Genomic DNA, 144179 nt, shown 5'->3' on the forward strand with positions numbered 1-144179 from the left:
AGTCCTAAATGGGGAATCTATGAAAAATGATCACTCCATAGATGGTGACTTTCGGGTGAGTTTGATGATTTGGCTATTATACAAGCCATTCTCAATGACCATAAGAATTTCAGTAATTACATATGAAGTTTTCAATTGCATTTTCATTTAGTGGGGAAAGATATGGTGATTTTATTAGTTCTTTAGCAAGTGATTATTATGATTAGTAATGGGGTCAAATTAAAACTAAATTTGTTAGTAGCTACTTGAGTTTGTAATTATATGAAGTATTGAACATATAGATTAAAAAACTTAAAAGGTTTTAATCATTGTTATTTTTGTGGTAACAGAATGATTTTTAAATGTGTCTTAGCTATTGAAATTTAAGAATTTGTACTTGAATAGGCTTAGAATAAACTACACAATTTATGTAAGACATTATGAGCAGAGTTAGGCTATTTGGCCCATCGAGTCTCTGCTCCACCATTTGATCATTGTTAATGTATTATCCTTCTCAAACCCATTCTCCTGTCTTCTCCCCATATCCTTTGATGTTCTTACCAATCAAGAACCTATGAACCTTCACTTTAAATATACCCAATGACTTGGCCTCCACATCCATCTGTGGCAATGAGTTCCACAGATTCATCACCCTCTGGCTCTAAACTGTGTCTTTTTATCCTGAAATATAAAGTTAGTGATAATGAATACGTAATTGCTTAGCATTCAGTGCAGCTGGCTGTTTGTGAATGCTTGAGATGGCTAGAGCAGGTTTCAAGGAAATGGGTACAATATTAGTCTTCTAAATTAATCTGATGTGTATTAAATTCAAGTCAAGGCTATATAAGACTGGTAGATGGTAGGATTTGGGGCTAACAGTAATGAACAACAAAATGATATGACGGTGAAATTCTGTTGATAAGCTTAGGATAAATGTTAGTGTCCCATCATTTATCTAGCTGACCTGATGGTTCAGGCCTTCACTTAAGTAGTTGCCTAGTATAAGCTTTCATGCATGAACGTTTTGCTCAGGCTTTTTAAATGCCGGCATAATGTACTATGTTTTCCCACAGTTAGGTCATCTTGCACTATAAAGGCATGAGATGTTTACTGAACAACAATATCTTTATACTGGTATAATCATTGTTGTAGTTTTGCAACTGCTTTATAACTTTTCAAAATTTAACATTTGACTCTGCTTCTTTGGATATCAAATAAACAAGTCAGGGCAAATACTCAAGAAAATGGTTTGTTCAATAATGAAATCTTGTATGTGTTACAGAAGATAGGTTTGTTTGCAAAGCAGCTTCCTGTTCAGGATGTTTTAGTTTTGTGTGTGCTTTTTTTCTCCTTACTCTGCAAAAGCATTCTTACGGTGTGAGTTGCTCTCTAATCATTCTTTGTTAGTATGGCATTAGGCATCAGCAAGCTACTTAATAGCAGTGGATTGCATTGAAGCTGCACTTGGTCTTTGTGCTGCAGTCACCAGGCCATGCATACTATGTGCTGGAGAACGGTAGCAATCCTGGTAGTCTTTTCTTTTGTCCACAATTTGCATAAACCAGGACTGTGCCATTTGTAGCATTACTTATTTCCATCTTCATTTGTGATCAGCAAACTCAGGTGAGATTAACTGTTGATTTACTGATCTGTGTAGCTAAGTGCCATTTGTGATTAAATTTTTCATCCGAGGCACCTAAATGCTCATGCAACTTTCATATTTTTTTAAATCAGTAACTTTTAACTCAAATTCTCTTCTCTTTGAAATTTTGTTGTATTTCTCCTTTGTAAAATGCACTGTCACTTTGAATTCTCCAGGCTCCAAATAGTTATTTCTGCAAATACTCAATCTTGAGCTTTTGCTAGTAATTAAATGAGCTTCCTTCTGCTTGATCTTTTATCTCCTCTGGTACCAAGCTATGCCTATAGTTCACCATTTGCCAAATCTTGCTACTGTCATCTATTTTAGTTTAATTTCACAAATTAAATATGTAATTGACATTGTTAAGTAACGCTCAGCATTTTCTCTGAAATATGTCTGTATAGCACCCTTAACATTGAAAACAGCCAAAGATGTTTTGCATAGATAGCTGGAGTGGCTTTGGAAAGAAGCCAAAACTATTTCACTAGGATATACCTTTGCAGAATTATCTAAAGCTGGGCAAAGAGGTGAGGAGTTTGAATAGGATTGTGATTGCTGAAGGATGTATTCATTTGATTTTAAGAAGATGATTTTAATAAATTAGAACTTAGAACTTGATGTTACACATTTGTTTTGCTTTTTTGTTTATAACATTTATTTTCAAGTTACTGAGATATTGGACTAGCCTAACATGATACTGATTTGTGATAGGTTTGCATTTCTTCCTCTTGCCAGCCCCATCTCCCAAACATTCTTTTCAGTCAGACCAGTACTGCCAAATTCACATTGTTATTGGAAGCCCTGATGTGGGACTTTAAAACTTTATATATTTGGGCCTGCTTCTGAATTTGATAACTTAAGTTTACATTGCCTAGGTTGAAATTTTTGAATGGTAGCTCTGCAGCTATCCATTGAATGAATGATTTTGCTGATAAATTAAGGCCAATTCATCTTGGCTTAATTGTAGGGGAAGGTGATTTGGCATTCCAGAATTTTATCTTAAATTCAGTGCAAATATTTTGACCATAGATGGTTTGCAATATATTTGGCATTCAAATAAGAAAAATATGTAAAACTCTTACTAAAACAAAAGCTTGTTTTTGTAACTGCATTCACAACAAATTGAAAGACAACCAAATGTTCTGTTCTCCATTGCATTAAGAATCAAATGTGGAACAGATTAAATTGACCTCCTTGTTTTGCCTTCCAAAGGAAAAGTCACCTTTATGATTCTGTATTTTGGTTTGTTGTAGATTGTAATGTTTGAAATGAATGCATTTGATTATTGCTTGATGGTGGAGCTCATCTTTAAAAGGCAATATGTAGCTAAATACTTTTCACCAATTGATTGATTTCTGAGCAATTGCCACTCTACCCATCCATCCCATTATGCCGAATTATATTTCAAAGCTGATAAATGTGAGTTATGTTTGAGCAGGGATATTTATCTTGATTGCTGTTCATTAGGGTAGCAGTCACAGTTGGTACCGTATAGGATTTCTTTCTGTTCATTTTTAAATTTAGGCTTTTATTCTTTGTCAGATTATAGACCTAAGCACTTCTGACAGTGTGACCTTGCAGACAAAATCCAGGCCAAATTGAATTAGTCATGACAAAATCTTCACCGGGATTACACGTGCCTGTTCAAAAGTTTGGATGATCCAGACTCCTTAACATTGGTCAGCAACAGTCCCGGATCCCAAGGTGAGGATGACCATCTCCTCCCACGGTCTATCAGAATTGTAACATTTATTTTGGTGGCTCTGGATATCTGCCATTGACTGCCAGTGATCTGATTTTATTTCCAATTGCATGTAGTTTGTGATTCTGTGCCAAATATATAATATTTTGTACATTTGCCAGCTGGCTGTGATCTCATTAAAAAAATTGATGCTATATTTTTTGAACAATGCCAATAGAATAATAGTTCAAGTCATAGAACACTACAGCATAGAAACAGGCCATTCTGCCCATCTAGTCCCATCAACCTGCAACTAGACCATAGCCCTCCATGCTCCTCCCATCCATGTGCCTATCCAAATTTTTAAGTCTTGAAATTGAACCCACATCCACCACTTCCACTGGCAACTTGTTCCACACTCACCATCATCTGCATGAAGAAGTTCCCCCTCATTTTCCCCTTAAATTGTTCATCTTTCACCCATAAGCCATGACATCTGGTTTTAGTTTCGCCCAACCTCAGTGGAAAAAGCCTGCTAAACCCTATGTATATTTCTGTGAAGGGAATATTTAGCCTTCTGTGGGTGTTTTTATTGCAAAATACAGTAATGTTAGTATATCTACCAATTGTAATATTCATTGAACTTGAATGCACAAGAAAAGTGCATCTAAGGTTTCTGTACCTGTGAGAACAGTTTAAATTCTGGACTGACTGCTCCTCCCTCTTTGGCAACTGTTTGTAGGACAGGGTATCAAGGAAGTTATCACACTTCTAATGGGAGGCATTTGCTCCTCTTTCAGCTTCCCCTCCTGCTCCCATAGTATGTTCATTTCTCCCTTTTAAATTCTGAGATTTGTGCTTGAGGGAAACAATCCCATTTGTTAAATTGGCCTGCCTTTTATTTCTGATGGAGCAAATTAGCCCCTTCCAATTTTTCATAAATTTGCAAAGCTGTTTTGAGAAGCTAGTCAAGGGATTGGTGAGAATGTAAGCTCATTAAATGAGTTTTTAATTAGATGAAACAGTTTGAGGTTTTAGTATCCTTACTGTTTCATGAAAAGTGGGATGGTTATTGGGCAAAGTTAGTGCACGTACTGAGTATTGATATAGCCATAAAACATGTTGAGAACATGAATCTCCGAGTTTTTTTGTGTTGCGGTGTATTTATCTTGTTCACAGTAAACACGATAAATTTGTCATTGGAGTTTAATCTTTCTGTAGAGCATGTAATGAAGCCTAGCCTGTATCAATTGATATGGTCGTTTTGATAGTATTGAAGCAATCACTTGAATAGAGTTGATCTTTCATAGCTTTTTGCCATATATAACCAATGCATGCAATGTTTTAGGTATTTAGACAGCAGCAATAAATGCTGAATATACTTACCTGAATGAGTAAAGCACCCTCTCCTTTAAAGCAGAACTCCATAAACCAGTTCCATACATCTTGCATTGCAACTGAATGCCAAAGTTATTATAATGCTCACTTTATAAGAAAGTGTTTCAAATGGAGGCTTTTGGTATAGTTTTCTTGTACCATGTGAAGTCGCAACTCATTGCAAATGAAGTGCAATTTTTATACTTCACAGTGTCACCCAGACCTTGAACCTTAAGTTCTGCTGCAGTACACTGAAAGGTAAGCAAGAACAAAGGCACATTCTTACAGGGTTGAAAAGATTTTAACCAGTTGTTGGCCCTCTGTTGTTGCACTATTCTGATGAAACTCCTCATTCCTTTACAGTACAAGAATGCAATTACATGTTAGTCTGATTAGCCAAATGTGATGTAATTCTAATATATAAATTTATGTGGGTTAAAAGCATAAAGGGCTATGAATATGCAATTATGTACAAGACTAGAAATGTCAGCATCTGAAAGAGATTCGTTCAGGTTTTGGGCCTGTAGCTGAAGCATTTTTATCTGTCTGCAATACCATCACGTTTGCCTTGCTGTTTAAGTTTTTGATTTTGGAAGAAGTAGGAATTTGTACATGGATAAAGTGTTCAGTGTGCAATTGGCAGCTCCAATTTTTATGAGAGTATTTAGAAATTACTAACATAACTTTTTGATAGGAACTTAAGTCATAAAACTACTGTCCATTCTGAAGGCTGTTTATTCAAATTTCATTATATATTAGGTGTCTGCATCACTACCGTTGCTCTGCTTTTATTCTAAATCTATAATTAGAATGTGAATCAGTTGCGAAGACTTTGTTGTATTTGTTTAATAACACATATATTGGCAAGAGGGATCGGGGGAGTTAAGAGGAGTTTATATAAACCTATTCAGTTTGTATGTTTTGTAGGAAAAGCTGTATGCTTTGCTATGGATATTCCATATTGTCTTATTTTAACCCTCTTCCACTCCGGATGAAAAATGCCATTGGTTATTTCACCTTCATTTCCCAAATATCATCCCTTTCAGTATTGCATAAGAGGTCTGCAGAGTGAGACTTGCTGTTTCTGCAGTGGAGCATTTTGAGAAATAGCCTGGAGATTAGGTTAAAATATCAGCAGTTTACACTGCACTAATCTCAGGCATGTAATTGTATGTTAAGGTCAGGTATGCTGTTATTTTGCTATGTTTTTAATGGTGATTCACCGTTTACTGCGGGTTTGTGAGTTTCCAGTATTTTGGTGACATGCTTAGAAATCATGTGATCAAATGGGTGAATCTTCTTGATTGCAATTTATTTTAGGGGATTAAATATGCCAGATGTTATTACCTTTGTATTTTAATCAAAAAGTCTTCGTGATATTGTCTAAAAGCCAGTCTGCTCATCTCTTGGCAATTCTTTTCCCCTCAAAGTACGCATAGACGGTGCCTTCGTTCTTGCACAGTACTGAAGAGCTAGCTGGCAGCACCCGATTCATAGGTCATAGCAGCAGGCCCTGAAATAGTTTCTACCCTTATGGAGGATTCCTTTGAGTTCATCCTGTTGAACTGATGAACATAAAAACATACAAGGGCTCTCTGTATAAGGTAATGTTTATTTGAGGGAAACATCATTCATTTGTGTGCAAGTTTATTACGCACAAACTGTGATATTCTGATCGGACATGTTCTCTGGCTTATGAACTTGTTTCTGCTCCCGTGTTTCAGTCATAGGCACATGTTAAACTAAATCCACTTTTTCCTGCAGGCTGAAACTATTTTAAATTACATAGTTCAGTCACATTTAATACATCTAGAGTTGTACAAATTTTAAGTCGTCAGTATATTATTACAAGACAAGTTTAGAATTGCAAGACTTTTTATGTATGTTTTTTTTGGCTTGTTTTTCCTCTGGTTATTTTGTTTTTACTTTGGTCTTTCTTTGATGCTTCTACAAAGTATAAATTTAAATTACTGAATTAAAATGAACATATCAAATTTATATGCATTATAATTTGAAAGTAGGTTTTAAGTTGTATAGAGTAGAAATACAGAAATAGAATAAACAGTTTAATTATTATCTTGGCAGTTTATTTAATGATGCAATGTAAATGTAGGAATCTGCAATAAGTTAGGAAAAATGGATGCAGCTTGTATAAATGAGCACATTGAACTTTTTACATTTGAGGACTTGCTTACTTGAACAGTTTACACATTTTTGTTTGTCTCAAAAATGTTTAGTCTTGATTCTAAGAAAATCTGCAGAAGAGATCTTCTGCCTTTATTACTGTACACAGTTGGTTAGATTCTGTAGTGAATGTCATTTAACCCAATAGTGTTTTATATTAGGCAGCAACTGTAAGAGAATTTAGAGGAATGAAGTACCTGGATTTTACTGCAAATTTTTGCTGTTGTTCCTGATTGTACTTTATTATTGGTACACTGTTAGATAGGTTTTCTGCATATTTCTTTTGCATTTTTTTAAAACATGACTTTTGAGATGGATTAGATACTATCTCGAAGAAAAAAATCTTCAGAAAATGTGCATTGCTGGAGAAGACTTCTAAGCAAATAAAGGGCTTGCTGTGGTTGGAGGAAGGGATATACAGATTTGGAGCTGAACAGTAAGGTAACTTCTCATCTGACAAAGCTGTTTGAGAATGATACAGATATATTGACACTAAAGGTTTTGCTTTACTTACTGATGTGTAATCTGACTTTAGTGTGAATTAAATTGTAAAGGATTTGATTTATAAATAAAGTCTTAAGTTGCTCAAATAATTATAGCCTGTGTCCTTTGTCAGTTCAAAGTACATTTATTATCAAAGTATGTATGCCATATACAACATCGAGATCCATCTTCTTGCAGGCAGCCATAAAACAAAGAAATACAATAGAATTGATGAAAAATCCCAGTCATGCATCCATTATGGGAACAAAAGAGCAAATTGTGCAAACAATTTTTAAAAAGGTTAAACAAATAATATACAGAAAATATATTTTCAGTACTGTAATTAGAACGGTACAGGTCAGGAGCAGACCCCCCCCCCCCCCCCATCCACAGTGTTGTGCAAAACCAATTAAATTAGTAACAATACAGGCAACTAAACCGATTCCTTCTGCCTCAACAAAGTTCATGTGTTTCAATTTTCATCATATTCATGTGCCTATCTAACTGTCTCCTTAAAGTCCCTAAAGAATCTTGTGCTACCACCACCTTGGGCGGCACGACCCAGGCACCTGCCACTCTTTTTTTTAATTATTAAATAAATAAATTCCCTTCACATCTCCTTTGAATTTAACTGCTCTTACTTTAAATGTATGCCCTCTGCTATCAGACATTTCAACTCTGGGAGGGGGGTGGGAAGATAATGTCTGTACACTGTCCCTCATACATTTATATAGGATCTTCCTTCAATTTCCACTGCTCCAAAGAAAACACCAGCTTGTCCAATCTCGCATTATAGCACATGCAATCTGATTAGGACTGCATTCTAGTAAACTTCTGCACCCTCTAAACCGCAGATAGGGATCCTATAGTAGGAAGACTAGAACTATATGCAATATTCCAGATGCAGTCTAGCTGGAGTTTTATAAAGCTGCAACATAATTTTGAAATCAATACCTTGACTAATAAAGGCAAGCATGCCATATGCTTTCTTAACCACCCTATCAGTCTGTGTAGCCACTTAAAGGGAGCTAAAAATTTGGATCCCTCTGCTCATGAGCACTGTCAAAGATCTTGCCCTTGATGGTGTACTATTTCTACGTTTGTCCTACCAAGGGCAACATTTGGCCGGGTTAAACTCCATCTGCAATTTCTCCACCCATATTTGCAATTGATAAATATCCATCTTTGCCAGTCTCCTCCACTATCTACACCACCACCAAACATATCATCTGCAAACTTACTAACCAGCCTATCTACATTTTCATCCACTTCATTTATATACATCACAAACAACTGATGTCCCAGTACAGATCTCTGCTGAACAGCACTAATCACAGAGCTCCAGCTAGAATAAGTTCCATCAACCACTACCTTATGTTTCCTATGGGCAAGCCAGTTCTGAATCCAAATGCTGTTCATGTATTGACCTTTTCATTCCTGGGATCATTCTTGTGATCCTCCTCTATACCCTCTCCAATACCAACACATCTCTTGGAAAAGGGACCGATAACAATACTTAATTATCTGGTCTTTCCAATGTCTTCTAAAGCCCCAGCATTACATCCTTTCTTTTGTATTCTAGACCTCTCAAAATGAATAGTAACTTTGCACTTGCTTTCCTTTCCATCAACTCAACCTGCAAGTTAACCTTTAGGGAATGCTGTAGGAGGACTTCCAAGTCCCTTTGTGACATTGATGCTTGAAATTGCTCCCCATTTAGAAAATAGTCTACAGCTTTATTCCTTCTGTGAAAGTACATGACCTCACTCTTTCCTACATTATACTCCATCTGCTACTTTGTCCATTCTAACAACCTCCTGAAATCCTGCAGACATCCTGCTTCTTCAGTACGACCTGCCCTTCCACCTACCTATCTTTGTTTCGTATGCAAACTTCGCCACAAAGCGATCAATTCCTTCATCCAAGTAATTGACAATGTGCAAAGAATTGGTCACAAAACCAACCCCTGCTGCACACCACTAATCACCGGCACGGACTTTATTTACTATTTGCCTGAGACCTCATCCTTAATAGACAGGTATATATTTTTTCAGTCATCAGGAATCATTCCAGACTCTAGTAATTCTTGAAAGATCATTACTAATGCCTCCAGGATCTTTGCATACTTCTTGCAGAACCCTGGTACGTAGTAACAGCAATGGCACTCATTCATCTACCATTTCTTTATTTCTAGCATTATTTCTCAATGGTCCAATATTCACTCTTTTATATATCTGGGGGTAAAGAACTTACTGTATCCTCTTATATTGGTAGCTTATCTTCATATTTCATCTTTGCATTTTTTTTCCAAGTTTCCCAATCTTCTACCTTCCACTATTTTTTTACTGTATTATATGCTTTCTCTTGCTCTTATTAAGCTGTTGGCTTCTCTTGTCAGCCATGATTGTGTCATTCTTCCTTTGGAATGCTTCATCATTGGGATGTATCCTTCCTGCAACTTCCGAATTTCCCCCATAAACACCAGCCATTGCTGTTTTGCAGTCATACCTGTTCATGTCCCCTTCCAATCAACTTATGTCTCTGTAATTCCCTTTATTCTGGTATAGTGCTGATAACAATTTTTGCTGCTACTCAAACTGCAGGGTGAATTATATCATATTATGATCACTGTCACTTAAGGTTGTTAATCAAATCTGGGTCATTACATAACACCAAATTTGGAATTGTCATTCATCACATGGGCTCAACCACAAGCTGTTGTAGAAAGCTATTGAGTAGGCTTTTACAAATTCCCTTAAGATCCTTCAACCTGATCTTCCCAATCTACCCACATATTGAAATCCCCCATTGCAATATTATTGCAACATTTTTATCTCCCATTGTAATTTGTAGCCCATGACCTGGCCACTGTTTGGAGACCTGTCTATAACTTCCATCAAGGTCTTTTTACCCTTGCAGTTTCTTAACTCTACCCACAATAACCTACATCATCTGGTCCTATGTCACCTCTAAGGATTTGATTTATTTTTACCAACAGATCCACCCCAGCCCTTCTACCTAACTTGCCTGTCCTTTCAATACAACGTGTATCCTTTGATGTTAAGCACCCAACCATGATTTTCGCTCAGCCATGTCGGATATCCATGATACCTGCCATCTCAACTGCACTCCAAGATCTACCTTATTCTGTATATTGCATGAATTCAAGTATAACACCAGTCTTGACATCACCTTTTTGATTTTAGCCCGTTACATTTTAACTCATCATGCTGCAAATTTGCCCTATTATCTGGCTGTCCTCAGTCTTGCGACACACTACATCTAGTCGTATACCAACTGCCCCATCCTCAGCCCTATCACTCTAGTTCCCAATCCCCTGCCAAATTAGTTTAAAACCTCTCCAATAGCTCTAGCAAAACTGCTCACAAGGATATTGGCCCCCTTCAGGTTCAGGTGTAACCAACCCTTTTCGTAGCTTCTCCAGAAGAGATCCCATGATCTAGAATTCCATTAACCCTGTCTCCTGCACCAGTTCTTCAAGCACGCAGTCATTTGCCAATTCATCCTAATCTTGCCCTTACTGGCAAGTGGCACAAGCAACAATCCAGAGATTATACCCTGAAGGTCCTGTTTTTCTGCTTTCTGCCTAGCTCCCAATATACTCTTCAGGATCATCTTCCTTTTCCTGCCGATGTAGTTGGTACCAATATATGCCATGACTTCTGGCTGTTCACCCTCCCCCCTTTCAAATACCATAGATCCAATCTAAGACATCCCTGACCCAGGCAACATACCATTTGGGAGCCTTTCATATGCACAGAATCTGCTTTCTGCTCCTCTACTTATGGAATCCCCTAACTCTACTGCTCTGCCCTCCCCCCTTTTCACCCCTTTGCTCCTTTCTGCCCCCCCCCCCCCCAAGCCTCAGTGATGGAGACCTGGTCACTGCAGCTTTCCCTTGTTGCGCTGTTTTCCCCCTCCACTGAAAGTTGTAAACTTATTATCAAGGAAAATTGGTACAGGGTTACACCACACTGGCTGCCTATTCCCTTTACCTCTTCTGACAGTCTCTTAAGGAGATACTGGGAGGTAATTACCCTTATCTATAACCACCTCATTTTCCTGTATGAGCCTGAGGTCATCCAGCTGCAACTCAATGCACTTATACCACTAACTCTGAACACATTCTCACTGAACTAGCTAGAGTATGTACTAACAGAAGGGGTGGGTGTGGGGAAGCTTACTCAACTCTTCAGAGCCTTGCCCAAGTGTGTTCTCACCTGAACCTGGTGAGCCAAAGCCACACCACTCTAACCCTGGTCCACTCTTTCAACTAGCTGAGAGAAGAATTTGCTTAAACGCTAGGGTAGTTGATTGTAACCCATATTGCAATATGTTTTAAATACACTTTTCTAAGTAGAATGCTATTTTCCTGTTCACACTCCATACTGCACAATTCCTTGTGCAAGGGTCTTACTGCAGCTAATTTTCGATGCATTTTGATTGTGTCAATAGCTTCCAACTGGATAACAATCTTCCAGCTGCTGTCTCCTTTTGAGGCTGTCATATCTGGAATTCTGTTCAAGGTTACCTGTTGTAATTTTCATAGTTGCACAATATCAAATGCATCTACTCAGTATTCACCAATAAAAATGGTCATGAGTACAATCCCTCCAGAGATTTGAATGCAGATTCTAAGCTAACATTCTAAGTCTCATGTCTCAAAGTGACTTGGGAATCCTTTTGCAAGATTCCCTAAAGGTGAACTTGCACGTTGAGTCAGTGGTAAGGAAAGCAAATGCAATGTTAGCATTTATTTCAAGAGGACTAGAATATAAAAACAACAATGTAATGCTGAGGCTTAAAAGGCATTGATCAGACTGCACTTTTTTGAGTATTGTGAGCAGTTTTGGGCCCCTCATCTAAGAGTTAGGTAAGGGAGAAATACAAAGAGATCTAGGAGTCCTTGTTTATCAGTCACTGAAGGTGAATGAGCAAGTGCAGCAGGCAGTGAAGAAGGCTAATGGAATGTTGGCCTTTATTACAAAGGGAATTGAGTACAAGAGCAAGGAAATCCTCTTGCATTTGTACAAAGCCCTGGTGAGACCACACCTGGAGTATTGTGTACAGTTTTGGTCTCCAGGGTTAAGGAAGGACATCCTAGCTGTAGAGGAAGTGCAGCGTAGATTCATGAGGTTAATTCCTAGGATGTCTGGACTGTCTTACGCAGAGAGGTTAGAGAGACTGGGTTTGTACACGCTGGAATTAAGGAGATTGAGAGGGGATCTGATTGAAACATATAAGATTATTAAGGGATTGGACAAGATAGAGGCAGGAAATATGTTCCAGATGCTGGGAGAGTCCAGTACCAGAGGGCATGGTTTGAGAATAAGGGGTAGGTCATTTAGGACAGAGTTAAGGAAAAACTTCTCCCAGAGAGCTGTGGGGGTCTGGAATGCACTGCCTCGGAAGGTAGTGGAGGCCAGTTCTCTGGATGCTTTCAAGAAGGAGCTAGATAGGTATCTTATGGATAGGGGAATCAAGGGATATGGGGACAAGGCAGGAACCGGGTATTGATAGTAGTTGATCAGCCATGATCTCAAAATGGCGGTGCAGGCTCGAAGGGCCAAATGGTCTACTTCTGCACCTATTGTCTATTGTCTATAAAAGATATGGTGAGAGTCCAGAAGAGGTTCAGGAGAATGATCCCAGGAATAAAAGGTTAATGTATGAGGAGTCTCTGGGCCTGTACTCGCTGGAGTTTAAAAGAATGAGGGGAAATCTCATTGAAACCTATCAAATATTGAAAGACCTAGAGAGAGTGGATGTGGAGCGGCTGTTTCCTATAATGCACAGCCTCAGAACAGAGGGACGTCCATTTAGAAGAGAGATGAGGAATTTCTTTAGCCAGAGGGTGGAATTAATTGCCACAAAGGGCTATAGAGGCCAAGTCATTGGGTACATTTAAAGCAGATTGTTAGTTTCTTGATTAGTCATGGTATCAGGTTACAAGGAGAAGGTAGGACAATAAGGTTGAGAGAGAGATAAATCAGCCACAATGGAATGGCGGAGCAGTCTTGATGGGTCAAATGGCCTAATTCTGCTCCTATGTCTTAAGATATTAAGAAGTGGTATTTCTCCTGGAGTCCGAGCTAATATTTATCCTCCATAACCATTAATAAAAGACTGTTTTGTATGGTGTTCCATTCCAGGGTGCTGAAAGAAATGGTGGCAGTTCCAGTACATGCAGTTGTGATAATTTACCAAAGTTCTCTGAGTAGGTCCTGGGGCAGATTGGAAGACGGTGAATGTCACACCCCTGTTTAAAGAAAACTGCATGTAGGCATAAGATGGTTAACTATAGATCAGTTAGCTGTAAGCTTCAATAGTCAGGAAAATGCTTGAAGTTGTTGTAAGGAAGAAATAGACATCTGGATTGAAGTGGTTCCATCAGGCATACACAACATGGGCAGATCCTATTTGACAAACCTACTGAAGTTCTTTGAGGATATAATGAGTAGAGTGGATAGAGGGGAACAGATGGATGTTGTATGCATGCATTTCCAGATGGCATTCGATAACTTTCTGCATAAAAGATTTATCAATAAGGATGCATGGAGTTCAGGATAATGTATTAGCATGGATAGAGGAATGGCTAAGGAATCAAAGGCAGATGTATGGGATAAACAACACACAGACAATACCAAGCTCTTCTTTCATCGCCTCCACCTCAGAGCCCACTTCTTTGGCAAGAATTCCCCACCCCACACTGATGGCCCCTTCTTCCATCTCCAATCCTCCTCCTCTTCTTGGACACCCCTCTCTTGTTCTCTGCCTGCTCTGGAGTTTTTCATCTCCAAGTGCCAATAATACATCAACTCGCTTGACTTCAGCACTCCTCTCTCCTCTTCGAACCTTACCCCCCTCAGGATTCACTGCCCTCCACTCTCTCTGCACCAATCCCAACCTTACCATCAAACCCGCCAGGGGGGTGGTGTTGTAATGTGGTGGACTGACCTCTACCAGAACCATCAGGACATTGTCCCTGACACCATCACCAACCTCATCAACTCTGGAGATCTTCCATCCACAGCCACCAAACTCATAGTTCCCTTACCTCACACTGCTTGTTTCTACTTCGAACCTACCCAAGACCCACACACCTAACTGTCCAGGTAGGCCCATTGTCTCTGCCTACTCCCAGCCCACTAAATTGTGTCCACATACCTTGACTCTATTTTATCTCTCTTGGTTCAGTCCCTTCCACCTACATCAAAGATACTTCATGTGCTCTCAATCTCCTCAACAACTTCCAATTCCCTGGGCCTAATTGCCTCATTTTCATTATGGATGTCCAGTCCCTATAGATTATTATCTCCCATCAAGAAGGCCTTTAAAGCACTTTTGCCACACTGAGGCCACTCAGAGTGGAGGAGCAGCACCTCCTATTCTCTCCAGTGTAGCCTACAAACTGATGACCTTCCACCTTCCAGTATTTTTTTCCCTTCCCTTTTCTATTCCCCAGTCTGGCCTCTTACATCTCCTTACCTGCCTATCACCTTTCCTGGTGCCCCTTCTTCCCCTTCTCCTGTTGTCCACTCTCCTCTCCTATCAGTTTCTTTCCTCTCCACCCCTTTACCTTTCCCACACACCTGGCTTCTCCTATCGTCCTCCTTCCCCTCCCACCTTTTTATTCTTGCATCTTCCCCCTTCCTATCCAGTCTCAGAACGGTTTCAGCCTGAAGCATCAATTGTTTATTCATTTCCATAGATGCTGTCTGACCTGCTGAGTTTGTGGGTGTGATCTTGAAGCCCTCCACTTCTTTCTTGACAACAGATCCAACCACTTTCCTTCCACCACAATCCTGGCAGAACTGGTCCTCACTCTCAACAATTTCTCTCTCAGTTCCTCCTACTTTCTCCAGACTCAATGTGTAGCAACATATATCTGCATTGGCCCCAGCTTTGCCTGCCTTTTCATTGGCTACGTGGAACAGTCCATGTTACAAGTCTTCTCTGGTAATGCTCACCAACTCTTTCTCTGCTACATTGATGACTGCATCAGTGCTGCTTCATGCCCCTATGCTGGGCTTGATAATTGCATCAACTTTGCCTCCAACTTCCAGCCTTTGGATTCACTCAGTTCATTTCTGACACATTTCTCCCCTTTCTCAACTGTGCAGTCTCCACCTCTGGAGAAAAATTGTCTACCAATATCTTTTATAAACCAACCTTGATATCTTGATTATTCCTCTTCCCAACCTATTTCCTGTAAAAATGCTATTCTTTTTCTCAGTTTCCTTTGTCTCAGCCCCATCTGTTCACGGATGAGGCTTTCTTTTCCAACACATCAGAGATGACCTCCTCCTTCAAAGAACGAGGTTTTCCTTCCTCCACCATTGATCTTGCCCTTACCTGCATCTCCTCTATTTACCAAACATCTATGCTCACTCTATCTTCCCTCTGTCTTAACAGGGATAGAGGTCTTCTTGACCTCATCTACCACCCCATTAGACTCCAACCACCATTCTCCCCAAATTCTGCCATCTTTAATGGGACCCTGTCATCAAACACATCTTTACCCCTTCCCACTCTCCTCTTTCTGCAGATATCCCTCTATGATTCCCTCGTCCATTCATCCCACCCCACTGCAAGTGGCAAAAGTACTACACCTGCCCATTAACCTCCTCCCTCACCTCCATTCAGGGCTCCAAAAAGTCCTTCCAGATGAGGCAACACTTCACCTGCAATCTGTGGGAGTCATCTACCACATCCAGTGCTCCCGATGTCGACTGCTCTACATTGGTGAGACCCAATGTAGATTGGGGACCGCTTTGTTAAGCAGCTCAGTTCATCGGCAAAAAAGTGGAAATTTCTGGTGGCCAAATTTCATTTCCTATGCCTATTCCAATTCCAACATGTTAGTCCATGGCCTCCTCTTCTGCCATGATGAAGCCACTTTAAGGTTGGAGGAGTAATACTGTACCTGATATTCCATCTAGGTAGCCTCTAATCTGATGGCATGAACATTGATTTCTCTAATTTCTAATAATTTTTGCCCCTCCCCATTCCCTCTACTTCATGTTCCCACTCTGGGCTCTTATCGCTTCTCCTCAACTACCTATCACCTCTACCTGATGCCCCTCCTCCTGCCCTTTTTCCTATGGTTCACTCTCCTCTCCTATCAGATTCCTTCCTCTTCAGCCCTTTGCATTTTCCACTTATCAACTCCCGGCTTCTTACTTCATCCCCCACTCACCTGGCTTCAACTATCACCTTCTAGCTTGTCCTCCTTCCCCACCACCTTCTTATTCTGGCTTCTTCAGTCTTCCTTTCCAATCCTGTAGAAGAGTCTCAGCCCAAAACATCAACTTTTTATTCATTTCCACAGCTGCTGCCTGGCCTGCTGAGTTCCTCCAGTATTTTGTGTGCTGCTCTGGTTTTCCAGCATCTCTTGTGTATATGAGTTGGAATAAATGGGCATTTCTCTGACTGGCAGCAATGAATGGAAAGCCACAAGGATCAGTGGTAGGCCCACAACAGTTCATGATATACAGCGATGAATTGGAAGAGGGAGCCATTCCACTTTATAACACCAGCTATCAGATGAAGGTTCAATTCCCACTACTCTGTAAACAGTTTTGTACTTTCTACCTGTGTGTAAGAGGGTCTTCCAGGTGCTCAGGTTTGCTGCCACACTCCAAAGACCATGCGGGTTAGGATTAGTAAATTGGGGGTACGCTATGCTGGCACTGGAATCACGGCGCCTCTTCCAGGCTTACCCCAGTACATCCTCGGACTGTGTTGATCATAGATGCAAATGACACGTTTCGATGTACATGTGACAAATAAAGCTAATCTTTAAATCTTCAAATCTTCAGATTTGCTGATAACACTAAACTGAGCGCAAAAGCAATTTGTGCAGCGGATACAAACAATAGATGGGTTAAGTGAGTGGACAAAGGTCTGGCAAATGGAGTAGAACATGGTCTTTGCAAGGTCATCCACTTTGGAAGGAAAATTAAAACACCAGATTATTATTTAAAAGATGAAAAATTGCTGCATGCTGTTGTGTAGGGGGACTTGGGTGTGCTGGTATATAAATCATAAGATTGGTTTGCAGGTGCAACAGGTTATCAAGAGGAAAAATGGAATGTTGCCCTTCATTTCTGGAGGGTTTGAATTTAAGGGCAACTAGAAGAAGAATTGACTAATTGTAAAATTGTGGGTATAAGACAATGAAGTTCTTTTTCCCATTCCTTCTTAATTTTTCCTGATACTTCTGGCTGTATTTTCATGATCATATTATAAATGATGGCTACTAAACCCTTCTGGCAAGGATTCAGAGCTAAAAAAATTTTCGTAATGTCCATTGGACATAATTTCAGAAAAAATTGTAACATGTTATTCAAGAAATTTCTAACTTACAAGTATCTAAAAAAATGAGTTTTAGGCAAATTATATTTATTAGATAGCTGTTCAAAGGACATAAAACTATTGTCTAAAAAAAATCATGAAAACATGTCACACCTTTTGTTTTCCATAATACAAAGGCTTGATCCATAAAAGAGGGCCAAAAAAAAACATGCCTTAATGCAATTTAAGGTTGTACATAGGGCTCACATGTCTAAGGATAAACTTGCTCGATTTTATTCTTTTGTTAATCCAACCTGTGACAGATGTCATTCTGAAGTTGCTTCATTGACCCACGTTTTGGTCTTGCCCCGCTTGCAAAATTATTGGAAAGATATTTTTGGTATTATATTTCAAAAGTTCTGAATATTAAATTGCAACCGCATCCTATTACTGCAATTTTTGGTTTACCAATGGTGGATAATAGTTGTTTATCCCCCTCAGCTCGGCGGATGATTGCATTTGTTACATTAATGGCTAAAAGATCTATCCTATTGAATTGGAAAGAAATTAATCCTCCAACCATATTTCAATGGTTTTCTCAAACTATTTCTTGTTTGAGTTTAGAAAAAATTAGAAGTGTTGTTTTTGACCCTTCAATTAAATTTGAAGAAACTTGGAGACCATTTATTCAACGTTTTCATATGAGCTAAACTGACTTTTCCTAAACCTTACTTTTATTATCCTTAATTATTTGGATGGAGGTACGGAGTTATTGACGCTGCTGTGTATATTTGACATAATGCAATGGCCCATGTTGGTTAGGTTGTTTTTTGGAGGGGTTTTTTTTCTTATTTACTCCTTTTTTCATAATTACTATGAGTTTGGGAGGTTATTATATATATGGATTATCATCTATTTGTATTTATATTTTAACCTATTAATTATGTGTTCTCAAACTCTCTGTATCTATGTTTCTCTTAAGTTTGTTTAAAATTAATAAAAAGATATAAAAAGAAAAGAAAGAATTTAAGGGCAACAAGGTTATGCTACAGCTCTGCAGAGTACTGGTCAAGTCATGCTTGCAGTCCTGGTCTCTCTATTTGAGGAAGGTATATTTGCTTTGCAGAGGTGGTGGTGCGGGGGGGGGGGGGGGGGGTTGCGGTATGTGGAAAGATTGATTTGCAGAGGAGCATAGTTGTTAGAATGCAGAAACATGAGAGGGGAGCCTATAGAAATGTATATAATTATTAAAGGGACGCACAAGACAGATTCAGGTATTTCCTCTGGTAAGTGAGACCAGTACTAGGGGACATAGCCTCAGGATTCAGAGGAATTGGTTTTGGACAACAATGAGGAAAGACACAATTAGATAGATTTTTGCATAGCAGGGGAATTGAGGGTTTGTGGGGAAAAGGCAGATGGAACCAAGTCCATGACCAGATCAGCCATGAGCTTATTGAATGACAGAGCAGGTTTAATGGACCAGGTGGCCAACTCCTATTCCTACTTCTTATGTTCTTCAATGACTTAAAACTATTGCATTGTATGTCTTTTTCTCTCTAACCACATAGGGTTTTCCTTTATTTATTAGTTCAGTATCTGATCTGCTAAATGAAACAATAGCACGGTTACAAATGTCATTTTTAATCATTGTTGGTCCTTACTGCATAGCACTGCAAGGCTATTGGAAACAGTTTTCAAAGTGGCCTCATTGTGGCAGTAGAGGCCATGGACCGACACGTCAGATTGGGAATGCGAAGTCGGAATTAAAACCGAAATTCCCACCTGTTGTAGTAGACAGAGTGAAGGTGCTCAAAAGTTCAGTTTCATGTATCATTCACAAATGTACCAGTATCATTCACAAATCTGTGCTTGTTGACCTACACTGCCTCCATTTAAGATATTCCTGAATTTTGAAAGTTTTAATTTTCAATTCCATCCATTACCTTGCCCATTCCTTACTTTTCTGCTTCACAACTATAATGCTGGACCTGCTTTAGCATTTTGCTCATCCGCTAATATATTTTCTCAGCTGTACACCTGGTGACTAAGGTCTTAAATTGTGGAATTTCTTCCCAGAGTCCACCCACATTGCTATATATATTACTCCTTTCTCTAAGACTCTTCTGAGAACTTACTTTACAGTTTGACCAAATGCTTGGTCATCTGCCTGTATGTCTACTTGCTTAGCAGCAGTTTTTTGAAAATATTTTCCTTTAAGTCCTTTTGCTATGCATTGGCTGGGTGCTACATGAATTAATCCGAGCAAGCATGTAATGTTGAGCCTTTATAAAGCAGTGGTGAGGCTTCATTTGGAATACTGTGAGCAGTTTTGGGCCCCTATTCTAAGTAAGGATGTGCTAACTTTGGAGAGGGTTCAAAGGAGATTCACAGAAATTATTCCAGGATTGAACGGCTTGTCATATGAAGAGTGTTTGATGGCTCTGGGCCTCCACTCACAGGAATTCAGAAGAACGAGGGGTGATCCAATTGAAACCTATCAAATGTTGAAAGGTTTCCTCGATGGAGTGGATGTGGAGAGGATGTTTCTTATAGTGGGGAAGTCTAGGACCAAAGGACACAGCCTCAGAATAGAGGATGTCCTTTTAGAATGGAGAGGAGGAGAAATTTCTTTAGCCAGATAGTGCTGAATCTGTGGAATTCTCTGCCACAGGCAGCTGTGGAGGCCACATCTTTGGATATATTTAAGGTGGAGGTTGATAGGTTCTTGATTAGTCTGGGCATGAAGGGATACAGGGAGAAGATAGGAGATTGGGTCTGAGAGGGAAAATGGATCAGCCATGATGAAATGGTTGGAGCAGACTAAATGGGTCAAATGGCCCAATTCTGCTCCTATACCTTATGATCTGGAAACAGGTCACTTACAGTTCTGAGTTGGTGCTTATTCTGTTGATCCTGCTGAAAGACAAGTCAGTACCTATTTGATTCACAATCAAATGCACCATATTAGGAAATACCAGTTCTACAAAATCTATCATTTCTGAAGCCAAGGAAAATAAACACAGCATTTTGTTTGAAAGTTAATTTTTAAAATGGTATCAGAAAATTCCATACAATTGAGCAGAAGTTAAACTGTTTACAAAAGAGTACATCTGCATGAAGGATATTTGAGAGTCACAAATTGTCTGACATTCAGTAGGTATCGCCTCCCCTGTCCCTTTATTGCAAGAGGGAACATGTCCATAAGGCTTTGTGGTAATTTTTACAGTAATTTTACAAAAAAACCTTTTTCTGTATATGGAGAAACCAATGTTCACAATTGAATATACCCAGTGAGTTCTTTCAATACTGTATTTAATTAAAAATATTATTTCATGCCATTTCTAAGTTGGCTTTCACAATGGATAGTTCCAGCTGGGTTTTTTAATCAGTTGACCCAACTAAGAGTTTTGGTAAATAGGATAACAATGGATTACAGTTCTTTAAAAAGTTTATAGACTCAAGACTGATAAGTGGGTGCCACTTAACAACATTACAGATAGAATGCATCTGGTAAATAAGAATCTCACAAGAAATTTTTAAAAGATTAAAATTGACCAAATAAAACCAGAAGGTAAACATCATGCATTTTCCGTAGTCTATACGTAACCGTTAAAGGAATGACAATCAACGCAACAGTAATTTTTCCAAGGGCAATAGGATTTGACTTATTTTTGGCCCCATTCAGTAGGAAAAGATGGATGTAGTAAAGGTTGAGGACAGGAAGGAAATCCCAGGAGATTTAGAAGTCATCAGCTAGAAAAGAATCAAGGAAGGGAATTAGTTGATATTGAAAAATAGTAGCAGAAAGTAAGTGTAGAATTGTGTGTGTGGATGAGTTTGCAAATTTACTTTCAGAGAAGTAGTGCATAAGTTTAACTCTTACTTTCAATGGTGAGAATACAAGTGCTTGCAGCTGTTCCTCTGGTGTTGACAGCCTTACACATGTATTCTCCTTCATCTTCAGGAAAGGTCTCGGGCAGGTAAAGGCAGTACGTTTCTCCCCTCTCAATGTATTGATAATCCTCGCAGTCCTGTAGCATTTCTCCCTCGAACCACCACGTGACCTCCGGAGTGGGTTCGCCCAGTATTTTCACAGTGAACCTTACTGGCTCACCGTCCACAACCGATGTGTTCTTGAGAGGTTTCTTGAACCATGGAGCTCCAGATCGAATGAGTTCATCCACGTCATCTTCACAGGTTGATCCATTAACGATACTTCCTTCCTCCTCCTCCTCCTCTTCATCTCCTTTCTATAAATACATTAGGAGATAACTTTTTAATTTAATGTTTTGGGTCATCCTGCACAAATTTATTGTTTGAGTTTTTAACCCAGTGTTAAAAATTAAGCCTCCCTTAATCTTGAGGTGTCCTGAAATATATCGTCATTTTTTTTTATTACAATGAAGGTGGCTGAGGAACAAAATGGATTATTAATTCCATGCTTTGCACATAAAACCATAATTGTTTGTGCATTCAACTGAATTTGATCCATGAAAAATTTCCATTTGAGTTTATAAGCTGGCTATACAAGACCTTGGCCAGACCCCGCTTGGAGGACTGTGTTCAGTTCTGGTCACCTCACTACAGAAAGGATGTGGATACTATAGAGAGAGTGTAGAGGAGATTTACAAGGACGTTGCCAGGATTGGAGAGCATGCCTTATGAGAATAGGTTGAACCTTTTCTCCTTAGAGCGATGAAGGATGAGAGGTGACCTGATAGAGGTGTACAAGATGAGAGGCTTTGTTCATGTGGATAGCCAGAGGCTTTTTCTCAGGGCTGAAATGGCTAACATGAGGGGGCACAGTTTTAAGGTGCTTGGAAATAGGTACCGAGGGGATGTCAGGGGTATGTTTTTCCACACAGAGAGTGGTGGATGTGTGGAATGCACTGCCGGCGGTGATAGTGGAAGCGGATACAATAAAGGCTTTTAAGAGCCTCTTAGACAAGTACATGGAACTTAGTAAAATAGAGGGCTATGCGCTAGGGAAATTCTAGGCAGTTTCTAGAGTAGGTTATGTGGTTGGCACAACATTGTGGGCTGAAGGGCCTGTAATGTGCTGTAGATTTCTATGTTCTCTGTTTATCTGTCTTACCCTATAATGCAGCTGAACTATTGGACTCGTAGATTTTGTGATAACAAGTTTTCCATTGTGACTTCTGGATAAAAGTTTTATTCTGAATTTCCATAAGACTATAAGACATAGGAGCAGAATTAGGCCATTTAGCCCATCAAGTCTGATCCACCACTCCACCATGGCTGATGTATTATTCCTCTCAACCCCATACTCCTGCCATTTCCCTGTAATCTTTGACATCCTTACTAATCTAAAACCTATCAACCTCTGGTTTAAATAAACCCAATGATTTCCACAGCCGTCTGTTGCAATAAATTCCACAGATTCACCACCCTCTGGTGAAAGAAATTCTTCTTCTCTGTTCCAAAGGGACATTCCTCTATTCCAGGGGTTCCCAACCTTTTTTATGCCATGGACCAATACCATTAAGCCCAGGTTGGGAACCCCTGCTCTATTCCGAGGCTGTACCCACTGATCCTAGACTCTCCCACAATAGGAAACATCCTCTCCACGCCCAACCTGTCTACTTATTTCAGCCTGATTTATTCATGATTCAGTTGTGTTTTGGCTTTCCCAATAAAGAAACATTTCAAATCACACATCCTGTCAATAATCTTGCAAGAACTTGAACCATTCTGTTACAGAGTGCAGCCAAAAGCTTTTATCTTTCATTCTGCAAGATTTTAAATCTATAACTTATTTCTTTTGCAAATGACATGTGATATACCTTTTGCAAAGCTGCATCTATTTCCTTCTGCTCAAATTGCATCCGCTGACGTTTCTGTTCTTCGATTCTTCTCCTTTCCTCGTCCTCTCTGGCTTTAGCCATTTGCTCAAAGCGTGCTCGCATGTCTACTTTGTGAGTAAATGGAGGATTGTTTCTCTTGGGCTCCTTTACTTCCTCTATTTCATCCTGCAAAGCATAAAATATTATTGAATCAGCACCTTGTGTTACAAAGGACTCAAACTTTTGCTTGAATAATTTGTCCAAAGTAAACTTGCATATCAACCCTCAGAGACAGGCACATGGACGATGGAAAAATGGAGGGGTATGTAGCAGGGAAGGGGTAGATTGATCTTAAAGTGGGTTAAGCACAACATTGTAGATTGAAGGACCTGGACTGTCCCACAACATTGAATGTTCTGTATTTCATAGACACTGCCTGACGTTCCTCCAGCATTTTGTGTGTGTTGTATAGTATTTACATTACTCTCTTTAATGAACTCAGAAAAAGATGTTTAGCAGGATATATAATCATTTCTTGGGAAACAGAAACATAATAGAGTTCAGTGTGGGACCAGAGAACATTTTACAGTAAATGTCAGGGAAGATGAAGATGTGAAAGATAACTAATAACACATTGAGTCTACTCCGGGCCAACCTGGAGATGGCAATTCAATCTTCAGTTCATTTATAATTAGGTATCGGGAATCATGCTGAAGAACTATCACTTTCAGTACATGAAATTGATACAAGGCTTTTCACGAGATTCATGTCCAAAGCTCTTTACTGTTAATATAGCATTTTTCTATCAGACAGTAGAAAATGGCTGTGTGGGAGGGAAGAGTTAGATTGATCTTAGAGTAGATTAAAAGGTTGGCACACCATCGTGGGTCAAACTAGTTTTATGTTCCAACTAAAAACAATTATCTTGAGTTCCTTTTGCCTTTCTATATTGCCCTGTGAACATGAAATAAGAAAATGTTACTTTAAGATCAGCTTTATTTGTCAAATGTATGTCAAAACACAGTGAAATGTCTTGCTTGCATCAACAGCCAACACGGTCTGCATACATGGTGGGGCAGTCTGTACTGTACATGTCACCATGATTCCGGTGTCAACGTGGCATGCCCTCAACTTGTGAGACCTCCGTAGGTCCAGGTCGACCATAGAAGTTATGTCCTGGCCATCTAAATACGCAAGCCAAGGCAATACGATACGGAGAGCAAGCTGTTGCACATGTACCAAGCTCCACCCTTCCATCTATCTGATGAACCCAAAGAAACATAAGAGGTCAATACAGCAGCGTCACAGGATTGCCAATCGGCATTAAACTCAATGTAGAACTGTCTGAGGGACTCCAGCTCCAGATTTTTCTTTCGAGCCTTCCAAAGCCTTCCCCATGAGTGTGTATAACCACAAGGCAGTGGAGATTTGAGATCAGTTTTCCTTCTCCTAGATGAGCTGCAAACTACGGCTGATGAGTCCCGTCTGCCCGAAACAACTGATTTTAAGGCATCAGTAACCACCTTTGCCCCTTCTCCTGTTACTAACTCATGTCTTTGGAACCTGGAGGAAATCCATGTGGTCTCAGGGAAGAACGTACAAACTCCTTACAGACAGTGGTGGGAATTGGACCCTGACCACTGGCACTGTGCAACACTACACCATCATGCCACCTATTCAATATACTCAAATCATCATCCCATATTAGTTTTGTCTAGAAATTTGAAAAATCCACAATCCCTTGCTTATTCTAAACTTGTTGGGAGCATTTTCTTTTTGAAGAATTAGGCTGAGAAGCAGCTGCCCATGGTAGGCAGCAAAGTAATCAATTAGGCAAATCAGTGAGGAAGAGCAAGAGAACTAAATTTCAACTTGTGCAATTTGTTTTTTTGATATCATAGTAAATTCCCAGTGCATTTTCTACTTTAAAATGTCTTCAGATGGGAGTTGCAGCTGCAATATTAAGCAAACAGAATCAGAATCAGGTGTGGCAGCAGCATATTGCAATACATTATTGTGAATTATAGTACATTATATATATGTTAAAAGTTAAATTAATAAATAGTGCTAAAAAAAAAGTAGTGAGGTAGTGTTCATGGGTTCAATGTCCATTCAGAAATCAGATGGCAGAGGGGAAGAAGCTGTGACTGAATCATTGAGTGTGTGTCTTTAGGCTTCTGAACCTCCTCCCTGATGGCAGCAATGAGAAGAGGGCATGTCCTGGGTGATGGGGGGGGGGGTGTCCTTGAAGATGGATGCTGCATTTTTGAGGCATTGCTCCTTGAAAGTGTCCATAATGCTGGGGAGGCTAGTGCACTCGATGGAGCTAACTGAGCCTACAACTTCCTGCAGCTTATTTCGATCCTGTGCAGTGCCCCCCCACCCTCATACCAGATGGCAATGCAGCCAGTTAGAATGCTCTCCATGGTACATCCTGACACGTTGAGTGTGTCTTCAGTCTCCTGTACTATCACCCTGATGGTAACAATGAGAAGAGAACATGCTCTGGGTGGTGAGGGTCCTTAATGATGGATGTCACCTTCCTGAGTCATCACCTATTGAAGATGTCCTTGATGGTGGTTAATGCCCATGATGGAGATGGCTGAGTCAACAACTCTCTGCAGCTTTTTTTCCCTGATCCTGTGCATTGGCACCTCCATATGAGGCAGTAATGCAGTCAGAATCTTTTCCACGGTACGCAAGTATAAATTTGCTGTCTGGGTGGTATCTGGAATGTACTGCCAGAGAATGTGATTGAATCAGATGCAGTTATTATGGTTAGAAAGCATTTAGACAGTCATCTAAATAGACAAGACAAAGAATATAGACCTAATGCAAGGAAATGGCATTAATGTGAATGGACAAAAGAGTTAGCATGATGTAGTGGGCTGAATGGCCCGTTTCTGTACTGTTCAACTCCACAACTTGAATTGAATGCTAATTCCCCACCTGCCAGATGGGATGTGAACTTGTTCCTAATTTGTTCATTCTTATCAGATGGTTAACAGACTTTTGAATGGACTTCTTGTATGATAAGATGGACTCTTGACCTCACAATCTATCTTGTTATGATCTTGCACTTTATCATTCACCTGCACTGCACTTTTTCAGTAGTTTTTACACTTTAATCTGCATTGTTGTATCAATGCACTGGGTAATGATTTGATCTGTGTGAACAGTAGGCAAGACAAGCTTTTCACTGTATTGTACACGTGACAATAATAAACTAATTCTAATTCCCAAAACAGTGGAGACATGCTGTAGACCTAAAACATTGTGCAAGGTCAGTTTGGAACAGATCAGGCATTATTACAGAAACCATTTTTAAATTCAGCAGTAAAATTTACACAGCAAATAAATGAAATACTTAGTTGATCTGCTGCTTCCCTCCTGACAGTGAACAGAATTAAAATATTTCTAAATGCAAAGGTTCTCATCATGAAATCAGTTTGTCTCAAAAGTGAAGGCTACCTCTCTGAATCGCTCCGATTCCCTTTCCTTTATTTCTAGATCTTCTGCTCTCCTTTTGGCCCTCTCATCTTCCACTTTCTTCTGTATTTCTTCTTCTGACAACTTGCCAATCTTTTCAAATTTGGACTTCAAATTTTTGGCCTGAATAGAACCCGTTCTTTTCAAATTCTTCAGCTCTTCATATTCTGTACTGATAATCTCAGTTGTTTCATTGATTTCATCCTGGGGGGAGAAAAATCAGAAGGATGAATTTATGAGTTGTGATTGCTACGTCTGATTGCATAGAGCACAGAAATAGGCCGTTCAGTTCATCTAGTCCATACTGGCGATGATGCCCATCTAAGTTAATCCCATTTGCCCACATCTTTCCAAACCTTTCCTATCCATGTACCTGTCCAAGCATCTTAAATGTTGCTAATGTACCTGCTGGGTTGTGGGGTGGAGTTTCAGCTCTACCAAAGAAGGTGTAAGGCACTCCTTACCTCCACTAGGCACTCCTTACCTCCACTAGCCTGTAGGTCACCCTTGGACAAGATGTAGCACCTGTTTAGCACCCCCTAATCAGGATCACATGAGCAGGTGGTGGATGGTCACATGAGCACTGGTGCATATCACAAATCCTGGTAATGTAGCCACTGATGCCAGGCAGACAATCTCTGAAGAATATTGATAATGGCTGGGGTCACCCTCTTGTAAAGATACTGCCCAGAAGGTGGCTATGGCAAGCCGCTTCTGTAAAAAAATTTTGCCAGGAGCAATCATGCTCCTGGAAAGACCATATTCATCCATCTCATACGACATGGCACATAATGATGATGATGAATGTATCTCCCACAACCACTTCCTCCAAAAGCTCATTCCTGATACGGACCATCCACTGGGTAGAAAACGTTGTCCCTCAGGTTCTTCTTAGACCTCTCCCTTTTGGACCCTAAACCTGTCCTCAAGTTCTTAATTCCCCAGCCCTGACCTTCACTATAACATTTCATCTTTAATCATTCTTTAGATGTCAGCTCTGATGAAAGGTCCGGGTGGTGTATCTACAGAATTCATTGCCACAGACAACTGTGGAGCCCAAGTCATTGGGTATACTTAAAGCGGAAGTTAATAGGTTCTTGATTAGTCAGGGCATCAAAGGTTACAGGGAGAAGGCAGGGCCATGGGGCTGAGAGGAATAATAAATCAGTCGTAATAGAATGGCAAAGCAGACTCAATTGGGCTGAATAGTCAAATTCTGCTCCTCTGTCTTATGGTCTCAAAGTAAAAGCAGGATTGCACACAGCTCACATAGAACATGGGTGCTGCAGCTTGACGCTGCAAAAGACTTACCTCACTCTCTATATACACAGCACAAGTGGGGTAGAGATGGGGGAAGGAGTGGATAAGAAGTAATGCAAGAATAATGGCATGCTAGCGTATTGGTTAGCCCAATGCTTTACATCACAGGCATCTTGGGTTCGATTCTCTCCACTGCCTGTAAGGAGTTTGTATGTTCTCTAATCCACGTTTGTATGTTCCTGTTCCATGCTGTACCTCAATAAACCAAATAAATGGCTCCAGTCTACCATCACTGCACAGCTTGCATGTGTCCAAGACAAAGAAGCAGGAAAAATTGTTGCAGATACTACCCACCCTGCAAACCAAACTGTCTTTCCCAAAACCTCCCTTCTGGACAGCGTTATCGGGTGATTAAAAAAATTCACACCATCTTAAAAGGTTTTCCTGCAGGTAACTAATCTTACCAACCATTCGAGTTAGCTTTCTCCACACCCATCTCTATCTATTAGGCACTGAACTGCACTGTAAGCACTTTAATCCACTGTTTATATTGTAAATACATGCTGATATTTATGTAGTTATGCACATTTTATTCCATATCCGTACTTTAACCTCTAATAGTTTATAGGTTAATTTATTATCAAAGTATACAACTCTGAGATTCTTCTTCTCCAGGTAGCCATGAAAACAAGAAAGGAAGGAAAGGCAGCACCATCATCAACCCCCCAAATCCCCCTCCCCCTGCACAGAAACACGAGAAAGATCAGGCGAAAAAACACAGAATACAAGGAAAAAACCTCGACCAATAAAAGTCCGAGTCCACAACCAAAACACAGAAAACCTGGGCAACATTCTCTGAGCACCATTCCCTGGGCACAGTAGCAATAAACTTGCATTAGTTTTTAAAATACAAGTTTATTTTATACAAGCTTTAATGTTTACAATTATTCAGTGTTCTTTTAGTTGCATCAACACACCACAGCAAGTTCCTAATACATTTAGTTTTAGAGATACAGTATTGTAAAGGCCCCGCTGGCTCAGTGAGCCAGCACCACCCGATTACACCCATGTGACTAATTAGCCTACTAACCCATAGTTCTTTGGAATGTGGGAAATAAAATCAGAGCGCCCAGGGGAAACCCATGCAGTCATGGAGAGAGTGCATATGGCGAACAAAGTTCACCTTTGATCCATTTATACAAGCGCAAACTTTATCCAAACCCCCATTGTGGTTTGGAGGCCTCAATGACCTGGAGAGCTATGTTGGCTGGAGTCAGGGCTTTATGCTTTGGCTCTTGGTGGGGTCACCTATGACAAACAGGTCAAAGGTAAAGACAAGACTAAGAGCGGACCACTGCTCAGGGCTAACAATCGTGACTGATCAAAAAAAAAATGTTACAGAAACAGCAATGACGAATCCTTCTACTTCTGAGTAAATCAGTATTCCCGCGTCTCCAGCCAGGATTTGCATGGCTGACAGTGGTGAAAACCAAGAGGGAGCTCACTGACACAATGAAGGAAGCCCTGAATGCTGCCAAAGATGGAGTACTTTCACTACTGCCCCAAGTGCCAATGGCATAATAGGCAGAAGGCTAAGACTTTACCCACCTCACCCATCTCCTGCCGCAGCTGCTCAAATTCTTGTTTCTCCTGCTCTAGTTTCTGCCGTCGCTCCTCTTCAGATCGCCGTTTCTCCTCCTCCATCCTCTGCTTCAAAAGCTCTTCAAAGTTGATTTCCAGTTTCCTTGGACAATGCACATCGTCAGAACCAGAGGCTGCTTTCGCAGAGTTGTTTGGTTCATCATCGAGTAACTATTTTGGGAGAGGAGGGTAGGCAGTGGGGTAAAGAGAGAATATGTCAGAATTCCATTCCCTGACCACACTTCAAATACTTATTCTCCAGGAGAAAGCATTTTACCCTGTCAACCCTGAGGCAAACTCTTGTTCGACATCTAGTGAGGGCAGTTGTTCAAGTAGTACACAGAGTGACCAGACGACTTCTACGTACAGATTAAATATTCCCCATCACCACCCTTCACAAGAATGGAACCAGTTGCATTGATGGTGCCTCATGGACACCAGCCACTCTTCTGTACACTCTCCAGGTTCAAAGAAAATTCACCACATACGACCCTGAGATTCATTTTCTTTCAGGAATTCACAGCAGAACAAAGAAATACAATTGAATCAATGAAACACTACACAAAACAAAGACTGCAGACAAATACAAATTTAAAAACACATAATAAAAAATAATACTGAGATCATTAAGGTGAGTTCATAGGTTGTGGAATCAGTTCAGTGTTGAGGTGAGTGAAGTCATCCACACTGATGGTTGAGAGATAATAACTGTTCCTGAACCTGGTGGTGGCTTCAGAAAGGAGGTAAAGTTCCTGTTCCTCCTTCCTGAAGCAGCAGTGTGAAAATAGCTTAGCCTGGATGGTGGGGTTCTCCATGATTGAAGCTGCTTTCTTGTGTCTGCATTCCTTATAGATGTGCTCAATGGTTTGACTGTGATGAACTGGGCTGCACCCACCATTTTTGCAGGCTTTTCTATTCGAGGGCATTGCTGTCTCCATACTAGGCTGTGATACAACCAGTCGGGATACTCTCCACTGTGCATCTCTAGAAGCTTGTCAAACTTTTAGATAAATCTACGCAGACTTCTAAGAAAGTAGGTGCTCTGTCATGCCTTCTTTGTGACGTCACTTACGATACATGCTGGTCCCAGATCCTCTGAAATGATAATGCCGAGGAGTTTAAAGTTACTGACAATCTCCACCCACATATCCATTCACAGTCAAATACCTGGGGTTTGTTCAACTGCAGTTGGGCATCCATTATTGTTTGTGCCAAACATGCATTTCTAGTGTGAACCTACCAAATCACTTATTCGTTCATGGTTTGCGGCCAGCACAGGTAGGACCATTAATATGCATTTCAAATCGTCTTCTGCTCCAGATGGCTTGAATGGCCATTTCAGAGGTTAATTTAGGGTCAATCAGTTTGGTGGGTCTGCAGTTGCACATGTTTTATTGCTTGTATGATTGTTATATACATGTATAACAATTACACACCAATAGGAGGCTTTATCAGACATTGGACAGACTTTTCTTTCCGTATTGGGAGTATATTTCATGGTTCTAGCAGAACTATTGGAGAGAGTGCAAGTTTAGTTCTAGGAAAATCATTCTGGGAATGAAAAGGTTAATGCACATGAAGCAATTTATAGCTCTGGGCCTGTACTTGCTGGAGTTTAGAAGAATGAGAGGGGGATCTCATTGAAAACAATTGAATATTAAAAGGCCTAGATGAAGTAGATGTGGAGAGGACATTTCCTATAATGGGGAAGTCTAGGACCAGAGGCGACAGCCTCAGAATAGGAAGTCCTTTTAGAACAGTGATGAGGAGTAATTTCTTTTGCCAGATGGTAGTGAATCTGTGGAATTCATTGCCACAGACAGCTGTGGAGGCCAAGTCATTCAGTAAATTTAAAGCAGAGGTTGATAGGACTCCTTGATTAGTAAGGACATCAAAGGTTATGGGGAAAAGGCAGGTGAATAGGTTTGAGAGGGATAATAAATCAGCCATGATGGATTGGCGGAGAAGGCTGAATGGTCTAATTTTGCTCGTGTCTTATGGTCTTATGTCAGACTGGATATAGAGATTGGCTTTAGGAACCATGCAGTGAAATGAGTCACTTGCATCAACGACCAACATGATCTGAGAATGGGTTTGGGGCAGCCCACCAAGTGTTTCTGCTACCAACATAGCATGCCAGAACTTACTAATCCTAACCTGCAGTGTGTGCCTTTGGAACATGTGAGGAAACCAGAGCATGGTCACAGCAGAACATACAAACGCCTCACAGAGGGTGGCCGGAGTTGAACCCTGATTGCAATCACTGGTACTGTAAAGCATTATGTTAATTGCTATACTACCAAGTTGTTTAAACTGAACCTAGATAGCAGTTTCTCCACCATGAAGGGTATTAAACTGAGTAATTGTTAACACTGTTTTTGTTCATGACTAATAATACCAGTTGTTTACTGCAATACATTTTAATAATTTGTTAATACAATGCGGTAACCGGCCCTTCTAGCCCAATAAGCCTGTGCTGCCCAGTTACACCCATGTTCTGGATGCACCAGTTTTGGACTGGACTGCAGGAGGAAACTGGATCACCCAGAGAAAACTCACGTGGTCACTGGCAGAATGTACAAACTCCTTACAGGCAGTGGCGGGAACTGAACCTGTGTCGCTGACAATTAAAGCATCATGTTAAATGCTATGCTACCAGGCCACCTTATTTTGTAATCCTAATTTGACGATGTAGATTTGAATTTACCAGATCTGAATTCCGGATCTTTGCTTGAACCTCTGAATACTAATCTCTAGTCCAATAATTTACCGGCAATTCTGCAGAATCGTGTTGATTTTACTGTTTTAGCAGCACTGCTGAGGTCTGTGGAAGTGTCTGGATATTTCCACAATATGGAAATCCACCCTTACAGAATTCACAAAATCACCACATATTACCAAATAAAATCCGCTCTTACCAAATTGACGTGGAAAAGAAAGTAAATTAATTTTCTTTTAACTCATGTTTCTTGGCTTTTGTAGATGACATGGGTTTGTGTTATAGAAAGTGATGATATAAGTCATTTTCTAGGAATACTGACCCTCTATAATGCAGGGGTTTCCAGGATAGTCCATAGGACAGGGTTTGTGGGAGTGATTGGAGAGAAACTCTCTGGAATACTTTTTACTCTTGTCAGGACCTCACAAGATTTCTGAATGATCTACTTACCCCACTATTTTGCTCTCTTTCTGCACTACTTATTCTTTAAAAATTACTATAAGTTAAAATAAATATGTCTTGCACTGTACTGCTGCCACAAACAACAAAATTTCACAACCTACGCTCAGTAGCCACTTTATTCGGTACCTCCTGTCCCTAATAAAGTGGCCACTGAGTGTATGTTCATGGTCATGCAGTAGCCCATTCATTTCAAGGTTCAATGTGTTGTGCATTCAGAGATGCTCTTCTGCACACCACTGATGTAATGCATGTTTTTTTTTGAGTTACTGTCGCCTTCCTGTCAGCCAGTGTAGCCATTCTCCTCTGACCTCTCTCATTAACAAGGTGTTTTTGTCCACAGAACTGCCACTCACTGGATGTTCTTTTTTGTTTCTCGCACTATTTCTATAAACTCTAAAGACTGTTGTGCATGAAAATCCCAGATCAGCAGTTTCTGAGATACTCAAACCACTCCGTCTGGCATCAACAATCATTCCATGGTCAAAGTCGCTTAGATCACGTTTCTTCCCCATTCTGCTGTTTGGCCTGAACAGCAACTGAACCTCTTGACCATGTATGCATGTTTTTATACATTGAGCTGCTGACACATGGTTGGTTGATGAGATTTTTGCATTAATAAGCAGGCGTACAGGTGTACCTAACAAAATGGCCAGAGAGTGTATGTGAGCGATAATAAACCTGATTCAGGTTCTGCCTTTTACGTTGATGTCTGTACCTCTGGAGATATTGTGGCTGTGGGGAATGGGTGCTGGGGAGGTAGGTTCGAAAGCATCTGGTCACAATGTTTTCATCATGTTTACGAAGCAGGTTTGCTGCCCATCGTCACCATGCATTCCACAAGCCCATGTATAAGCACTGATGTTTACAAAAGTTTGCCTTTGGGTCCTCCACCTGTGGATTTCCAATAGGTCCAAAGCACGGACAGAACAGACCTTACAGTTAGTTGAAGCTCAAGCATATTAATCAAAAAGATAGTGACATTTACCTTGTGTAGAAGTGAGCTAGGCTAAGAGAAAAGTGGTGAGTGTTTTTCCATTAAACATATTTGGTTACACAATATTTGTACTTTTTAATGAATTATGCCTTACTTCGTTAGGTCCATAATCCTCCTTGTCTGAACTTGAAAGCTCCTTCAGAGTGCTATCCTGGTCTGGACTCTTAAAAAATAATTGGGACATTGGATAACTTCAACAGTTTGAAAAAAATCACTTCAGTAAAGGAGCCACCAATGTCAAAGGAGTTACAATTTGTGGTCGAAATAAAGATAGTCACTGAAGAGAAAGCACGAAGACCCAATCCTCAACATTCGACAACAATTCCTTCCCCACTGCCATCGGGTTCTTCAACCAATGATGAAGTAGATTCTTAACCTCACAGTCTACCTGATCACGACCTTGTGCCTTACGGTGTGCCTGCACTGCACTTTCTCTGTAACTGCAACACTTTATTCTGCATTGAGTTTTATCTCTTTACCCTTGTACTACCTCAATATATACTGTGGTACTGACTTGATCAGTATGCAAGTTTTCACTCTACCTGTGACAATAATATACCAATTTATCAACCTGAAAAGCCCTAGAACTACTACTTCCCTCCCCCTTCCTTCTTCTATTCTCCACTCTGGCCTCTTACCTCTTCTCACCTGCCCATCACCTTCCGCTGGTGCCCCTCTTCCTATGGTCCACTCCCCTTTCCTAGTAGATTCCTTCTTCTCCGGCCCTTTACCCTTCCCATCCACCTGGCTTCACTTGTCACCGTTTAGCTAGCCTCCTTCCCCTCCCCCCCCCCCCACCTTCTTATTCCGGCATCATCCCCCTTCCTTTCTAGTCCCAAAGAAGGGTCTTGGCCCAAAACACCAACTGCTTATTCATTTTCATAGACACTGCCTGACCTACTGAGTTTCTCCAGCATTTTGTGTGTGTGGCTTTGAATTTCCAGCATCTGGAAATCCTGCTTACTTTAGAGATGCAGCATGATAACAGGTCCTTCCGGCGCAATGAGCCTGTAGTGCCCAATTATCCATATGTGACCAATTAACCTACTGGCTTAAGAAATTCCTCCTCTTCTGTTTTAAAAGGACACCTTTGTAAATCTGAACCTTGCCCTTTGTCCCTAGACGCTCCAATTTAGAGAAAACACCGTCTCCACATCCACTCTATCTAAGCTTTTCAATATTTAATACATTTCAATGAGATCCTCCCTCCCCCATTCTTCTAAACTCCAGTGAATACAGGTTCAGAGCCATCAAATTCTCACATGTTAAACCTTTCATTCCCAGGGTCCCTCTCGTGAACCTCCTCTGAAACCACTCCAATGCCAGCATACCCTTTCTTAGAAAAGGGGCCTTAAACTGCTCACAATACTCCTGATCTGCCCAATGCTTTAGAAAGTCTCAGCAATTTCCCATTCAATTAGATAATGCCTTTCTGTATCTTGCCTTCTGCATATGTTTTGTCTAACGAGGAAAATGCTGACACCTGTCATAGCATTTCAACCTTTTGATTTTGCTGAAAGGAGTCATACGTGTTTAGATTCCCACTCCCCACACATACATGCAGGAACATTTCATAACATCAGACTCATGTTAAGCATTTTCTCCTTTATTATGGAATTCTGTGAGTGGTAGGGCAATGGCGAGTGTGGTAGAACAGAGGGATCTGCGAATACAGATCCATAATTCCTTAAAAGTGGCATCACAGATAGATAGGGCTGTAAAGAGAGATTTTGGCACACTGGCCATCATAAATCAGGGCACCAACTACAGGAGTTGTGATGTTATGGTGAAATTTTATAAGATGTTGGGGAGGCCTAATTTGGATTATTGCATGAATTTCTGGTCATCTACCTACAGGATAGATAAGACAGAGGCAGGAAAGTGGGATAGATAAGATAGAAGCAAGAAAGTTGTTTCCACTGGTAGGTGAGACTAGAACTAGGGGACATAGCCTCAAGATTTGGGAGAATAGATTTAGGACGGAGATGAGGAGGAACTGCTTTTCCCAGAGGGTGGTGAATCTGTGGATTTTTCTGCCCAAAGAAGCAGTGAAGGCTACCTCAGTAAGTATATTTAAGACAAGGTTGGATAGATTTTTGCACAGTAGGAGAATTAAGGGTTATGGGGAAAAGGAAGGTAGGTGGAGATGAGTCCATGGCCAGATCAGCGATGATCTTATTGAATGGCAGAGCAGGCTTGATAGGACAGATGGCCTACTCCTGCTCCTATTGCTTATGGTATGTTCTTATGAAAGATATCAATAAGATTGAAAAAGAGCAGAGAAAATTTAGAAGGAAATTGCTAGGACTTGAGGACCTGAGTTTTAGGGAAAAGTTGAATAGGCTAGGACTTTACTCCTTGGAGCATAGGAGAAAGTGGAGAGATTTGAAAGAGGTGCATAAAATTATGAAGGGTATAGACAGGGTAAATACAAGCAGGATTTTTCCACTGAGGTTAGGTGAGATTATAACCAGAGGTCATGGTTTAAGGATGCAAGGTGAAATGTTTAAGGTAGGAGTTCCCAAACAGGGGTCCTTGGTTAATGGTAGGGGTCAATGGCATGAAAAAAGGTTGGGAATCCCTGGTTTAAGGGAAACATGAGGGGAACTTCTCCACTCAGAGGGATTGAGACGTGGTGGATGCAGGCTCAACTGGAATGTATAAGAGAAGCTTGGATAGGTACACGGATGGGAGGGATACGGAGGGCTCTGGTCCGAGTGCAGGTTGATGGGGCTAGGCAGAATAATAGTTCAACAAGACCATTGGGCTGAAGGGCCTGTTCGTGCGCTGCAGTGCTCTGTGACTCTAAGACTCCATAATCACTGTCAGTGCTTGCATTGATTTGGATGCAATGAGTGGATCAGCATAGAACACCAGAATAGGATTATGTCCACTGGTCAGAGGGTAGAAAAGATATACAAAGGTCAGGGTTATAAGGAGAGGTTAAGCAGGCTTGGACTTTATTCACCGGAGCATAGGAGATGGAGAGGTGATTTTATACAGGTGTATAAAATCACGAGCAGCAACGGTTAAGATGAATGCACAGGTACAACAGATTCTGCAGAAGCTGGAAATCTAGAGCAACACACACAAAATGCTGGAGGAACTCAGCAGATCAGGCAGCATCTATGGAGAGGAATAAACAGTCAATGTTTTGGGCTGATATCCTTCATCAAGACTGGAGAGAAAGGGGATAAAAGCCAGAATAAGTTATGGGGAGGGGGAGGAGTACAAAGCTAGCAAGTGAAGGGGAAGGTGAGGAGTGAAGTGGAGAGGCACAAGTTTAAGGTGAGAGGGGAGAGATTTAATTGGAGTACAACGGAAAACATTTTCACTCAGAGAGTAGTCAGTATATGGAATGAGCTGCCAGAGGAAGTGGCTGAGGCAGGTGCATTAACAATATTTAGAAGATACTTGTACAGATACAGTAAATGGTTTGGAAAGATTTAGATGAATATGTGCCAAATGGAAATCTTGGTCAGCATGGACCAGATGGGCCAAAGGGCCTGTGTCAATGCAGTAGGACTAAGTAACAGTTCTGTAGACCTCCACAGAAAAGGGGGAAGGCTCTGTGACGTGGGACACCCACCATGCTTCTGCGAGCTTCGGCAAATTGTTTCCGCTCTTCCTCCAAGCGCCTGCGAGCCTCCTCCTCCGCCCTGCGCTGCTCCTCCCTGCGCCGCTGCCGCTCCAGCTCTTCGAAACTTAGCTTCAGTTTCCCCGGCCGGACAGGGTCCTTCAGAGCCGCACTGGGATCGGGCTGATCATCTTCATCTTCGGCTAGAGACTGAGTACATGGATTAGAAAATTAGTCAAGCTACATAAAACATTCTCTGTTTAATTCTCTAATTTAACATCCATATTTCTCCACCACGAACAAAACCTTTCAAAATACGATTATGATGGCATTATGGAGAAATAGGAGTCTGCAGATGCTGTAATCAGGAACAATACAAAACTGTTCAAGGTTCTGTGTTCACTCATTACTATCTTGAGGAACTCAGCAGATTGAGTGGCATCTGTGGGAGGGAAAATGAAAAGTTGACGTTTCAGGTCAAGAGCCATCATAGAACAGCAGAGTACAGGCCCTTCGACTTAAGTTTTAACCTACTCTTAAGATCAATCTAACCCATCCCTCCTACATAACTCTCCATTTTTCTATCATCCACGTGCCAACCAAGAGTCTCTTAAATATCCCTACTGTGTCCAAATCTACAACCACCCTTGGCCTGGCATTCCACACACCACTCACTGTATATAAATTCCCCCAATCAACTCAAAATCACACCCCCTGGTATTAGTCATTTCTGCCCTGGGAAAAAAATCTCTGGCGATCTACTCCACCTATGCCTCTCATCATCTTGTACAATTCTAACAAGTTGTCTCCTCCAAGAGGACCACAACTTCTTTGTCATTTGGAGACCTGCGTTCTTCAATGATCTGGAGAGCTACATTGTTTGGAGTTAGGGTTTTGTGCTGTCCTCCAGGTTTGGGGGTTCAGCTCAGGGCCAACAACCCTGACTGGTAAAACAAAATTGTTACAGAAACAAAAAAGAATCCTTCTTTTACAATAACAGCATTCCGAGTCTCTACCCGGAACTTGCATGACTTAAAGTAGTGAAAACAAAGCTACTGACACGATGAAGGAAGCCCTGAACACTGCTGGAGATGGAGGACCTTCATCGTTGCTCTAAACGCCGGTGATGTAACACGTATCAAGCTGCCTCTCATTCTCCTTCACTCCAAAGAGAAAAGCCTTAACTTCCTCGACCTATCCTCATAAGACATGCTCTCTAATCCAGGCAGTATCTTGGTAAATCTCCTCTGCACCCTCTTTAAAACTTCCACATCCTTCCTGTACTGTCGACCAAAACTGAACACAAATCACCAATTGTGGTCCAACCAGTGTTTTATAGAACTGTTTTATCCATGGGACATCACAGTAGTGTAGTGGTTAGTTACTACGCTATTAGAGCACCAACACCGCAGATTCAATTCCCACAGCTGTCTGTAATATCTTCTCCCCATGACTGCATGGTTTTCCTCCATCAGAGATGTAGTCACAGTCCAGAGATGTACGAGTTAGCAGGTTAATTGGTCACAAGTGTGTAATTAGGCTGGAGCATTGTGTGGTTAAGTGCCTTGCTCAAGGACACACACGCTGCCTCGGCTGGGCTCGAACTCACAATCTTCAGGTCGCTAGTCGAACACCCTAACCACTTGGCCACGCGCCACACTACTAATGAGGAAATGTGGGTAAAAACATCTCAGGCATGGACAAGACACAAATTCAATGCTTTTAGCAACAGCTCTTTCCCTCTCTGAGGAGAACTCGGGTCATTTGCACTGTTATAGCATTAAGCTGCAGTGCCACCCAGTTTAATGCTTCATCTGAGATAAGAACCCATTATACAGAGATAATGGACACACGTATGTACTTGGAACGAGCTGCCAGAGGAAGTGGTTGAGGCAGGCACAATAATCACTTTTAAAAGACAGTTGGACAGGTACACAGATCATTCAGTTCCCACCTTCCTGGCTTCTGCGAAGGCCGCCTTCTCCTCCTCAATGCGCCGTCTCGACTCCTCCTCCGCTCTTCTCTTTTCCTGGTCTTGCCTCTGCCTCTCCAGTTCTTCAAAACTGAGTTTTAATTTCCCGGGACGTATTGTGCTCTTCCTCTCAGCCTTGCTCTCCTTGTCATCATCTTTTTCCTGGTACAAAAGTACAATTTTTTTTTTAAAAAACTCTATGATTATAAAATATGGGTAAAGAGCATGGGATCACATTATTGGTCAGCTGGCACATCTCCAATTTCTTAGTTACTGGGCTGAAATGTTCAAAGAACATGAGAGAAAACATCTCTTTATTTCCACTCAACTTTTTTCATGGTTTATTCAGGAATGAAAGCAGGAGACAGACACAGAGCGAGAAAGTCACAGAAACAGGCCCTTCAGCCCAAAAAAAAGATAAAGTTGAGCCATATTTGTCACATGTACATGGAAACAAAGTGAAATGCTTCATTTTGCATCAACGACCAACACAGTCTGGGGATTGTTCTGAAGACAGCCCACAAGTGTTGCCACATTTCTGGTGCCAACAGAGCATACTCCCAGATCTTTCCCTCACCATTGAGAGAAGAGTAGTTACTGAACCTGTGTCAGGATCTATGCTGGTATCAGATAAACCGCCAGTTTTCCCAGCAGGGCTGCTGGAAAAGCCTCTTCTGGGGCCTGGGGGGTGTATGGGGTGTCCAGGGAGGGGTAGCACCTCTGGTGAAAGGGCATGTCATGCTCCTTCTGGGGCGGTTCACTCACTTTTGGTCCCACATGTGGCTCCAAGTAGCTGTTGGCATGTGACAGTGACCACACCACTAACCAGGTGAGGATAGCTAGTGGGCCTCTTACCCTGGTGAGATAGGGACATACCTGTCCAAGCATGCAAAAGTAGCTCTGGCAGATGTTGTGGAGACCAAGGGACATAGCGAGGCACAGAGGAGATCATGGTCATCCACTCCAACCAAGACCCCAGTTTGTGACGACGACTTGCGCCACTGGATCAAGACCTCTGAGGTTGAGAGAGTGGAACTGCCCCAATGCAATGGCTTTTCCACTTTAAAAACTCTCTTGCACAGGTTTCTTGTCATCGTTGGATATGATGGACAGTCAACACTAGCGATGGGTAAGCACTTGAGTGACAGGAAACACCATCACAACAAAAATGGCTGGAACCTCTCGGTGGCTTGGGGACTTTCTCACTCAAAAAGTGATCGGATTGCCAATCTGACCCTTAAAAAGATTTAAAGAAAAGATAGCCTGGATCTTTTTTTTGAGGAAGCACATTTCCCACTCAGGTTTTTACTTGAGGAGGTGCTGTATTGGAGATGGGGTGGATGGTCTGCTAAAATAAGATGGCTGATTTCCAGACGGGGTTGCAGAAGCTGCCTTATTGCATCGTAGGAATGGGTCTCTTCGTGGCTTCATTGCCCTCACCTGGACAACCTCCTTCAACCCCAACTTTACCAGCAATGCCGTTCACTCTCCAGACTCTAGTGTCCTTTGCACTCAACACCCCTCCTTCCTGCCAAGCACCTCCAGCCAACTCTCACAAGGTCTCCACATGTCATGTGCATCTTTTACCTTGCCTCCCCCCTCAAACCCTTCTAAACCAGGGGTTCCTAACCTGGGGATCACAGACCTCTCAGTTAACAGTAGGGGCCCCTGGCATAAAAAATAGTTGGAAATTCCTCTTCTAAACTCTTCTCTTTCTCATGGAGTCAGAGCACTATGGCACAGAAACAGGCCTGTTGGCTCATCTAGTCTATTCTGCCTCATCTCATCAACCAGCCCTTCCATCTATGTGCCTATCTAAATTTCTCTTAAACGCTGAAATTGAACCCCACATCCACCACTTCTGCTGGCAGCTCATTCAACACTCTCACCACCCTCTGATTGAAGAAGTTCCCCCTCTCGTTCCCCTTAAGTATTTCACCTTTTACCCTTAACCCATGACCTCCAGTTCTACTCTCACCCGATCTCAGTGGAAAATACCTGCATCTTGCCTCCTCTAGGTAAATGATGTGAGTTTCACAGAGCATCCTATTTATCTCCTCTCCAGGTACTAGGAATGGACAAGTAGCACTTTCAATATTACATTGATCCCCAACAGATAAACACGGATGTAAATACAAAGACAGAAGGAACCGGAATATTGATTAAGTGTCCAATCCCTGGCGTGGAGACAAAACCTCACTGTTACTTGCTATACAGAAATTGGCTGTCAATGCACTGCACTCTGAATATCGATCCATTGTCTGGGAATTATTCTTAGGAGAAAATTCTGAATGGTGTCTTGATGAGGTGTGTTCCAAGATACTCAACACACAGAGTAGAAACGGCACAATGATTCACAAGAAACAACACAGACACACAGGCTACTTCATACACAGAGTCAATGGTAGAAATCCTGTCAAGTCTCTCTTCTGTAGCCAGAAGACTTATTACACCACCTTGGATTAGATGATATTGCGATGTTCCACGACGAGACAATTTAAGGTGCATAAAGTTGGGCCATTCTGAGAGTGGGATGGAGATGTGGACTTACTGACAACACTGCTGAATGGCGCTTTGCTTGCCGAAAGGATCGTCCATTTTCTTCGTATCTTTGCATGTCTTCTTCACTGTTTTGCTGGTCATCATCTTCCCCCGCATTCTCCAGATCCTCAAAGTTCATTGTGGTTTTGCCTGGTGTCGTGTTAACACCTTCAGAAATATTTATGGTTGAGGAAAAAGCTTCATCTTCCTGTTTTAAAACAGAAACCCTTTCTTTTAATAAACATTTCTTTTGGGGTCTCCCACTTCATGTAAAATACTGTTCCTTTATGAGGAAGACAAGTGCCATCTTGGCTCTGTACACAAGGCTGTGCTTTCAGGCCTAGTTCTGTTCCTATGTCTTATGATCTTACATAGAACATGTAGGTCTTTAGGTTGGTCGGATGTCTTATAGTCTTGACAGCAACAACCTTTTTTAAAAATATATAAAACAGATGATCTTTCGTCTGTTTCTTGCAATTTTACCAAAGTGGCCGACACTTCTACCTATACAAAGGATTTCACTGCACTGAAACAAACTCAGAATTTATACAAGTGGAAAGTCGTGCATAGTTTCAGGTGTTTTACTGAAATATGGATTGAGAAGTAGAAGTAAATGTACACTGTAGATACTCCATGGGTTCAGCAAGAAAGCTCACCAAGGCCTCTACTTCCTCAGGAGGCTATAGAAATTTGGCACTTCCCGTCAACCCTCACCAGTTTTTATCAATGCATCATTCCGTCTGGATGTCTAACAGCTTGGTATGGCAACTGCTCTGCACGTGACCGCAAGGAACTGCAGCGACTTGTGGAGACAGCTCAGCACATGACAGGAACCAGCCTCCCTCTCTATGTCTACACTTCTTGCTACCTTAGTAAAGCAGCCACCATCTCCGGATGTTCTCTCTTCTTCACTCTCCCATCGGGCAGAAGATACACGAGCCTAAAAGTACGTACCACCAGGCTCAAAGGACAGCTTCTATCCCACTGTTATCAGATTCTTGAAAAGTCCTCTTGCACAATAAGATGGACTCTTGACCTTACAATCTACCCCACTATGATCTTGCACTTTATTGCTTACCTGCACTTTTTCCAGTAGCTTTTACACTTTATTCTGCATTGGTTTTTTTTTTACCTTATTCCACCTCAATGCACTGTGGAATGATCGGATCTGCAAGACAAGCGTTTCACTGCTCCTCGGGACATGTTACAATATTAAAGTAATACCAATTACAATTGTGAAAAACAATGTCAGAACTGGGGATCCTGTCATCAGAAGACCATTGGGAAAGAGGATAGAGCTCAGCGAGGTAAATAGTGACTGCTTCACTTGGGATAATTACCGAGAAACAAAATTCATCAAAGCATTATAAATATTGCCGATTCCGCTTTTAAAAAAAAGTTGGATTGTTGCTCGAAAATAAAGATTATTGGAAGCAAATGAGACTGGACCAGGTGAGTGATGTTGACACAAATACCAGCCAGGCTTTCTGGAAGTCAAGAGCTTGTTTTCAAAATAGGAAGGTCTATCCTTCTGTAAAATGGAGGTCTTTCACTTCAAATAGCATCTATGGCTTGACTGGTAGGCTCCTTGCTTCTGAACAGGAAAGCAGCATCCATCATCAAGGACCCCCACTGTCTAAGCCATGCTCTCTTCTTACTGCTGCCATAGTACAGGAGCCTCAGAAGCCACACCACCAGGTTCAGTAATAGTTATTACCCCTCAACCATCAGGCTCTTGAATCAGAGGGAATAACTTCCCCCAACTTCACTCACTCCAGCACTGAACTGTTTCCACAAACCATGGACTCCATTTCAAGGACTCTTCATCCATGTTCTCTATATTTATTACTTATTTATATATTATTATTATTATTATTATTATTATTATTTTGTTTCTTTCTTTTTTGTATTGCACAATTTGTTGTCTTTTGCACATCATTTGTCTGTCTGCCTTGTGTACGGTTTTTATTGATTCTATTGTATTTCTTTGTATTTGCTGTGAATGACTGCAAGAAAATAAATCTCAGGATTGTATATGGTAACATATATGTACTTTGATGAAAAGTTTACTTTGAACTTCTTGAACTTGAAATCTGATAGAAATTGTGACTGACATCCTCCTGAGGTAAATAGAGAATGTCAGGGGTGATATGAAACCAAAGCTCATTTGCTCTCTCAAGCCAACTTTAAAAATGCTCCATAAGACATAGGAGCAGAACTAGGCCATTCAGCCTATCGAGTCTGCTCTGCATTCCATCATGGCTGATCCTGCATCCCACTCAACCCTTACACCTGCCTTTTCGCCATATCCTTTGATGCTCTGACCAATCAGAAAACTATCAACTTCCACCTTAAATATATTTATGGACTTGGCCTCCACCAGCCTGTGGGAGAGCATTCCACAGATTCATTATTCTATGACTGAAAAAATTCTTCAAAAATACTTCTGATCTAAAAGGTTGCCCCTCAGTTTTGAGGCTGTGCCCTCTAGTTCTGGATACCCCCACTATAGGAAACATCCTCTCCACATCCACCCTATCTAGTCTTTCAACATCTGGTAGGTTTCAATGAGATCCCCCTCATTCTTCTAAATTCCAGTGAGTATAGGCCCAAAGCTGCCAAATGCCCCTCATACATTGACCACTTCATTCCTGGAATCATCCTCGTGAACCTCCTCTGGATTCTCTCCAATGACAACACATCCTTTATGAGAGAAGGGGCCCAAAATGTACTGTGGGGAGCATTCTGACAGTCTGCATCACTGTCTAGTATGGCTACTGCTCAGGACCAAAAGAAGCTGCAGGGGGTTATAAATTTAGTTGGCTCCATCTTGGGTACTAGCCACAAAGTACCCAGCACATCTTCAAAGAGTGGTGTCTTAGAAAGGCAGCATCCATTATTAAGGACCCCTTTTCCCACTGATACTATCAGGTAGGAGGTACAGCAGCCTGAAGGCACACACTCAGTGATTCAGGAACAGCTTCTTCCCCTCTGCCATCCGATTCCTAAATGGACATTGAACTCTTGAACACTACCTCACTTTTTAAATATATATTATTTCTAGTTTTTGCACAATTTTTAATCTATTCAATAAATATATACTGTAATTGATTTACTAAAATGTTTTTATTATTTTCTTTTTCTATATTATGTAATGCATTGAACTGCTGCTGCTAAGGTTTACAAATTTCATGACACATGCTGGTGATAATAAACCTGATTCTGAAAACTGTTGACAATACTCCAAGTGTGGCTTGGCTAGTGTCTTATAAAGCCTCCTTGTTTTTATATTCTATTCCCCTTGAAATAAATGCCAACATTGCATTTGCCTTCAGACTCAACCTGTAAATCAACCTTCTGGGAGTCTTGCACAAGACCCAAGTCCCTCTGCCCCTGAGGTTTGAACCTTCACCCCATTTAAATAATAGTCCGCACTATAGTTCCTTTTACCAGAATGCATTTTCGTACATTTCCCAACACTATATTCCATCTGTCAATTTTTTGCCTAGTCTTCCAATTTGTCACTAAGTCCTGCTGCAATCGCATTGCTTCCTTAGCACTACCTACCCCTCCACCTGTCCATTGGCACTATGATGGAGAAGCACAGGAGCATTCTCAGAGAGTCCTGGCAAATACTAAGGTATCTCTCAATCCACATTACCAAACAAAAATACAACGGTCACACTGGGAGAGCAACATAATCCTCCTCTGCTTCTGTACCTTACCTTCTCAAACCACATTGCTACTTGCGGGAGCTCGCACCTGCTGTGGTATGCCATACACTACAACAGTGACCGCAAATGAAAACAGAGGTACATTGAAAAGTTTGTCTCACATACCCTACATACAGAGTGAGGAATACAGAAGCCAATGGGTGAAAAGCACTTTAAAACACCCTCAGAATCAGATTATCACTGACATTCACTCAGTGGCCACTTTGTTAGGTACATCCGCTCAATAATGTATCTATTTAATGGGTTGATCATTTGGCAGCAACTCAATGCGTAAAAGCATCGAGAGGTTCAGTTGTTGTTCTGAACGAACTTTAACTTTGAAAGGAATGTGACTTTGACAGTGGAATGGTTACTGGTGCTAGATGGGGTGGTTTCAGCATCTCAGACTGCTGATCTTCTGGAATGCACAAAAGCCTCTAGGGTTTACAGAGAATGGTGCAAAAACACAAAACATCCAGTGAGTGGCTGCTCTTTAGGAAAGAAATGGAGAGAGAGAGACCGAGAGAGAGAGAGAAAAGAAAGGCCAGACTGGTTCAAGCTGACAGGGAGGCAACAGTAACTCAAATAACCACACATTACAACTGTAGTGTGCAGAAAGGCATCTTTGAATGCACAACACATTGAACCTGAAGTGGATCAGCTACAGCAGTAGACCATGAACACATGTTCATATGCCACTTTATTGTGTATTTTCTGTACCTAATAAAGTGGCCACTGAGTACATTTCTACAATAGAAATGCCTCTCTTCTAAAAGATCAGTCAATATTTATTTTCTTTGCCTCCAGAGGAACCATTCTCACTGTTTATAGAACAGTACAGCACTGGACAGGCCTTTCAGCCCATTGTGTTGTGCTGACCTTTTTAACCTACTCCAAGATTAATCTAACCCTTTCCTCCTGCATAGCCCTTCATTTTTCTCATCCATGTGTCTAAGAATCTCTTAAATCTACTTCTGTGGATCAAAATACAATGAGAAATTGGAGAAAATTGAGGAAGAGTGTGATCCCATGGAATGGCAGGATGGTCTGTGAAGGGCGAGGTGTCCTCCTCCTGGTCCCAGTCTTCACTTTTCAAATCGAGTCAAATATTTTATATTTTGTAACATCTTGTTAGGACTGAACTGAAAATACCAAGGCTGCAGAGAGTAGTGGACACAACCCAGTCCAACATGGGAACAGTCCTCCACACCAGTGACTGTATCTACCTGTACCTACTGTATCACCAGTGCTGAGTCCCCAGCATCTCAAGTCTCATACCACCAGGTTCAGGAACAGCTACTTCCTTACAACCATCAGGTTCCTGAACTGACCTAATGGAACACTATGGACACTGTTGCATGATCATGGTTCTGTTTCTGCACTAGTATCTTGTTTGAGACAGACTTTCATTTCTTCATTGGGATAATTCATGTATATTTACATTCTGTGTATGGTCTGAACCCATGCAACTGTGTTACTGTTACAAACAAATTTCTAACTGTACCTTGATCTCATTATATTTGAGCTAAATAAACTTGACATGATTTGCAAGTAATGGGGAGAAGGTCGGTTAATGGGATTGAGAGGGATAATAAATCAGCCATGATCAAACATGGACTAGATTTAATTGGCCAAATAGCCTAATTTTGCTCCAATGTTTTATGGTCTAATCTCCAAGCCAAGATTCCTTGGTTTCCAAACACACCAATAGAGAACCATCTCAGTACCTCTGCACCTTTCTTTGCAAGTTCACGTTGTAGCTTCCTTTTCTCCAGGATGTCCTGCTGAATTCTCCTTTTCCGCTCTTCTTCCATTCTCTTCTTCTCCTCCTCTTGCCTTATCTTTTCCATTTCTGCAAACTTGCCCTTAACCGTCCCTGTGGACAGAAGAATGCACTCTTTATTATCCCACCCCCCCCATCAACTCATGTTTTGGTCACCCTGCTACAGGAGGCGTGCCAATAAGCTGGAAAGGGTGCAGAAAAGAGGCGGCGCAGTGGTGTAGCACCAATCAGGTTTTCATTTCTGCCACTGTAAGGAGATTGTCCATTCTCCCGTGGCCACACAAGTTTTCTCAAGGTTCTCTGCCTTCCTCCCTCATCTCAAAGAAGTTTAGGTCAGTGAGAGTTAGTAAGGTGTGGGCTTGCTACATTGGTGCCTGACTTGCAGGACAGTCCCCAGCATTTACAATGTTTCGATATACAGGTGACAAATAAACCTCATCTTTAAAGTCTTAAAGATTGAGAAGAATGTTGACAGAACTCAAAGGTCTGGTCACGGAGAGATGTTCGGCAAGCATAGACTTCATTCTTTGGAGAGCAGAGGCATATAGAATCACGAGGGGACAGAGAGAAGGTGAATGCACACAGTCTTTCTCCCAGGGTTGGGGATTAAGAATTAAGAGGCAAAGGTTTTAAATGAGAGGGGAAAAATTTAATAGGGACTTGAGGGGCAACTTCTTCACACAGAGGGTGGTGTGTTTATGGACTGAGCTGCCAGAAGTAGTAGTTGAGGCAGGTCTTCTAACAATGTTTAAAAGGTATTTGGACCTGTAGATAGGAAATGTTTGGGGAGATATGGGTTAAACACAGGCAAATAGGATTAGCTTAAATGGGCATCAGAATCAGAAGTGGGTTTATTATTTTTTTTAATGTTATTTAGAGATACAGCGCGGACCAGGCCTTCCAGCTCAATGAGCCGTACTGCCCAACAACCATTTTAACCCCTAGCCTAATCGCAGGACAATTTACAATGAATAATCAACCTATAACCAGAATGCCTTTGGAATGTGGGAGGAAACCGGAGCAGGCGAAGGAAACCCACACACGCACAGGAAGGAAGGTACAAACTTGCTTACAGAGGACGCCAGAGCTGAATTCCAAACTCCGACACTCCAGGCTGTGATAGACTGCTACACCACTGTGGCACCCCCAACATATGCCATGAAATTCGTTGTTCTATGGCAGTAGTAGAGTACAACATACAATTTTATAAAGACAAGCAAATAGTGCAAAAAGAGAGCAAAGCAGTAAGGTGGTGTTCATAGACCATTCTGAAATCTTGGTTGGCCTGGGCAAGCTGGGTCAAAGGGCCTGTCTCTCTGTTGTACTACTCTGTGAGATTTACAAGGGTTGGTATGTCACCAAAGACTCCGGCAAGTTTCTACAAATGTACCATGGAGAGCAATCTAACTGGTAGCATCACTGTCTGGTACAGGAGGAGGGGCACAGCACAGGATCAGACAAAGCATCAGCCAGCTCCATCGTGGGCACTAGCATCCAGGACATCTTCAAGGAGTGATGCCTCAAAAAGGACGGCGTCCATCATTAAGGACTCCCATCACCCAGGTCGAGCCTTCTTCTTATTGCTACCATTAGGGAGGAGGTGCAGGAGCCTGAAGACACACACTCAATGTTTTAGGAGCAAACCGCTTCTGCCCCTCCGCCATCAGATTTCTGAATGGACAATGCACCACCCCATGAATATCACCTCACTCTTTCTGCACTACTTATTTAATTATTTTATATATAATTCTTAATATAATCTATAATTAGATTTTTTGGATTGCACTGTACTGCTGCCACAAAACAACAATTTTATGACATATGTCAGTAATATTAAACCCGACTGATTCTGATGAGTAATTTTTGGTATTATTAGAAGGACTCAATTCTTTGTTACCTGTCAGCTTGGGGACGTATGCTTTCTTCAGTTCGTCCAATTTATTTTCCTCTTCATCATCTGAAGCAAGGAGCTGCCGATACTGAAATGAATCGAGTGAGAAGACATTTAGAATTGGTCGCCCCAGCGTTAAACAATGTTGTAGCTGGAAGCAATGATGTCACGTTGACCTTATAACAGGGTGGCGTTGGCGATGCCCCATAGACTGTAATTGACAGGACAGGGAACTGGGAAAACGGACAATATCAGAATTTGTCATTTTTATGTTTTAGCTGCAGGGTTTTTGGAAATGCAACAGTAAGAAATGCAGCAGTGGCAGTATTTGAGTCTGGGATTGAAGGGCTTATCATATGAACAGCGTTTAATGGCTCTGGGCCTGTACTCACTGGAATTCAGAAGAATGAGGGGGTATCTCATTGTAACCTGTTGAATGGTGAAAGACAGGGTGGAAAATAGAGTGGATGTGGAGAGGATGTTTCCTATGGTGGGGGAGTCTAAGATCAGAGGATGCAGCCTCCGAATAGAGGGACGTCCATTTAAAACAGAGATGAGAAGGAAGTTCTATAGCCAGAGGGGTGGTGAATTTGTGGAATTCATTGCCATAGACAGTTGTGGCAGCCAAGTCATTGGGTATATTTAAGGCAGATGTTGATAGATTTTTGATTAGTCAGGGTATGAAGGGATACAGGGAGTAGACAGGAGATTGGAACTGTGAGGGAGATGAATCAGCCATGATGCAATGGCGGAGCAGAACCGATGGGTCAAATGGCCTAATTCTGCTCCATTATCTTGTGTGCGCAATAAAGAGCTAAACTGGTTGGAAAAAAAAAGAAACTGGAGCCATCCAGTTTCGTCGGGCTAAAACCAGCACGAGAGCTCAGTTGTTGGTGACACAGTGCAAAGTTTAAAAAGGGCTTCACAGCTTTCAGCTTCCTTTTGTCAAGCTGGTCATTTGTTGCTGATGCAATGTGAAGTTTTAATGTCCAATGTAGACAACCACATTTGGGGAGTGTATAGGATGTACTCCTGACACAGCTCATCAAAGCTGCTATAACCACTCCTCAGAAATCCACCATCGCTACTATCTACAGGAGCAGCAAACACACGAGAGTGCCCCTACCTTGTGTTTCCACAAAGACACAAAGTATCCTAACATTGCTTTCACCGGTGGGTTTAAGCACCTTATCCTAAAAAACACAAAGAGAGCGCCTAGCAGGGACAACAACAGGTTCAAGAGGGAATCTCACCATCACTTTCCAAGGCCCATTAAACAGGGGTAGTAAATCCTGGCCTTGCCAACAATGGCTGGATCCCACCAATCAACTGAAAGGAGTGAAAGTCTAAGTAATAGGGCTTCGGGCTAATCTCCTGGGAGGGTGGCAAGTGTCATTCCTTTGGTCAAGAAAGGTAACGGATAATCCTGGGGATTATAGTTAATGAGTCTTACATCATTGAGTGAGCAAACTATTGGAGAAGATTCACTGAGATAAGATTTACAAAAAGCATGAAGTGATCCACTTTGAAGTTTGAATTTGAGGGCAGAGTATAGGGTTAATTATAAACACAAGGAGGTCTGCAGATGCTGGAAATACAAAGCAACACACACACACACACAAAACGTTGGAGGTCAAGCAGCATCTATAGAAATGAATAAACAGTCAACATTTTGGGCCGAGATCCTTCTTCAGGACTGGAAAGGAAGGGGGAAGATGTCAGAATGAAAAGGTGAGGGAGGGGGAAACGAGGAAATCTAGAAGGTGATAGGTGAAGCCAGGTGGGTGGAAAGGGTAAAGGACAGGGGAAAAAGGAATCTGAGAGGAGAGGGGAGTGTACCATGAGAGAAAGGGAAGGAAGAGGGGCCCCAGGGGTGGTGATAGGCAGGTGAGAAGAGATAAGAGGCCAGAGTGGGGAATAGAAGAAGGGGGTCTATTTTTTAAAACTGGAAGAAATTGATATTCGTGCCATCAGGTTGGAGACTACCCAGATGGAATACAAGGTGTTTCTCCTCCACCCTGAGGGTGACCCATCTTGGCACAAGAGGAGAGAAAAGATCAACATTCAGAATGGGAATTGGAATTAAATTGTTTGGCCACAGTGAAGTTCTGCTTTTGGCAGGTGGAGCAGAGGTGCTCGATGATGTGGTCCCCCAATTGGCAGAGGGTTAATGGCAGAGCCAGTGTAGAGGAACAGAGGGATCTTCAGCTCCATGTCCATAGATCCCTCAAAGCAGGTTGACAGGGTGGCATAGAGGGCATATGACGTGTTGGCCTTCATTAATTAGGGGATTGAGTTCAAAAGCCATGAGCTAGTGTTGCAGCTCTACAAAACTCTGGTTAGACCATACTTGGAATATTGTGTTTAGTTCTAGTCATCTCATTCTTGGAAGGATGCGGAAGCTTTAGAGAGAGTGCAAAGGAGATTTATCAGATGCTTCATGGATTGGAGAGCATGTCTTATAAGGATAGGTTGAGTGAGCTAGGATTTTCCTCTTTGGATCAAAGGAGGATGAGAGCTGATTTGATAGAAGTGTGCAAGGTGATGAGAGGGATTAATAGAGTGGACAGCCAGCACCTTTTTCCTGTGCGGAAAGGGATAGTGTGAGAGGGCATCATTTTAATGTGATTGAAGTTAATTTATTGAGGGGATAAATGTCAGAGGTAGTTTTTTTTTAAAAATACACAGAGTGGTAGGCACATGGAACGTGCTGCAAGGGTGATAGTAGAGATAGGTACATTAGGAGTGTTTAGGAGACTCCTAGATAGGCTTGTGGATGAAAGGAAAATAGCAGGCTACATGGGAGGGAAGGGCTAGATCTATTCCAGAGAAGGTTAGAAGGTTAACACACGTTGTGGGCTGAAGAGTCTGCACTGTCCTATGCTCTGTGTAGCCCATTAGGATGCAGGCAATGGTAAAGCAAATACGAATTAAAGGCTGGGTGACCTCCTGTTTTATCTTTGTCCATTCCTTCTCCTTCTTATACTGTTCGTTCCTTCTCTTCCTTTCTTCTCCGGTTCTCCTCTGGCTTCTTTCCTCCCGTGCTTTCTGCATGGCTTCGAACTTAGTCTTAACATCACCCTTGCCCACCTTAGGCACATATGTCTTATGAACAGTTTTAGATGCAGATAGAAGTCTCTATGGAGGGTGAAGGAGAGAGACAGATGGACAGAAAAAGAAAAACAGATAAATGAAGGAAACAAACCAAGGAAGAATATGTGGAATTGATCATAAAGAACACAAAGAATGAAGCAGCATTGTTTTTGACTTCTGAATTATTAACTCTTTTTCTATCGTTGCTTTGAAATTATCTCTAAATTTTCTTCCATAGTCATATACCTGATATCTCAACAGCCTCATCTGGCATAATTGTTCTGCTTAATAATATTTTGATTAATAGACAGACCCAAGTATACACGTTACCAATAACTACAATCCTGATGCCTCCTCTGACCTCCCACCACTCCACCTTTGTTTATCACCACCCATTTATTCCAGAAATTACTGCACATCTTCCAGGGCGTCTTCAAGGAGCAATGCCTCAGAAAGGCACATCCATCATTAAGGACCTCCATCTCCCGAGATATGCCTTCTCATTGCTACCATCAGGGAGGAGGTACAGAAGCCTGATGGCAGACACTTAATGATTCAGAAACAGCTTCTTCCCCTCTGATTTCTAAATGGACATTGAACACATAAACCTCACTACTTCTTGTTTCCATTTTTGCACTGTTTATTTAATTTAACTATTATATATATTACTGTAATTCACAGTTCTTTTTCCTATTATTATAACCATATAACAATTACAGCACGGAAACAGGCCATCTCAGCCCTTCTAGTCCATGCCGAACAATGTATCGCATTGCACTGCTGCCTCAAAGCTAGTAAGTTTCACGACTTATGCTGATGGTGGCATTAAACCTGATTCTACTCTCTAACAGTTCTGATGTTTGAGAATATCTAAATTCATGCAAGTCAGTGCCAATAGATCCAAGACTGATTTAATGAATTCACATGGTACTCCAAGAGGGAAGAGGAGTTTTCAAGCAAATTAGTCACACAGTGCTAGGTGTGATTGTTTGGAAAATGCTCTGGTTACTAGCACATTTCACAATTAATGCATTGTTAATTGCCCAGCCTATAAATTCTCCAATGTGAATCTGACAGCAAGCTGTCAATACTTTCAAAGAGTTCCTGTTCCTGATTCTGAAGCATTCTCCAGCCATTGCTCAGCTTGCCACTGGACCTCATATCATCATAGATCAAAACAACACAGAGATGGGCTCTTTAGCCAGAAGGGTGGTGAATCTGTGGAATTCATTGCCACAGACAGCTGTGTAGGCTAAGTCATTGAGTATATTTGAAGCAGAAGCCGATAGGTTCTCGATTAGTAAGGTCACCAAAAATTACAGGGGAATGGGGGTGAAAAGGAAAATAAATGAGCAACGATGGAATGGCAGAGCAGACTTGATGGGCCGAATGGCCTAATTCTGCTCCTATGTCTTATGCTCTCAAGACTCACCTAATCCATACTGACCCTGATGCCTATCTACCCTAAACCCTTTTTCTCATAGTAGGCCTGTGACCCACTACCCCTTTCATATCCAAGTTCCTGTCTAAAAGTCTGTTAAATGTTGTAATAACATCTTCCTCCTATATCTCTCTGTTTAAAAACTTCTCACCTTCTAGATCAAGACTGCACTGTCCTGTGCGGTCATGGCGCCAACACTTACAAGGGTGCTTTACTGGAGTCTGCCAAGTACGCGGTGGGGTTGACCCAACATGCCTTCATTTATAGTGCGTGGAAACTCCTCCTCTTCTCCCCCCACCCACCTTTTACTGGCTTCTGCCCTCTTCCTTTCCAGGAAAGATGAAGGATCTCAGCCCAAAATGTCAGCCGTTCATTTGCTGTGTTCCTCCAGTATTTTGTGTGCATATGTTTTGAACTGCGCCCCACCCCCGACATTCTCTCTTCACCCCCAACTATCAGGCAGAAGATACAAAAGCCTGAACGTACATAGCACCAGTCTGCAGGACAACTTCTACCCCACTGTTAGAAGACTATTGAACATTCCCTAGTATGATAAGGCAGGCTCTTGAGCTCACAATCTACCTAGTCATAGCCTTGAACCTTATTGTCTGTCTGTACTGCACTTTCTCTGTAACTGTAACAATGACAATTTATTCTGCATCATTATTGTTGCGGTACCTTTAGGTACTGACCTGATCAAGTGATCTGTATGGAAGGCATATCACACGTCACAAGAAACTGAGGGGCTGCACGGTAACGTAAGCAATGCACTGTTGCGTAGTGCTTTACAGTGCAGGCTGTGGGATGGGGGTTCAATTCCTGCCACGGTCTGTAACAGCGTTCTCCCCATGACTACCTGGGTTTCCTCCCACATTGCAAAGATGTGCACGTTAGGCTTAGTAAGTTATGGGCATGCTATGTTGGGGCCAAAACGATGGCAGCACTTGCAGGCACATTCTCAAGGCAAACAACGCATTTCAACCGGTGGTTTGATGTACACATGGCAAATAAACTCATTTTAAATTAATGATTTGACCAAATATTTCATTATGTTTAAAATTCCTGGCTGCCAAAGTAGAGTTTGAACTCAACTCTAGATCAAAGGGCCAGGACGCAGAATGAAACTCCTAGCCAGGACTCAAGCACTTCCTCTGAATACCAGCCAGCAATATTGTGTCACTTTTCTGCCACCAGTACAGTTTAGCTGACTTCAGTGAGGTCTATTTGAGGAGATGTCTCCAGCCAGCAGTTAAATCTGGAGACCGAAAGTGTCTTATGTAAGACGGGGTCTCCTGGGTGCAGGCCGATATTTACAGTGGTTTCTGGAAACACACCAGTTCTGCCAAATAGGAAATATGCAGGAATAGTTATCCTTAAGGCCGTTTTCATTTGCACTAAATTTTATGGTATTGTTTTTGGCTCTTTAGTAACCTGTTCAGAATGTGTAACCTCATATATATAATACATATTTTTGTTTGACTGTGAGTAAAGAATGAGGAGGATATTGAATGGGCATGGATCAGATGGGCTGAAGGGACGGTTTCTGTGCTATGTGACTGTCTCTCCCTCATGGAGAAAAATAAGCCGCATCAAAACTGGGAGGTGTTGCAACAAACAATATCTCCCCTGCTGCCTGGAGATCCATACATGCTGTGGAGAGGCTAGACTATCCATTCTGCCAGGATCTGGTCTCTGAAAGGGGACATATGAAAGTTGGAACAGGAGTTGGCCATCAATCCCTTTGATCCTGCCCCACCATTTAATATGATCATGGCTGATCCATACTAGCTCCATACCCCTCACATATGCCATTTCTCCACACCCCTTTGTTCCTCAATCTATCAAATATTATCCAAATCTACTTTAAGTAATTCAAATGATCCAACTTCCATCACCCACTGAGATTCACCACCCTCCTCCAGAAGAAATTTCTATGCACCTCAGTTTGAAATGATCTTGTAGTCTTGTCCTTTCATCAAGATACTTCCAATAATGAAACCACCACAACTTCTATTGTCAGGCCTGTTTAGGACCTGATACATTTGAACAAAGTCGCCTCTCATTTTTTTTTAAAAAACTGGTCCATACTGCCTGGCGTGTCTGGACAGGGCAACCTTATCGTGCTATTAGCTGCAGGAATTAGTCTGGTGAATCTCCTTTGTACTGCCTCCTCAATAGTTTTTAGACAAATGGACCTCCAGAGTGTTCAAGCGGCACCTCGTCAGCATCACATACAGTTACAACAAACCCTTATTATTTATTTTTAAACCCCAAACTCTGAGCAATGAAGGTCAAAATACCACTTCCCTCGTTAATTACTTGTTGGACCTGTCTGTTAACTTTATGATTCATACAATGGACCGCTCTCTACATATTTCACTCACTTCCAAGCTTTTCCCATTTTGACCACAAGACCATAAAACATACTGTAGGAACAGAATCGGGCTATTCAGCCCATCTAGGCTGCTCCACAATTCCATCATGGCTGATTTATTATCCCTCTCAACCCCATTCTCCTCATAATCTATGACACGCTTACTAAACACAAACCTATCAACCTCCACTTTAAATATACCTAATGACTTGGCCTCCACAGCCATCTGTGGCAATTAATTCCACAGACTTCCCATCTTCTGGCTCATCTCTGTTCTCAAGCGACTTCTTTGTATTCTCAGGCTGTCCCCACTGGTCCTAGACAGCCCCCATCCCATAATACATACCCTCTTCACACTCACTCTATCTAGGCCTTCCAATATTCAATAGGTTTCAATAAGATTTCCCCCTCATTCTTCTGAACTCCAGTGAGTACCAGCCCAGAGACATCAAACACTTCGCATATGTTAACCTTTCATTCCTGGGATCATTCTCGTAAACCTTCTCTGGGCACTGTCCAATGCCAGCATATCCTTTCTTCAATAAAGGGCCCAAAACTGCTTACAATACTCCAAGTACAGTCTGACCAATGCCTTATAAAGCCTCAGCATTGTATAGCAATACATACAAAATGCTGGAGGAATTCTAGTATCTATGGAAATGAATAAACAGGTGATGCTTCGGGCAGAAACCCTTCATCAAGATTGGAAAGGAAGGGAGAAGAAACCAGAATAAGGGGGTAGGGGTATACAAGCTAGAAGGTGATAGGTGAAGCCAGGTGGGTGAGGGAAGGGATGAAGTAAGCAGCTGGGAGTTGAGACGTGGTCAGGTAAAGGGTTGATAGGAGAGGAGAGTGGCCTGAATTGACAAGTCGGAATTGAAATGGGGATTGGAATTAAAACGGTTGACCACTGGGAAATCCTGCTATTTGAGGATGGAGTGGAGGTGCTTGACAAAGTGGTCCCCTAATCTACTTCAGGTCTCACCAATTTAGAGGAGGCCACATTGAGAACATTTGATACAGTAGATGACCCCAACAGATTTGCTAGTGAGGTGTTACCTCACCTGGAAGGACTGTTTGGTGCCCTGAATGGAAGTGAGGGAGGAGGTGAATGGGCAAGTGCAGCACTCCCTCCACTTGGAGGGATAAGTTCCATGGGGGAGATCAGTGGGGAGGGGCAAATGGACAAGGGAATCACAGAGCAAGCAATCCTGCAGGAAGCAGATAAAGATGTGTTTGATGGTAAGATCTTGTTGAAGATAGCAGAAGCTGTAGAGAATCAGGTGCTGGATGTGAGGCTCATGGGTTGGTCTATCAAGGGGACCTCTATCCCCATTAAGGCGGCAGGATGATGGGGTGCGGTGGATGTCCGGGAAATGGAGATGTTCGTGGGGGTAATATCAATGGCAGTGGAAGGGAAACCCCTTTCTTTGAAGAGGATGAACATCTCTGATGTCCTGGAAAGGAAAACCTCATCCTGGAAATAGATGGAATGGAGAAGAAGGAACTTTGAAAAGGGAAGGGTGTTTTTACGGGAGGCGGGGTAGAAAGAGGTATAGTCAAGATAGCCATGGGGATCAGTAGGTTTTTAAAAAGACATCAGTAGATGGTTTGTCTCCAGAAATGGAGACAGATTGAGAAAGGGGAGAGAGGTGTCAGAATGAACAAAGACCCACAAAATGCTGGAGGAAGTCTGTAAGTCAGCTCAGCTTGTTTTTATATTCTACTCCTCGTTGGAATATCATCTGCCTTTTGATTTGTCTTTCCAAAGTGTACAGCTTCACACTAAGAGTCATACAGCCTGGAAATAGGCCCTTTGGCCCATCAAGTCCATGCTGACCAAGATTCCCAATTAAGTTAGTCCCATTTGTCCCTGTTTGGCCCATATCCCTTTAATCCTTTCATATCCATGTACTTATCCAAATACCCTTTAAATGTTGCTAATATACCTGCCTCAACTACTTCCCCTGGCAACTCATTCCATATACTGATCATCATCTGGGTGAAAATGCTTCCCTTCAAACTCCAATTAAATCTCTCCCCTCTCACCTTAAACCCATGCCCTCCACTTCCCAACCTCATTTCCCCTCACCAGGTCTTGCCTATTACCCGCCAGTTTGTACTCCTCCCCCTAACTTATTCTGGTTTCTTCCCCATTCCTCTCCAGAGTCTCATTCCCTCCATAGACACTTTCTGACTTGCTGAGTTCCTCTAGCATTTTGTGTGCTGCTCAAGACTCACCACCTACCGGGTGAATAGGTCGCCTCTTAAATTCATATTAAATCTCTCTCCGCTCACCTTAAAGCTATACTCTGGAGTTCTTCATTCCCCAACATCCCCACGTTAAACTCCATTTTCTGCCCTCTTGCCCTCTTACTAAATCTATCCATATCCCTTTGCAGAATCACAATATCCTTAGCGCAGTGTGGCCTTCTGCCTATGTTTGTATCCATCAGTAATTTTGGAAATGTTACATACTGTTCCTTTCTCTAGGTCTAGGTTCCTTCCTTGATGATCAGCCTGTTTACAGCTACCAGCAGAGAGGCATTGGATCCAGTGCACTCCACCAGGGGCGTCCAAGGCTGGAGTCAGCGCTACCCCCATTGTTCACTTGGTAGAAGACGAGCTTTATTGTGACTTGAGTCTGGACTTTATATGTTTTCTATCTCGTACATGGCACGTGTACTTTGTACTGTCTTTTGCACCTTGGCCCTGGAGTAATACTTTCTCATTTGGCTGGATTCATGGGTGTTCATGTATGCTTGAATGACAATTAAACTTGAATTGAATAAATAGTGTACACTTGTGAACCAGGATCTGATCCTTGTGATACACCACTAGTTACCACCTTCTAGTCTAAAAGGGACTAGAAGGAAGTCACTAGTTTGTAACTCTGCTTTCTCAGACAGACAGTTTTCAATCTATTCTAACACACATCCTTCAATACACAGACAGGAAAGCTTTCCAAGGGCTAGTCAAAACTACCCAACACTTCACTGGCACCAGCCTACCTGGCATCAAGGACGTGTATACAGAAAGCTGTTAGAAAAAGGCCAGTAACATCATGAAGGATCCCACTCATTCTGCTCACGGACTGCTTGTCCCACTCCCATCAGGGAGAAGGCTACGTAACGTCCATGCCAGGACCATCAGACTCAAAAACTGTTACTTTTCCCAAGCAACAAGGCTAATCAACACCTCCAACCACTAACCCACCCTCCACACACCATCATTTCCTGTCAGTCACCTTTTGTACAGACACTCCTGCGCCTTGTGTCATTTTATGGACATACAATGTATAAACTATCTTATGTATTTATATTTATACTTATTGTGTGCTTTTTTTATTATTATTATGTTCTTCAGCTTAGTGTGTATTTTTTTGTACTGTATTGGATCCAGAGTAACAATTATTTTGTTTTCCTTTACACTTGTGTACTGGAAATGACACATAACAATCTTGAATCCTGCGGGACTTTAACATGTACCAGTGCCTTTTGGATATCTAAATGCATGACAACAGATTCCTATCTATCAAATCTCCCTGACACATTGTCAAATAATTTCAGCAAATCTGTCAAACACAATTTAGTTTTCATCATCCCCCTTGGTTCAGTTGCTTCCCATCTACATCTGTGACACTTCATGTGTTCTCAATCTCCTTGCTAACTTTAAATTCCCTGGTCCTGACTACCTCAGTAATATCATGAATGTCTATTCTTTATACACTTCTATCCGCCATCAAGAAGGCCTTAAAGCTCACCGCTTCTTTCTCAATAAAAGGCCCAAGCAGTTCCTCTCCACCACCACCCTCCTCCGTCTGGCAGAACTGGTCTTCACCCTCAACAGTTTTTCCTTTGGCTCTTCCCACTTTCTACAAACTCAAAGGGTAGCTATGTGCACCTGCTATGCTTGCCATTTCATTGGCTACATAGAACATTCCATGTTCCAAGCCTTCCCTGGTAATGCTCCTGAACTCTTCCCGCACTACATCGATGACTGATTGATGCACCCATGCTGAGCTCGTCAATTACATCAACTTTGCCTCCAACATTTACCCTGCCCTTAGATTCACATGGTCCATTTCTTGACACCACTCTCCCCTTTCTCAAGCTCTGTCTCCATCTCTGACCCCTCCCATCTGTGTACCTATCCGAACTTTTTTTTTAAAATGATACAAATGAACCCACATCTATCACTTCCATTGGTTGCTCGTTCAGCAGAGTGAAGAGGTTTCCCTCTGATAGACCTTAAACGTTTCACCTTTCACCCTAAACCTATGGCCTCTAGTTTTAGTCTCAACCAATCTCAGTAGAAAAAGCCTATATGCATTTACCCTCTCTATACCACATAACTTTGTATAGCTCTTTCAAATTTCCCCTCATTCTCCTACGCTCCAGGGAATAAAGTCCTAACCTTTTCCTTTCACTCAGATCCTTGAGTCCTGCAAACATCCTTGAAAATTTTCTCTCTATTCTTTCATACTGATTGATATCTTTCCTGTAACTAAGCGACCAAAACTGCTCACAGTACTCCAAATGGGGATTTCAGTTCAAAACCTTATTTGCTTGCATTCAGTGTTTGCATAATCTGTTTTTTCCCCTGCACATTGGGTGACCGAGTCTTTTTTTATATGGGTTTTTTCGGGTTTCTTTGTTTTATGGCTGCCTGTTCAGAGACAAATCTCAAGGTTGTATAATGTAAACAAACTTTGATAGTAAATGTACTTTGAACTTGGAAATTGGGCCTCACCAAAGCCTTATACGACTTCAACTTAACATCCCAACTCCTGATAGCTAAGATGTCCTCTCGCTCTCCTGTACTCCAAGGAATAAAGGTCTGAACGAATTCCCTAAATTTTCCCCACACTCTTTCAAGTTTACAGATAATATTGATGACCAGAACTCCAGATAAAACTCTAAATTTGGGCCCACCAATGGTTTGTACAACTTTAACATTCCAACTCCTGTACACAATTTCCTGATTGATGAAGGCCAAGACATTCCCCATTGATGCAGCCAGCATCTGAGATCCCAGAGTGCAGGTGATCAGGTTCAGAGGATTGGCATCGGAACAATAAATGCCTTAAATTTCAGCATTTGATTCAGATTTTAAAAACATTCATTCTGCACTATATCTACCACTTAGGGGATTTCTGTAACTGTTCCAGGAACTGCAAGAACACAGAGAAGGTTCGTTACAAGACTACAAGAGAGCTTGATCAAGAATCAGACATGTTCTCGAAGGACTGTGATCACATTAATTTTGGACTGGAGTCTGAATGAAGTCCAGTTACATTTCTCATCAATTGCCAAAAAGTCACCTCAATCTGACAGGTAATATTGGACTTGATAAATGGCTTGTAGTATCAGGCTTGATGAATGGATTGTTTTCTGCACAGATGGAGACTATTTGTCTCTCAGTGTCTGCATTAGTCAAAAGAGATTAGCAGCAATCTCATTCCCCCCTCTCGTTATTATGTAATAACAAGCGCTTATGAAGCCAACTTTTTTAATATGCTGAGAGTACTTCCTTCAATACCCTTTTAGACAGCGGGTTCCAGCTCCCACCAATACTTGAGTGGAAGGCTTTTTTTCTCAGGACCCCCCACCCCTATCTGAAGTTTTTCTGGTTGTCACTGAGATGATTCACTGTTCTCTGGTTACTCCCTCCTGCTTATCACTTAAATGCTTAAAACCCACAAAGTTCCATCATCGTCACCACAGTAACCCACACCATTCCATCATCGTCACCACAGTAACCCACAAAGTTCCGTCATCGTTGCTCCAGTAACCCACAAAGTTCCGTCATCATCGTCCCAGTAACCTAGAATGTTCCATCATCGTCGCCCTGGTAATCTACTGTTTTTCATCATCCTGTCATTGTCAGTACCAACAAGAGTCCCAACACAATTAGTAGACAGCTTTAGATTACAAGGTAGCATTACAGAAAGAGAATTATGAATTTCAGCATGCAAAGCTCACACTCAAGTACAAAAGTATTTAAATATTATTAAGGGGAATTAGGACATAGAACACTGTAGGCTCTTCAGCCAACAATGTTGTGACAAAGCTTTCAACCGACTCCAAGGTCAATCTAACCCTTCCCTCCTACATAGCTCTCCAATCTTCTATCATACACGTACCCATCTTAGAATCTCTTGAATGTCCCTAATGTACTTGACTCTACCACTACCTCGTCAGTGCATTCCGTGTATCCTCCACTTTCTGTGGAAGAAAAACTTACCTCTGACGTCCCCTCCTATACTTTCTGCCAATCACCTTAAAATTATGTCCCCTTGTATTAACCATTTCTGCCCAGGGAAAAAAGTCTCTGGTTGTCCACTCGATCTATGCCTCTTATCTTGTACACCACTATCAATTCACCTCTCATCCTCCTTTGCTCCAAAGAGAGAAAAGCCCTTCTGGTCTGAATTCTCCCTAAACATTAGAGCACAAGTTACAGTCTCCAGAAATGAGTACTGGTCAGGCACAGACTCACCTCGGTTTTCTTGGACACATCAGTCATGGCTGCTTTGTGCTCTTGACAGGCTCGTTTCAGTTAAATTGGACGCACCTTCACCTCAGACCTGCAGAGAAATGAGATGTTGCTGTGATTACACTTCCAACATGATCAACATGAACTCATCCACAGTTTCAGCTGTTTGTCCATGAGACAGTGAATCATGAGGCTATACAAATCGATTAGCAATCCCAGGGTTTACTTTTTCAAATCCAGACTGGATCTGCTGTACTATAGGGAAGAGGTCAGAAAAGCTGTTAAATTGTTATAAAAAACTTAAATAGACTTCAGGAAAGATCATATAACTTTACAATAAAAACAGAAAATGCCCAAGATACTCAACTAGTCAGGGCAGCATCTGTGGAAGAACAACCGATTCAGTGTTTCAGGTTGAAACCCCTTCAGCAGTATTCTATGTCTCTTTCCACAGACATTGCTTGACTTGATGTGTATCACGGGTCCTGAGTCCTCTCCAGAACTCAACTTCGCAGATGATCAGATCGACTTTCTGCATCCCATCCAGCCACACTGGCTTTTCATTCTGTTTATCAAGGTGGAAAAAAAAAAGAATTGGAAGTAGTGTGTTCACCACCATTTGAGAAAGAGAACTCCAAAGTCTCATAGCTATCTGAGAGAGTTGGATCAGTCACTGGGACCAGACGAGATGTACCCCAGGCTACTGTGGGAGGCGAGAGAGGAGATTGCTCAGCCTCTGGCAATGATCTTTGCATTATCAATGGGGACAGAAGAGGTTCCAGAGGATTGGAGGGTTGCAGATGTTGTTCCCTTTTTCAAGAAAGGGAGTAGAGATAGCCCAGGAAACTACAGACCAGTGAGTTTTACTTCAGTGGTTGGTAAGTTGGTGGAGCAAATCCTGAGAAGCAGGATTTATGAACATTTGGAGAGGCATAATATGATTAGGAATAGTCAGCATGGCTTTGTCAAAGGCAGGTCGTGTCTTATGAGCCTGATTGAATTTTTTGAGGATGTGAATTTTTTGATGAAGGAAGAGCAGTAGATGTGGTGTAAATGGATTTCAGCAAGGCATTTGATAAGGTACCCCATACAAGGCTTATTGAGAAAGTAAGGAGGCATGGGATCCAAAGGGACCTTGCTTTGTGGATCGAAAATTGGCTTGCCCAGAGAAGGCAAAGAGTGGTTGTAGATGGGTCATATTCTGCATGGAGGTCAGTGACCAGTGGTGTGCCTCAGGGATCTATTCTGGGACTCCTTTGCTTCGTAATGTTTATAAATGACCTGGATGAGGAAGTGGAGTGATGGTTTAGTAAATCTGCTGATGACACAAAGGCTGGGGTTGTTGTGGATAGTGTGGAGGACTGTCAGAGGTTACAGCAGGACATTGATAGGATGCAAAACTGGGCTGAGAAGTGGCAGATGGAGTTCAACCCAGATAAGTGTGAGGTGGTTCATTTTGGTAGGTCAAATAGAATGTCAGAATATAATATTAATGCTAAGACTCTTGACAGTGTGGAGGATCAGAGGGATCTTGGGGTCCGAGTCCATGGGACACTCAAAGCAACTGCGCAGGTTGACTCTGTGGTTAAGAAAGCATACAGTGTATTGGCCTTCATCAACCGTAGGATTGAGTTCAAGAGCTGAGAGGTAATGTTACAGCTATATAGGACCCCGGTCAGACCCCACTTGGAGTACTGTGCTCAGTTCTGGTCACCTCACTACAAGAAGGATGTTGAAACCATAGAAAGGGTGCAGAGGAGATTTGCAAGGATGTTGCCTGGATTGGGGAGTATGCCTTATGAGAATAGGTTGAGTGAACTCGGCCTTCTCTCCTTGGAGCGACGGAGGATGAGAGGTGACCTGATAGAGGTGTATAAGATGATGAGAGGCATTGATCATGCGGATAGTCAGAGGCTTTTTCCCAGGGCTGAAATGGCTAACATGAGAGGGCACAGTTTTAATATGCTTGGAAGTAGGTACAGGGAAGTTGTCAGGGCTAAGTTTTTTTTAAATGCAGAGAGTGGTGAGTGCATGGAATGGGCTGCCGGTGACAGTGGTGGAGGCAGATACAATAGAGTCTTTTAAGAGACTCTTGGATAGGTACATGGAGCTTAGAAAAATAGAGGGCTATGGGTAACCCAGGTAATTTCTAAAGTACATGTTCAGGATAGCATTGTGGGCCGAAGGGCTGGTATTATGCTGTAGATTTCCTATGTTTCTATGAAAAAGAAATCCACTCCCCTCCCATTCTTAAATGTGTAACCCCTTATTTTAAGTAGTGACTACACAGCATTTTCACAGTGACTGCACACTGTGAGTGGCTACACATGTTATAGGGTGGTTAAGAAGACAAATGGTCTATTTGCCTTTATTAGTTGAGAAACTGAGTTCAGGAGTTGGGAAATTATGTTGCAGCCTTATAGCACTCTCTTTAGGCTGCATCTGTAGTATTGCTCTCAGTTCTGATCACCCCATCATACGAAGGATGTCAAGGCTTTGGACAGTGTGCAGAAGAGATTTACCAGGTTACTGCCTGGATTAGAGGGCATGTGCTATAATGAGAGGCTGGACAAATGTGTTCTCTGGAGCGGCAGAGGCTGAGGGGAGATCTGATAGAGGTTTATAAGATTATGAGAGGCATAGAGTAGGGTAGCAGGGTGGAGATACATCTCTACCAGCGGAGGTTTAAGGAACTCCTCGCCTCCTCTAACCTGCAGGTCACCCTTGGACAAGGTGTAACACCTACTTAGCCCCTGATCAGGGTCATGTGAAGCCATGGAGCAGGTGGTGGATGGTCATACGAGCAGCTGGTGCACATCACAAGTTCTGGTTATAGGACCACTGACGCCAGGCAGACAATCTCCGAAGATTATTGGTAACAGTTGGGGTCACCTGTCTTGTAAAGAAACTGCCTAGAAGGCGGCAATGGCAAACCACTTCTGTAGAAAAATTTGCCAAGATCACTCATGGTCATGAGATTATGATCGCCCACATCATACAACACAGCACATAATGATGATGACTGAGTGTTGACAAAATGTTTTTCCTCAGTGTGGAAATATTTAATACCAGAGGACTTGCATTTAAGGTATGCGGGAGTTAAGTTCAAAGGAGATGTGCAGAGCTATTTTTGGTTTTAAGCACAGAGAGTGATGGGTGCTTGGGGTGGTAGTAGAGGCAAAAACAATAGGGGCATTCAGGAAACTCTTGGATAGGTACCTTAATGTGAGGGATATGGATATTGTGCAGGCAGAAGGTACTATCTCAATTAATTACTAATTTAATCAATTTGACATAACGTTGTGGGCCGAAGGGCTTGTTCCAAGTGCTGCACTGTTCTATGTTCATAGTTGCCATGGCAATGCTATGGTGCAGCAGTTAGTATTGCTGCCTCAGAGGCCCAGACATACAGGTTCAATCCTGACCTTGGGCGTTATCCATGTGGAGACTATATTCTCACTGTGACAAGAGCTTTTCCTACCACCTCCTAAGTTTAACTGGTTGTTGTAAACTGTCCCTCGGAGTTGCCAAATAGTAAAAGAATCAAAGAGGAGTTAACGGACACAAGACAGAGACCAGCAGGGTTGTGGGAATACAGGGAAATAAAGAGCAGAGACTGGGACTGCCTGTTCCGGCTGCCGAGGAAGGAAATGCTGGAGAGAGCCATGTGCTACTGGATTCCATGCTGGGTTTGAAGCTGGCCCTTCCCTTTGGTGCTGCTCTCCAGTGTTCACTCAGTGAGCGACAAGCCGGATTTCATTCAACTGAGGCTGCACTGCATGATATGACGAACTGCTCTGGGCTGTTCTTGCAGAAACATGGCTCCAGGACAACATCCACGCACCAAAGATTTAATGTATATTTATTATCAAAGCAAGAAACTGAAAATAACCCAATTTTAAAAACTTTTTTTAAAAAAAAATCAAAAAAAACAAAGAAAATCAAAACAAGACACTGATGAGGAAGAGAGAGAAAATAAGAACACTGTGCAAACACTAGCAGCAAGCCAGCAATATTCCAACAAGAACGAGTCCCAGATCCACTCCTGAAGAAGCTGAGCCCAAAGCCAAGCCTCAATCCCCAGTTTTCACTCCAGCACGGCAGAAACACTCAGCAGCCCAATCAGCTCACAGCCTCGCCACCATAGAGAAAGGAAAAAACATTCATGGGGGAACAAGCATATAACAGACAACTTAAATAAAAACCCAAACCTGACCCAGTGCACAGGAAGTAAGGCTCAGTGAATGGGTCTACAAGGGAGACCAGATTCCGCAGGCACTATCAGAATGGCAAAGTTATACTGAACCCTCATAAAGTAGAGTCTGGCCTCAGCTGGGTTCAAAATTATTCTAATGTTGTTGGAATCTGGAATGCACTGCCAGGAAATCACAGAGATAGATTCCATTGAGGGTTAAGAGGGAATTGGATGACTTGTGTTGTGGACACAGCTCAGCACATCACGGAAACCAGGCTCCCCTCTGTAGAGTCTGTCTATACTTCTTGCTGCCTCAGTACAGTAGCTAGTATAATCAAAGACTCCACCCACCCCAGGCAGGCTCTCTTCTCCCCTCTCCTATCTGGTACAAGATACAAAAGCCTGAAAGCATGTACCACCAGGCTCAAGGACATCTTCTACGCTACTGTTAATCATAGTCATGGAAAAGCACAGCACAGAAACAGGCCCTTCATCCCATCTCATCCCTGCTGAACTATTTAAACTACCTAGTCCTTTCGACTTGCACTGGGACCATAGCCCTCCATACTCCTCCCATCCACCTACCTACCCAAGCTTCTCTTAAACATTGAAATCAAGTTTGCGTGCATCACTTGTGCTGGCAGCTTATTCCACATTCTCACAATCCTCAGAGTGATGATGTTTCCCCTCATGTTCCCCTCAAATTTTGCACCTTTCACCCTTAACCCATGACCTCTGGCTGTAGTCCCACCCAAACTCAGTGGAGAAAGCCTGCTTGTATTTATCCAATTTATGCCCCTCATAATTTTGTACACCTCTTTCAAATTTCCTCTCAATCTTCTACATTCCAGGGAATAAAGTCCTAACCTATTCATCCTTTCCTTATAACTCAGGTGCTCCGGACCGGGCAGAATCCTTGTAAATTTTCTCCGTAACTCTTTCAACCTTGTTTACATCTTTCCTGTAGGTAGGTGACCAGAACTGCACACAATACTCCAATTTTTATTTATTTATTTATTAAATTTTTAAGAGAATTACATAAAATGAATAGAATATTAGAATAGTGAAAAATTAATTTTTCACTATTCTAACAATACTCCAAATCAGCTCTTACCAATGTGTCATACAACTTCAACTTAACATCCCTTCTCCCATTATCAATACTGTTATAAGACTATTGAATAGTTCCCTGGTATGAAAAGATGGACGTTTGACCTCACAACCTACTCATAATGATCTTACATCTTACTCTTTACCTGCACTGCACTTTCTCTGCAGCTGTTACACTATTCTGCACCGCTATTGTTTTAGCTTAATACACTGTCTAATGATTTGATCTGTACGAACAATATGCAAGACAAGCTCTTCCACTGTACATGTGACAATAATAATTCTGGTTCCAATATGTGGTGGAGAAAAATGTGTAAAGCCAGTGGAAAAAGGACAGAATTGGCTTGGACAGGACGGGTTGTAGCCACGGCAGGCATCTATAACAATCGTAGACTGAGCTCTAAATACTCTGTTTAACACCCACATCAGACTTATTGGGAGGGAAACCATTTAAACTAAGCAGTAACTAATGGATATAACAAGGAGGAGATTTCTCCGTGTCAGGTCTTTGGCCTTTACATTTGATATGGGAGCCCAGCCAAAGTTCTATTTCTCCTGCTTGGATTTCCTGCTTTATTTTCTTTCTCCCTCTCTCTCTCTCATTTCATCCTGTCTCACATATCCACCAGATGCCTGGAACTCTGGAATGTGTGGTATTGACGTAGCCAGGATAAGCTCGTGTCCAGAAGGCAATTCAGATTCCTTTGCAACACAACACTGAGGAATGTTAGACCTCAAACTGATCACAGGCTGAGTCCAGACTGGAGGCTGCATTTTAAACAGCTTTTGATTCAAAGTGTTCTTAGTTCCAACTCCGTTACACAAAGGCATTTGGAACCATTTCACAATCTTTCAACCTGCTGAGATGCAAGGGTATGTTTTCTCCAATTTTCTCCCACTGTCTGGAAAGTGCTGGGGCTGAGACTTGTCACGTTCCCCCCTCTACTGTACAGCCTCTAACCATGTACGCAAGTGACAGTAGAGGGCAGAAGAGGTGCTTATGTAGAAGAGAAATCACAGGATGTTCAAAATCCAAAGTAAATATATTATCAATATACATACTGTGGTGAACTACATATACCTGTCTGGACACGCCCCCTGCTGACTGCTCCTGTGGCTCCTCCCACAGACCCCAGTATAAAGGTGATGGAGGTCTGAGCCCGGCCTCTCAGTCTCCAGGATGTAGTATGGTGGTCAACCACTGCTTGTTCCTTCTTCCCGTCAATAAAAGCCGATATCTCGCCTTTACTTCTCAGGGTGAGTTATTGATGGTGCATCACATACATGTCACTATATACTACAGTGAGATTCATTTTCTTGCAGGCATTCACAGAAGGTACAAAGAAATACAATAGAATTAATCAATACTGCTAGAATGGGTAACAGCTTCCTCTTTCAGGCTGAGAGACTAATGAATACTCTGCCACCACTGAGATCTCATTATTAGGACAGTGAGCGGTTTACTGGTGGTGCATACTACGTGCACTTTGAATTATAGCTTATTAACTTATTTGTGGTAATATTTTGCTTTATGTGCTATGTGTGATATATGCATTGTGGGTGCGCTGTGGTCCAGAGAAACGTTGTTTCATTAGGCTGTTTATATGTACAACCGGATGACAACAAACCTGAATGAAAGTCACATACATAGCAAAGACAGACAAACAGATAATGTTCAAAAGACAAACCGTACAAATACAAAATAAAACAAGTAAATAATTCTGAGAGCACGAGTTGTAGAGTCATTGAAAGTGTGTCCTTTGGTCGTGGAGTCAGTTCTGAATTGAGGTGAGGGGAAGTTATCCATGCTGATTCAGGAGTCTGATGGTTGAGGGGTAATCACTGTTCCTGAAGCTAGTGGTGAGGGACCCAAGCAGCAGTGAGAAGAGAGCATGGCCTGGATAATGGAGAAATGGATGGTGGGAAAGAAACTTCTGAATGTGGAGCAAGACAGACACAATGGTGGATGGAGCTCGTTTCCTTCCCTGAATCAGAATCAGTTTAACAACATTGACATATGCCACGAAATTTGTTATTTTGTGGCAGCAGTACAGTGTAATACATAAAATATACTGTACCATTATAGTAAAAATATTTTTAAGTAAGTGCAAAAAGAGAGCAGGAAAATAGTGATCATGGCTCCATTACCCATTCAGAAACCTGATGGCAGAGGGGGGAGTTGTTCCTAACATGTTGAGTCTGTTTTTTTTCACCCAGAGCTCCTGTTGGTAGAGCTTTGACATCCATCAGAATCAGAAAAGGCAAAGGGCAACTTCCTCATCAGAGGTACTGCCCTTCAGATGAAACATTACCCCTTGTTGCTCTGTCAGTCAGTCAGAATGAAATCCCACAGCCACATTTTGGAAAAAACACACAAATTATTTACATTCTCCAATCCAATACTGATCCCTCAATTTCACAGGGGCTGATGTGTGGGAGCTTGCTGTGCATGTATTGTTAAACTTAGAACATAGAACAGTACAAGCCCTTCGGCCCAAGATAAGGTGCTGACCAATACAACTCTTCCCTCCCATATTGACTTCCTTTTTTGATGGTCCATGTTCCTATCCAAGAGTCTCCTAAATGTTCCTAATGTATCCGCCTCTACCACCACCCCTGACAGCACATTCCACACACCCACCACTCATCACAAACACCTACCTCACCAACCACCCCCCCCCCCCCCCCATACTCTCCTCCAGACATCTTGAAATTATGCCCACTTGTTTTAGCCATTTCTGCCTTGGGGGAAAAGTCACTGGCTGTTCACTCTATCAATACTTATCATCTCGTACAGCTCCATCAAGCCACTTCTCATCTTCCTTCGTTCCGAACAGAAAAGCCCAAACTCAATCACCTATCTTCATAAGAAAACTTCTCTAACCCAGGCATCATCCTAGTAAATCTCTTCTGCACCCTTCTAAAGCTTGTACATCCTTCCCAAGATGAGGAATATTTTCTACATCACAACACTTCAAGAATAATTCATAGCTGCAGAAGGCTTTCAGAACTGACATGCAATAGACGTGCAAGTTCTTAAACCTTGCTAATGTCGAATTGTTTGTTATTAAGTCCCTTTTGCTAGATCATAGTTTCATAGCTGACAGCAACCTCATCCTGTAAAAACCCAGAGCTACTGAAATGCCACCAGAAGCTCTGAAGTCCTCATCCCTGGGAGAGGAAGGATCTAGAAGCTGGGCTACATCTGGGGACAATATGAAGGACTGACCCAGGACCGAGGACTCTGGTAAACTCCTGTCAGCGGCCTATGCCCAGTAGGGGTGATGGGCTTAAGAAGAAGAACGCTGTGAGACAACACATTCAAGCATTATACACAGGATACAATAATGTCACAAACGCAAGTTGTTAAAATAGTAAAACTTTTCAGACCAGTTATTTTTTTGTACTACATAATTACCATCCCAGGCACAATACACTCAGTAGCCACTTTGACAGGTACCTCCTGTACCTAACAAAGTGGCCACTGATATGCTGCTGAAGCCCATCCACTTCAAGGTTCAACATGTGTGTTCAGAGATGCTCTTCTGCGCATCACGTAACGTGTGGTTATTTGAGTTACCGTCACCTTCCTGTCAGCTGGAACCAGTCTGGCCGTTGTCCTCTGACTTCAAAGCTCAAAGTAAATTTATTATCAAAGTACATACATGTCAACATATATGACCCTGAGATTCATTTTCTTGCAGTCATACTCAATAAATCCATAACAGAATAATAAGCATAATAGAATCAATGAAAGACCACACCAACTTGGGTGGTTAACCAGCGTGCAAAAGACAAATTGTGCAAATACAAAAAGAAATAGTAATAATAAATAAGTGAGCAATAAAGAACATGAGATGACAAGTCCTTGAATGTGAATCCATTGGTTGTGGGAACATTTCAAAATGGAGCAACTGAAGTGAGTGAAATTATCTTCTTCGCTTCAAGAGTCTGATAATTGAGGGTAGTAACTGTTCCTGAGTCTAGTGGTGTGGGTCCTGAGGCTCCTATACCTTCTCCCTAATAGCTGCAGTGAAAAGAGAACATATTCTGTGTGGTGGGCATTGTGGAGGTGGATACCGCTTTCCTGCAACAACGCTTCATGTAGATGTGCTCTATTTTGGGGAGTGCTTTACCTGATATGGACTGGGCTGTATCCATTACCTTCTGTAGGATTTTCCATTCAAGGGCGTTGGTGTTTCCATACCAGGCAATGATGCAGCCAGTCAATATACTCCCCACTGCACATCTATAGAAGTTTGTCAAATTTTAGATGTCAAATCCTTGCAAACTCCTAAGGAAGTAGAGGTGCTGCTATACCTTCTTCTTAATTGACCTTACATGCTGGGTCCAGGACAGGTCCTCAGAAATAATAACACAGAGGAATTTAAAGTTGCTGATCCTCTCCATCTCTGATCCCCTGGCTCATGGACCTCTGGTTTCCTTCTCCCGAAGTCAATAATCAGCTCTTTGGTCTTGCTGACATTGAGTAAGGGGTTGCTGTTATGGCACCAGTCAGCCAGATTTTCAATACCCCTCACATGCTGATTCCTAACCACCTTTGATTCGGCCAATGACAGTGTTGTCATCAGCAAACTTGAATATGGCATTGGAGCTATGCTTAGCTACACAGTCATAAATGTAAAGTGAGTAGAGCAGGGGACTAAGCACACAGCTTTGAGCTGCATCTGTTCAGATGGAGACTGTGGAGGAAATGTTGTTGCCAATCCAAATCCACAGGGGTCTGCAAGTGAGGAAATAGAGGATCCAATTGCACAAGGAGATATTGAGGCCATGTCTTGAAGCTTATTGATTAGATTTGAGGGGATGATAGTATTGAATGCTGAGCACGGTGATGTATGCATCTTTGCTGTGCAGATATTCCAGGGTTGAGTGAGGAGCCAATCAGATGGCATCTGCTGTGGATCTTTTGCTTCAGTAGGCAAATTGGCATGGATCCAAGCTCAGGAGTTGATGCGTTTCATCACCAACCTCTCAACACACTTCATCACTGTTGATGCAGGTGCTACTGGACGATAGTCATTGAGACAATTTACCGCTTTCTTCTTAGGTGTCGGCATAATTGAAACCTGCTTGTAGCAGGTGGACACCTCAGACTGCTGAAGTGAGAGGTTAAATTCTTAGATCAGCACAGGTTTTTTCGTACTTGGCAAGGCACCCCATCTGGGCTGGATGCTTTCTGTGGGTCCACCCTCCTGAAAGCTGCTCGCACCTCAGAGACTGAAATCACAGGATCATCAGGGGCTGTGGAAGTTTGTGATGGTTCCTCCATGTTTTGACAGTCAGTGCAAGCACAGAAGGCTTTGAGCTCATCTGGAAGCAGAGCTCTTCTGTCGCCTGTGTTGCTCTATATAACTTTATAAGGGGTGATAGCATTCAAGCCCTGCCAAAACTGTTGAGCATCCTTCGCTGATACAAGTTTAGTCTGGAATTGCCACTTCATCTGTGAGATGGCTTTCCGAAGATCATACTTGGACCTCTTGCTTCTTTCCTGGTCACCAGACTTCTCCCATTATCAAAGCGTTTTCACCAACAGAACTGCCACTCATTGTTTTTTTTGTTTCTCACACCACTCTCCGTAAACTCCAGAGGCCATTGTGCATGAAAATCCCAGGAGACCATCAGTGTCTGAGATACTTAAACCACCCTGTCCAGCACCAACAATCATTCCGTGGTCAGAGTCACTTGGATCACTTTTCTTCCCCATTCTGATGTTTGGTCTGAACAACCACTGAATCTCTTGACCATATCTGCATGCTTTTATGCATTGACCTGCAGCCAGATGGTTGACTAATTAGATATTTGCATTAACCAGTTCCTAATAAAGTGGCCACTGAGTGTATATAATACTATTTCACACACGCCGAATGCATGATTATACCATAGATGCTATATGAATATTAACATGACAATCATGCTCTTATGCAGTACGTCACAATAACATGCATGGCATGTATACAGTACCGATACTCTGTGCTATTTTCAATAGACCATCCAATGCATACCACACACACGCTATGCTATGCGACGTGCATGTTGTTTATCACACAGTCTGAAACTTTCAAACTGCAGAAAGCTTGCCAAAAAAATAATTGCAATAGAACAGATTACATGTAGTCCAATGATACAGGGAGATGGAGCCCTCTAATTATTGTGATATCCTACTTGTAAGTCGTGGGTGTGCCAGTGTCAGAATCAGGTTCCTGATCACTAAGCAACTCACACTAAATGCTGGAGGAACTCAGCAAGTCAGGCAGCATCTATGGAAATGAATGAACAGTTGACATTTTGGGCCAAGACCATTCATCAGGACTGGGGAGCAGGAGGAAGATGCCAAAATAAAATGGTGAGGTGGAGGGGAAAGAGGCTAGCTGGAGGTGATAGGTAAAGCCAAAAGAAGAAAGAATCTGATAGGAGGGGAGAGTAGATCATATTATCACCAAGGTATGTTATGAAATCTGTTGTTTTGCGTTTGCAGTACGGTCCAAGGCATAAAAGTCACTAACACAAGAGATTCTGCAGATGCTAGAAATCCAGAGCAACGCACACAAAATGCTGGAGCAACTCAGCAGGTCAGGCAACATCTAGAGGAGAAAATAAAGAGGGTGGTGGGTGCCCGAAATGTGCTGCCCGAGTTGGTCGTAGACTTCTTGGAGACTTCTAAGGGATGTTTAAATAGGCAAATAAATGTGAGGGAAATGAAGGGATACCAACATTGTGTAGGCAGAGGGGATTAGTTAGGTGGCCCATTTGATTATTAATTTAATTGGATCAACACAACACTGTAGGCTGAAGGGTCTGTTCCTGTGCTGTACTGTTTGATGTAAACAGTCAATGCTTCTGGCTGAGACCCTTCATCAGGGCTAAAATTTACCATGTTCTAATAAATAGAGAAAAAGAGGAAGAGTGAGGTAGTGCTTGTGGATGGTAGAGTCTCTAAATCAGCAAATAATGAAAAGCTAAAATAGACTAAGTTTGCATTTCAATAGTAACATGCACAAAACACTGGAGGAACTCAGCGGGTCAGGCAGCATCAATGGAAGTGAATAAACAGTCGACGTTTCAGGCCAAGACCCTTCTTCAGGACTGGAAATGAAGGGGGAAGACAAAGAATAAAAGGATTTGGGGGAGTGGAAGGAGGACAAGCTAAAAGGTGATAGGTGAGGTCAGGTGGGTGGGAAAGGTTAAGGGCTGGAGAGGAAGGAATCTGATAGGAGAGGAAAGTAGACCATAGGAGAAGGGGAAGAAGGTGGAGCACCGGGGTGGGGGGGGGGGGGGGGGGGGAGATGAGAGGAGGTAAGAGGCCAGAGTGGGGAATAGAAGAGGAAATGGGGAAGAGATTTTTTTTTAAACCAGAAGGAGAAATAATCACATCCTAAGAATGTCCAGAACTGGTCAATAGCAGGCAACTGCCTGTAAGCAGACCAATCTCAAGATTGTATAATTGATACATTCTTTGATAATAAATGCACTTTGAAATAGTTTGAAACTTCGAGTAGATTGTTTCCAAATATGGTCATTATTGTTCTGCAAATACCAGTCAGTTTAAACACAAAGATTCCACATATATACGGTGGACAGTAACAGTCTTTTCCACAGTTCCCCACTCTGTGTTGCTCTAGGACTCTATAAATAGCAAGCAAGATCTGGAATGTTGGCCATATTACTGGAGGAGATCCCCTATTCATCCATTAATGTCATAGAGTCTTTCACATCTACCAGAAAAGTTGATGTGTGGGTTTCCTCCAGGTGTTCTGGTTTCCTCCTACTGTCCAAAGACCTACCAGTTGCAGCTTAATTGTAACTTGTCCCGTGATAGTCAGGGATTAAATAAGGAGCGGCTGGGCGGTGTGGCTCAAGAGGACAAAAGGGCCCATTCCACGCTGTATCTCAATAACAAAATTTTTTTGCAAGAGTTAGCCAGTACTCAGTTTAATGTTGAAAGGCACTATTTCAATGCTGCACTGTAATATTAGTGGAAATTAGGACCACAACAGTGTCAGACATATCTATTTATTGAGATATAGCGCAGAATAGGCCCTTCCAGCCTTCAAACTGTGCCGGCCAGCAACCCGATTTAATCCTAGCCTAATCGTGAAACAATTTATCACAACCAATTAACCTACCAACCGACACGTTTGGATTTTATGCGGAAACTGGAACACCCTGAGGAAACACACACGGTCACAGGGAGAACATACAAACTCCTTACAGGCAGCGGTGAGAATTGAACCTGGGTTGCCTGTACTGTAAAGTGTTGTGCTAACCACTACACCACCGTGCCACTCTGTCAAAACTATGACCAGCTGACTTAGAAGCATTAAGGTTTACCAATGGATTATACAAAGACCTGCTAATATTATCAAGATACAACTTGATTTGACATCCTTTGGATTACAGGCCTTTGCTATAAATCTTCTCGTTCATTTTTTCACTGAAGTATTAATTTTAGACCGACACAAGTAGAGCTGAATCCTTGTGCACATCCTTAGCTAATTTCTACTAATTAGGTGAGCAAAGTAGATGAACAAAGGTGTCTAATATTATACACTGACCTACATATCAGAACAAGCCTTTAGTTAATACCAGGTCCCAAAACGAGCATTGCTGGAAAGTACTGCACTAGATCTTCAGGTAAGATTTATACTCAAACACTTACTTTCCCCAAGTCACCAGGCTGATCAACACCTCCTCCCATTAACCCATCTCACCACCCCTACATACACATCACCTAGCATCACTTTAGGTACATTTAATCAGTCTACATATATAACAGTTGTGTTTTATAGGATTGCTTTTATATTTATATTTGTTGTATTTTTTATGTTTTTCATGCTTAGAGTTTTTTTAATGCTGCATCAGATCCAGAGTAACAGTCACTTTATTCTGCTTTACAAGTGTATGACAATAAATAGGCTTCAATCTTGATGCCTCTTTCAGTTTTACTGTTCTCTGTTGGATGCAGTGAGGGTTGCTTTACTGAACAATCATAAATGACTCAGTATTATTTCCACAGTGTTCTACTTATTTATTTTATTTATAGATACAGCACGGTAACAGGCTCCTCCAGCCCTGTGAGCCCACGCCGTCCAATTACCCCCCCCCATGCGACCAATTATCCCATGAACCCAAAAACACAAGAGATTCTGCCAATGCTAGAAATCCAACACATCACTTCTCTGCAACTTCCACCATCTTCAGCAGGATCCCACCACCAAACATATCATTACACTCCCTACCCCCCACACTCTCCACAGGGACGACTTCATCCGTAATTCCCTTGACCATTCGTCCTTTGCTACTAATCTCCCTCTTGGCACTTATCCCTGCAAACAACAAAATGCTGCACCTGCCTATTCACCTCCTCCCTCACTTCCATTCCGAGCCACTAACAGTCCTTCCAGGTGAGGCAATGCTTCTCCTGTGAATCTGTTGGGGTCTTCTACTGCATCCAGTACTCCCGATGCGGCTTCCTCTACATTGGTGAGACCCAATGAAGATTGGGAGACTGCTTTGTCAAGCACCTCTGCTCTATCTGCCAAAAGTGGAATTTCTTTGTGAGTAACAAAAGTTATTCTTTTCCCCATTCCCTTTCCAACATGTCAGTCCGTGGCCTCCTCTTTGGCCATGATGAGGCCACTCTCAGGTTGGAGGAACAACACCTCATATTCCATCTGAGTAGCCTCCAACCTGATGGCATGAACATCGATTTATCCAGCTTCTGATAATTTATCTCCTCCCCTTCTCTCTTCTTCTATTCTTCACTCTGGGCTCTTGCCTCTTCTCCTCACCTGCCTATCACCTCCCAGTGCCTCTCCTTTCCTTTCTCCCATGGTCCACTCACCTCTCATCAAATTTCTACTTCTCCAACCATTTGCCTTTTCCACCTATCACCTCCCAGTTCTTACTTCATCCTCCCCCTCTTCCCCACTCACCTGGTTTCAGCTATGACCTTGTAGCTTGTCCTCCATACCCTCCCTGCCCCTCACCATCCTATTCTGGCATCTTCCCCCTTCCTTTCCAGTCCTGATCAGGAGTCTCTGTTCGAAACATTGACTGTTTGTTCATTACCAAAGATGCTGCCTGACCTGCTGAGTTCTTCCAGCATTTTGTGTGAGTTAACTGAGCAACCCGTATGTCTTTGGAATGTGGGAGGAAACTGGAGCACCTGGAGGAGACAGTGGCAGAGTTGAACTCGGGTGGCTGGCACTGTAACAGTGTTACACTAACCTCTACGCTATAGTGCCACCTTAGAGTCATAGAACTCCACAGCACAGAAATAGGCCCTTCAGCATATCTAGTCCATGCCAAATAATTACTCTGCCTTGTTTCCTCAACCCACACCTGGACTATAGTCTTCCATCCATGTACTTGTCCAATTTTCTCTTCAATGTTGAAAACTAATCCTCATTCACTTTCACTGGCAGCTCATTTCACACACTCACCACTCCTTGAGTAAAGAAGTTCCTCTTAAACATTTCACCTTTCCCCCCTTAACCCATGAGAAAAGCTGCTTCATTCAACCTACCTCCATCCACTCTCCTCTCATTCTCCTACACTCCAGTAGATAAAGTCCTGAAAGTGGACAGAAAACTTGCTCTCCCTCAACTCTCTGGAGTTTAGAATGCGTTCAAGTTTATTATCTTCTGACTGTACATGTATACAACCCAACAAAATGATATTCCTCCAGACCACAGTGTGCCCACATAGTGTATCACACACTACACAAACCAAAATATTACACTATAAACAAGTTCTAAACTACAATTCAAAATATGTGTAGTAAAGCAGTGCAGGTAAACAATAAACACCTCAATGTCCTGATGATGAGACCTCAGTGGTGCAGGGTAGCCTGAGGGAGGAAGCTGTTACCCAGTTTGACAGTTCTAGTCCTGATGCTCCTGTACCTCTTTCCTGATGCTAGTGGGGCAAAGAGATTGTGGTAAGGGTGGCAGGGATCCTCAACAATGCTTTGGGCCCTTCATCTGCAATGCCCCCAGTAAATGTCACAAACGGGGGAAGGGAGACCCCGATGATCCTCTCGGTGGTTTTTAACTCTCCTCTACAGGTCTTGTGGTGCAATGCTTCACACAATGATGCAGCCAGACAGGACACTCGATGGTGCTCCTGTAGAACCTTGCTGGAATGGGACCAGGGAGCCTAACGTGCCTCGATCTCACGGAGAGTGTAGATGCTTCTGTGCCTTTTTGATCAGTAAGGAGATCTCATTGAAACCTAAAGTGCCAACAGAGCCAGAGGGAGCAGATTCAGGGATGGTATTTCACTTTGCTGGGATATTCTGGAATCTGGGGTGACAGTCTCAGTGCCTGGGGCAAGATATGCCTGATGAGGATGAGAAGTGTCCCCAAACTTACAGGGTTCTCCACTACAAAATAATGGTTGAGGCCAAGTTGCAGAGCCTACTTAAAAAGGGAGATAGATTGCTAGACACAAAAAGGCAAGAAGGGATTTGCGGAACAATTGGGAATATGATACTGAGATATCATGAAACTCCATGCCAAAGGAACAAAATTCTTTGAGAAAATAACAAGCAGGATAGACAAAGGAGAGTCAGTGGATGTTGTTTATTTGGATTTTCAGAAGGTGTTTGACAAGGTGCCGCACATGAGGCTGCTTAACAAGATAAGAGCCCGTGGTATAGGAAAGATACTAGCATGGGTAAAGCATTGGCTGATTGGCAGGAGGCAAACAGTGGGTATACAAAGGGCCTGTTCTGGTTGATTGCCAGTGACAAGTGGTGTTATGCAAGGGTTGGTATTGGGACTGCTTCTCTTCACGTTATATGTCAATAATTTTGATGAAGGAATTGATGGCTTTGTGGCCATCTTTGCTGACGATACCAGATTGGGTGGGGGGGGGGGGGGTGGCTGGCAGTGTTGACCTGCCCCTCCACCTATATAATACCTACAAAAGAGCAAAAGAGTCTGCAGAAGGACTTAGATTGGGAAAATGGTGAAGAAGTGTCAGGTGAAAAATAGTGCAAGGAAGCATATGGTCATCCACTTTGGTAGAAGGAATAAAGGTGTAGATTATTTTCTAAACGGGGAGAAAATTCAAAAATCAAAGGTGCAAAGGGACTTGGGAGTCATTGTGCAGGACTCCCTAAAGGTTAACTTGCAGGCTGAGTCAGCAAAAAGGAATACAAATGCAATGTTAGCATTCATTTTGAGAGGATGAGAACATAAGAGGAAAGATGTAATGCTGAGGCTTTATAGGGCATTGGTCAGACTGCACTTGGTGTATTGTGAGCAGTTGTGGGCTCCTTGTCTAAGAAGAGATGTGCTGGCATTGAAGAGGATCCAGAGGTTCATGAGAATGATTCTGGGAATGAAAGGGTTAATATATGAAGACTGTTTGATAGCTCTGGGCCTGTACTTTAATGGAAAGGGAGGGGGAATCTCATTGAAACCAATCGAATATTGAAAAGCCGAGACAGAGTGGATATGGAGAGGATGTTTTCTATAGTGGGGGAGTCTAGGACCACAAGGCACAGCTTCAGAATAAAGGGATGTCCATATAGAACAGAGATATGGAAGACAACACGAGTGAATCTGCAGATGCTGGAGATAAATAAAAACACAAAATGCTGGCAGAACTCAGCAGGCCAGACGGCATCTATGGGAGGAGGTAGTGACGACATTTCAGCCTGAAACCTGAACTCAGAACTCAGAGTTCTGCCAGCATTTTGTGCTTTTATTTTAGAGATATGGAGGGATTTCTTTAGCCAGAGGATGGTGAATTTGTGAAATTTGCTGCCACGGATGGCAGTGGAGGCCAGGACACTGAGTATTTAAAGCCAAGGTTGATAGTTTCTTGGTTAGTCAGGGTGTCAAATGTTACATGGATGACAGAAAAGTGTATAGCTATGTTGGAGGGAAAGGGTTAGTTTGATCATTGTGGGCCAAAGGGCCTGTACTGTGCTGTAATGGTCAGAGAAGCAGTTTCAGCAACAGGTTGCTATCAATGCAATGCTCCTCAGACAGGATGAAGAGATCAATACTCCCCAATGCCATTCGGCTTTACAATTCAACCGCCAGGAGTAAGATATGTTAAAGTGCCGGGGTTAGGACTCAATGTATTTAAGTAAACTACTTAAGAACTTTTTAAAAGCTATTATTAATGCTTTTTGAGAGGGTGATTTTAGATGCATATCATATTTTTACTGAGTTAAGTATTGTATGTAATTAGTTTTGCTACAATAAGTGTATGGGACATAGGAAAAAATGTTGAATTTCCCCATGGGGATGAATAAAGTATCTATCTATCTATCTATGTTCTATGTTGAATGCCCTGACTGACGAAGGCCAGCGCGAGTTCACTCTACCACTGGCACACAGTGGCAGCAATCCGTGCCATCTACAGGACGCATGACAGCAACTCACCAAGACTCCTTAGACTGCAACCTTCCAAACACATCACCTCTACCAGCTGCAAGGACAAGGGCATTTAAAAGTACAGGGAGCTCCACCACCTGGAAATTACCCCCCCCCCCCCAATCTACACATCATCCCGACTTGGAAATATATTGCCCTTCCAGAATTTTGACTCGGGAATGATCTCCCTAATAGTGTTGTTTGGGTGGGTTGGGTGAGGAGATACACCTCTACCAAAGACAATCCTTCCCTCCACTAGCCCGTGTAGCACCTGCTTAGCCATGCCCCCCGCAGTCACGGTCACGTGAAGCCATGGGCACAGGTGGTGGATGGTCACAGGTGCATATCACAAGTCCTGGTTATGTGACCACACTACGACCCCCTCCTCCCCAAATTTAGAATGAGAGGGGCATTTAATATTAGAAGATCGGGAAACTCTGAAATTTGCCATTGAGTGAAGTTCCTGGCAATGACAGCCTGTTGGTTAGGATTCACACTAGCTGAGTGCAAGTTAAAATGACCAGCTTATTCACTAATATCAAACAAAGGACAAACAGCACAGAAACAGGCCATTCAGCCCCACTAATCCATACACTCAATGAACCCTGTCCAACTTCGCAAGCAATGTGTAATAAAGGTAATCATTCCTAATGTCATGTTATACATGACAACAGTTTGTGAACAATATAATACAAATAATTATATGTTTCTTTCTGTAATTTGTAGTTTGTCTACTATTATGTATTGCAAAGCAACAAATTTCACAACGTATCAACGTATCAGTGGTATCCTCTACATAGCACCATCCAGAGACAGAGAAGCAGTTTCAGCGACAGGTTGCTATCGATGCAATGCTCCTCAGACAGGATGAAGAGGTCAATACTCCCCAATGCCATTAGGCTTTACAATTCAACCGCCAGGACTTAAGAACTTTTTAAAAGCTATTATTAATGCTTTTTGAGATAGTGATTTAGATGCATATCATATTTTTTACTGAGTTAAGTATTGTATGTAATTAGTTTTGCTACAACAAGTGTATGGGACATTGGAAAAAAAGTTGAATTTCCCCATGGGGATGAATAAAGTATCTATCTATCTATTAAATCTGATTCCGATTTATTTTTATTTATTTTTTTTTTAAAAAGGACAATTTCCTGTGGCTAACTACTGGTTGGGTTTGGGGAGGAAATATTCAGGGGAGTAAAATGAAAAGTTATTTAGAAGGAAGCAACAGAAAGACTGCTGTTTGTCTCTAAAACAGGGGTTCTAGCCTTTATGCTATGGACCCCTACCGTGAACCAAGGGAATCCCTACTCTAAAATCAGCCTTGCGAATAAAGTACTTTGTAAACAATTAGTAATTAACATTATCAACCAGAATCCTGGAGTGGGAGTAAGGCCGTTTAAAACATTGATGTACAAGGGTACCCACTGAACGTCACTACCTTGTGCTGTAGGAGGCCCTGATAGCTTCACAGAGCTGGGAACATTACAAACCCGCCCATTCTGAGACCTTACAAACCCAAGTTCCAACCCCCCAAAAAAAATCAGTACATGCACCATTGGAAGCTGTGGCTGAAAAGACCAAGTACACCCAAAATTCTTGCCATGAGGTAGAGGAATAGCTTCTTCCTCTCCACCATCAGGTTTCTGAATGGACAATGAATCCATGGTCCATGTTCACAACCTCATTACACAGTTCTCTTTTTTTTTTGCTCTCATTTTGCAGAACTCAACTAATTTCACTCCTGCTGAAGGGTCTCGGCCCCAAACATCGACTCTTCACTCTTTTCCATCGTTGCCGCCTCGCCTACTGGGCTCCTCCAGCATTTTGTGTTTTGCTTAGATTTCCAATATCTGTAGATTTTCTCATTGTTGCCATTTAATTCATTTATATACATGTTCATATTGTAATTTGTGGGCTTTTAAAAAAATTATGTATTGCAATGTACTGCTGCCGAACAACAAATTTCACAACATACGCTCGTGACATTGAACCTGATTCTGAGAATTATTCCCATGTCTCCAAAGATTATGCGCCATACTTAGTATGGTGAACCACATGGTAGCATAGCAGTTTGTGTAACATTTGACAGCCCCAGCGACTCCGGTTCAATTCCCACACTGTCTGTAAAGAGATTGTATATGTTCTCCCATGTCCACGCAGGTTTTCTCCGGGTGCATCGGTAATCTAACTCGCACGCCTTTGGACAGTGAGATTAATTGGTCATGTGGGTGTAGATGGACAACACAAGCTCATTGGTCCAGAAGGGCCCGTTACTGTGCTGTATCTCTAAGCAAATAAAATCAAACTGAAATATCTAACGTCCAAATCCAATGAGTTAGGCTATTTGATCAGTGGAATCACAATCAGCAGCGTGCTCAACCAGACCTGGTCATAGTAGTAATGCAATCACTCCAGTCGAGTTTGATGCTCCCCTAAGTGGTTGTCTATTAGGTCTTCAGGTGGTAGTAGAAGATGGTCCAGGATCACCATAGGATTTAATCTGAGATGTTATGGCAGATTCCCTTAAAGGAGAATGGCTGAGCGTGACTGTTTAATGTGGGGATGACTGATATACAGACAGCCATCATACAAGTCCTTGACAGATCAGAGTCAGGGTCCAAGACGACTGTGGACCCTTCTCTCCTGCAGCCTTCTTCCGCCTTCACTGGCGTTGTGATGTGTCATCATCTTCTGCCAGCTCCACCGTTGAGGTCTAGGTTAGATCGCTCTTTGTCTGGAATCTTCCCGTTTGACCTTACCGCCATGGGTGACCCTACCTCCAGGCAGCATTGCTCTTAGGAACTCACAAACTTCTCCACCATGGGAAGGTACCAATCCTCACAGAAACTTTCCAGTTGAGATCATAAACACAAGAGATTCTACAGATGCTGGAAATCCAGAGCAAAATTCAAAAAATGCTGGAGAAACTCAGCAGGTCAGGCAGCGTCTATGGACGCGAATATCAGGTTCTGAAGTAGGGTGTCAACCTGTAATATCAACTGTTTATTCCTCTCCAAAGATCCTGCCTGACTTGCTGAGTTCCTCAAGCATTTTGTATGTGCTGTTCTAGCTGATAGAGATAAGGGTCTTTAGTTTTCCCTCTAGCTTAAGTATAGAGGTTAATAGCCTGGCTTTCTACCCGCATCGAGCACTTGAAACGTCATGGTAAAGAAGCTCTTCCCTCTGTTGTGGAAATGGAATGATATCTCAGATCAGATCAGATTCAGTTTATTGTCATTTAGAAAACACAAATGCAATGCAGTTAAAAAATGAGACAACATTCCTCCAGAATGATATCACAAAAGCACATGACAAAACAGACTACACTAGAAAATCCACATAACGTTTGGCAATCCCCAGTCCAGAGTCCGGAGAGGCTGCTGCGTATTAATATCATGTTACCATCTTAGCGCGTTTCCCGGAAAGGAGCTCCAAACCCACCAGACAAAACAAGACCAAAAAACTAAAGCTACAAGACTTGCACAAAACCACATAGTTACAACATATAGTTACAACAGTGCAAGCAATAGCATAATTGATAAAAAAAAAAGACCATGGGCACAGTAAAAATAGTCCAAAGATGTTAAAAGACTACAAGTTCGAAAGAAACCACCACACAGTTTCCACAAGTCCTCAGGGTCCTGTAGTGTAGGTAATGTATGAATATCAGAATCCAATTTATCATCACTGACATACATTATAAAATTTGTTGTTTTGCAACAGCATAATACATAAAAACCTTAAGTTACAATAAGAAATGTTTTTAAATTAGTGCATTAAGAGAGCGAAATAGTGAGGTAGTGTTCATGGACCATTTAGAAACCTGATGACACAAGGGAAGAAACTGTCCCAAAAATATTGAGTGTGGGTCTTTTGGCTCCTCTGCCTCCTCTCTGATGGAGGATAAAGGTGAGAAGAGGACATGTCCTGGATGGTGGGACGCCTTCTTGAGGCACCACCTTTTGAACAGGAGTTCCCAAATTTTTTTATGCCAGGGATCCTTACCATTAACCAAGGGGTCTGTGGACCCCAGTTTATGAACCCCTACTTTTGAAGAGGTCCTTGATGACAAAGACAGTTGTACCTTGATAGTACTGGCTGAGCCTACAACCCTCTGTCGATTCTGAGCAATGGCCAGGAAACATTACCAGCTCCTCCAAGTGTATATTTCTGTGTAATGGCAAGTTCGACATTTGGGCTGTTGTGAAGATGCCCCTTATGTGCACCATTTTATACTCTGCATCATCCAGAAGAGTTACTTTAATCTCAACGTAGTTTTATGTTGACCGTGTGCCACAACAGCGTAGCACTACCACAGTACCAGTGACCTGAGTTCACTTCCCAGCACTGTCCGTTAGGAGTTTGCACATTCTCCCCGTGAACGCTTGGGTTTCCTCTGGGTGCTCAGATTTCCTCAGACGTTCCAAACAAGTGTAGGTTAATTGGTCACATGGATGTAGTTTGGCAGCACGGGCTTGTTGGGCCGGAAGCATGTTGTTAGTATGCTGAATCACTAATTCAAATAAATGTTATTTTAATAGCCATGTACCAATCTGTCATCTTCAGAATTAGGGAATACATCTGCATATGAACCACGATGCAGCAACAATGCAAGTTAAACTTAACCCCAACCTGCAGGTCAATATAACCAGTGCATCCGTCCAAATATACAGATAGGACTAGTCTACATCCCTCGAGTGTAGAGGGTGAGGGTTAAACCACACAGAGTATTGTGTTCAGCTCTGGTCACCTCATTATAGGAAGGAATTGGAAGCTTTAGAGAGGGTGCAGAGGAGATATATCAGGAAGCTGCCTGGATTGAGGATAGGCTGAGAAAACTAAGGATTTTCTAATTGGAGCGAAGGAGAAGGAGAGGTGACTTGATAGAGGTGTACAAGATGACAAGAGGCATATATTGAGTGGATAGCCAGAGACTTTTACCCAGGGTGGAAAAGGCTAATATGAGAGGCCATAATTTTAAGATGATTGGTGGAAAGTATAGAGAGATGTCGAGACAAGTTTTTTTTTTACAAAAAGGGTGGTGGGTGCATGGAACACCCTGTCAGTGTGGTGGTAGACCCAGATATATTAGGGACATTTAAGAGACTCTTAGATAGGCACATGGATGAAAGAAAAATGGAGGACTATGTGTGAGGGAAGGGTCAGATTGATCTTGGAGTAGGTTAAAAGGTCGGCACAACATTGTGGGCTGAAGGGCCTGTACTGTTCTGTGTTCAGAAAATGATTGAAGGATTTGATTGAACGGCTATAAACCAGGAAGAGAACTGGTCAAAATGGGACTGCAGAACATGAGGTTGGCAGTGGTGGGGGAAAACATTGGGAGCAAGATGAAGATGTTCAGATTTAGCGTAAAGAAGCAACACATGAAATGCTGGAGTAACTGCGGAACAGTGAAGGGTCTCAACACAAAAGACCAGCTGTCTATGTCCCGCCACAGATGCTGCCTGACCTGCTGAGGATAGGGCATGGCTGACAAGGTCTACGCTTGGAGTACTATTGCATAAAAACAGGCCTTTGTGCCCACCTACTCCTCCAGCAATTTGTGTATTGCACCAGAGTCCCAGAATTTGCAGTCTTTTGTGTTGCCTTCTTCTAGGTAGGCACAGGGATGACAGTAAAATGGAGGACTATGTAGGAGGGAAGGGCTAGATTGATTTTGGAGTAGGTTAAAAGGTCGGCACAACACTATGGTTCAAAGGACGTACTGTGCTACTCTATGCTCTAGGACTAGTTTTAGTTGTCACATACAGGGAAATGCATTGTTTTGCATCAAATCAAGTCTGTTCTGGGGGCCAGCCACAAATGTCACCATGCCAACATAGTAGGCCCAAAAATCAATAACCCTAACCGGAATGTGGAGGAAGCCTGAGCAGCTGGGGAAAACCCACATGATCATGGGAAGGACACGCAGACTCCTTAGAGACACCAGCGGGAAGCGAATCCCATTCTTACAGCTGGCGCGGAAAAGCACTACGCTAACCGCCATGTTACCGTGCTACCTACGTCCCTCGTTCACACAGTGAGGACTGAGTGATCACAGCAGGAGTCCGAAACCCAGCCCAGACCCCCAAAAGTTTGAGGTTGCTTGAGCAAAAGAAATTGGAACTCTATAAAATATTTTAGAAGAACAATATAAAAGGCACAGAACACAAAGTTGAGTAATTAGAGTTAAAACATCAAGCAAATGGAACGGCACAACAAGCTTAAGATACTAAATGACTGACCCATGTTAGAAAAAGGACTGAAGAATTTGAACTGTCACCATGGCTAAATATAAACTGTGGCAGTTATACACCCATGTGGAAGCTGCAATTATTTTTATGTGTACTGTCAGCCATGCCAAAATGTCTGGGATATACTGATGTTCTCCTTTGTTAGCCCTATGGGAGAAATTACCTTAAAGTCCAGGGCAGGCACAAATATGAATTCAATTTGAAGTGGTCGTGGGTTTCAAACCTGTGAAGTATCAGAGTAACGTGCACAGCTGGAGGGTGAGATTTCCTGACAAGTCAGCTAACTGAACATGCCCAGTGGAATTATCTTCAAGCTATTTTAGAAACCTGATGGAACAGAGCTGTGACACTTGTGTAGTAGGAATGTTGCGCTCGGTACAGTTTGGTGACTGACGGCTCTGTTGCTTGTTCCTGTCACAAGAACAGATCAGTGTTGGATGGGACTATAGAATTATTATTTTCCTTGTAGTTTAACTTTCTTATGCTTTTTGTATACTTACCTATGTACATGTGATTGTTCAGTGTGTTTTGTAGTGGTTGTGATTGCTTTTATAACTTCTTAGCTCCAGTGGTGGGTATCACATTACTTGAATGGGGCTATCCGATTGGTTAACTGTCATCTATGCAAATTCAATGGAATTAGCAATCTGGTACAAGAAGACCAGACTACGTTGAATTGGTCTCTTTGCCTCTTCTTTGTTCTTTCCCCTTGCCACTAGGCTCTGTCTTTCACTCTTCCCTTCCCCCCCTTGTTTCATTCTTATAATGTTTAATAAATGATTGTAAGCAACAAGTTTTCTGCCTCATTCTTGACTGCCAACGAACCTTGGGCCGAAAACATCAGGGTCCAACATCAATTAATGGATGGCGACATCATGTAATAGTTATTTACCAATGTTTGCATTCTGGAAGCATATCATATTGTTCTGACTCCATCCTGGCAGTGGCCAAATTTAGAACTCTTATTCTCTTGATCAAGTTCATTCACTTCCTCATGATCTCCTCTAGAGCTGCAATACTACAAAAACTGAATACAACTTCAATTTTAACAGAGAACACTACAGTGTAGTACAGGCCCATTGGCCACCATCTTGTGCTAACCTTTCAACCTACTCTAAGATCAATCTAATCCTTCCCTTTGCACAGCCCTCCATTTTTCTGTTATTTGGGTGCCTATTTAATAGAAAAATAGGGTTATTTCTTAAATACCCCTAAGGTATCTGCTTCTACCACCATCCTTGGGAGGGTGTTAGACGCATCCACCACTATGTGTGAATCTCTTTCACCCCCTACCATCAGGCAGAAAGTACAAGTACAAGAACTACTGAGCTGGGTAACAGCTTCTTCCCCCAGGCCGTGAGGTTTCTGAACACCCTGTACCACTCGGTACACATTACTTTTGACAGCGCCAGTAACAGTAATACAGTTGTATACTGAATTATGTCATACATATACTTGTCAATTTGTACATCCACAGATTATCTGTTAATATTATTGTGTTATTGATTTTGTGCTGTATGTGATATACTGCATTTTGCACTTTGGTCTCAGAGGAGCTTTGTTTCATTTAGCCATATATAAGTGTATAGTTCATTAACAATCAACATGAACTTGAATTGTGTAAGAAAAGCCTATCTTTGACATCTTCCATTCACCTTGCAATGGTAACCCCTTGAATTAGTCATTTCTGCTCTGGGGAAAAGTCTCTGTCTATCCACTCTATCTATGTCTCCTATCATCTTGTACACCTCTATCAAGTCACCTCTCATCCTCCTTCACTTCAAAGAGAAAAGCCATAACTCATTCAAGATGCTGTTCCAGAACAAACTGTGTTATGTACCATGTTATATGCAGCCAGGTCTCAAAAATACAGACACTTGTTGAGTATTTCCAGGATTTTTTTTTGATAATGATCTGGTTAGCAGTTACATCTTAAATGGTTAATTAGCCATTGATCCCAAGGCTATTGTGCAACCTAGTTGCACATAACGAATACCACATAGAACATAGAATAGTACAGCACATTACAGGCCCTTCAGCCCACAATGTTGTGCTGACCCTCAAACTCGGCCTCCCATATAACCTCCCACTACTAACTACATCTATCTACGAACCTATACCAATGCTGTGCATAAGGGTTAAGGAACTTGAGCATATCCAAGTGAATGTGATTGAAGATTCTAAATTGTTTCATGCCATTTCCAGTACACAAGTACAAAGGAAAATGAAATTATTGTTACTCCAGATCCGTTGCAGCACACACACACAAAAAAGTCACAACAAGGAACACAATAATTAAAAAAGCACAAATATAAATACACAAGTTCACTTATATACATTGATTGTATGTCCATAAAGTGAGGCTTGACACAGGAGTGTCTGTACATAAGGTGACTGACAGGAAATGATAAAGTAGTGGTGGTTGGGGGTGTGAAGGGATGGGTTAGTGGATGGAGTTAATGTCGATCAAGCTTACTGCATGGGGAAAGTAACTGTTTTTGAGCCTGGTGGTCCTGGTATGGATGCTACACAGCTTCCTTCCCGATGGAAGAGGGACAGACAGTCCATGAGCAGGGTGGGTGGGATCCTTCATTATGCTACTGGCCCCTTTTCCATCACCTCTCTGTATACATCACGTTGATGGCGAGTAGGTTGGTGCCAATGATGCATTCAGCAGCTTTCATTAACCCTAGAATCTTCCTGTCCAGTGGAAATGAGAGTTACTTCTGTCTTTAATTGTTACTGTTCTAACAATGATGTCCATATTAGAGATGATATTCCTCAGTGGAAAAAAATTCTCATATTTAAACCACAAGCCCAAGTGGAGGATACAATCCAGTCCGTTGCAGGAAAAGTCCACCATAAAGTACATTACTCGGAGGACTGCCACAGGAAAGCAGCATCCATCATCGAGGACCCCCACCATCCAGGCTATGCTCTCACAAACAAGAGAAAATCTGCAGATGCTGGAAATCCAAGCAACACACATAAAATGGAGAAACTCAGCAGGCCAGGCAGCATCTATGGAAAGAGTACAATTGACATTTCGGGCCGAGACACTTTGGCAGGACTGGATTTTAAAAAATTAGGAGTAGGATTTAAAAGGTGGGGGAGGGAAGAGAGAAACACAAGGTGATAGGTGAAACCGGGGGGGGGGGGGGGTGGGGGGGGGGAGGCAGGAGGGGTGAGGGAAGGGGTGAAGTAAAAAGCTAGGAGGTTGATTGATGAAAGAGATACAGGGCTGGCAAAGGGAGAGTCTGACAGGAGAGGACAGAAGGCCATGGAAGAAAGAGGGGAGGAGCACCAGAGGGAGGCGATGGGCAGGCAAGGAGATAAAGTGAGAGGGGGAAAGGGGATGGTGAATGGTGAAGTGGGGTGGGGGGAGCTTTACCAGAAGTTTAAGAACTCGATGCTTATGCCATCAGGTTGGAGGCTACCCAGACAGAATATAAGGTGTTGCTCCTTCAACCCGAGTGTGGCCTCGTCATGACAGTAGAGGAGGACATGGAATGAAATATGAGAATGGAAATGGGAAGTTGAATTAAAATAAGTGGCCACTGGGAGATCCTGCTTCTTCTGGTGAATGTAGGTGCTCGGTGACCAATCTATGTCAGGTCTTCTCATTGCTGCCATCACCAATGTAGTACAGGAGACTATAGTCCCGCAGCCCCAGGATCAGGAGCAGTTATACATACTTAGATAATAAATTTACTTTAAACTCCAAGGGGAAAAGTAATGTCCAGATAAAGATGTGTCTATGCATTACCAAAGGTCTAAATGGACCATTTCAGTATAAGAAATATACATATTCAAGGAGTATATTATGAATAACCATGTGGAAATAATATTTAGCACTGCTAAATGACAGCTTATGATGATTGAAATATTGGTAGAAATGTGAAGGCAAAGCGTTTCCAAAACTAAGAGGAATTTTCAAAGTTGATTTATTATCAACGTACATATATGTCACCGTGTATTACCTCCAAACTCATTTTCTTGAGAATCACTTTCATTAAGTATTTGGGGCAGCACAACAGCATAGCAGTTAGCGTAACAGTATTACATCACAGGTGACCCAGGTACATTTCTGCCACTGTCTATAAGGAGTTTGTACATTCTCCCCATGTCATCATGGGTTTCCTCCCACAGTCCAAAGATGTACGGGTTAGTGAGTTGATTGGTCACATGGGTGTAATTGGGCAGCATGGGTTAATTGGGCCAGAATGGTCTGTTACTAGGCTATATCTCTAAGTAAAAAAAATTAAAAAGTAGACCATCTAATATACTGTAATTACTTAATACTTTGATTCTTCTATGGCTTGGACCCATCGAACTATGCTTCAGGCTTGCTTCACGGAGGTTAAAAAAATTGTTAAAAAAGGTTAAAAAAGGTTTTGTTCATTAGAAACAATGATCTGAAGGTAAAGATAAGGCAACTGGGGCCCTGGCAACTGTAGCTAGGTGTAAATTGTCTATGGGTTTTGTTTGCTCTGGCCCCCTTCTTACATTTTCCTTGTTGCACTCCGAACTCACACAAAATGCTGGAGGAACTCAGCAGGTCAGTCAGCATCTGTGAGGGGAATAAACAGTTGATGTTTTGGGACAAGACTCTTCATCAAGACTAGAAATGAAGGTGGCAGAAGCTAGAATAAAGATGATGGGGGGAGGGGGAGGAGTACAGGCTGCCAGGTGATAGGTGAAGCCAGGTGAGGGGGAAATGAAGTGTGAAACTGGGAGGCGATAGGTGGAAGAGGTAAAGGGCTGAAGGAGGAGGAATCCGAGGGGAGAGGACAATCGGTTATGGAAGAAAGGAGGAGGAGGGGGTCCAGAGGGTTGTGATGGACAGGTAAATAGACTGGGGAATGAAATAAAGTGGGGAGTAGTTATTGGAAGTTGGAGTAAATGATGATCATGCTATCAGGTTAGAGGCTACATGGAAGGAATATGAGGCATTTCTCTTCCAACCTGAATTTGGCCTCATCGATGCAGTAGAGGAGGCTATGGACAGACATATTGATATGGAAATTTGTAGTCAAATTGGAATGGGTAGCCGCCAGGAGATCCTCCCTTTTGTAGTGGGCAGAGCAAAAGTGCTCACCAAAGCAGTCTCAAGGTCTGCATTGGGTTTCACTAATGTAGAGGAGGACATTCTAGGAGCAGCAGACGCAATAAGTTACCCCAACCAACCACTACAATGGTTTTTAATTTACTGCTAAGTTCAGAGACTGTTTAAAGGTGGCAGATGTGTCCTGGCCAACCAAGTTCATCCAGTGGAGGAACAAATAAAATCCAGCACTCGTAGCGAACACTGATGCACTCCCACTCTGTAAATGAAAGCACGTTGGGTCAACCCACTGCCTCCTTGGCGAACTCCAGTAATGCACCCATCTAAATGCTCGCAGTGTGGCACGTGGCCAAGTGGTTAAGGTGTTGGACTAGCGATCTGAAGGTCGTGAGTTTGAGCCCCAGCCAGGGTAGCGTGTGTGTCCTTGAGCAAGGCACTTAACCACACATTGCTCCAGTCCACCCAGCTGAAGATGGGTACCGGCAAAAATGCTGGGGGTTAACCTCATGATAGACTGGCATCCTATCCGGGGGAGAGTTTCGTATTCTCAGTCGCTTCATGCCACGGAAACCGGAAATAAGCACCGGCCTGATGAGCCAATATGGCTCGGGACAGACTTTAACTTAAATGCTCGCAAGTTCAGTGGCAGTTTAGAGATGGACATTAGATGTACTGCTGCTGTGGAGCAGAAATGCAGAATCTTCGAGAGAAGGCACAAAATTAAAAAGAGGAGAGAGATTTAAAGAGGGTAACTTGATAGAGGTGTACAAGATGATAAGAGGCATAGATTGAGTGGATAGCCAGAGACTTTTCCCATTGAGGGAATGATAATATAATGGTGACATACTTTTAAGGTGATTGAAGGAAAATATAGGGAGGAAGGGGATGTCAGAGGTAAGTTCATTACCAAGAGGGTGGTGTGTAAGTAAAACATCCTGCCAGGAATGGTGGTAGAAGCAGATATAGAAGGGGCATTAGAAACTCAGTCACATTGATGATTAAAAAAATGGAGCATGTGGGAGGGAAAGATTAGATTGACCTTAGGTTAAAAGATCAGCACAACAAAGTGGGCTGAAGGGTGCTGTAATGGTCTATGTCCAATCCAACATGATCAATCCATCATTAGAGTTGATAAGCCCAATGGCCCTAACAGTCGATTTATGGAAAGGAATAAAACAGTTAACATTTAAGGCTGAGACCCTTCATTAATGTCAACTGTTTATTTCTCTCTGTAGGTGCTGCCTGACCAGCTGAGTTCTTCCAACGTTTTATATTTAATTTATATTGTATTAAATTTCATAACAAGATACACAGCTCTGCACTTAAATAGCCCAACCACAGGTCAACGTGAAGGGTTTGTTGATTTATTTAGAGATACAGCATGGAAGAGGACCTTCTGGCCCCAACAAGCTGTGCTCTCCAGTAACCCACCTAGTTAACCCTGCCCTAATCACAGGACAATTTACAATGACCAATTAACCTACTAACTGGTAAATCTTCAGAATGTGGGAGGAAACCAGAGCACCCGGAGGAATCCCACATGGTCATGGGAAGAACGTACAAATTCTTTACAGACCATGTCAGAACTGACCTCTGGACTCCAATGCCTTGAGCTGTAATAGTGTTGCATTAGCCACTACACCCATGAGCCACATCCATGTGCCTATCTAAGAGTCTCTTAAATGCCCCTAAAGTATCTGCCTCTGCCACCAGCCCTGGCATTACGATCAAAACCCATCAGTCTCTGAAAACAAACTTACCTCAGACATTCCCTCCTATACACTCCTCCGATCACCTTAACGTTATGCCCCCTCATATTGGTCATGTCATAGGGGGAAAGTCTATGGCTGTCCCTTCGATCTATGCTTCTCATCATACTGTACAGCTTTGTGACTGTGGACCATCCAGACAGATCACGCTACACACGAGTAGAGTGAGGCAGCAAAAAGGGAAGACAGAGAGCAGAATATTGTGCTCTAGAGAAAGTAGGGTTCAGATGGACAGATAAAGTGCAACGGCTACAACAAGGTAATCAGGGAGATCTGGAGTTCACCTTTTAGCATCATGAGTGGTCCTGATAACTGCAAGATGGAAGCCATCCCAGAGTCTGGTTTTTATGATGTGCTTTGTGTGATAAATATTTTCCAGCACACATAGGTTCTTTCTCAAAATAGTCACAAGGATCTTTTACGTCCTCATGAGAGGGAAGGGGTGGGGGAGTTTAGGTCTAACATCACCTCAGAGAGATTCAAGATAGCTTAATGTTATTTCCTGTACACAAGTGTAAAGGCAAACAAAATAATTGTAACTCTGGATCTGATCCAACACAAAAAAATACAATAAGAGAAGTTACACAATAATAAAATACACAATGAATATAAATACATACTTTAGCTTATATACATAGATTGATTGAATGTCCATAAAGTGACACTAGACACAGGAGTGTCTGTACACAAGGTGACTGACAAGAAATGATAAAGTAATGGTGGTTGGGGGTGTGGAGGGGTGGGCTAGGGGGTGGGGATGTTGATCAGCCTTACTGCTTGGAGAAAGTAACTGTTTCTGAGTCTACGTGTGGCTCCAGGATGACATCCACGCCCCATCAATGCCATGCTGCTCAGGGATTTGTGCTATTATTAACAAGTGACTGTATGTGCTGGGTCATAACTATATGTGCTGTGTGTGACTATATGTGCTGTGTTTTGACTTTGGCCCCAAAGGAAGACTGTTTCATTTAGCCATTTACATGTTATGGGTCGAATGACAATTAAACTTGAACTTAAGTTCAATCAATAAGCATAAGCAAATTATGGCAACAAGGAGGAATTTTAAGTCTTTGGCGATATTAATATTCAACATTGTTTAATGTCATTTCCAGGGCACAAGTGTAAAGGAGAACAAAATAATTGCTACTCCAGATCCATCGCAGCACAAAAAACCTCAAAAATACAGACAATAATAATAAAAATAAAATAAACATAAAACACAAGTTAGCTTATGTAGATAGATTGATCGTGTTCCATAAAGTGATGCTATGCACAGGAGTGTCTGTAAGTAAGGTGACTGACAGGAAATGATAAAGTAGTGGTGGTTGGGGGTGGGTTAGTGGGTGGAGGTATGGATCAGCCTTACTGCTTGGCAAAAGTAACTGTTTTTGAGTCTGGTTCTCCTGGCATAGATGCTACGTAGCCTCCTCCCTGATGGGAGTGGGATAAACAGTCCACAAGCAGGGTGGGTGGGATCCTTCATGATGTTACTAGCCCTTTCCCAGCACCTTTCTGTATTGATAGCTCTGCACCCTCCCAGTGCCACATTAGAACATCAGCCTAGAGGGCAATAAATGTGGTAGGAAATAAAATGCAAGGAATCAGAGACAGCTGCACTTCAGAATCAAAATCAGGTTTAATATCACCAGCATCTGTCGTGAAATTTAGTAACTTTATGGCAGTGGTACACTGAAATTCATGATAAAATAAATACAGAGGGGAAAACTGAATTATATTAAGTATATGCATGTATATTAAATAATTAAAATAAGTAGTGCAAAGAAAAACAATAAAGTAGTGAGGTAGTATTCATAGATTCACTGTCCATTCTGAAATCCGTTGGCAGACGGGAAGAAGTTGTTCCTGAATCGTTGAGTTTGTGTCTTCAGGCTTCTGTACCTCTTTCCTCATGGGAACAGTGAAAAGAGAGCATGTTCCGGGTGGAGGGGATCCTTAATGATGGTTCGTAAGGCACCGAGCCCTGTTTTGGATGTTTACGGAGGCTAGTACAGTACCCATGATAGAGATGACTAATTTTACAAGTTTCTGCCACTTACTTCGATCCTATGCAGTAGCCTCCACCCATACCAAACGGCGATGTAGCCAGTAAGGTCTTTTCCACGGTACAGTTGTACACGTTTTCCGAGTGTTTAGCTGACAAACCAAATCTCCCCAAACTCTTCATAAAATATAGCCGTTGTCTTGCCTTCCATATTTATGTCCAGGTTAGGTCCTCAGAGATACTGACACCTAGGAACTTAAAGTTTCTCACTCTCTCCACTTGTGATCTTTGTGTTCCCTCGTTTGACCTTAGAGAAGGATATTGGCAAAACACTGACAGATGGGATTAGCCCAACTGGCACCTTGACTAGCATATTTGAGTTGGGCCGAAGGGCTGGTTTCCATTTTGTACAACTGTTTTAAGCGGAACATTTGATCTACTGCATTCTCAAGTGGGCAAAACCTAAATGTATTTTAAGTGAAATAAATTACGAAGTAAGTTTTTTTTAAAAAATCCAGAAACTCTCCCAGGTGACAAACCTGAGCCAAAAATAATCTCGACATTCCAGAAAGCGATTAAAATGGAAGTGGCTTCCTCATCCCAGAATCGGAATCAGGTTTATTATCACTGACATAGATGGTGAAACGCGTTGTTCAGCGGCGGCGGCACAAGCTCCAGGAATAACATGGCCCATCGTGACCCTCCCCCTCTGCATTCGCTATGCGTTTTGCCTCAACCGGATTCCTCTCGGGTTTGAGTTTAAAATCCCGGCAATTTGCGGTCTGCACTGTCGGAGGTTCCGTACTCGAGATTGCGGGGCGCGGGGGGAGGGGACACCAGCACCTTTTCCAGAACCAGTTAAAGCGAATTTACAGAATACTCTTGAAGTGCTGAAAGGGTCAGGGGGCACGTTATTAGCAACAATAGCGAATACCGAGATTAGACTGTCAGCTCCCGATGCCAGCTTGCCCACTAAAAAAAAAACAGATCACATTGAATTCTGGTTTCTGGAGGCAGGGGCAGACTGCGCTTCGCATTTGATGTGCAACACGCGTCTGTTTGAAGGCGATTTAGTCTAGAATTCCTCTGCGCACACTCCAGGTTCCAGGGGCTGATCAATACCCCCGCCCACTAACCCACCCAGCTCAACCCCCAACACCATTCCTTCATCATTTCTTGTCAGAGTCACTGTGTACAGACATTCCTGTGCTTAGTGTCACTATTTACACACTGTCTTGTGCATTTATATTTATTGTGTGCTGCTGCTAAATGTTTTTGGGCTGCATCGGATCCGGAGTGACAACGATTTCGTTCCCTTTTGCACTGGAAATTACATTAAACAATCTTGAATCTTGATTATTTTGGACTTCACGCCGGGTATCCCGGCCAATATTAACTTTTCCAGCGTTAACCCTCTCCCCCGCCGCCAAACACACACAATAAGGATCTCGTTGCTGTTAGTGGGAGCGCTGACAATTTGCCGGCGGAGTTCCCAGCTGCATGATAGGGAATAACCTTAAAGAGGTGCTTCAAATCCTGTAAACAGCTGTTAGAATCATTAAAGTAATTATTTTATTACTCTGTTAGAGTAACAACCTATTGGCGTTAAAAAAAATCACTTCAGACTCCCTGAGAAGGTGAATGTCCCCGCTCCGGGGTAAGGGAACAAAGACAGAGAGGCTGCTTCGCTGGTCGGATACTCTGAGCGCTCCTGTCAAAGTGGCGAGGGGAAATCCGAAAAATTGTTTTTTTTTGGGCGGAACAACCTTTAATGTTGGATGTTTCACATGTAGGTGGAGAAGGCGAGTGTCACCTCTCGCCCACCGGTCTGGCCGATTTACAACCGCCGTCCTATTGGCCAGAAGGGACAAGTGTACCACCAAGGGTATTAAAATACGTACATTTCCAAGACTTTAAAACTAGATCAAGTTACTTTTTTTTCCATACACGCGATACTGCAGATGCTGGAAATCCAGGGCAATACACACAGAATACTGGAGGGAGGCAGCAGGTCAGGCAGCATCTATGGAAATGAATAGAGTCGACGTTTCGCGCCGGGATCTGTCCCAAACGTCGACTATTTTATTCCTTTCCATGGATGCTGCCCGGCCTGCTGAGTTCCACCAGCATTTTGTGCATTTCTGATTTTTCACACGTACCCGTGTGTGTGATTTCAATTCTTAATCTACATATTTTCCCCTCGAAACGCAGTTCACCCCATCTCCTTTAGGATTACAGTATTGATTTTTAAAGTTAAACTTGCCTTATACCAAAGGAGTTCCGTTTCTCTCAATTCTGGCGACCGGCGGTAATCCAGAGAGTTGGTTCGACTGAGAGAGCTGTTAAGCCGTTTTCAACCACCACCGATTAGTCTCAATGTCGTTTGGGTAAAATTACGTCTCCCCCGTAGCAAGTTTCCATAAAAGTCCCGTTCGCTCACTGTCTGCCGCATTCCAGGCGATCCGGGACACGGCTTCTTCAGCTGTTAGCTTTTAATAATATACTTACAAGCACGTGGGTCCCTGCCCCCTTCCCTTAACCCCTTCTCACTCGCTGCCGTCGGTGGAAGTCAGGCCCCGGTCGTGTCAGCTTTACTGAAAATGCTTCCCCTGGGGTGACTGTCAGTGGGTCAACCGCGGACACGGGAGGGATGGTACAGTGGTCAGCTCAGGACACCCATTAATGGAGTCTACACAGTACCGAAGCTGGCTTGTCAGCCCATCTAGTCTGTGCTAACCTGTTCTACCAAGTCCCATCGACCTGCACCCCGACCATAGCCTCCCATAACCCTCCCATCCATATACCTATCCAATTTTCTCTTAAATGTTACAACTGATCCCACAACCACCACTTCCGCTGGCAGCACATTCCAGGCTGGTACCACCCTCTGGGTAAAGAAGTTCTCCCTCAGATCTCCCTTAAATATTTCACCTTTCATTTTTAACCTGTGCTCTCTAGCTCTAATCCCGCTCAACCTGAGGTGAAAATGACAGTAGGCAGTCACCCTGTCTAAACCCCACATCACAACTCTATAAGATCTCAATCACTTTCCTGACTTCAGGGAATAAAGTCCTAACCTATTCAACCCTTCCCTATATCTCAGGTCCTCAAGTCCCAGCAATATCGTTGTAAAGTTCCAATGTACATTTCAAGTTTATTGATGTCTTTCCTGTAGGTAGCTGTACATTTATGAAGATCAATGTGCCAAAAACTCTCTTTGCCATACCTACCCTCTGATGCTACCTTCAAGGAATTATGGACCTGTATTCCCAGATCCCTCTGTTCTACCTCACTCCTCAGTGCCCTGCCATTCATCATGGAAGTCCTACCCTGGTTTGTCCTCTTAAAGGGAAACTGCTCACACTGCCTGCATTAAATGCAGTCTCTCATTTTTCAGCCTATTTTCCCATCTGGGAGAGATCACACTGCAAGCTTTGGTAGCCTTCCGAGCTGTCCACTACACCCAGTCACAGCTGTAATATAGGATACATCCATCTTCACATGGAAAACAGAGGCCGTGACCAGGGACTGGAATCAGCTCTTCAGAACAGGACACAGCCCGACACCTCCAGAGATCCTGGTCCATTTGAGGTGTTATCATGCAGAGTTTGTCAGATTCCATTCTCCAGGTTGTCTGATCCCTTCCCACATCCCAAAGACATGCTGGTTGGCGGGCGAATTGGCCTTTGTAAATTGCCCCTAGAGGTGATTAGAATGTGGGGAGAATAGGTTCCGGGGGAAAATTAGCGTGGAATTGGGATTGGTCTGTGGACTAGGATAGATTTGATGGGCCAATAGGTCTCTTTCTTAGTTGTAAGGACAGGTGCAAAATGTTGTAATAAGATGTTCAGTCAAAAACACAAGACATCCTAGAAGACCAGAGCAACACACACAAGATGCTGGAGGAAACCAGTAGGTCAGGCAGCATCTACGGAAATGAATAAATAGTCGACGTTTTGGGCCAAGAGCTTTCCCCAGTCCTGATGAAACTGTTTGCTTCAATAACACAGAAGTTCCTTAGGTGGTGGAAATCTTGAGCATTGTTCTGGTGCTTGGGTTCAAGAACCCCTTCACAAGACTTCCAACAGGATTGGACGGTCAACATGGATGATTGTACACAGGTCTCTGGGGCCACAACCGTCAGTGTCTGGAAATAGGAAACTGGGTTAAAGTTGCAGGCTCAAGAATCAAGATTCAAGTTTATTTATCAAGTGTACATAGAAATATGCAGTGAAATGCTTCATTTGCATTAACAACCCCCACACCCAAGGATGTGCTGGGGGCAGCCTGCAAGTGTTGCAACACCTTCTGGCACCAACATAGCATGCCTACAATGCTTGGCTGAACAACACAGAACACAACAGGCAACTAGTCAACAGCAAGACAGGCCCCGTTCCTCCCTCCTACCCACTCAGCCACACAGTCCGCTAACCCCAAGACAGTCAATATCCTTCAGTGGACACGTGGATATTGAGCCTTTGACTACCCCAGTGGACTTGCAGAGGACTGATTCAGTCTAAAGACTTCCCAAAATCCCAGCAACTCCGTGCTGGAACAGTGCAATTACATTGGAATTGCTCAAGGAATCCAATGAGCTATTAGGCTGATGTGGTAAGTTTTGGATGGGACACCAACCTATTCCCAAAAATTCACTGCAGGTGAGAAAGGAACTGTTGACATGTTTTGGGTCAAATAAACCCCAGATTATCGACAACTCTTTACCCCAACCACCCCTAGACACATGGTAGCATGCGACAGCAGTTACCGTAGCGCTATTACAGTGTCAGTGACCTGAGTTCCGTTCTGGCGCTGCTTGTAAGGAGGTTGTACGTCCTCCCCGTGACTGCGTGGGTTTCCTCCACATGATTCAGTTTCCTTTCACAAGCAAAAGATGGATGGATGAATGGATGGGTAGATGGATTGATGGATAGACAGATGGATAAATAAACAAATAAATAAATAGATAAATACCTAAATGAATAAATACATGAACAATAGCAAGCTGCTCAGAAACTGAGTTCCAGCATGTGTAGTCTCCTGTGTCTCTAAGTGTTACCTCTGTAAAACTTGTTCCTAAAGTTAAACAGTGTACAGGTATTCACACAGGATAGTGTTAGTGGTGAGCTGCTGAGTTTTGACAAAGGCTGATAATGTTAATCTGGCAATATCGGCTCTTTAGACACGTCTCTTGGAATTTTTTTCTTACACAATTTATGTTAACAACAATCAGAACAACTGTTTGAACGGGAACCAGTATCGCCCAATTGACACTATTTACCAAAGTCAGACCTCCCCACCGCGGCCCCCTCCCACTGTAAGAGTAATTTGAGACACGGCATATGATAAATTTAACAGACTTAAACAGAACAGACGACATTGGACCTAGAGTGCCCGAAGTTTCCATCTCTGGCATTTCCTTGCATCATGTCTGGGTTTGTTTTGTGACTAACAAGTTGAGATGAATTGCTATAATCAACCATCAACTTGCAAGCCAGCCCACACTGCCAAGACGGTCGAGGGAAAATTAGTGAGTACTTTATGACCCATGCTTCACAATTAAGGCATCATCCTGGACAGAGTAAATCATTTCTCTGCCCTGAGGCTGGGGAAAGCAATTTAATGGGCTCTGAATTTTCAATGCTAAAGAACTGCTGAAGTGTTCATTACATAAGAAAAATAAATGCACAGAATATACACTCAGTGGCCACTTTATTTGGCACTTCCTGACACTAATAAAGTAACCACTGACTGTATGTTTGTGGTCTTCCACTGCTGTAGCCCATCCATGTTCTAAGTTCAAAGTTCAAAGTAAAATTAATTGTCAGAATACATACATGTCACACAACCCTGAGATTCTTTTTCTGCGGGCATACTTAGCAAATCTATAGAACAGTAACTGTAAACAGGATCTGTAAACTGTAACCTCCAGGAACTGTAAACTGTAAACAGCACGCAAATGTAGATAACAAATAAATAGCAATAAATAATGAGCATGAAGTAACAAGATAACAGAGTCCTTAAATGAGAGTAGTTATCCCCTGTTGTTCAAGAGTCTGATGGCTGAAGGGTAGTAACTGTTCTTGAACCTGGTGGAACAAGTCCTGAGGCTCTTGTACCTTCTACCTGATGACAGCAGTGAGAAAAGAGCATGGCCTGGGTGGTGAAGATCTTTGATGCCAGTTGCTGTTTTTCTACAGCAACATTTCATTTAGAAATGCTAACAAGGCTGACAACGTGGCTGACAAGGGAAATTAGGGATAGTATCAAGTCCAAAGAAGAAACATATAAATTAGCAAAAAAAAGCGGCACACCTGAGGACTGGGAGAAATTCAGAGACCAGCAGAGGAGGACAAAGGGCTTAATTAGGAAAGGGAAAAAAGATTACGAGAGAAAGCTGGCAGGGAACATAAAAACTGAATAAAAGCTCTTATAGATACGTGAAAAGAAAAAGATTGGTCAAGACAAATGTAGGTCCGTTACAGTCAGAAACATTTGAATTGATCATAGGGAACAAAGACATGGCAGACCAATTGAATAACTACTTTGGTTCTGTCTTCACTAAGGAGGACATAAATAATCTTCCGGAAATAGTAAGGGACCGAGGGTCCAGTGAGATGGAGGAACTGAGGGAAATACATGTTAGTAGGGAAGTGGTGTTAGGTAAATTGAAGGGATTAAAGGCAGATAAATCCCCAGGGCCAGATGGTCTGCATCCCAGAGTGCTTAAGGAAGTAGCCCAAGAAATAGTGGATGCATTAGTGATTATTTTTCAAAACTCCTTAGATTCTGGATTAGTTCCTGAGGATTGGAGGGTAGCTAATGTAACCCCACTTTTTAAAAAAGGAGGGAGAGAGAAACCGGGGAATTATAGACCGGTTAGTCTGACATCGGTGGTGGGGAAAATGCTAGAGTCGGTTATCAAAGATGTGATAACAGCACATTTGGAAAGAGGTGAAATCATCAGATAAAGTCAGCATGGATTTGTGAAAGGAAAATCATGTCTGACGAATCTTATAGAATTTTTTGAAGATGTAACTAGTTGAGTGGATAGGGGAGAGCCAGTGGATGTGGTATATTTAGATTTTCAAAATGCTTTTGACAAGATCCCACACAGGAGATTAGTGTGCAAACTTAAAGCACATGGTATTGGGGGTATGGTATTGATGTAGATAGAGAATTAGTTGGCAGACAGGAAGCAAAAAGTGGGAGTAAACGGGACCTTTTCAGAATGGCAGGCAGTGACTAGTGGGGTACCACAAGGCTCAGTGCTGGGACCCCAGTTGTTTACAATATATATTAATGATTTAGACGAGGGAATTAAATGCAGCATCTCCAAGTTTGCAGATGACATGAAGCTGGGCGGCGGTGTTAGCTGTGAGGAGGATGCTAAGAGGATGTAGGGTGACTTGGATAGGTTAGGTGAGTGGGCAAATTCATGGCAGATGCAATTTAATGTGGATAAAAGTAAGGTTATCCACTTTGGTTGCAAGAACAGGAAAACAGATTATTATCTGAACAGTGGCTGATTAGGAAAAGAGGAGATGCAACAAGATCTGGGTGTCATTGTACACCAATCATTGCAGGTGGGCATGCAGGTACAGCAGGCGGTGAAAAAGGCAAATGGTATGTTGGCATTCATAGCAAAAGGATTTGAGTACAGGAGCAGGGAGGTTCTACTGCAGTTGTACAAGGCCTTGGTGAGACTGCACCTAGAATATTGTGTGCAGTTTTGGTCCCCTAATCTGAGGAAAGACATTCTTGCCATAGAGGGAGTACAGAGAAGGTTCACCAGATTGATTCCTGGGATGGCAGGACTTTCATATGAAGAAAGACTGGATCGACTAGGCTTATACTCACTGGAATTTAGAAGATTGAGGGGGGATCTTATTGAAACGTATAAAATTCTAAAGGGATTGGACAGGCTAGATGCAGGAAGATTGTTTCCGATGTTGGGGAAGTCCAGAATGAGGGGTCACAGTTTAAGGATAAAGGGGAAGCTTTTTAGGACCGAGATGAGGAAAAACTTCTTCACACAGAGAGTGGTGAATCTGTGGAATTCTCTGCCACAGGAAACAGTTGAGGCCGGTTCATTGGCTATATTTAAGAGGAAGTTAGATATGGCCCTTGTGGCTAAAGGGATCGGGGGTATGGAGAGAAAACAGGTACAGGGTTCTGAGTTGGATGATCAGCCATGATCATACTGAATGGCGGTACAGGCTCGAAGGATCAAGTGGCCTACTCCTGCACCTATTTTCTATGTTTCTAGATGTGCTCAGTGGTTGGGAGGGTTTTACCCATGATGTACTGGGCTAATACCACTACCTTTTGTAGGATTTTCCACCCAAAGGCATTGGTGTTCCCATAGCAGGCCATAATACAGCCAGTCAGCACACTTTCCACCACATATCTATAGAAGTATGTCAAGGTTTTTGATGACATGTGAAATCTTCACAGATTCCTGAGGAAGGAGAGGCACTCCTCCAATGATTACTGGCTCATGAACCTTTGGTTTCCCACTCCTGGTCTAATATCTGTTCCTTGGTCTTATTGACATTGAGCGAGAGCTTGTTGTTATTACACCAGTCGGACAAATTTTCAATCTCCCTCCTGTATGCTGATTCATCACCACCTTTGATACAGCCCACGGTTGTGATGCCGTCAATAAATGTTTATGGTGTTGGAGTTGTACTTAGCCACACAGTCATAGCTGTCAAGCAAGTTGAACAGGGGCTAAATACACATTCCTGTGGTGCTCCTGTGCAGATGGAGATTGTGGAGAAGATGTACTGTGCCAATCCGAGTTGACTGCGGTTTGCACATGAGGAAGTCCAGGATCCAATTGCACAAGGTGGAATTGAGGGCCAGGTCCTGGAGTTTACAAGTAAAGAGCATCCCGATGCAGGCACCTTTGCTGTCCAGATGTTCCAGAGTTGAGTGAAGAGCCAATAAGAGAGTATCTGCTGTAGACCTGTTGCTTCAATAGGCAAATTGGAGCAGGTCCAAGTCGGCACTCAGAAAGGAGCTGATATGCTTCAATGCCAACCTCTCAAAACAATTCATTACTGTGGATGTAAGTGCCACTGGGCAGTAGTCATTTAGACAGGTTACCACGCCCTTCTTGGGCACCAGTATGATTGAAGCCTGCTTGAAGCAGGTGGGTACCACACACTGCTGGAGTGAGAGGTTGAAGATATCTGTGAATACACCAGCCAGATGGTCAGCATAGGTCTTCAGTATTCGGCCAGGTACTCTGTCCAGACCAGATGCTTTCCTTGGATTTACTGTCTTGAAGGCAGCCCCCACATCATCTCAGATACTGAGACCAAAGGATCATTGGGAAACACTTCAAGGTTCAACATATTGTACGTTCAGAGATGTTCTTCCGCACACCACTATTTCAACGTGTAGTTATTTCAGTTATTGTCACCTTCCTGTCAGCTTGAACCAGTCTGGCCATTCTCCTCTGACCTCTCTCATTAATAAGACGTTTTCGCCCACAGAACTGCCACTCACTGGATTTTTTTTGCACCAACTCTAGAGATTGTTGGGTGTGAAAACTCCAGGAGATCATCAATTTCTGAGATACTGAAACCGCCCTGTCTGACACTAACAATCATTTCACGATCAAAGTCGCTTAGATCACATCTCATCCCCATTCTGATACGTGGTCTGAACAACAACTGAACCTCTTGACCATGTCTTCATTGAGTTGCTGCCACACGATTGGCTGATTAGATATTGGTATTAGTGAGCAGGTGCACAGGTGTACCTAATAAAGTGGCCACTCTGCATACAACTCTGCTGAGCCAGTGAATGGTTAACCTGCCTAAAATAGTTTAGCATCTGCGTTATAAGAACAGCCAGAGATATGTCAAAGCCACACAGTAATGTGTTGGCTCACTATTATTTCACTGAACTATTTTCAGGCTATGATCGCTAATGGTCATCCTGCAACTGTTAATTCTCAATGGAATAAAATCAAGGAAGATCTTGCCACTTGAAGGGTGGTAGGTCGAACTCTTTTTGCCTAACAAATGTGAAGGGAGAACGCTTCCTTTTGTTACTATTGACGGTGAATCCACTGTTGGTGAGATCGCTCAGCACAAGATTGTGCTATTGCCATCAGAGGATATTTTAGTTAACATTACTTTCTGAATTGGCATATCCAGTGTCAAAATGTTTCGCAATGGAGTTTGTCATTTTCTATATTCATACTTTGGATGTGGGCTTCACTGGTATTTATTGTCCATCGCACTTCTCTCCGGGTTTCCTCCGGACATTCTGGTTTCCTCCCACAGTCAAAAGACATACTGGTTAGTAGGTTAATTCTTCTTCTTAAAATCGTCAGCCCTGCTGGGGTATTGGCAGGCCAGTCTTTTCAAGTCCTGGTGTTGCTTATCTGTATATCTTCTAGGTGAAGAACTTTCCTTTGCCAGGGATGAGGTCTTTGGAGCTTCTGTTGCAGTTTCTGCACCACTAGGTTTTTATAGGATGGGGTTGCTCGCCCCATGCCCAACAATCTGGGCTTGGGACAATCCATGGTGGGGTTAGTCAGACAATAACTTACTGCCCATTATGCTGCTGGTGTTTAGGGGAGCAGTAAGTGTCCTCCATCTCTGTCTGTCCATACAGTTGTACGTATATTCTGTATAGACTGTATATACTGTACTTCATTGCGGTTTCTGAAATCATTTTTTTTTACTAGTCAGGGTTGTTAGCCCTGTGTTGAACACATGAACCTGGAGGACCGGTGGACCACTCTTAGTTTGGCCTCTACCCTTTGACCTGTGGCATGGATGACCCCACCAAGAGCCAAAGCATAAAGCCCTGACTCCAGCCAATATAACTCTCCAGGTCATTGAGGCACACGAGCCTCCAAACCCTACGACAAAGTTGTGGTCCTCTTGGAAGAGTAGCTGAATTGGTTATAGTAAATTGTCCTGTGATTAGGCTAGTGTTAAATACGTGGGTTGGGGTTTGTTGGGTCAGAAGGGCCTGTTCTGCGCTATATTTCTAAATTAAGAAAAAGCAACACAGCCTCCCCACCACCGACTTTGCCTACACTTCTTGCTGCTTTGGGAAAGTGCCTCTTAAACCCCTCTTATACCTCCCCCTATCCCTGGTCATCTCTCCCTCCTGTCAAGTGGAATGGTAATTGGTTTATTATTGAAATCATCATCATTATCATGTACCATGTCATAGAACGTGGGCGATCATGGTCTTTCCATGACAGTGATTGTTCTTGGCAAATTTTTCCACGGAAGTGTTTTGCTATTGCCTTCTTCTGGGTAGTGTCTTTACAAGACAGGTGACCCCAGCCATTATCAATACTCATCAGAGATTATCTGCCTGACATCAGTAGTTGCATAACCAGGACGTGTGATATACTCTAGCTATATGACCATCCACCACCTGCTCCCATGGCTTCACATGACCCTGATCAGGGGGGCTAGGCAGGTGCTACACCTTGTCCAAGGGTGACCAACAGGCTAGAGGAGGAAAGGAGCGCCTTACACCTCCTTTGGTAGAGGTGCATCTCCACCCCACCACCCATTACTGTCATATGTTGCAAATACAGTAACAAGCCTGGCTTTGCAAGCCATTCCTACAGACCATTACAGAATATGAGTACATCAAAGCTGTACAAGAAAAAAAAGCAATAACAAAATACAGGAAATACAAAAGCTTGAGAACGTATAAGTTTAAAGACCCATTATTTGTCACATGTACATCAAAACATACAGTGAAATAAGAAAGATGTAAACATCAACCATTTACACCATTAGTTACAATGGGCTGGCATCGCCATCTTGGCATTATGTGTTGTATGTGAGTTATATGTACTGTATGATGCGCCTTGACCCAGGGGAACTTGAAATGCATCATTTGCATCAAATCAAATCAGCAAAGGTTATGCTGGGAGTAGCCTGCAAGAATCGACTTTCCTCCGGCTCAAAACTCACTAACCATAACCCGGACCATCTGCCTTTGCAATGTGGAAGGAAACTGGAGCTCTTGGAAGAAATCCACATGGTCACAGGGAGAAGAAGTAAGAGGCCCGAGTGGGGATAAGAGAGGTGGGGGGTAAGAGATTTTTTTTTATCAGAAGGAGACATCGATATTCATGCCATCAGGTTGGAGGCTACCCAAATCAGATCTATCCTGACACTAATCAACCTTATCTGATCTTCCAGGGTACCAATTTTGTCCCTTCACCTTGTCTGCTATGGCAACCTCATGCCTTCTTTTAGCCCTCCTGATTTATTTCTTAAGTGTTTTCTTGCATTTCTTATACTCTGTAAGATCTTCATTTGTTCCTACCTGCTTATATCTGTACCTTCTTTTTCTTAACCGGGGCCTCAATATCTCTTGAAAACCAAGATTCTCTAAGCTCGTTATCATTACCTTTTATTCTGACAGGTTCATACAAGCTTTGATCTCTCAAAATTTTACTTTGGAAGGCTTCCCACTTACCAAGTACACCTTTGCCAAAAAACAGCCTGTCAGACTTGGTAGATCCTTTCTGATACCATCAAAATTGGCCTTTCTCCAATTTAGAATCTCAACCTGTGGACCAGGCCTATCTTTTTGCATATTTACTTTGAAACTAGTGGCATTGTGTTCCCCAACACAAACTTCTGTCATCTGCCTGCCCTCATTCTCTAATAGCAGATCTAGTACAGCACACTCTCTCGTTGGGACTTCTATATATGACAAATAAAGCTAATCTTTATTTTGACCCCTCTAATAAGGGAAATGGGTCCTTTCTGTTGATTATATCCATATCCCTCATAATTTTATACACCACTGTTCAATCTCCACTCTACCTCCTCTGTGACAAAGAATATGACCCCAGCCTGTCCAATATTTCCTCTTAAAAGTTAAAGTCAACTTTATTGTCATATGCATAAGTACATAGTATGGACAGGTGCAATGAAAAACTTAATTGTAATACCATCACAGGCACATTGATTCTTATAAATAGGATTCATAAGAAAAACATAACTTATACACTATTTTTACAAGAAAGAAAACAATTATAACACAAAAAGTCAATTTTAGTGAAAAGTTGTCATAGTTGATTTATTTATTGTTTACTGAGGTACAGCACAGAATAGGCCCTTCCAGCCTTTTGGACCATGCTGCCTAGCAATCCCCCATTTTAATCTTAGCCTGGTCACAGTACAATTTACAATGATCATTTAACCTACCAGCCGGCATGTTTTTGGACTATCTTGAGTGGAGATTCTTCTGTCTCCCTTGCCTTGTAATTAGCAGAGTATAAGGCTATAAGACCATAAGATATAGGAGCAGTTGGCCATCGAGCCTGCTCTGCTGTTTCATCAAGGCTGATCTGTTTCACTCTCTGCCCCAATCTCCTGCCTTCCCCTCATATCCCTTCATGCCCCGACTCATCAAAAATATACCAACTTCTGCCTTAAATATACCCAATGACTTGGCTTCCACAGATGCCTGTGGCCAAAGAATTCCACAGATTCACCACTCTCTAGCTAGAGAAATTCTTCCTCATCTCCGTTCCAAAAAGACGCCTCTCTATTCTGAGGCTGTGTGGTCTGGTCTTAGACTCTCCCACCATAGGAAACATCCTTTCCACATCCACTCTACATCCACTCTAACAAGGACTTTCAATATTCGACAGGTTTCAATGAGGCCACCCCTCATTCTTCTGAATTCTAGTGAGTATTGACTCAGAGCCTTCAAACGCTCTTCATATGACAAGCCTTTCAATCCCAGAATAATTTTTGTGAACCTCCTTTGAACCCTCTCCAATGTCAGGAGGGGTCCAAAACTGCTCACAATACTCCAACTGAGGCCTCACCAGTGCTTTACAGAGCCTCAACATTACATCCTTGATTTTATATTCTAGTCCTCTTGAAATGAATGCTAACATCACACTTGCCTCCCTCACCACCGACTCATCCTGCAAATTAATCTTTAAGGAATCCTGTACAAGGACTATCAAGTTCCTTTGCACCTCAGAGTTTTGAATTTTCTTTCCATTTAGAAAATAGTCTACCCATTTTACTTTTTCTAGTAAAGTGTATGACCATACACTTCCCAACACTGTATTCCATCTGCCTTTTCTGTGGCCATTTTCCTAATCTGTTTAAGTCCTTCTGCAGCCTCTCTTTAGAAAGAGATAAGTCACCCATTAGGAGAACCAATGTTGATAACACCACAACTCTGAACTGATTCTATGATCCACAGACTCTCTGAAGGATTCTTTACAACTCATGTTCTCTTATTTTACTATTTTCACAATTCCACTCCTTTTGCACACTGGTTGTTTGTCAGTCTCTGCTGTTCATAAACACTACGGTAATTTATTTCTTTATTCCTGTAAGAGAATGATTTCCAGTTTAGTATATGATAACATGCAGTATACTGACTGATAATAAATTTACTTTGAACTTTTATAGCCCAAGTCAAAGTGAAGTTTACTGTCATATGAACAGGTACTTGACTGTACAGGTGTAATGAAAAACTTACTTGCAACAGCATCACAGTCACATGGCATCATAAAAGCTGAATTCACAAGAAAACAAACTATATATCAATTTTATACAGTTTCTCTTGAAAGAAAATTGAACAAAAATTGAACAAAAAAGAGAATAAAGAAGTTCACTTGAGTGCAAAATGGTTATGGAGTTAACCTGTAGTGATTTATTTATTTGTTGAGATAAAGCACAGAACAGACCCTTCTGACCCTTCAAGCTCCGGGTGCCCCCCCCCCCCCCCCCCGGCAACCCCTGATTTAACCCCAGCCTAATCAGAGGACAATTTACATTGACCAATTAACTGGTTTGTCTTTGAGCTGTGGGCAGAAACTGAAGCACCCAGAGGAGACCCACACGTTCCACAGACTCCTTCCAGGTGACACCAGAATTGAACTCTGAACTCTGACACCCTGAGATGAAATAGTGTCGCACTAACTGCTACACGACTGTGGCTCATAGACACAAGAGACTGAGTATGTTGGAATCTGGATACATCCCACAATACGCTGGAGGAACTCAGCACTGATGATTGGAGGGGGAGCTACAGGTAGTGGTGTTCCCATGTCACTCTTATTCACTCCTTCCCGGAGCAGAGATTGTAGACCTGGGTGAGCAGCTTCAAGTTCCTGGGTGTCAACGTCGCGGAAGATCTACCCTGGGCCCAACATATTGGTGCAATCACAAAGAAGGCACACCAGCAGCTATATTTCATAAGGAGTTTGAGGAGATTTGGTTTGCCATCAAACTCTGCAAATTTCTACAGATGTGTGGTGGAGAGCATTCTAATTGGTTGCATCATCATTTACTATGGAGGTGCTAAAGCACAGGATCGGAAAAAGATGCAGAAAGTTGTAAACTCAGCCAGCTCCATCAGGGACATTAGCCTCACCACCATCAAAAAGTAATGCCTCGAGAAGGTGACATCCACCATCAAGGACAACCCCCATCCTGGACTTGCCATCTTCGGACTATACCATCAGAGAGGAGGTACAGGAGCCTGAAGACCTGCAGTCTATGAACAGCTTCTTCTCCTCTCCTCCACCATCAGGTTTCTGAACTGTCCACAAACCCACAAACACTATCTTATTATTTTGCTCCCATTTTGCATGACTCATTTTTTTATATATTACTTAATGTAAGGTATAGTATTTTTACATTTTTGGGACTGCTTCTTTTTCTGCTGTATATCAATGATTTAGGTGATGGAATAGATGGCTTTGTTGTCAAATTTGCAGATGATGCAAAGATTGGTGGAGGAGCAGGTAGTGTTGAGGAAACAGATAGGCTGCAGAAGGACTTAGACAGATTAGGAGAATGGGCAAGGAAGCGGCAAATGAAATACAATGTTGGAAAAATGCATGGTCATGCACTTTGATAGAAGAAATCTAAATGGGGAAAAATCCAAAAATTTGAGATGCAAAGGGACTTGGTAGTCCTTGTGAAGAACACTCTAAAGGTTAACTTACAGGTTGAGCCAGTGGTGAAGAAGGCAAAAGTAATGTTAAAATTCATGTCAAGAGGTCTAGAATACAAGAGCAGTGATGTGATGCAGAGGCTTTATAAGGCACTGGTGAGGTCTCACCTTGAGTATTGTGAACAGTCTTGGGCTCCTTATCTTAAAAAGATGTGTTGGCATTGGAGAGGGTTCAGAGGAGGTTCACAAGGATGATTCTGGGAATGAAAGGATTATCTTTTGAGGAACGTTTGATGGCTCTGGGCCTGTTCTTGTTGGAATTTAGAAGAATGAGGGGGCATCTGCTTGAAATCTTTCGAATGTTGAAAAGCCTAGTCAGAGAAGATGTGGAAAGGATGTTTCCCACGGTTGAGGAATCTAGAACAAGGGGGCACAGCCTCAGGATAGAGAGGCATCCATTTAAAACAGAGATGCAGAGAAATTTCTTAAGCCACAGGGTGGTGATTTTGTGAAATTTGTTACCACATGCAGCTGTGAAGGCCAGGTCGTTGGGTGTATTTAAGGCAGAGATTGATAGTTTCTTGAATGGCCATGGCATAAAGGTTACAGGAAGAAGGCCAAGGAGTGGAGCTGAGGAGGGGAAAAATGGATCAGACATGATTGCATGGTGGAACAGACTCGATGGGCCAAATGGTCTAATTCTGCTCCTATGTCTTATGGTCTAAATTATGTATTGCATTGTACTGCTATTGTAACTATACATACTGTGTGTGACTGTATGTACTGTGTTTTACACCTTGTCAACCAGAGAAATGATGTTCCATTTAGCTGTATACATGTTTATGGCCTACTGATAATTAAACTTGAACTGAAACTCAACTCAATCAATAAGCATAAACAACCGATGGCAGCAAGAGGGAATTTTAAGTAATTGGCAATGTTAATATTCAAGATTGATTAATGTCATTTCCAGTACACAAGTGTAAAGGAGAACAAAATCATTGTTACCCCAGATCCAATGCAGCCAAAAAAACCTCAATAAGATAAAGAACACAATAATAAAAAAATAAACATAAATACATAAGGTAGCTTATATACTCAGATTGATTGTATGTCCATAAAGTGGCGCTAGGCACAGGAGTGACTGTACATAAGGTAGCTTTGACAGGAAATGATAAAGCAGTGGTGGTCGGGGGTGTGGAGGGGTGGGTGGAGGTGTTGATCAGCCTTACTGCTTGGGGAAAGATAAAGTTTTTGAGTCTGGTGGTCCTGGTGTGGTTGCTATGTAGCCTTCTCCCATTGGGAGTGGGTCAAACAGTCCATGAGCAGGCTGGGTGTGATCCTTTATGATGTTACTGGCTGTATTCTGGCATCTTTCTGTACATATAACCTAAATAACAATTACAGCACAGAAACAGGCCATCTCGGCCCTTCTAGTCCGTGCTGAACGCTTACTCTCACCTAGTCCCACCAACCAGCACTCAGCCCATAACCCTCCATTCCTTTGCTGTCCATGTACCTATCCAATTTTTTTTAAGTGACAATATTGAACCTGCCTCTACCACTTCTATTGGAAGCTCGTTCCACACAGCTACCACACTCTGAGTAAAGAAGTTCCCCGTCGTGTTACCTCTAAACTTTTGCCCCTTAACTCTCAACTCATGTCCTCTTGTTTGAATCTCCCCTACTCTCAATGGAAAAAGCCTATCCACGTCAACTCTATCTATACCCCTCATAATTTTAAATACTTCTATCAAGTCCCCCCTCAACCTTCTACGCTCCAAAGAATAAAGGCCTAAACTTGTTCAAACTTTCTCTGTAATTTAGGTGCTGAAACCCAGGTAACATTCTAGTAATCTCCTCTGTACTCTCTATTTTGTTGACATCTTTCCTATAATTCGGTGACCAGAATTGTACACAATACTCCAATTTTGGCCTTACCAATGCCTTGTACAATTTTAACATTACATCCCAACTCCTATACTCAATGCCCTGATTTATAAAGGCCAGCATACCAAAAGCTTTCTTCACCACCCTATCCACATGAGATTCCACCTTCAGGGAACTATGCACCATTATTCCTAGATCACTCTGTTCTACTGCATTCTTCAATGCCCTACCATTTACCATGTATGCCCTATTTTGATTAGTCCTACCAAAATGTAGCACCTCACACTTATCAGCATTAAACCCCATCTGCCATCTTTCAGCCCACTCTTCTAACTGGCCTAAATCCCTCTGCAATCTTTGAAAACCTACTTCATTATCCACAACGCCACCTATCTTAGTATCATCTGCATACTTAATAATCCATTTTACCACCCCATCGTCCAGATCCTTGATGGTGGGTAGGCTGGTGCCAGTGATGCGTTGGGCAGATTGACTTCCCACACTACAGGTACTGGCAATACGTACAGTATGCAGAGTGTGTCTGGGCGAAGTGCACTTCTATAAGGAAATGACCTTCTCAAGCCTTCACTACATTCCTACTGCTAGGTGGGATTCAGTGTTATGGTGATCCACTGCTTACTCGTTTTAATCAAACCCAGATGTGAAATCACATCACTTCCTACAAGCCAAAGTGGACCATCAGTGAAGGTGCTCATTTTGTGCGAGGCAGCCGCAGACTCTCCTCTCATAGACCCCCTGCTGATTTAATAAGATTTCACAAGGCTTCCGGCAACTGCTTACCTTACCACAGGTGTTACCAGAAGCACTGCCCGCCCCGCTGAATATAACTCAATGAAGAAAGTCTCAGCAGATGGGTTCGCTTCTGGTGCCTGTTCTGAAACTCAACTTTAACCCAACTCTACACCTTTGGAGGTTCAACTTCTTGGACATGGTTAAGTCAGTAGTCAGCTTCTATTGATCTATCTATTTCTTTATTTCTCCTCTCTCTGTCTATCTCTAGCTATCTATCTACCTCTCGCTCTCTCTCTATTTGGTTCCCCACCTGCACTCTCTCTGTAGGAGCAAGCTTGCTAAGTGGAATTTTGCCTCATGATAATTGTAATCTCCTGATTTCCTGCAAAGCATCTTGGGATCCCATGGCATTAAGAAATAAGGTAACTATTCATCCTCTCTGTGAGTCTGTTTATTTCCCTCCGTAGCTGCTGCCAGGCCGGCGGAGATAATTTTGTGTGCTGCATTCTCTATGTGTAATCTGCAGTAGTGTTGGCACCACCCTGCTCCCTCACCTGTCTGGCGAGGACCCGCAGCAGTGTTAGGCTGGGAGCGCTGGTGCAGTGGAACTGTGCAGATGTGTTAGAGACAGTTTGGGAACTTGGCAATGGCAGACAAATAGTTTTAAACACTCTGAATGCTGGTGATTCTTGCTGTAAACACATTTCATCTCAAACTGAAGCAGAATTCTGTGTAAGTAAACATTTATATGATTTTAATTAATGGACAGTCAAGGCAGTCTGAGAGTGATGCTGTGATACCATCAGCAGGATGGTTGCAGCAGCAATATAAGACTATAAGACCATAAGATATAGGAGCAGAATTAGGCCATTTGGCCCTTTGAGTCTGTTCCACGATTTGATCATGACTGATTTATTATCCCTCTCAACCCCACTTTCCCACTTTCTGCCATAACCTTTGACATGCTTTCTAATAAGAACCTGTCAACCTCTATTTTAAATATGCTCAAAGACTTGGCTTCCACAGCCATCTGTGACAACGAATTCCACAGAATCACTCCCCTTTGGCTAAAGAAATTCCTCTTCATTTCTGTTCTAAAGGGATGTCCTTGTATTCTGAGGCTCTGCAATTGAATCCGAGACTCTCCCTCTATAGGAAACATCTTCTCCACATCCACTCTATCTCAGCCTTTCAATATTCAAAAGGTTTCTATGAGAACCCTCCCTCGTTCTTCAAAACTCTAGTGAGTACAGGCCCTGAGCCATCAAATGCTCCTCGTACTTTAACCCTTTCATTCCAAGGATCATTCGCATGAACCTTTCCTGGACTCTCTCCAGTACTAGCATATCCTTTCTTAAATAAGGAGTCCTAAACTGCTCACAATATTCCAGATGTGGTCTGACCAATGCCATATAAAGCCTCAGCTCTTTGCAGAGTCACTCAACTCTCAAGCTCTGTCTCTTGGTCTACCAAGATATTTCCTCCATCCTCCTTGTGACAGCTTCTTGAAGAAGTCCAAATGCTTTAAAATTAATCCCTGCTCTTTCCTGTTAATGCTATAAATAGAATATACAACAGCACAGCTCAAGAACAAGCCTCTCAGATTACCGCGTCTGTGCCAAGCACAATGCCAAATTGCTGTCATCACAATGTCATCGTTAAGAAGGGACGATAGTGCCTTTACTTTCTTAGACTTTTGCATAGATTTGGGAGTTACCGAAAGCTCTGGAGAACTTCTATAGATGTGCGGTGCACAGTATCCTAACTGGTTGCATCACTGCCTAGTATGGAAACACCAATGCCTAGGAACAGAACAAAGAACACAAAGTGGTCGATACAGCCCAGTCCATCACAGGCAAAACCCTCCCCACCATTGAGTACATCTACAAGGAGCACTGCCACAAGAAAGCAGCATCCATCATCAAGGACCCCACCATCCAGGCTATGCTCTCTTCTCACTTCTTCCATCGAGCAGGAGGTGCAGAAGATTTAATTCCCATACCACCAGGTTTAGGAGCAGTTATTCCCGACAAAAATCAGGCTTCTTAATCATCGTGGAGAACTCACCTCAACTCTGAACTGATTCTTTGGCCTACAGACTCACCTTCAAGGACTCTTTGCAACTCGTGTTCTCAGTGTTACGTTTATTTGCACAGCATGTCTTCTTTTACACTTTGGTATTTGTTTTCTTTGTTTATGCAGATATTTCATAACGTTCTCTTGTATTTATCGTTCCTCTAAATGCCTGCAAGAAGAGGAATCCCACGGGAGTATATAGAGTCATAGAAAAGTACAGCACAGAAACAGGCCCTTCTGCCTATCTAGTCCCTGCCAAGACACTTAAACTGCCTACTTCCATCAGCCTGCATGGGGACCATGGCCCTCCATACCCCTACCATCCATATACCTATCTATTAAACATTGAAAATGAGTTCGCATGCACCACTTGCGCTGGCAGCTTGCTCCACACTGTTACAAGCCTCTGAGCGAAAAGATTCCCTCATGTTCCCCTTAAACTTTGCACCTTTCTCCCTTAACCCATGGCCTCTGGTTATAGTCCCACCAACTTCAGAGGAAAAAACCTACTTGCGTTTACCCTATCTATACCCTTCATAAGGTATACCTCTATGAAATCTCTCAATCTTCTACATTCTAAGAAATAAAGTTCTACCCTATTCAATCTTTCCTTATAACTCAGATCCTCCAGTCCTGTCAACATCCTTGTAAATTTCCTCTGTACTCTTTCAACCTTATTTACATTTTCATTTTCATGGGTCGGTCCAATGACCTCTGAAATGTCATCATCATGTCTGTGCTTCCACCACTACATCCAGCAGCTCATTCCATGCACCCACAAATCCACGCAAAAAAACAAATCTCTCCCACACATCTCATTTAAACTTTCCCTTCTCACTTCAAGGCTATGTTCTCCCCTGTTTGACCGTTGTACCCTGGGAAAATGATTCTTACACCGCACTGCTCGTTTCTACCTCCTACCCATGATCCACAAACCTGACTGTTGTCCAGATGGGCCCATTGTTTCTGCTTGCTCCTGCCCCACTGAACTTGCATCAGCATTCCTTGACTCCATTTTTACCCCCGCGTGTCCTGACTGCCTTACCTTACTAGTGCTTATCATGACCTCTGTAATGGTTCAGCATGGATTGGATGGACAGAACGGTCTGTTTCTGTGCTGTACAGCTCTGTCCCTCCCACTACCCACACCCACCCCAGAAAACAACCAGGAGGTACCTAATAAAGTGGCCACCAACTGTAGGTTTAACTGTTTTCTTAAAAATTGTTTATTTATGATTTTGTTGATATTACAGGACAGATATGGAGGCTTTGTAAAGGGTACAGAAGAAGTTTACCAGTTCACTGCCTGGAATAGAGGGTGCGAGCTAAAGGAGAGGTTAAGACAAAATTGGACATTTTTTTCTGGAGTGTTCAAGGCTAAGGAAGGATGTGATAGAAGTATTTGGAGAATCATAGTCTGCTTAGCAATAGTCAACATGGCTTCTGAGGGGTAGGTCTTGCCTCACAAGCCCAGATGAATTCTTTGAAGAAGCGTCAAAGCACATTGATAAAAGCAGAGCTGTAAATGTTGTGTATACGGATTTTAGAAAAATATTTCATAAGGTTCCCCATGAAAGTCAGGAAAAATGGAATCCAGGGAAACATGGTGAGTGGATTCAGAATTGGCTTCCCACGGAACGCAGAAGGTGGTAGTAGATGGTGTATATTCTGCCTGGTGGTCAGTGACTCGTCGTGTTCCACAGGGATCTGTCTGAGACCCTGATCTTTGTGATTTTTATAAATGACTTGAGTGAAGAAGTGGAAGAGTGGATTAGCTAGTCAGCAGATGACACGAAGGTTTGTGGTGTTGTGGATAGTTAGAAGGTTGTCGTAGGTTAAAAGGGAAATTAATAAGATGCAGAGCTGGGCTGAGGTATGGCAGATGAAGTTCAACCCGGAGAAGTGTGAAAAGATTCAGTTTGGAAAGTAGAATTTAAAGGCAAAATTCAGGGTTAATGACAGGGTTCGTAACAGTATGAAGGAACAGAGAGATCTTGGGCTCCACATCCTTAGATCCCTCAAAGTTGCTGTGCAAATTGACTGGGTTGTTTGAAGACGTTTGATGTGTTGGCCTTCATTAGTTGGGGGATTAAGTTTACGAGCTGCGAGATAATGTTGCAACTCTATAAAACTTTAGTTAGACCACACTTGAAGTATTGTATTCGATTCGAGTTGCCTCATTATAGGAAGGATGTGGAGGCCTTTGACAGGGAGCAGAGGAGATTTACCAGGATGCTGCCTGGATTAGCAAGCATGTCTTATGAAGATAGATTGAGTGAGCTAGGCTTTTTCTCTTTTGAGTGAAGGAGGATGAGAGGTGTACAAGATGGTAAGAGGCAAAGATAGAGTGGACAGCCAAAGACCTTGTCCCAGAGTGGAAATGGTGAATATAAAGGGTGTTTAGTGGAAAGCATAGGGGGTAGGTTTTCAGCACAGAGAGTGATGGGTGTGTGGGATGTGCTGTTGGGGTGCTGGTAGAGACAGATATGTTAGGGACTCTCAGGCACATGGATGATAGAACAATGGAGGGATATAAGGAAGGAATGATATAGGAGTAGATAAAGGGTTGGAATAACATTGTGGGCCAAAGGACCTATACTGTTCTTTATTGTTTTATGTTCTATGTAACTTTGTTTCTCTCTCCACAGAGGCTGCCTGACCTATAGAGTTCTTCCACCATTCTGTCTTTGTTTAAGACTCAAATAGGTAGCTAGAGACACATAGCAGACAACAGAGAAACAGATAGAGTTTTAATATAATCCTGTAACTTGAGTATTCAAGATTCAAGATTCAAATTCAAGATTGCTTCATGCCATTTCCAGCATTAGGAGTAAAGGAGAATGAAATAATTGTTACTCCGGATCTGATGCAGTATTAAGTTACACAACAATAATAAAACACAATAAATATAAATACATACTTTAGCTGATATACATGGACTGATTGTATGTTCATATAGTGACACTAGACACAGGAGAGTCTGTACATAAGGTGACTGACAGGAAATGATAAAGTAGTGGTGGTTGGGGGTGTGGGTTAGTGGGTGGAGGTGTTGATCAGCCTTACTGCTTGGGGAAAGTAACTGTTTTTGAATCTACCTGTGGCTCCAGGATGACATCCATGCCCCATCAATCTTCAGGTCATGCCACCGATGCCTGACAGGAAATATTTCTGACTCCCGTTACAGACAACACCCGAGCTCAGGGCCAAACCTCCAGGAGACCCGAAAGTCTGCTGTCCACTGTGCCACCCTACTAAGCCTATTTTTATGTCATTCCCAAGTTTCATCCTGATCTTTGAATTCCACAGATATAACAGTGGGACTGACCTTGGGTACCTCAATTGCCAGTACAAGACTTTGGGTTACAAATCCACCTTCTTAAATACTGCAGTATTGATGTATGATTGATAAGTTTGTGGCCTAAGGTAGAAGGAGTCTATTTTAGAAAACCTAGCACATTTATTTTTCAACATAGTCCCCTCCTACATGTACACACTTAGTCCAGCGGTCGTGGAGCATACAGATCCCTTCTTTGTAGAAGTGGTCCACAGCAGGGGTGATTGATAAGTTCATGCCCTAAGGTAGAAGGAGATGAGTTATTAACTTCAAACTTTCTACATAATCACTCAAAGGGTTGAACTGCACGTGCATGTAACAAGACCGTCTTGGTCCACAGCAGGGGTGATTGATAAGTTTGTGGCCTAAGATAGAAGGAGATGAGTTATACAGCTCTCATTACATGCACGTGCAGTTCAACTCTTTGAGTGAAAATGCAGACAGTTTGAAGTTAATAATTCATCTCCTTCTACTTTAGGCCACAAACTTATCAATCACCCCTCTGTGGACCACTTCTGGAGGTCCAAGACGCCAACTTTTACAAAGAAGGGATCCATATGCTCCATGACTGCTGGACTAAGTGTGCAAATGTAGGAAAAATAAATGTGTTAGGTTTTCTAAAATTGACTCCTCCTACCTTAGGCCACAAACTTATCATTCACCCCTCGTAGCCCTGAAAGTTGTTCCCAATGAAGGGCCCCAGCCCAAAACATTGACTGTTTATTCATTTCTATGCATGCCACCTGGTCTGATGAGTTCCTCCAGCATTTTGTGTGTGTGTGTTGCTCTGGATTTCCAGCACCTGCAGAATCTCATGTGTTCCTGAAAGCCAGCACGTTGGGGAAATAGTATTGGAGTGAGGGTGGCACAGCAGCATAGTGGTTAGTGCAGTCACCTCACGGCACCAGCGATACTGATTCCCGACATTGTCTGTAAGGAGTTTGTACGTTCTTCCCATGACCTCATGGCTTTCCTCCGGATTCTCCAGGTTCCCTCCCACATTCCAAAGATATATGCATTAGGGCTAGTGAGTTGTGGACATGCTATGTTGGTGCTGGAATCATGGTACCACTTGCGGGCTGCCCCCAGCACAGATCTCACTGATTTGACACAAATAACACATTTCACTGTATGTTTCCATGTACATGTGACAAATAATAAAGCTAATCTTTAATTGGAATTTTTTTCAGGGCTATCACAAGAAGGGCAGACTGGCCTTTCCCCCCTGCAATAAACTTATATACTTTTAAGGAGTATCCAAGAACTAATTACGTGCCAATAAATAGGATATACAATATGGAAGAAGTATGTATGATTGTTAATGTTTCATAAGTAGAGCATGAGTAACTGTTTAGTCTGTTAAAGCCTTGGAGTTGATTTGTAAACCACAGAATTGGACACGTTGTTTTTCATATTTCACAGTATGTTTATTTTAATTTAATTTTGATTCTCTGTGTAACACAAGCACTAAGGAACATCCTCTGGTACATCACAGCATCCAATGGCATGATCCAATTGTTCCTTAAATAATTCCCGGATAATTTTATAAGGCAGTGATTTTTTGTTTAATTTCCCTTTGAACATTTAAACTCTCAGAATGCTGTAAAGTTAGTTTGTTTATTTGGTGCATTTCACACTCTTAGGACATCCAGAGGACACATTGCACCTTACATACCTTGGAAATTGTCTTCTCAGGTGGTCCCTCATGACCTGTGCAGCAGTTAAAAGTCAAGATTCGATGTACATGTGACAAATAATGCACTGAGGTCCAGTGAGAAACTTCGCTTTGCGTGCATCCAGACGGATCATTTCACCACATCAGTATACTGAGGTCGTTCAAAGGAAAGGCAGTAACATATTGGTTCCATTTAATAGCAGAGAATGCATACAGTATACAGCCTGAAATTCTTACTCTTTACAGACATCCACAAAACAGAGAGAAAAAATACCCAGATAAAGAATAACAGAAAACACTAGAACCCCAAAGCCCTCCTCCCCCTCCACACACAAGCATCAACAAATGCAACAATCCTCGCCCTCCCCCACTTGCTCTGGCAAAAGCATCAAACCACCCCCCCCCACCACGCAAGCAAAAGTGAAGCCCCCAGAGACCATGATCTAGAATCCGTCAGAAACAACTCTCGATATCTCAGATTAAAGTGTTACAGTTACAGAGAAAGTCCATTGCAGGCAGATATTAAGGTACAAGGGTCATGATGAGGTAGACTGTGAGGTCAAATTTTCATCTCATCATACTAAGGAACCATTCAATAGTCTTACAACAGTGGATTAGGTGGCAAGGTGGAGATATGTCTCTACCAAAGGAGGTATAAGGTGCACCTTCTCTCCGCTAACCTGCAGGTCACCCTTGGGCAAGCTGTACACCTGCTTAGCACCCCCCCCCCCCCGCCCCGATCAGGGTTACGTGAAGCCATGGGATCAGCTGGTGCATATCACAAGTCCTGGTTACATGACCACTGATGCCAGGCAGACAACCTCTGAAGGGTATTGATAATGTCTGGGGTCACCGTCTTGTAAAGACACTGCCCAGAAGAAGGCAATGGCAAACCACTTCTGTAGAAAAAATTTCCCAGGAATAATTATGGTCACGGAAAGACCATGATCACCTACATCATACGAGGAGTGATTGATAAGTTCATGGCCTAAGGTAGAAGGAGTCAATTTTAGAAAGTCTAGCACATTTATTTTTCAACATGGTCCCCTCCTACGTTTACACACTTAGTCCAGCGGTCATGGAGCATACGGATCTTGGACCTCCAGATAGTGTCCACAGATGGGTGATTGATAAGTTTGTGGCCTAAGGTAGAAGGAGACGAGTTATACAGCTCTCGTCACATGCATGTGCAGTTCAACTCTTTGAGTGATTATGCAGAAAGTTTGAATAACTCATCTCCTTCTACCTTAGGCCACAAACTTATCAATCACCCCTCGTATGAATGGCACATAATGGAGGAATGAAAGATAGAAGTGTAACATATGCTGTCCTCGAACCTGGTGGTATGAGCTTTAAGCTTCCAATGGGAAGGGGGGAAAGGGAGAATGTCCATGGAGGAAGGAGTTTCTTAACCTCACTTGTAAAAAAGTTGCTTTAATTTAGACTCTACAAAGAGTGGAAATTTGTAAGCACTACAGAGGAAGTAAGGAGAATTAGAGAGATGTTGGCAGGGCTGGAGATATATAGTTCTGGAGAGAGATTGGAGAAGTTGAGTCTTATTTTCATTAGAACAGAGGAGACAGAGTAGATTCAAGTGGGGGTGTGGGACTGACTGTGGTGGCTGGAGGCTGAAACCAGCATACACTAAAGTTATTTGGATGACTACTCAGAGAGCTGTAACCTGTGGAGCGATGGTTAGTTAAAAGTTAAAGTCTGTCCCGAGCCTTTTGGGCTCATCAGGCCGGTGCTTATGCCAGTTTCCACAGCATGAAGCGACTGAGAGTATGAGACTCCCTCCCAGGATAGGACGCCAGTCTATCATGAGGTTAACCCCCAGCATTTTGCCGGTACCCATTTCCAGCTGGGTGGACTGGAGCAGTATGTGGTTAAGTGCCTTGCCCAAGGACACAACACGCTGCCTCAGCTGGGGCTCAAACTCACGACCTTCAGATTGCTATTCCAACTTAACCACTTGGCCACGTGCCACACAGAGCAATGGAGGAAGAACCAAGAAGTCCACTTTTGGCCACATGAACACAATGGGCGGAAGGTCTTTCTTGGGTCCTATAAATTTCTAGAGAAAATCACCTACCTTGTTCATTCTTCTTATTTCCTTGAAGTCTTCAATAGGGCATCACAGCCTGGCATGGAAAAACCAATCCCCACAAAGACTGTAAGAAGTGGTAGATCTGGACACGTTATATGTCAATGATTTGGATAATGGAATTGATGGTTTTTTTGCAAAGTTTGCAGATGATATGAAGATAGGTGGAGGGACAGGTAGTTTTGAGGAAGTAGAGAGGCTACAGAAGGACAGACAGATTAGGCAAATGCGTAAAGAAATGGCAGATGGAATATAGTGTCGGGAAGTGTACGGTCATGCGCTTTGGCAGAAGAAATTAAAGCACTGACTATTTTCTAAATGGAGAGAAAATTTGCAGGTTGAGGCTGTGGTGAGGAAGGCAAATGCAATGTTAGCATTCATTTCAAGAGGACTACAATATAAAACCTAGGATGTAATGTTGAGACTTTATAAAGCACTGGTGAAGCCTCACTTGGAGTATTGTGAGCAGTTTTGGGCCCCTTACCTTAGAAAGGATGTGCTGAAACTGGAGAGGGTTCAAAGGAGGTTCACGAAAATGATTCCAGTATTGAAAGGCTTGTCACATGAAGAGGGTTTGATGGTTCTGGACCTGTATTCACCAGAATTCAGAAGGAGGAGGGGTGACCTCATTGTAACTTATCAAATGGTGAAACACCTTAATAGAGTGGATGTGGAGAGGATGTTTCCTATGGTGGGAGAGGATACAGCCTCAGAATAGAGGGGTATCCTTTTTGAATGGAGATGAGGAGGTATTTCTTTAGCCAGAGAGTGATGAATCTGTAAAATTCTTTGCCACAGGCAGCTGGGGAGGCCATATTTTTATGTATGTTTAAGGCAGAGGTTGATAGGTTCCTGCTTGGTCAAGGCATGAAGGTATATGGGAAGAAGGCAGGAGATTGGGGTTGAAAGGAAAATTGGATCAGCCATGATGAAATGGCAGACCAGGCTCGATCGGCCAAATGGCCTAATCCAGCTCCTATATCTTACAGTCATTCCATCATAAAAAAAGCCCTCCTCTCCTTTGACCATATCTACATGGAGTGTTGTCACAAAGAAAACAGCGTCCATCATAACGGACTGCACCACCCAGGACATGCTCTCTTCTTACTGCTGCTATCAAGAAGATGGTACAAGGGCCTTAGGACTCACACTACCTGGTTCGGGTACAGTTATTACCCCTCTACCATCAGGCTCCTGAACCGGAAGGGAGAACTTCATTTGCTCCATCAACCATGAGGGTCCTGAACCAGTATGGATAACTTCACTCACCTCAACTTTCAGATTCCTCAACCTATAGATTCACCATCAAGGACTCTGCAACTCAGATTCCCAGTACAAATGTATGTATGTTATTTATTTATTATTACTTTTTTTGTATTTGCAGTTTGTCTTCTTTCACACATTGGTTGCTTGTCAGTTGTTGTGTAGTTTCGCATTGATTCAATTGTATTTCTTTGTTCTACAGCAAGTGTACACAAGCAAATGAATCTCAGGGTTGTATATGTACTTTGATAATAAATTTACTTTGAACCTCAATCAAATCATCATTTAACCTTTAAGCTTCACTATCACGGAGAACAGAAACAGTCCACCCAGTCCACTCCTACCAGCAAGCACGTGCCCACATTAATCCCATCTCCCAGTATCTGGCCCATACCTTTCTGTATCTGGGTGATTCAAGTGCTCTTCTGGACTCTTTTTAAACCACTATTAGCAACAATGCTTCCACCACTCTCTGTGCAAGTGTGTTCTGGGTACCTACCACCCTCTGCATGAAAAAGCTCCCCCTCAGATCCCCTCTTAAATCTCTTCCTGCTTTCCCTCAATCCTTTACTTTCATCTACCTGATACGGGGGAAAGGTTCATGAGGTCTACCTAATCCATATGCTTCTTGTGTACCTCAATCATGTCACATTTTAACCTTTTGTGCTCCAGGGAAAATAGATTAATACTAAAACAGTCCATCCCAGAAGCATGCTGGCGATTCTGCACTGCACCCTCTCCTGCAGTATCACGTCCTTCATCCTTCCCATAGTGTGACGACCACAAAGCACAGGGTGTCCCAGCCAAGTCTGACTAGGGTGTCATAAAGTTGGAGGAAAACGTCCCCGCACTGAAGTAAAGATATGTTTTCTCTTTGTAACTCAATAGATGTGAAGATTCAGATTTATTTATTGCGTGTACATGAAAACATAGTGAAATGTGTCATTTGCATTAGCAACCAATGTTCCTGAGGGTGTGCTGGAGGCAGCCCACAAGTGTCACCACACATTCTGGCATCAACGAAGCATGCCCATAATTCTTAGCAGAACAAAACACAATAAAACAGACCACAACAAGCCCCGATCCTCCCTCTGACACACACACACAATCCTTTAACTCCAGGACAGGCTCATTAGTGCTGATCTGAGGAAATCTGACCCACCCCCACTTCAAAGTCTACGATTGTCTTCAGTTAATTCACTCCTTCTCACAGATCTTTCATAAGTTATTTTAAACTGGTTTCTGCCGCACACTCGATCCTTTCTTCAGCCGGTACAGCATCCCCATCCGCGCTCTGTCCAAGCGCTTCATGATTAAAGAGGATAGAGATCTCTGCAGGTATGGACCAAGAAATGGCAGATAAGAGTTTAAAAGTTGCACCTCAGTAGGTCAAATGTAAAGAGATAGCACTCTGCTAAGGACAAGAACCTTAACAGTGTTGATGAGCAGAGGGGATCTTGGGCTCCAAGTTCAAGGCTCCCTGAAAGTGGCTACACAGGTTAAAAAGGTGATTTAGAAGGCATAAGGCATGCTTGCCTTTATTAGTCCAAAAGTCAAATAGTTATGTTGCAGCTTTATAAAACTCTAGTTAGGTCACACCTGGAGTATTGTATACAGTTTGGGTCACCCTGTTATAGGAAGGATGGGGAAGGCTTGGAGAGGGTGCAGAAGTTTACCAGGATGTTGTCAGAATTAGAGGGCATGTGAACAAGCTTGGGTTGTTTTCTCTAAAGCAGCGAAGTCTGAGGGGAGATCTGATAGAGGTTTATAAGATTATGGGAGGCATAAATAGAGTCAACAGACAGTATCTTTTTCACAGGGATGAAATGTTTAATTCCAGAGGGCATGCATTAAAGGTGAGAGGGGGCAATTTCAAAGGGGATGTGAGGGGCAGATTTTTTTTTAAACACAGAGTGGTGGGTGCCTGGAATCTGCAGTCTGGGATGGTGGTAGAGGCAGACATATTAGGGACTTTTAAGAAGCTTTTGGAAAATGGAAGTATGTAGAAATTGTGCAAGAAGAAAGGGTTAGCTTAGTTATCCATTTGATGTCCATTTTAAACATTTCAGCACCAACACTGTGGGCCAAAGGGCCTGTTCTTGCACAATGTTCTATGATTCTAAACTTCTCTGATAAACACCCTCCCCTGTTGTGAGAAGAGTACTGGCCTCTCTTTCTCTGTAAAGTCAAGGTGTGGGCAAAGGTCCAAGCTGCTGTCTTTGAAATCATGCAGAAAAATGCACACACTACGCCAATAAACCAACAGGATGCAATTTATTTTTAAAGTGCTTTACCTACTGAGGATCTTCTGCAACACCCAGTGCTTGCTAACAAAATCAGCGACAAGCACAGGCAGTTTGTGTTTTGTGTTTTGGGCAGCATTGCTTCAAATTAAAATACACTGATATATTGCTAGATTCTTTACAGACCCACCATGTGTAAGGCAGCTTTTATTCATTTAGTCAACTTCCTCAAAATACAAGCATTTCTGTCAGATTATTTCATAGTACAACGACAGCCATATCATAGTGGTTCAGGCTGGCAAACGCAAAATTCAAGTACCTGTTCAAAGGTGAATAGTTTGTGTGCTCTTTGGGGTGCTATGTATATAGATATATATATATATTTCTTAAGAGATATAGATACAGAGATATCAAAGTGTACAGTCACATTATGGACCATATAAAGCAGGCGATACAAAACACGTAAGCCGTTGCTTGATAGAACAATTAAGCTGTCTAGGTTTGCCACTTCTCCATCTGATCAACGGGTCCAGGTCATATTCAACTGCGGGGAGTTTTTGGATTAGCTACGCACTTTAGAACCTGCCCACCTGAGAGCTGGACAGGCAGCAATCTTCTGCTGAGGCACCACTCCAAGGAGTGACTACACCCCAGGGTTCTGAGAGAGGCGGCTGAAGAGACTGTGGTGGCACCAGTAACGATCTTTCAAGAATCACTGGATTCTGGAGTGGTTTAGGAGGATTGGAAAAATTAGAAATATTGTTCCACTCTAAGAAGAGGGGAAGGAAGAAGAAAGGAAATGATAGGCCAGTTAGCCTGACCTCAGTGATTAGGAAGATGCTGGCGTGCATTATTAAGAATGAGGTTTTGGGGTAGTTGGGGGCACCTGATAAAATAGGCCAAATTCAGCATGGTTTCCTTAAGGCCTGGCAAAAATGCTGGAACTCTTTAAGGAAATACCAAGCAGGATAGCCAAAGGAGAGTCAGTGGACGTTGCTTACCTGGATTTTCAGAAGGCCTTTGACAAGGTGTGCAGATGAGGCTGCTTAACAGGGTAAGAACCCATGGTTTTACAGAGAAGATACTAGCATCAACAGAAGATTGGGTGATTGGCAGGAGGCAAAGAGTGGGAATAAAAGGGGCCCTTTCTGGTTGGTTGCTGGTGATTTGTGGCGTTCTGCAGGGTCACCGCTTCTTTTCATGTCATACATCTATGATTCGGATGGCGGATTTGATGGCTTTGTGGCCAAGTTTGCGGACGATACAAAGACAGGTGGAAGGGGCAGGTAGTTTTGCAGAAAGCAGGGAGTCTGCAGATGGACGAAGTCAGACTGGGAGAATGGGCAAGTGTGGGGAATTGTATGGTCAGGCATTTTGGTAGAAGGAATAAAGCTTAGACTATTTTCTACATGAGGAGAAAATTCAAAACTCAAGAGTGCAAGTAGTCTTGGGAGTCCTGGTGCAGGGATTGCTGAAAGGTTATCTTGCAGGTTAAGTTGATGGTAAGGAAGGCAAATGCAATGGTAACTTTCATTTTGATAGGACCGGAATATAAAAGCAAGGAAGTAATGCTGAGGCTTTATAAGGCATGGTCAGACTGCACTTGAATTATTTAGGAAAAGATGTGCTGGCATTGGAGAGTGTCCAGAGGAGGTTCACAAAAATGCTTCAGGGAATGAAAGAGTTAACGAGGAGCTGTTGATAGCTCTGGGCCTGGCCTGTACTTGCAGGAGTTTTAAAAAATGGGGGGTGGGGTGATAGGCCTGGACAGAGCAGATGTGGAGAGGATGTTTTCTATAGTAGGGGAGTCTAGGACCAGAGGACACAGCCTCAGAATAGAGGGATGTCAACTTAGGACAGAAATAAGAAGGAATTTCTTTAGCCAGAGGGTGGTGAATCTGTGGAATTCGTTGCCACAGACAACTATGGAGGCCTAATCATTGGGTATATTTGCAGCAGAGGTTCACAGGTTCTTGATTAGTCAGGGTGTCAAAGGTGACGGGGAGCAGGCAGGAGAATGGGGTTGAGTGGGATAACAAATCAGCCATGATGGAATGGTGTGGCAAACTCGATGGTCCATGAGGTCTAGTTCTGCTCCTATGTCTTAGGGTCTCATGGACTTATGAGGGTAAAAATGAGCCCTATTTGGAAGAGTGTCCTGCGGGAACTGTGTGGATGGAGTGAAATGTGCCACTGTAAATACATGCCACTACTATCTTACCACAGTCAAACTTACAGCATAAAACAGATGTACAAGATGATAAATGGAAAGAGTGGGCAGCCAGTCCCTTTTCTCCTAAGGCAGGAATGGCTAATACGAGGAGGCATAATTTTAAGGTGACTGGAGGAGAGTAGAGGGGAGATGTCAGAGACAGGTGTTTTTATACAGAGAGTGTTAAGTGTATGGAATACACTGCCTGGTGTGGGGACAGAGTCAGATATATTAGGGGCTTTTAAGAGACTCTTTGATAGGCTCATGGGTATAGGAAAATGGAGGGCTGTGGCTGTGTAGGAAGGAAGGATTAGATTGAACGTGGATAGGATTATAAAGGGTGGCACAGCATCGCGGGTCAAAGGGCTGTACTGTCCTATATTCTATGCTTTGAAATAGGACCGGGGGCATACTCTGAGAGCTGGCATTGACTAAATCGGCTGATTGGCCTCCTGGATGTGAGTGGAAGCTGTGGCACCCAGAAAAAAATCCCAGGCAGTCACAGAGAGAAGGTGCAAACTCCAGAGATAGGTGCTGGGATCATGACCCTCTGCGATCAAGACTGGCTAGAGGTGGCAAACCTAACAGTATTCTTACTGGTTAAAAACCCTTAACCAGAGGGGAACAACAGAATGGCAGACAATCAAAAGTTACACTGTTTATTGCAGGTAATACAACTGTAGGAATATCTCAAGACCAAATGAATTGGCTTTCCTAATTGCAACTGGGAATCCCAAGTTAGCAACCGATCCGGGCTTAACCTCACTATGCAACACAAAGAATTTATTTTTAAAAATCCTGGATTCTTTTCCTTTGGAAACCTCCCTGAGTCTATAATGAATTATAGGCACAACGCAACATGTCCCATCATCTTTGGCCCAGGATAGCTGCTTCTTCAAGACTTGCCCTGTCATGGGATGAGAACAAACTTGCTTTACTGACCCCTAACTGGGTCCTTTAAGGATTGGCTCCACATCCCAAGGCTACCTTGAGATTCCACTGTGCAGAAGCTACCACCGGAATCCTGTGGGCAACACGCCATGCGTTAAACAACTCATGACCTAACACACGGGTAAGGAATTGCATACAAGGGGTATTCCAGAGAAACACATAGGGCAAGGCACAGAGCCACGTATCCTCACCCAAATAACAACCTACTTCTTATCAGCAAAGGTTCTTGGCACTCTGATTTGCAACTTACCTCTCAGAGAGAAAGGAGGCACTTCTTACAAACCCAGATGTTCCAAAGATCATCACAACCATTGAAGTATTTCTTGTAGTGTTTATTTTGTTTATTTAGCTATACAGAACGGAGTAGGCCCTTTCAGCTCCTCAGGCTATGCCATCCCAGGAACCACTGCCAAACCCATTTAATCCTAACCTAATCACGGACCAATTTACAATGACCAATTAATCTACCCATATGTCTTTGGACTGTGGGATGAAACCAGAGCACCCAGAGAAAACCCACATGTTCCACGGGGAGGATGTAGAAACTCCATAAAGAACAGCACTGGAATTGAACTCTGAACTCCAGAACGCCCGAGCTATAATAGCGTTGCGCTAACTGTTACATTATCGTGTTATAATGAGGAAACACCCTAGCCAGTTTACAGTAAGTAGATTCCTGCAAAGAGCAACGACTTAAATTGGGAGATAATCTGTTTCTTGCTTAAGATTAAAGATCAGTTTTATTTGCCACACATACATAGAAACATCTACTTAAAAATGGCTTAAGGGCCTGTTTCCTTACTGTAAAACTCAAAGGGAACATCATGTCCACTGACATTTTTGTGCCATTAATTCATCCACCACATTTTAAATCTATTGTGCATTTAGACATTGTGCATTTAAACTTGTGCACAAGGAAAAAATTTCTATTAATATTTTTGTGCCCTGACACAAGGGAGACTGCAGTCCTGATGAAGGATCTTGGCACAAAATGCCAACCATTCCATTAACACAAGAATTTCTGCAGATACTGGAAATCTAGAGCAAGACACACAGAGTGCTGGAGGAACTCAGCAAGACGGCACCATTTATAGAGGGGAATAAACAGTTGATGTTTTGGCCTGAGACCCTTCATCAGGACTGGAAAAGGGGAGAAAGGAAGGGCAGAAGCCAGAATAAGAAGATGGGAGGAGAGGGAGTAGGTGATAGGTGAGGGGAAGGTGGGTGAGTGGGAGAGAGTGGATGGGGTAAGACACTGGGAGAGGATAACTGAGACCAGGTGAGAAGGTGGGTGAGTGGAAGAGGATGAGTGGGGTAAGACAAGTGAGGGGGGAGATAAGTAGGTGGGGAAGGGGGGAATGAAATGGGAAATGTGAGATAGGTGGAAGAAGTAAAAGGCTTAGGGAGAAATTTGATAGGAGATGAGAGTGGACCATGGGAGAAAGGGAAGGAAGAGGGGAACCAGAAGGAAGTTTCGGGCAGGTGAGAAGTGAAGGGATGAGAGGCTAACTAGAACGGGAAATGAGAAGGGAGGGAAAGAAAGAAATCAATGTTGGAGGAATGGTATGAACATCAAATTCTCCAACATCTGGTAATTCCCTTCCCTCCTTCCCCCTTTTTGCATTCCCCATTCTGCTTACCCTCTCACCCCTCTCCTCACCTGTGCATTTCCTCCCTTCGGTGCACCTCCTATGTTGTCCTCTCCTATCAGATTCCTCCTTCTTCAGCCCTGACTTCTTCCACCCATCTCCTTCCAACTTCTTTCTTCATCCAACTTTCCATCCCATCTGTCACCTTCACCCTCCCCCCCCCCACCTTCTGCCTCCTTCCTTTCCAGTCCTGATGGAAGGACTCAACCCCAAATGTCGACTATTTATTCCCCTCGAGAGATTCTGTCTGACCTGTTGAGTTCCTCCACCATTTTGTGAGATTTCCAGCATCTACAGAATGTCTTGTGTTTAACATCGGGACATAATCTGAAAATTTCTGGCATTGGCAGTGGGTAATGAGGGACACAAGGAATTACTTCCTGCTGTTCTGGACACTGTATTACCACAAAATATTTTACATACATCTTTAAGGGCAGACAGAGGGCTGCAGTTAATATCACATCTAAAAGGTATTGCCTCCACTACAGCAGCACTCCCTCACTACTGCACCTACAGGCCAGTATAGATTTTAAAGCAATATTATTTTCATAAATTAAACAAAATGTAAAACATGGCAAAAGGAATTAAAAATTCAACTCAATGAACACAAGAGATTCTGCAGATGCTGGAAATCCAGAGTAAAATGCTGGGGAAACACAGCAGGTCAGGCAGGCTCCATGGAGAATAAATAGGACATTTCGGACTGAGACCCTTCATCAGGAAGGGGGAAGAAGCCAACATAAGATGGGGGGGGGGGGCAGCGGGGGGAGGAGTACAACCGAGAAGGTGGTAGGTGAAGTTGAGTAGGCAGGATGGGGGAGAATGAAGTGAACAGCTGGATGGTGATAGGTGGAAAAGAAATGAACATCAATTTCTCTAATTTGGAACACAAAACATAGGAACAGAATTAGGCCATTTGGTCCATCAAGTCTGCTCCACCATTCTATCATGGCTGAATTATTATCCCTCTCAACTCCATTCTCCTGCCTTCTCTCTGTAACCATTAACACCCTGATTAATCAAAAACCTATCAAGCTCTGCCTTAAATACACCCAATGACTTGGCCTGCACATTCCCCACTTTGACTTCCCTCTTACATCTTCTCTCCTGCCTATCAACTCTCCCTGAGTCCTCTCTTCCTTCCCTTTCTGTCATGGTCCACCCTCCTCTCCTATCAGATTCCTCCTTCTTCAACCTTTACCTTTTCCACCTATCACCTGCCCACCTCACTTCATTCCCCCTTCCACAAACACCTGGCTTCACCCATTACCTTCTAGCTTGTGGTCCTTCTCTCCCCCTACCTTTCCAGTCCTGATCTAGAGTCTTGGCCTGAAACGTCAGCTCTTTATTCCTCTCCATGGATGCTACCAGACCTGATGAGTTCCTCCAGCATTTTGTGCGTGTTAATCTTAAATCAGCTCAACAACTGCTACTTCAGGGATGGTGGTGCCAAGGTTTGGGGGCTTAATGGATTCAAGTTCATAGACTCAGCAGCATTAAGGATTCAGGTGGTAACTTGTGCACAGGGGCAGTTCAAGGCCCTTGGCTTACTACTTATATACTTCCATGGCTTTGTTGGGCAATGGGAGTCCGACGTACCCGTTCAGGTGCCTCAGGTTGTCTGTTCCCAGGTAAGCCACCAGGAGCTCTGTACGGCGCTGGATCAGGTGTAAGATGTCCTCGGCAAGACTCTCCCTGCTGGTGTATCTCACCTTTTCAAAGTCAAAGATGTCCTTCAGGAAGAAGAGCACTTGTTCCTAAAAACAAAACAAGAGTTTATGTCTAACTCAGTTGGACATGATGAGGCCAAACTCAGGCAGGAGGAGCAACATCCCATTTTTCGTTTAGGTAGCCTCCAACCTAATGGCATGAATATCAATTTCTCACCCCTCCCCTTCGCTCTTTTTCCAATCCCCATTCTGGTTCCCCTCTCACCTGTTCTCTTCTCTTCACCTCCCTCTGGTTTCCCTCCTCCTTCCTTTTCTTCCATGGTTCACTCCCTATTCCTCCTTTACCTCTCCCCACCATCGAGCACATCAACTAGGAGTGGTGTCACAAAAAAAGCAGCTCTCCTTTATCCTCAACCATCAGGCTCCTGAATCAATGTGGATAACTTTCCTCACCTCGACACTGAACTGATTCCACAGCCTATGGACTCACTATCAAGGACTCTAAAACTCATGTTCTTAGTATTATTTATTACTTATTTACTGTGTTTATCATCATTTGTTTTTCTTTTTGTATTTGCTCAATTTGTCGTCTTTCATACTTTGGTTGTTTGTGTGTAGTTTTTACACTGACTATTGTATTTCCTTGTATCTACTGTGAATGCCCACAAGAAAATGAATCTCATAGTAGTACCATCATCATTATGTGCCATGCCGTATGACATGGGAAATCATGGTCTTCCATCTGTCTTTAAAACTATGATTGTTCTTAGCAAACTTTTCTACAGAAAGTGCTTGGCCATTGCCTTCTTCTGGGCAGTGTGTTGGGTAGCAGGGTGGAGCTACGTCTCAACCAAAGCTGGCAGGTGCACCTTCCCTCAGCAAGCCTGCAGGTCACTCTTGGACAAGGTGCAGCAACTGCTTAGCCCCCAATCAGGGTCACGTGAAGCCATGGGAGCAGGTGGTGGGTGGTCGTATGAGCAGCTGGTGCATATCACAAGTCCCAGTTATGCGACCACTGACACCAGGCAGACAATCTGGAGAGGGTTGATAATAACTGGGGATCACTGTCTTGTATAGACACTGCCCAGAGTAGTATATGGTGACATATATGTACTTTGATAATAAGTTTACTTTGAACTTCGAATCCGATAAGTCATCATCCCGCTAGTCATCCTCTAACCAATGTCCTGCTCCACATTACACATTCAGGAAGTTTAAAAACTTGCATACCTTAAAAAAACAGCACAAATCATAGAGGGAGTTCCTGGGTCCTAAGAACCCCCATGCCAAGACAGGGCTGATGTGCTCACAAACAGAGTAGAAATGTGCAATGAAGCCATTTGGCACCTGTCAAAGGACAAGGGAAACAGCTAATGATTTGGTTAGAAAATACAGACTCATTTCACACACAAAAATACAAATTGCCCAGTAAAATACTCATCATCAAAGCTGACAATCCCAATTTGCTCTCTCAGAGTTAATCTTTGTGGAGACTGTTCCTTTCCTTGTCCTGGATGTGAACTTAAGCCCTAGATATAGAAGCAAACAGCATCACCAAGTCCATAAACCAAATTTCCAGTATCAAAGGACCCCCATCACCCAGGACATGCCCTCTTCTCATTGCTACCATCAGGGGGGAGGTAAAGAAGCCTGAAGACACACACTCAAGGGTGAAAAGCCTTGATGAAGTGGATGTGGAGAGGATGTTTCCTATGGTGGCAGAGGCTAAGACTAGAGGACGCAGTCTTAAAATAGATAGGTATCCTTTTAGAATGGAGATGAGGAGGAATTTCTTTAGCCAGAGAGTGGTGAGAATCTGTGGAATTCTTTGCCACAGTCAGCTGTGGAGGCCAAGGCTTTATTTTTTATTTTATATATATATTTATACACACACACACACACACACACGTATGTAAAGACTACAGAGAAAATAAACAGTTGACATTTCGGGCGGAATTTCTGGTTTGTTCAGAACTGGTGACGAAAACTGTTTATTCCTCTTTATATACCCTGCCTGACCTACTGAGTTCCTCCACTATTTTGTGTGTGTTACTCTGGATTTCCAGCATCTGCAGAATCTCTTGTGTTTAGGATTTGATGCATTTAAGAGTTTTGGAGCTTGTCTGAGGACATGTTCGCTATGCCTCACTGCAAACCTCATCCAATATGGATACTGTTACAGAAACAGACACACTTTATAACATAGTACACTGGACAGCACAAGCACAGGCCCTTCAGCTATGCCAACCCTTTTCCCTACTCCAAGATCAATTTAACCCTACTCTCCCACACAGCCTTCCATTTCTCTTTTGTCTATGTGCCTATCGTAGAGTTTTCTTAAACGTCCGCAATGTGTCTGCCTCTATCACCACCCCTTGCAGGGTGTTCCATGCACTCACCACCCTCTCTGTAAAAACCCTACCTCTGACATTCCCCAATATTTTCCTCCAATCACTTTAAAGCAAGGTTTCTCAACTTGTGATCCATGGACCCAAGCTTAATGGTATTGGTCCGTGGCAGAAATCCCCAACTTAAAGTTATGCCCCCTTGTGTCAGCAATTTCCACCCTGGGAAAAGACTCTGGCTGTCCACCCTGTCAATGCCTCTTACTATCTTGTACACCTCGAACAAGTCACCTCTCATCTTCCTTCACTCCAAAGAGAGAAGCCCTAGCTCGCTCATCTATTCTCGTAAGAAGCACTCTCCAATTGGGAGAGCACTGTGATAAATCTCCTCTGCACCCTCCCTGAAGCTTCCAGATCCTTCCTATAATGAAGCAAGCTGAACTGAACACAATACTCCAAATGTGGTCTGACCAGAGTTTTATAGAGCTGTAATGTTATCTCTTGTACTGTAAGTGCCCTTGGCTGCATGCTCAGTTCAAATCCCAATTCCAGTTCATTTATTTATCACATGTACTGTACTTTGAAACATACGGTGAAATGCATTGTTTGTGTTAATAACCAATGTAACCAAACGATGTGCCACCACACATACCAATGCTGACACTGCACGTAGACCATGTTCAGCAGAACAACACAAGCAACAACCACCACCACCAAAACAATAGAAGCAAACTAAGACCATTCTCCAAACTCCCACCCACCTGCTCACACAGTGAGACGGGCCTCTAAAGCCAGCACCAGCTACCTCCGGGCCTCTCACCCATTCCTGGCCCTGGACTCTCTGACTTTGGGCCTCCAACTTCCAAAATGATAACTCTCTCATCCAAAGATGGTTGACAGGCTCTGAATTGGGTTTTCCTGATAATTCTCTGCAGTGTTGTATACATCCAACAACTAACCCCCAACATAGGGTCTAGTTTGCTTTTAACCTACTAGACCTTGCTGCTCCAGCTGCCAACCACCCAGGCCACGCTCTCTTCTCACTGCTGCCATCAGGAAGTAGGTACAGGAGCCTCGGGACCCTCACCACCAGGAACAGGAACAGTTGTTACCCCTCAACCATCGGGTTCTTGAATAAAAGGGGATAATTTCACTCACCCCAACACTGAACTGTTCCCATAACCTATGGACTCACTTTCAAGGACTCTTCATCTCATGTTCTTGTAATTTATTGCTCAATTATTTATTCTTCTTTTACTTGTGTTTTTTTGTTTCTTTGTACTTACTGTGAAATATGGTTTCACAGAAAACGAATATGGTGATGTACTGCATATGTACTTTGATAATAAATTTGCTTTAAGACTACAATCTTCAGCACACACGTATACCAGCCCAGTGGCAATTGGCACGTGTCAATGATGCCTGCACAGGGATAGATTGTCAGCCTTAATGTTGAGATTCAGCAATGGTTCATCGAGTGGTGAGGGCCTGAGGAATAACCACAGGGATGAAAGACAGTGAGGGGCAGATCTGCTGTCTGTGATCTCACCTTCATCTGCTGTCTCTTGGTCTTCAGAACGGACCAACAGCTCGAAGCCACAGCCTGAAAGGAGAATACAAGTATGTTAGAGACAGGGACACAAGTAAGTCACTTAGCCTTGTTCTGCATTCAACAAGATCATGGCTCAGCTTCTAGTTAACTTCCAGTTCCAATGACTGAACCTCCACAGCCCTCTGGGCTGTAAAATTACAAAGCTTCATCCCTGCCTGAGAGAAAGGGTTTTTCTTTATTCAGTCCTCCTCCTGATTCATTTCTAGACTTAAATGCAAGAGATTCTGCAGGTGCTGAAAATTTTGAGCAGGTACACAGCTCTTCAAATTCAATTTGGGTAGCCTCCAACTTGACAGTATGAATATTGATTTCCCCAACTCCCAGTTATCTCTCCCCCTCCCCTCTTTTAGTATTCCTCATTCTAGTTATCCCCACCTTTTCATCACCTCTCTTCTCTGGTTCCCCTCCTCTTTCCCTTTATTCCACGGTCCATTGTCCTTTCCTATCAGAATCCTTTTTCTTCGGCCCTTTATCTCTTTCACCTATCACATCATACCCCCTCCCCTACCACCCCGCACCTTGCCCATCAGCTGGTGTCACCTATCACCTGCCAGGTTATACTCCTTCCCCATCTCTTCACTTCTTTATTCTGGCTTCTTCCCCCTTCCTTTCCAGATGAAGGAAATCTGCCTGAGATGTCAACTGTTTATTCCTCTCCATCGATAATGACTGACCTGCTAAGTTCTTCCAGCATTTTGTGTGCGTTGCTCATTTTTAGACTTGGCAGCTAGGTGAAACATTCCCCCACCACCCCCATCTATCCCTGTCAAGTCCTCGAGGAATTTTGTATGTTCCAGTGATGCCAGGGAACTTCTCAATCCCTCCGAATTATAACAGACCTGTACTGCTGCAACCACTATGGCAAATCTTCACTGCACACCATACAAAGCAAATATATCTTTGTTTGATAAGGAGAAGAAAACCTACACACTCAATCAATACGATCAATGACTGATCTGGCTGTGGGCTCAGCTCCACCAACCTGCATTTTCCCCATAAATTTTAATTCCCCTGCTATGCAAAAATCTACGCATCTAAATATGAACCTACGCATCATCTAGAGGAGCGTTAGGAAGATGTTCACATCCCATCTAGCAGGAGGGGAATTAAAGCTAAGTTCAAGTTGTGGAGTTGTACTGTATAGAAACAGGCCCTTCGTTCCATGATATTCATGCTGAGCTTTTTGCCCAGTAACACTAATCCCATTTGCTGCATTGGGTCCTTATCCTTTGCCTTGTCTATGACAGTCTAATTGCTTCCTTAACATGCTTTCTAGATCCTAATCTGATTTGACTAATCTAGATCCTAATCTGATTAGCAGTGTGTTCCAGACACCCCCTGGACAGCAATTCAGAATCAAGTTTAATATCACCAGTGTATGTCATGAAATTTGCCTCTGATAGTAGCAATGAGAATAAGGCATGAACTAGACGATGGGGGTCCTTAATGATGGACACTACCTTTTTGAGGCATTTCTCCTTGAAGATGTCCTGAATGCTATGGACGGTAGTGCCTATGATGGAGCTGACTAACTTTACAAGTCTCTACAGCTTACTTAAATCCCGTGCAGCAGCACACTACCGTCCCCAGCCCCCACCAATACCAGACAGTGATGCAGCCGGTTAGAATGCTCTCCATGGTACATCTGTATAAATTTGCGAGTGTTTTTGGTGACATACCAAATCTCCTCAAATTCCTAACGAAATATAACAGCTGCCATGGCTTCTTTGTAGCTGTATCGATACGTTAGATCCAAGATAGATTCTCAGAGATATTAACACCTTGAAACTGGAAATTGCTCACTTTTTCCCTCTTCTGGCCCCTATAAGAGGGCTGGTGCATGTTCCCTCATCTTACCCTTTCTGAAGTCCACAATCAACTCTTAGATCTTACTGACGTTGAATGCAAGGTTGTTGCTGTGACACCACTCAACCAGCTGGTATATCTTGCTCCTGTATGCTCTCTCATCACCATCTGAAATTCTGCCAACAATGATTGTATCATCAGCAAATTTATAGATGACATTTGAGCCACACAGTTGTGAATGCTGAGAGAGTAGAGCAGTGGGCTAAGCGCATATCCCCGAGGCAGTGTTGATTTTCAGCGAACTGGAAATGTTATTTCCGATCCGCACAGATTGCGGACTTCTGGTTAGAAAGTCGAGAATCCAGTTGCAGGGGAAGATATGGAGGCCCAGGTTCTGGAGCTTTTCAATTAGAACAGTAGGAATGGTTGTGTTAAACGCTGAGTTGCAGTCAATTAATAGCATACTGACATAGGCATCTGTTTTGTGCAGGGGTGCGGCACGGAATGCAAGATGACTGGGGATTCTTCACTGCTGCAGCCTTCCTCCACCTTCATTGTCATTGTGATGTGGCATCATCTTCCGTCAACTCCACTGCTGAGGTCTTGGTTGGATCGCTCTTCATCTGGAACCTCCCACTTGACCTTACCGACATGGTTGACCCTACCAGGAGCTAAACTCCAGATGGCATTGCTCTCAGGATCTCAGGTACTCACAAACCTCTCCACCACGACAGGGTGACGATCCTCGGAGAAGACTGTCCAAATATGCTGACTTTAGGATTTTCACAAAGACAATTACAGATGGGTTGTAAATACTGACCAAAAATGTCCAAGGTCCCTGAAAGAATATTAAAACAAGAGATTGAGGGCTTCAGTTAAAGACCTAAGTTGTCTCTCTCTATGTTGAGTCATGAAAGTCTACGTTGCTGTATGAAGGCCAGTGTTTTTAGTAGCCCCAGCCAAACCTGCAGTTGATTCTCAGTTCCCCTGACCTTGTGCAACTGAGCCAATCGATTGCAAGAACAATGGTGGTAATGGGGCCAGTATTTTCTCAGCTTAGCTGCTATCCCAGTGTGCCCATTATAAACAATTCTCTGATTCCCAAATGGGTGCTGTTTCCAAAACTAATATTTTGAGAACAGATTTCTTCAATGTGATAATTCTATCCAAGGATCATTGCCACTGACAACTATGGAGGCCAAGTCATTGGGTATATTTAAACTGGAGGCTGATCAGTTCTTGATTAGTCAAAGTGTCAAATGTTTTGGGAAGAAGGAAGAGGAACATGGTTGAAAGAGATAAATCAGGCAGAGCAGAATCAATGGGCCAAATGGCCTCATTTGTTCCCATGTCTTAATGCCTTGTTCTAATTCTGGCTCCAGTCAAATTTATTAGGCATTATTTTGCTGAATCTGCTCACATGACGACCAGTGCTAACTTTAGTGTCCAGCTGAGATCTTCCTTAGTCCCTGAACTGGAGGCAATCAAAATTTAAAGACAGATTAGGTTTATTTACCACACGTACATTGGAACATCAACAAGTACAGAGAAACACGTCAATTTTGCATCAACGACCAATACGGTCCAAGGATGTGATGGGGGCAGCCTGCAAGTGTTGCCAGGCTTCCTGAGCCCACGGCTTACAAACTCTAACTCACCTGTGCAGCTCTGGACTACGGGAGGAAACCGGAGCACCCAGAAGAAACCCATGCGGTCAAGGGGAGAATGGACAGCGGTGGGAACTGAACCCCAACTGGTGATCACTGACACTGTAAAGCATGTTACTGTGCCACACTTAAAATCACTCAGACATCAAACAGTCGAAGTTCCGAGCAAATGGGCCACGTTCGATCCCAACCTTGAGAGCTGTCTGTGTGGAGTTCGCAGATTATTCCCTGGATGCTCTGGTGTGTTACCATGGTAGCATAGTGGTTAACACAACGCTATCACAGCCTGAGGGGTCAAGAGTTTGGAGTTCAATTCTGTTATCCTCTTACAGAAAGTTTGTACGTGAGTGCATGGGTTTCCTCCAGGTGCTCAGAGATCCCCCCATAGTCCAAAAACGTACTAGTTAGTAGGCTAATTGTTCATTGTAAATTGGCCTACGATTTGGCTAGGGTTAAATCAGTGGGTTGCTGGGTGACACAGCTTGGTGGGTCAGACTGACTTGTTCAGCCCTGTATCTCTACATAAAAATTTATCTGAACCATAAATCTGTTATAATTACACCATTGGATGCATGTGTCCCTTCAGGTATCTTTTTGCTTTGTGATTTCAATACACTGCTTACAAACCTGAGCTCTCCTCACGAGGCCGTATACTGCAGTAAGTGAACACTTCTTTTTCCAGACACAAAACTGAAACAGAGGCCAATAAAAGCAAATCCATTGCCAAATCCTCAGCAATATGTCTCAAAATACTTCAGATTACTTTAACCAAAACCATGCAGCTGAGTTATGTGAGCTGGTTCTAATGAAAGTAATTTTTTTCTAACTGGCATACTTTACATGGTTAGGATGTGGGAAAGCACTTAAGTCCATATAAGGGAATAACCCACAGTGAATAATGGGAGCCCTGATAGACACCTCAAATGATGACCAGCAAAAGCAAGATTGCAATAATTACATTTCAAAGTACAACAAGGCATTAAGGCCAACTAGTGCATGACGGCATTTGTGGCCTGACCAATGCTCCTCCCATCCAGCTACATTCCAACCCTAACAGCATAACCTGGCATTCCCTGTACCATCATCTGTTTAAACAGCTTCCCCTAAAATACTCCCTGCTTTTCACCTCAGCTGCTGCTTGTTGAAGGAAAATCCATTTATGCTGCTGTGTAACGGCACTTCTCTCGAGATAACTTGGAGTATTGCGTTCAGCTCTGGTCACCTCATTATAGGAGAGATGTGGAAGTTTAGAGAGAGTGCAGAGGAGATTTACCCGGACGCTGTCTGGACCAGAGAGCACGCCTTGTGAGGACAGGCTGAGTGAGCTAGGGCTTTTGTCTTTGGAGCGAAGGAGGACATACAAGACTTGATAGAGGTGTATAAGATGATAAGAGGCATAGATAGAGTGGATCCCCAGCACTTTGTTTCTGCCCAAGGTAAAAATGGCTAGTACCAGAGGGCAAATTTTTCAACTGATTGGAGGAAAGTCAGAGGTAGTTTTTTTTTAAAAACACAGAGAGTGGTGGGTGCATGGAACACCCTGCTAGGGGTGGTGGTAGAGGCAGATACATTAGGGACATTTGAGAAACTCTTAGATAGGAACATGGATGATAGAAAGATGGACGGTTATGCAGGAGGGAAGGATCAAGTTACGAATGATCTTGGAGTAGGCTAAAAGCCTGGCAGAATATTGTGGGCTGAAGGACCTATACTACACTGTAATGTTCTCTGTTCTATAAAAATACCCGGTTACTTAGATAGATAGATAGATAGATAGATAGATACTTTATTCATCCCCATGGGGAAATTCAACTTTTTTTCCAATGTCCCATACACTTGTTGTAGCAAAACTAATTACATACAATACTTAACTCAGTAAAAAAATATGATATGCATCTAAATCACTATCTCAAAAAGCATTAATAATAGCTTTTAAAAAGTTCTTAAGTCCTGGCGGTAGAATTGTAAAGCCTAATGGCATTGGGGAGTATTGACCTCTTCATCCTGTCTGAGGAGCATTGCATCGATAGTAACCTGTCGCTGAAACTGCTTCTCTGTCTCTGGATGGTGCTATGTAGAGGATGTTCAGAGTTATCCATAATTGACCGTAGCCTACTCAGCGCCCTTCGCTCAGCTACCGATGTTAAACTCTCCAGTACTTTGCCCACGACAGAGCCCGCCTTCCTTACCAGCTTATTAAGACGTGAGGCGTCCCTCTTCTTAATGCTTCCTCCCCAACACGCCACCACAAAGAAGAGG

The 144179-nt window shown here is 42.7% G+C and overlaps 2 protein-coding genes across 9 annotated transcripts in view; both read right to left on the bottom strand.

Moving 5' to 3' along the window:
• Positions 1-20691: 20691 nt before the first annotated feature.
• Positions 20692-99209, bottom strand: nexn (nexilin (F actin binding protein)). Of its 5 annotated transcripts, XM_073062568.1 has the most exons (14): positions 98998-99208; positions 62922-63009; positions 52459-52650; positions 49519-49600; positions 47566-47714; positions 42136-42333; positions 39567-39746; positions 37625-37822; positions 34130-34198; positions 29828-30031; positions 26942-27163; positions 23471-23656; positions 21550-21916; positions 20692-21419 (listed from the first exon to the last, which is right to left on the bottom strand). In XM_073062568.1, exons 2-14 carry the CDS (start codon positions 62946-62948, stop codon positions 21406-21408), a joined length of 2088 nt encoding a protein of 695 aa, XP_072918669.1. In that variant the 5' UTR covers positions 62949-63009; positions 98998-99208; the 3' UTR covers positions 20692-21405. The 5 variants fall into 5 exon arrangements, with proteins under 5 accessions (XP_072918669.1, XP_072918672.1, XP_072918673.1 ...); XM_073062571.1 differs by lacking the exon at positions 52459-52650 and having other exon boundaries at positions 98998-99209; XM_073062572.1 differs by lacking the exon at positions 42136-42333.
• A 28813-nt stretch (positions 99210-128022) lies between these two features.
• Positions 128023-144179, bottom strand: part of miga1 (mitoguardin 1) — a 112237-nt gene continuing 96080 nt past the window's right edge. For 2 of the 4 annotated variants that reach the window (XM_073062578.1, XM_073062580.1), the window contains exons 14-16: positions 138385-138438; positions 135721-135837; positions 128023-134577 (exon numbers count right to left, since the gene is read on the bottom strand). In XM_073062578.1, the coding sequence (XP_072918679.1) occupies positions 134371-134577; positions 135721-135837; positions 138385-138438 (378 nt within the window). In that variant the 3' untranslated portion in view covers positions 128023-134370. Of the gene's footprint in view, positions 134578-135720; positions 135838-135880; positions 136020-138384; positions 138439-144179 lie in introns of those variants that run through there. The other 2 variants (XM_073062579.1, XM_073062581.1) reach the window with 2 other exon arrangements.

The sequence above is a fragment of the Hemitrygon akajei genome, chromosome 12 (genome assembly GCF_048418815.1).
Source record: "Hemitrygon akajei chromosome 12, sHemAka1.3, whole genome shotgun sequence".
Taxonomy (NCBI): domain Eukaryota; kingdom Metazoa; phylum Chordata; class Chondrichthyes; order Myliobatiformes; family Dasyatidae; genus Hemitrygon; species Hemitrygon akajei.

Excerpts from the sequence above, each read along its gene's own strand:
- nexn (XM_073062568.1), bottom strand. The coding sequence starts at position 62,948 with ATGACTGATGTGTCCAAGAAAACCGAG. Across the intron at positions 37,823-39,566 it reads CCTTCGCAGAAGCCAGGAAG|TCTCTAGCCGAAGATGAAGA; the intron begins GTGGGAACTGAA and ends CCATGTACTCAG. Across the intron at positions 27,164-29,827 it reads TGCGGCAGGAGATGGGTGAG|GATGAAATCAATGAAACAAC; the intron begins GTGGGTAAAGTC and ends TTCTCCCCCCAG.